The following is a 121,896-nucleotide window of genomic DNA, read 5'->3' as shown; positions in this document are numbered from 1 at the left end:
AGACTACAGATATCTCCAACAGTAATGTATTAAAGTGTGTATAAGGTAATGTATACAGGGAGTATTAAACTCCCTCACAGAACTGGGACTTGCAATTGCACAATTTGATCCTTCTCTCTGGTTTTATGCTGTGCTGGGGTTAACTGATCAGCTCAACATTGTTTATATAGGAGAGTCTTAATGTCAAAGGAAGCATTTTTTCAGCAAGATTCTCCTATTTTGGAAAGGACATTTTCAGTCACCAAAAATACAGTCCTTAGTAGCATTATATGACTTGTATTAGCTTTATTTTGAAGATAGTTTTATTACAACAGGCCAAAATAGAACAGTGTCTTATCTTCCAATGCATATAAGCCCTCTTCACTGTAGTGGTTTTCACTGTCTGAAACAAACTAGTATAAAAATCAAATTCCAGTAAGACCATCTATGCAGTAAGAACAAATCTGATTTCTTGTGTTGCAAAAAAACATACATTGACATCTAATGCTTCCAGTAGCTCCTGTCTTGATTCGCCTTTACAGAACTACATCATTAAAAATACAACTAAGCTTGTTAGGTGAAATCCGCTTTCTTGACTAAATCTATGTCATCTGCTGGACTCCTTAAAGCTCAGCAGAGGTCTGAAAGCCACACCATGCACTGATGCCTCTAGACCTAAGGGACTTCAGTTGAGTTTTGGGAGTCTCAGCTGACACCACCAATACTCAGCTGAACTTGTCAGACTTGTCTGTTTTAACCAGTGTATCTGAGCCTTTCCTTCTGCTTTCTTCCCCCCCCCCCCTTGCATATATCAGGTGCATAGTTTGCTTGGTAAAGCCAAAAGATGAACCACCTGTATGCACCTATTACTGAGTCCAGCCTGCTGGTTACCAAAAGAGAGAGCAAGAGCAGCTTTTTGGCATAAGGATGACATGGCATTTCAGATGACCACAATATTGGATCGAACAATCAAGGCAAGGGAATCCAAGTATAACACGAAAGTTCTAGGTGCATGTTGCTAACATCTCTCTATATACATCTGATAGCTAAGGTTAACTTCCTTGCATCTGTTCTCACAGGCTGGAAGGAGGCTAGATACAGAAGCACAAAGAAAATCTCATGGTTAAGAATGCAAATCCCCTAACCAACCTGGGAAACCCCAGTAGAGAACACCCTTTTGAGGTAGGGTAAAACTCTACTGTATGTACCTACGGTGGCAGCTGTTCTCTAGGAGCTCTATTATCTTCTGCATCGCACAAAATATAGAAAACAACAGCAGAAATTCTTGTCTGCCACAATCCTAGCTCTCAACAAAAGGCACCACAGGGAAGAGAATTTTTAATGAAGTTAATATACTGTGAACATGGCACAAGTGCCCAGAGTCCCCTTCAGAAGCATAAGAATGTTTGTTAGTAGTTTCTCTTACAGAAAAAGCTAAACAGGTCTCAGGTTTCACACTACCACGAAGAATTCAGAGCACACCTTCCTGCATGGAAGGGCATAGAACAGAAATTATTCTCCTGGGACGTGGATCTGCACTGAAGCTGTATTCTATTTTTGGAGCTCTACTGGAACATTTCCAAGACCACCATGACACAATTACTTCAATATGGGTGGTAAACGTCTCTACTGTTACTGCAAACTTTTCTGCACTGTTTGCTGTGCATTCTTTAACCTCTGTTTCTTTATTGGAAGGATTCTTGCCATGTTGTCACCTCATCTTTCGACCCCCTCTCTGAATATACACATGGAAATAACCAAACAAATCTTGTGCTTTGCTGAGCAGATACCATTTACTAGGTGGAGCCCACAGATAAGTCAAGGTAAGATATAACCTGATGAGCCAAGACTGCTAAACCACAACATAATGCCTTTCTAGTTTAAGCCTTATCACTTAATCAAGCTGCTTCCAATTACAAGGAAATAAATGCCTGTACCTGTTATAGGTAAGACAGAATCAGTAGTAGAAAGATAGGGGTCAAGGGTTGCATCCTTAGATAAAAGGAAGAACTGATTAACCATTTTAAAAAATTAACTGAGTAGTACTGCCTTCCTCTATGAAGACATGATCCAAGGCCACTTACAGTACTGCACATGAGAGGCTAGATTTGATCTGGCAGAACCAATACTGCAGTAGCTCTCTGCAGTATCTGCTTATCACAATGCGCAGAAAGCATACGGAGACATCAATCCCAAGATTCAGGTACTTTTGCTTAAGAAACACTTAGGACTCTGAAGAGAGGCTCTGTTTTTAACACTTAAAAAAATCTGGCTCTGATAATAATGTTGAGATGAATTCAGTCAGAGACTAAGAAATTAAAAGCTTCACCTACTTCTTGTTTTCTGAAGTACACTGTTAAAGAAACCCAGCAGAACTGCAAGCTACTATCAAGTGTTATAGTAACAGAAGGGCAGAAATAGGCACATCAAGCCCAAAACTTGCATATTACTCCAAACTTAACATAAAAGAGCTACTCATTTTCATCTAGGACCCAAGTTCTATTTACTTCTCTCACAACAGGCTTTACAAATGCATCAGGTACAATGGGAATATCACAGTTGTAGTGGCTAGCACACATTATTTACGTCTTTTATAAGCATACTCCTTATACTTACTTGTAGAATGTTAAGTATATTACAGCTTTTAAGGTATTTTGTACTGCTAAAATCAGATTTATTGGTATGTTTCTCTGCCTAAATCTTATCTGTTGATACCTTATCAGCTGCATTTATGCAAAAACCAAGGCACAGTTAAGACTAGTAGAGCCCACCTTCTTAAAGTCTAGATTTTTGTGAAGCAATTTAAACTTATGCTCAGAAACCAGCTCTATAGCAACCGGAGTTTGTGCACATTCATTAGCAATGGTATAAATAAGGATTCCCCTGCTCCCCCAGTGAAGTCTGGTACCAAAGCTCTTTAATAAAAGTCATAGTTAATGCTAGAATAATTTTTAGGTAACACTAGAATAATTGGTTAACACTAATTCTAGTTAACACTGTAATTTCTGTAACATAGTCTTGACTTTATTTCAATAATGTGGGTACTGTTTTTCTGTAAAATTAACTTCCTTATTTTTGAGAAAGTAAAGTCCATTCACTGTAAGAGTTGCACAAAATGCTGTATTTTATTAACTAAATCAAACATGTAAAATGAAATTCATACAGGATGTTCAATATAAGCATACTTAACACATTTAGGATTCTGTCTTACTGTCAAAAGTTTAAACAGTGGCTGGTGTAGGCGTAACATGTTAATGTTACAAGATGATCAGTTAAAATAGTCCCTGTATCCCATAGCATAGGCTGTCCAGCTGAAGCCCTACCAGAAGTATTGCTGTAGTGCAGTGTAATTACATAAAAAATTATGGACTACTTTTTAACATACAATTCCATGAGACAAACCATGCAATCATCCATTTTAACCAGCTGACAACTTCCCTCCTGCAAGACTGCAAATAATCCATGACTGAGAGCTTGTTTTATTAGGAGTGCCTATACCTCTTGAGAAACCACCAGCTTTCAGGTGAGTTGCAGGCGGATCCTTCTGGGGAAAAACAACTTTTAGTTTTTCCACTTGAAATGCACAAAGCCAAAGGAAGATGTATTCTAGCTACGTGTTTTAAGTACACAGTATTAGTACCTCAGCTGAACGTTAAGAAGTGCATACCACCTCCATCCTAATCGCAGGGAATTCAACCTTACTCTGGAGTTGCTTCCCAAACATAGCCTCTTACTTATCGCAACCTAATGTCACCAAAATGGCAAGTGCACCCTCAAATGCAGCATTTCACCATACTGAAATCCAGCTAGCAGTACTACGCCCAAGTCTGGTGCAGATACACTGGTTTCATTAAGCCTCAACACACTTAGAAATACCTTCTCATTTCTCTTCAAGTACCAAAGCTGCAGAGGTCAGGATGGAGCCAAAATGGTCCTGGTGTTATAATAAAGCCCTAAGAAAGGCAGCAGGTTGTATAGTTACCTTCTTGCGAGCAAAATCCCTGCCCTAAAACTATGCAACCTACTACCTCTTCCTAGGAGCCCAATGCTTCCTTTTTGCAGTTCTTCTTACTTAGCAGCTGCTCTGTGAAGTCAGTTTAGCTTACCAGCTGCTTTTGGTCTTCTGCCTTTTAAGCCTGGGCACATACTTCAAGTTTACACTGTTATCACTGCTTGGTAAGTGGTTAGCCGGTTTTAACGCTCCGGGCTTAAATATTCATGAATGGCTCCATTTTCACTCTGACCTACTATGCTAAACCTTCAGTCCCAAAAAGCATTTTCATGCTTTTCTTTGTTAGTACAGCAAGATGCTAGCTGGTCACCCTAGTGCAGAAGCAGTTAGACTGGGTACACCTAGGATGTCAGGAGGAAAAAGAATGCAGTAAGCTTAAAATGTCTTTTTATAAAATCAGTAACCACCTCAGAGAAAAATTACAGTTCTCGGTCTTAGATGCTCAAACTTCCTAACTTGGCACACACCAAAAAAGGTGAGGGCTCAATTTTGGCCATTCAACACTTTAATTTTATATTACATTGTTGAAGTCTCACATGCTAGAAGAGTTGGATAAAAATAAGCAGACTTATTAATAAAGTATAATTGTAAGTTTTCCTTCCAACTTTTACTAAGCAGTTGGAATCATGGGATTTTAATGTATTATAGAAATTAGGGTCTCGAAACTGTTGAAGTCACAATGTACAAGTTTGAGCTACCTGTAGTTTTACATTCAAAACCAAATTGTTTTAGAATAATTTCCACTCTATGGAGTATTCCACTCTATATCTAGGAACATACGCATTTTCAACATCCAGCCAGCACTGTGCCACTCACCTTGGAAGAAAAGTCATTTTAGTCAAATATATCATTTAGGGGTTGCACCATTCACACCGATTGTTAATCCTGCAAATTCTATCACTGAGAAATCTGATACTTTACAATCCTAAATTTATCTGACAGATCTATTTTTACTTAATGCGGACATGAATGACTGCAAAGGACCGCAGTTTGTTTTACTCCTCAGGGAAGGCAATAGATTGTATAGTTATCTCCTGAACAGGGTAAAATAACTACCCTACAACTATACAATCTACTACCTCACTCTGACAGAGAAGCATATACTTCAGCAAAGAACTTAAGCAGCTAACCATAGTTTCATTCTAAAGGATAATTGATATTTCAGTTAGCAATCCTAAACAACAAAACTGGAATATCAGTAATATGTATTTGATTACCCCACCATACACATATAGGAATCAATCTACTCTTAATTTTTTACTCCTTAGAGGAGAAAATTAATGTAGAATGATAACCTAGCTTTTCCAAGAATTAGAAAAATCTAAACATAATTACCCATAGGTGTTAAGAGAAATATTTTCTCCTATAATAAGCACTACAACTACAGAAGTTCAGTAGAATCTGACATTGAGATTAAAATTTACGTTTCCATTGTTGATATTCTGCTGCTTTAGGAAAGACAGTAGATTGTATAGTTATCTCCCAGTTGTGGGTATGACCCTAAAACTATACAACCTACTACCTCATCCCACAGCGCAGGCATCTTCAGAGTTGATGTAGAAAGAGTGTCGCTTTAGTAAAGACAAGTTAGGCTAGTTGCAGACAACATTTACAGTGTAAAATACTGATCACAGAAAAAGAATTACCCTTGCTCCCCCCTGTCATTCAATAAAGTTATTTTAAAGATAAGATTCCTTAATTTCAAAATTTTACCAATTGCTTGGGTCTTAATATATTTCATTGTTAGACAGTTAGCAAGTTGTAGAAGTCACAGCAACTACAGTCATTAAACTTCTGTTAAAGTACTATTCGTGTTCCACAGATGTAACCTCTCATCTGAAATTAGAAGAAAAGTCTGTCAGAAACATTGTATGCAGACATAAATTTCTTCCTCTTTAGAACTTAAAAATAAAAATCTAAGACCACAGCTATGCAGCCAACTTACATGGACCAGTTATGATTCCTGTATATTTATATACTTAAAATACTTATAATTCTGGAGAAATAAATAATATTACATATAGTGACCTTTTTCAGCTCTCCTAACAGTTAATATGTCAAAAGAAAATCACATACCGTCAAAAGTAGTATTTTGTGCTTCTTCTGTTAGTCTTAAAAAAGTCCTGCATGCAGGGATTCTTTTATAATAAACAAAACTCCTTAAGATTACGGCCTATACCCAGACATTTAATTGTTAGACTGCCTTACCAACAGGCCACTTAAAATATACATTGTTTTCAGATCAGAAACAAGTGGGTTTCTCTAACTGTTCCTGACATAACTCTAAATTCAATTACTACATTAACACAGCTCAACATGATCTTGAAGTCTTAGGATAGTGAAATCAAAATACTTGCCAGACAGATGTGTGACTTACAATCCCCTTCTTAGCAAGGACATCTTGAGAACAGAGCTGGAGAGGAAAACTGATTGCTTTGTGAATGTAATTTATAAGCCGATTTAAAATGTTTACAGAAATGCAGTTTTTAAAACATTAAATACGTGTTTTACTAGTACTTCATCCCAATTCTAAACTGAGGTTTTCAGACCACTCTTCAAACAAAGCCTTGATAGAACAAGAGCACCCTAATGCATGTTAATATCCTTGCCAAAAAACACAACGCGTGATCCAATGCATTAATATACAAAGGGATGACGTTATTCCTTGAACAGAGAAAAAAATAAAAGTACTTTCCAACCCCCTCAACACTTTATGCCAGAATCCTTTATACAAATATTGATGACAAATTTTGGTGAATCACGCTTAAAATCTTGCTTGTAATTGGTATAAATCTCATTATTTGCTTTTGCTAACTTAAACGCCTACCAGAACATATCCTTTAGCATGCACAGATGAACACAAGCAGTTGGTCCTAATGCCCAAAGCAGAAATAAATTAGAACAGTAGCACTGGGACAAAGTCAAACCATTATGAAGTACTGGCACACATTACATCCTTTTGAATTAGCTCAGGCAGAGGTCCTGCTCTCAGGCAGATACCCAGTAGGGAAGCTGACAGTCCTTTCAGTTCCCTGTTCCTGCATCCAAACCTTCAACAGCTGAGCAGAATTCCTGTAAAACCCCCATTTCTCCATGAGAGTCTAGCTGCAGAGAGAGCCAACTTGGTATCTTCAGTTTGTTACTTACTGATTGATTCCACGAAGTTAAGGAAGACCCAGATGTTCAGTTTCAGAAGGAACTTTTAAGATGAAGCTGAGGACTCTGTGATGTACTGAACATTTTTAAAGCCCTTTGAAAAACTGAATACCACACAATAACCTTATGTCAAAAATGTAAAATGTATAAAATAGGTAAAATAACACTTCTGCATTTCCTTTTTTAAAATTAAGCCTGAAGGACACAAGCATTGTAGTAAACCTAGAAAGCCATCTCTTGCATTTCACCACCTTTAAGCAAGTTAGTTATAAACATAAGCAACTTGAGATGTATCAAACAGCATTTAGTTTGATTTCCATTGTTTTAGGACTTCCCCATCAAGTTCTGTTCTTGAAAATTTTCTACATTAATTTTCTACTGCCACCACTGCATTTTCCTGTTCAGTCCTTGCAGCTCCTCAATCCATAAGAATCCCTCTCCTTTCACCTTCCTGAAACAAGAGCCTTCCATCTAATACACATCTGGATGGGCTGTTACTTAAGGTAAAAAATGTCCTTGGAAAAGTATTATTACTTACTTCCAGTTGTCATGCTGTGGTTATATACAGTAGTCTGGCTTGAGACCATAAAGTGCATACAGGACACTAGGAAAAAAACTCCTTCTGTAACAAATACACCTTACGAAAGATCATCAGGTACCTACCTTCTAACTATTGCAGAAAAAGCAAATTCATTGGTGTTATATCACTCAGGTATCATTTTTTATTCAGTTTAGAAGGGTATAGCATTAAAAGATTTAAAATTCTAGTCAATATCTTCTTTTGGAAGAAGTTTTTGAGGTTACCTTCTGCTCTTTTTGGTTCTACCATGTATTCATGTAAAGTCTAGCTAATTAGTATTGTCCTTTACAGTAATCCTGCAGCTTTGAGTGTTTCTAACTTGTGGGTTATTGCTAACACTTTTCAAAAACTCTATCGCCTAAGTTGCAACACCCTTTTATGGAATGAGAGCTGCCAGGTCTCCTGGGAGGCCTGCTGTATGCTGCTCGTCCGATACCATGCATTTAGGTTTTCTGGCACACACAGCAGCAGAAAAGCTTGATATACAGCATGCTTGACCAATTATGCTCCTGGTGCAGCTTCTACTGTTTTGGGATGTTCTCATCTTCAAGTGAATCCGCTGTTGCACACATCCCTACTACTGAAATCACCACGCTGATGGTATCATTCATGCACAAGAGTATCAGGGTTATCTACCTGCATATTCTCTCCTTCAGCAGTAAACACTTAAGACTACAATGAGACTTTAAGCTTTTAATAAATACATGGTTAAGTTGCTTTCCTTGTTAAAAGCTGCGTTCAAAGTGCTATTTTGCCAGTCACCATGTGTTTGTATTTCAAAACCCCCAAAGCAGTGAAAGAGAAGAAAATGACACCGTAATTGTGCAACTTTCACAAGGCACCAGCAAAGATGAACGCCTTCGCTCCCAAACACGACTCCGCTGAAGCTGCCTACCGCAGCCAAGGGCTGAGGCTCCAGCCTGCGCACAGCTTTCACCACACGATGGAGCGCCAGGGTTTACACCTCCAGCACTGACACCAACTCCTCAGTTTTAGCCCCCGTTTCAGCAGCAGCCCCCACATCGGAGCCACACTTCCCGACTCCCACGGACTCTTGTGGCGAGCAAATTCCTGCCACCTTCTCCAGCCATGCCTGCAGCACCTGCACATCCAGCATCCCAAACAACTACACGCAGACTCACAAGCTCCAGTTTGTTCGTTGCATGCGCTTCTTGTCTGACTGGTGGGGATTGCACGGGGCATAAAGGGAGCAGCGTGACTGATGCAAACTTAATTATCCTTCATGTTGCTTCCCCTCACTTCACTCGACTACCCCTGCACTGTCTGTCATCACGTGCTACGTGCATACTGCATCACCTCTTTCCAAAAGAGGCTCAGTAAAATTACACAGTTGCCGACACGGAAAATCTAGTACCAATTAGAATTTTTTCCTCTTCTATAGTCACAGGTTGGGATTGCACCTTCCTTTGTATTATTAAAAAGTGCTTATCCGGCTAGAGACTTGCTCCTCATTCAGGTCCAACAGAAGTGACAGTAGTAGACTCTGAATGGGCCCCAGCGCTCTGAAGTATGCTTTTCTTGAGCTACCTCTAAGTTTAAAACCTCCAAGATGATCCCAAACTGCACAGGGAAAAAAGTCTCAAGAATCTACATGTTCTGGGTTAGTAGCACATTAGTGGAACGCAAGTGCTCTCCTCCAACCTGCGAAGGAGGAAAAAATAACTCAAATGGTAGTTACAAGTTTTATCCATTACTCTGCTGAAGGAACAAAGCGTGTATTTGTGGAAATAACAAAAGTCCCGTTTCCCCTCAGCGCGATCCTTTACTCTCCGTGTGATCCTAAAAGACCAATGCTTCATTCTCCCAGTTATTTTGTCCTCTTTGCAGCACAGAAGAAACCACCTAAAGCTGACTGAGTTTGTAGAAGGAATAGTTCCTACACAAACTGTGCTTTACTGACACCTACTCTACGCAGCGTGGAGATACACAGATACCTTAACTTGAGGTACACGATGCTGTAGGTACATCCTTCTGTGACAAGACCATTTGGCAACTGTAAATTTGTAAGCAGCTTGTTATCTGAAAAGACTCTTTTACTCTAGTGCTCAAATTCAGCTTTAGAAATTCAGCAGAGAAAATTAGCCAGAACAGGAAAGTCAAAGCTGTAAATTAAAAACCTGTGTGAAGAGTAAGACTAAACAGATTAGAGGTTTCGTGGGTTGTTTTTTTTTTTACTTTGGCCAAGCAAATTCACCTGCATTGAAAAACAGGCACTGACCAAGAGAGCAAAAAATTCTTTCATTGGAATGTAACGCTTGCCAGCTGAAGTGCAGGCACCTTTTTAAGAGTCTCCCCTGCTCATGCCCAAAAACTTAAAGCTTCATACCTCTGTTTGGACATGCCGGTCCATTTAGCAGCAATACACTGGACTAAGCGTAAATCACACCAGAATACTTGTTTGATTTACAAAGAGGAGAAAAGGAGAACAAGCAGTTTCAGTGCACAACGCTGTACAAATTTAGAGATGTGCTTTAACTCTTAAGCACGAGCAGGACCAAAGTCCATGCACATAGTCAGGGATCTGTATCTGCTACGGTATTTCTTGGGATTTTTCACACAAAATTGTAAGATTAATACCACTGATTTTGACCAGTAACGTAGTCATCTAGCAGATCAATCAGAAATGCCAAATTTTTCTTACAAAATCTATATCCCATTTACATTTAATCGCTTTAACACAAAGCATTCTGGTTTTACGTAATTATAATATGAAGTATTACTGCTTTGCCACATTCTCAATTAGCCTGTTTGATAACCATGGAGTTACAGATGGAATATAAATATCCAGAAACCACGGTTTGAAAGAAATTAAAAGTCACTACGGCCCACTCATGCACTGAATGAAGCACAACTCTTCTGGAAAAGTACAAGTATGTGATCATAATGAATAATTTCTAATGTGAACAAAGAACCAAAGTAATACAAATCCTAGCACCTTTCTGTACACGTACTTGATTTTACAACATTAGTATTCACCATCTGCGTGTAAGTGGTGCATGTGTTACATTACTGTGTATACATTACTGTACAATGATGGCAAAAACCTCAGTGAAGTTAGAAAATACCTCGTAGTAAAGAAAACGACTACACTAAGGTGTTATCAGATTTTCACAAATCCTTTTTGAACACCCATCTATCAGTACACTGGCAGAAGAAATACATATATGAACACATTTCAGTTTAGCTACAGCTTCAAGCGCTACAAAGGCCTCAGCACACTTCTCAAAGGAAACCGTCTTTTTGGTGATCTGTTCCTGCTTCAAACACAAACGCATGCCTGCGTATAAATATACAAATGTATATATTTATTCACTTACTAGTAAGTGAGCTAACTTCCTATGCATGAAGTTTGTATGTTAATATGATAATTACACAAATTCAGCAAATAATGCAGTTACTGCATGAGAACATTTTCCAGAATGCCATGTGATGTTATTAATTGGCAACACAATTAAACATCTATTGCCCTTTATAAGTCCTGGGAGCTTTTTACCATTTTGCAAATGGACCGATGTTTTCCGCTGCTAACCACAGAGGAAAACACAGAAGGCATTTATCAAAAGGGAAGTGAAAGAAGGATACAGCTTGTTAGTAGTTGTAGAGAAACAAAGTGATTTGATGTTTTGCCTAAGCTTCCTTTTGCCAAGTCCCCAGTCACCTTATGCAAAATAACTACTTCCCAGCATGACCTACGTGAATTGAGGTTAAGCATTTGAGATATACAGAGTACACCTTGGTGAAAAGCTCAGTGACAAAAACCAGTCAGCACTTTTACATTAAAAATACCACAAGACAGCTATTTAGTAAGTCCCTCTTCACAAAGCTGGCTATTACAGGGACAAAAAACCCAACACACCCCTATTAAATCTGCCATCGCATGTTGACTACACTAGAAAGACTGCAGCAGGTTTCAACCACCACCATGAACAGCTTCTGGGGTAAGTTCAGGCCATTTGACACCTGACCATTGCTGTGAACAGAACGTGTCAAATTGGACAACAGGAGTCACACCAGTCAATAACTGTTTTAGTGAACCCCCCGACAGCTGGGGATGCTCACCTGCCTGAAGAATTAGGAAGAGGATACCCAGACCCTTAAACGCTGTTAGGTTAAGTTAGAGAGATGTTACTGCTTTGGAAGGCACAGATTCGTTTCCTCAAAAATTCTGTCACGGATTAAATCTGACCCGTTGTTATGCCTCAGCATCGTTCGGTATGGTTTCTATGTACGTGTTGAACGGAAGCAATTCTTCCATGCCCGTGAAGGCTTGCATTACAGTCAGAAAACTGCCTGTGCAAAGTAGCACCATTAAAGAGGAGCACAGGCAAAGTAGAAACGGCAAATCTATCAACGAGGATTATCATAACCTTGAACATCAGGTTGAGTTTCCACTCCTGCAAAAAATACATCATAAAACTAGGATGTGATAGAGTAACGTCCTTCTCCAAAACTGACTGTGCTGGGCCAGAAGACAGCCTCCATAAGCACGTTATCGCTTGTCAGGGATGGATTCCACACTCCGCTAACAACAATACTGAAACATAACCCAAGCATTTAGTTTCGATCAGTACTGCGTATACCAGCGAGTGCCTAAGTTCAGCTTCGTGCGATCCCACCCCTTACCCCCCAGCCTGCTGACAGCGTGCTTCCTTGCCAAAGCAGGTGCATTTCGCGAGGGATTTTCTTCAGCGTCCGCCTCCTCGGTTTTGAACTTCACTCTTCTTACGCCGTACCGCGTTCTGCCTGCCCATCCCGCCCCTAACGCCCTCCCCGCCTGCCCGCAGCTGCCTGCGGCCCTGCCCGCCGCCCCTACCTGCCTGCCCCGCCACAAGTTCCTCCGGCCACCGCTCCCCGCCGCAGGGCAGGGCCCGAGGCGCGGGCAGCCCCGGGGAAGGGCACGGCGGGCGACCCCCGGCCACGGCCCCCCCCCGGCTCCCCCCGCGGCCCCGCTACCGGGGGGGGACACACGGACGCGGCTCCCCCCGCGGCCAAGGTCTCCCCTGCCCACACACTTGATAGCGGAAGTGACGTACCCAGGCGCTGACGGAATCCGCAGCCTATCCCCGGCGGGCGGCGGGGCCAACCCACCACTCAGGAGCGCCCGGGGGCGGCACTTCCGGGCCTTCAAGTTAGTCTGGAGGAGAGAGGGGGGAGGACGGAGGGGGGAGGACGGGGGAGGGGGGAGGACGGAGGGGGGGGAAGAAGGCCTCAATGAGAAGAATAACGACAGTAAACGCAGACCCCGGTGGCGCCGGGGAGGCCCCGCCCGGCAGCCCCGGCCGCCCCCCGCCTCTCACCGGGGCCGAGCGGCCACAGCCACCGCCTCCGCCCGCGGCCCGGCCCGCTCCCCCCGCCGGGGACAGCCCCCACCCCGCGGGGCGGCGGCACCGAGCGGAGGGGCCGGGGCGAGGCCCCCGCGCTGGCCCGAGGGGAGGAGAAGACAGAAGAGAAGAAGAACGGAGAGGAGAGGAGAGGGCCCGTCCGCCCCACCCGCCGCGCCGCCCCGCTCCGGCCCCGACCCCTGCATCCTGCCCCGCCACCCGTTTCCCGCGGGCTACCCCGAGCTCGCCGCTCGCCCCGCGAGCTGTGGCTGCGCCCCGCGGGGACCGCGCCCGCCGCCGCCGCCCCGTTACCTGCCGCAGGGTGACCCGGAGCCGCGCCGGGACCCGGATGCAGTCGCCGCCGCTCCTGCCGCCGCTCGCCCCGCGGCACCACGGGACGGCGCGACGCGCCCGGCGCCACCCGCCTCATTGGCCCCCGGGCGGAGGGGGCCACCCGTCTGTCATCCACCGCCGCTCACGCCCATTGGGTTTGGGGCCGAGTGCACCGCCTGTACCTGGGGCTCTCTCTTCGGATTGGGTGATGGGACGAAGGTCTCCGCCCCCCTCCGCCATTTATTTCAGGCGTCGGGAGGGGGGGCGGCAGGCTTGAAATGGCGCCCCCGGCGGCAGCGCTGCAGTTGGTGGGGCTGAGCGAGGCGCAGCCTCTCCGCACCGGTTTAACAGGTGTCCAAAGGCCCGCAGCGTGGCCTCTCCTCCTCAGAAAGGCCCGGCCCGGCGCGGCCGGCCGTAACTTCCCAGGCCGGCCTGCGTGTCCTCCAGCCCGCGCTCGCTCGGGCGTCGGTTTGTAGTCTCGGGTCCAGCGGTGGCTCGGCTTTCCAGGACGGCCGCTAGCCCTGGTTCTCGTTAGCACCGTTACCTGCCTTAGCGGCTTTGGACCCCCTCTGGCCCGTGGCCGTTGCCCTCCTGGCCGCTGCCGTGTTGGTCTCACAAGTTGCTTAGACTGGAAGTCGGTCAGAAGATCTGAGACTAGGGATCACGCAGACTTCTTTCTGAACGGCAGCCCTCCAGACTGTCGTGTGGTGCCAGGTAGTAGGACACCGGGTGAGTCACAGATGCCAGCGGCAGCCAGAATAGGGTAATCGGCATGGTCAGTGGCACTGTCTTCAGCAAGCTCTCCTGAAGGGGGTAAGGAGTAACGGTTGCAGATCAGTAGGCTTTATGTACGTGCAGTTTCTCTCCAGAGCTCTTGTGAGCCTCTCAGCATTGCAGGAGTCTTTTTGTAGTTTCTTGAAGTAGAGGGTTGAATGAGCAACACAACTGGAGTTTTAATTGCTTTGCTGATGGCATTCTCTGGTAGATGAGAATCTGGTTTACTTGGGGAGCAACCACAGAAGCACTTTCTCTTCCTTCATCCTTCTCTGCAAGCCCAGTGAGCTCTTGAAGTAAGGAGTTTGTCCTGTTCCTTGCTGGGAAGAAGAAGAAGAGGAGTTGCTTTTCTACCAGCCGCCCCCCCCCTCCTCTGCCCCCAGCCCTGTAAATGATTCCTGTTTTCAGGTTGCTTTGCAGTTGGGTGAGATAAACCTCTAGCTCACTGTCAGTGCTCTATTGTGAGTTGTGTATTTTGGGCAAAGTTTGTCTGTACTTTTCTCCCTGCCTTTGGGTTTTATCCTGTTCTACTTCAGAAGCAATCTGACTTGGAAGTCTCATGTCAGTGTGTTGTTACCGAATCAGAATACCTTTTCTGGTTCTATTCCTGATTGTTTGGTGGTTTTTTTAATGTGTTGGCGGTGCATGGGGTCTCGAAGGCCTATCAAAGTCTTTCTGAGGAGTAGAGGTGGTCCTTCAGCTTGTCAGTGCGTCTGCAATATATATCTGAGTCATTGGGACTAATACAAGCTCAGGGAGGGAAATGCTGTGTTCAAAACCAAACTTCAAACACAGATCTGTTTTCTGTGTCTCTTAATTTTCACAAGATCATTGGGATAGAGATACCTTAAAAAAAATGTGGGAACGCACAGAGCATTCTTGTCAGTCTTTCTCTGTGAGTCAGCTTTTCTGTCGTCGTCTTTGGAGAAGTTTTAGAAATAATGGAAGTGTTGTGAGTTCTTAACAATTTCGTCAAAGTTTATGGAGTTTGATGAAGTTCTTCTGTGTATGGTGGTGTGTCTTACTTCACAAGCACCAATTTGTATCACAAATGCAAAAAGGGAACATGGAGCCTTGTTCTCGGTGATGAGAGCAACAAACAGATTAAACGGTGACCCGACACCTGTCTGGGTAAGGCAGACAAACTAAATCATGATGTCTCAACAGCTAAAAGGGGAACCCAAATGCAGTTTTCCTCCTTATGTAGGTAAAACTTTGTCAAATGCATTTGGCCAGCTGCTAACTTACTTTTTAATCTTTACTTTCAGGTGAAGTTTGACTCCTTTTGTGATGAATACAGAAGCTACAGCCTGCCTTAGGGTGAGAAACTGTTGTCAGGGGTCTGCCGGATAGAACCAAGAGAAGTGCTTTGGTAGCTCCTGCACTCCCGCTGTAGGTCACAAGATGGGGTACGACTACCCGGAAAGATGACTGTCCAAGTAACACATTCAGCAGTGAAATACCATCTTACCGTTGTATTTTACTTAGGCACTGTAATAATTCATGCTAGCACACAGACAGAATTTGCTAGAAGTAGTAGTTATTGAATGTTATTTTTCAGGATTCCCATTCAGAAAGGTTGTAGGAGGTCTATGGAAATTCAGGTACACATTTTTAGTAAGTTACAGGGTGTGCTGTCTATAGTGAGGACTGTTGGAGGGCTGGATTGGCTGGAGGAGTAGAATGCTGTAATCGGGAAGTCAATCCCAGCTATCCAATAAATGAGGAGGGATACAGAAGCTTTTTTCAAAATTGAAGCATACTATAGATGACACATTTCTTTTCAAAGCAGGAAATACTTACTGAGTGACCATGTTCTTTTGGGCCTGCGCTTTGCCAGATGCACGCTGATTCATTGGTGGCTATTGTTCATTATACCCATGATTGGGAAGTGACATTGGTTTTGGCTTAGAGAAGAGAACAATTCCATCTTATGTCCAATCAGGCACCAGACAGCTGTTGACGTGACAAATTTTTCTTTGGAAAGTGAATTGTTTTATCACTTTTTCCCTAACTTAAGTCTTGTATTTTAATGAGAAATAGCGGCCCATCTGTTTTACTGGAATGCACATAGCTGTAGATTAGCAGGCCATTTTCAATAGCACTAATTATTTTAAAAGCAGATCTAGGGACATTGAAACTGTGTCTTGAAATGTAATAACCTAGGAAGAGTCTTTGATCTTGCAAAACAGTGCAAATAGTTCTGCTCACCTTACTCTCTGTTTCTTTAGGACAGACAGGAATTGGAAAGTAAATACTTTTCCTCATCTAAGACTGGATCACAGCGTAGAAAACACTGAAAAACACTGTGGGCAAATGCACTTGGTATGAGTACAGAAGAATATAATTCAGATGTATGAACCACTTGTTATGATAAATCTGTCAAGTGAAGTTCTTTGAAAAAGTGGTGATGTAGAAAGCCTGAGTTCTGACCCAAATTGGTAGATGCAGTAAACAGGTGGTATGTTGCCACTGGCTGCTGCAGATTTCCTCGTACTGTACTTGAGCTTTGGTTGCACTGAGTGTAAAAGATCAGGAATGACAGTGAAGTTACTCTGAGCATTTGACTTGCTAACCATTGCTTGACTGCAGCAGCAAGTGATTACAAGCTGTAACCTTAGCCATGTGAAGCTCAGGTTACCTCCTGAACACATTTGTTACAATTAAACAGCACCTGAACAGCATCTTAGGGCAGCACCTTGGCAGGTTCTAAGTGAGAAGCAAGAGATAAGGGTGATAAAATTTGTGGTTGGTCGCGGTTCTGTTCTTTCTGTGTAACTGTGAAAATGTCAGTACATGTGCCCTTACAAATTATACAAAATCAGAAGATGGTCAAAATAGTAAAGATGAAAAAAGGATGAAAAGACCTGGCAACATTGGGACTGGAGGGAGTGTCTCAGCCTGGTGAATATGGAAGTGCATGGTCACATAGCACTGGAACTGCTGAAACCTAGATTCCTGTTTTCTGTTTGCTTCTGGATTTTCTGTTACCTAGTAATGTACAAGTGACAGCTGAAGCTTTTCTCACAATTAGGGCATTCATATTTCTCCACCATTCTCATGTGAATCCTGTAATGTCAAAAAAAAGAAGTTTGAACTGATATGGCACCCTCTTTTCACAATGATTGCTAACAAAACTGTCATGAAGCTTGTGGTAATTTACTCTCTTTGCACTTAAATTGGCTTGAAAGTGGTTGGTGGGTTCAAAAGGAATGAGGGGAAGAAGGATGGACACATACACATACCTTGGAAACCAGACTAAAAGCATCAAATGGAATATGGTATGAGGACTGTGTCTCCCACTTCTTGCGTTAAGCATGTGCAAAAAGACAGGCTGAGAACAGAGTTGCTGGTGCATGTTCTTTCAAAATCATCTTGAGAGTACTTAGGACAGCAGGTTTGGGGTCGGTTTTGTGCAAAACAAGTTGGGGGTGCAATATCTGCTCTTTTTAGAATTGATTTTTGCATCCCACCGGTATGCCTGTCATCCCACTTTCACATGGGGTACCAAGGAGCTATGGGGAAATAACAGCTTTTGGTCCCAATCTCATCTGTTACCATCATTAGCAATGTCTGTTTGCATGAGGAGGCTTGGAATTGAGTAGGGGGCATGCAGGGCTGATCCTGTAAGACTTCAGTGTCAGGGCTTTGACCACTGTTGCATTAAAGAGTAAAGAAGTTTGGCAGAAAATAAACCCTCTTGCGTTCCAGCTTATCCTCAGATGTCAGAGGGGCTGGGGGCAACTAGGTTTAATTTCTGAGTGATGTCTAATCCAATGCTATAAGTCTGGTTGCGTCCAATATGTTGAACTATTATGATGATGGATGCACTAATAGCATACTGTGCTCTTGGCTTAGCCATGTTCAATGCACTAGAATTACCAGAGTTAGGGAGCTTGGTTGTGTTAACGAACTATCACAACTAGATTAATGAGCAGCACAGTTTATTAAAGTGATAGTACAGGTTCTTTTGGATTGCCAGTGATAAATACACTGTCTGCAACGCACGTGCAAATAATAATACAGTCAACTACAAGCACGCTAAATTATGGGAAAAACTCTTACAGAGATTTCTAAGTTTCCCAGGGAAGCACTTGGTATGACTGAGGATTTGAATCTTACCCAATAGGTGTCCCTATGAGGGGGAAGAGCGGTTCAGCCTGATCCCAGAAGTCAGCGGTGTCCTCCCGACTTGTCTATGATGGTATCTTTCCTGACATTCTTCCTCTCTTAAGCCCTTTTATGTTTTCTTATTTTTTAGGTGGAGCTTGAGTGACTCTAGTCCTATATACCTTTACTTGGATTGGTATAAAGTTCTCTCACTTTGCTTTTAAAGCTACATACTAGAGAATATTGAGAGCACATGCTCAGTGAGGGGTGGTCCCACCTTGGAGGTGGGTAGCTTTTGGGATGGAGGTGTGTTTTGGTATTATAATCAGCAAAGTTCACCCAGAGAACATGATTTAGTGTGTCACTACTCCAGAACTGGGGACTTAAGATACACCTCAGAAGTAAGACAATAGCATTGACAGAACCCCCATTATTTCACCTCCTTGGTTCAGTGGATTCAATGCAGGGACCTTCCATTCTTGTTCCAGTAGTTCCAGTTGCCCATCCCTGCAGTGATATCACAGAGCCTGACTGCAGTGTCTCCACTCCACACTCTGTGTTGTTTCTCACAGTCCGCATACCAAGCTCCCCTGGTGTTGCTAACGTCTAAGGTTGCAGGTTATGTTGCTTACGGAATTATTATGGAACAGATTTTGTGTATATCCACTGTGTTCCACCCTGGAGGTCTACCTTCCCTTAAGAGGGGGACATATCAATAAGTCACATCTAGCAATCATTCCACAGAACACTACACCCCTAGGCCTGATCTGAAATGGTATTTTAAAAGGAAAGCCTTCTACACATGGAATGTAATAATCCCACAGAATCCTATGGATCTCTTCTCACGCAGTACCAGGTGTACTATTTGACATGTCCTGTGTTTGTTAGATTTCCAAAAAGGTAGTTGTGATACTAACAGGAGAACCAAAAGAAAACCAAGGTGATAGCTTTTTAAGTTTTCCAAAGTTAAAATGTGCAGAAATTGAGCAGACATTACCCTGAAAAGCAGAAATGCTTTTGTATGAATTAGCAAAGCTATGTAGAGAAATGATGTAAGGAAAAAAGTGGTAGGTAGGCTCTGTACCTGTCAAAAATTCAAAAGGTGCACTTGTGTGAATATGTTGTTGACTGTTCTGGAAAAATTACCAGGTAGATTACCAAATACATGAAGTATTGTAGCCTAGCATTTATTTTAAACTAAACCTAAATTATTTTGTAACTCCCTTAAATAAGTTATTAACCTCACCTTAGTACATAGGTTTATACAGAATTAAGTGTGTGTGGCCGAGGTTTAAGGCTCAAATTTAGTGCTTAGGATGTGAATTACATTTCTTATAGAGAATAAACTTGAAGCTATCAGGGTCATAGGAAGGATTCACAGCACACGCTGTACACAGGCTCCTTTTCCCCAACATCTCCAAATCCACCCTGGTTAGTCTGTGTTAGTCCGTCCTAGGCTACTCTTTTAGTGCCAGCTTCCCAACAGTTTCTAATTTGTGGTGGTACAATAAAGCACGTAACAGAACATATATACTAAATGCCTCTCATTCTGTTTACCTTTCAAAGTGACTTTCAGTTGTTTGATGGAATACATAGGCAGCATATATGACTGGGAAAGTAAGGCTAAATGTCAGGAGAGTGCTTTAGCTTTTACAGATTTGCTGACAGGATAAATCAAATTTTCACTAATGCTAGTGTTTGTGTTAGTGCTGCAGTGGGGGGAGGGCTGATTTTCACGATTATCTTGCTTGATGTCATTTGGCATCTCAAATTGTTGCAGTGCTTCTTTGCAGAAGTGGTGATCAGGACTCTCACTTGAAAAAACAAAGGCAAGACATTCTGATTGATGTGTCTCAGGTATGTCAGTGGTACTTGGAAGCGTCTCCTCTTAGGCAGTAGAGAGAAAATCCTTGAAATTAATTCGTCTGATGAGCTCTTCAAAATACTGTTGCATTGAAATTTTATGCTTCGGTGGATCCTGATATGAGGCTTTTACTTCCAACACTTTTTCTATCTTTTTCCTTGAATTTTTTTGTCCTCCTGCAGAAATTGTACAGAGTTTTCGTGCTGTTCCTGGAGGGATTCCATTTGCTGATAAATCTCTCCAGAAGCTTCGACCTCATTTGCGATTACCTGCAGTTTCTCCAGCTTTGTAGAATAGTCGTGGTGTAACTTGGATTGCAGTTCAGCCATTCGGTACCATATGGCCTTCAGCAAACCTATTCTAACTGTGTCAGTCATTACCTTGGTGTCTGTAGCACCAGCTGTTAGCGCTTTAATCAGCTTTTCAATTTCCTGTGTGAAATAAATTTATGAAAAGTTATGTATTGCATCATAAACTCCACAGGAAGAAGAAATGGAAAAGTAAAGGCTTCATCTTTGCTGTAAAATGGAAGTGACTCGTTAGCCCTAGGGTCCCCCAGGCACCAGATTGGGCTCCAGCCTGGAAGGTGCCCACAGGAGGGGATCTTGCACTTGCCTCGAGACTGAAATCACTCACTCTTTAGCCTCGTGGGCTGGGCAAGTGGCTCCTCTGACTAGCGCCGGGGGGTCTGGGGGAGCCCATGGCCGTGGCCAGCAACAGACAGCGACACCAGCCTCACCGACGCACGGTGCGGGAGGCAGTGCTGGGAGTCTGACCTGGCCGGTCGCACGCACTGGCGTGGGAGGCTCCATTGGGTGAGGGAACACTTACTGCAGCGGGATCATTTGGCTGTGGGCCTCCTCACATGGGATACCCAGGACAAGAGGGAAGCCATCAAGAACATCTCCAGGGACACAAGCCTGCCGAGCAAATGCACTGCAGGCACAACAAAGTTCCTTGCTAATTGGTGGGCCCGAACGGATGGGCCATCGCCAGTTGGGGGTGCTGCAAAGTATCTCCACATCTGGGTGCTGAGCCTCCTGTTAAGGCACTCCCTAAGGGAGGCTTTTACTGCCTTGGCAGTAACAAAGTGGTGACCACCCCGCGGCTTGGACAGCGTGTTGAAAGGCTGGCTGGAGCATTTGTAAGAGTTCACTGTGCTGCGAAGGCTGTGGCCACTCCTCGCAGGACACTGAAGCAGAACACCCATTTACAGCCCAGGCCGTTCACGAGTACAAAGAGGGCAGTTCTGGGGGGGTACAACAGTAAGCACGTGCCTTTTTCAACTAAAGGGTGGCTGGGCCTGTTGTCAGTTCTGAGGCCTTGGCTTAGATCACAGTTATTATTGCCAACAACATGTAAAAGTACTGAGGGGGAGGGGGTTTTGCCGCTTCTCCCTGAGAAGGGTGGATGATGTTTTTTTTCCCAGCACTGCTTGAGGAAGGGCTTCCTCTGCGTGCATGACAGCTCCCCGGTAAGAAGGGCCCGCAGGGCCATAAGTTGGTGCAGCCGCTCCTCGAGGGGCGTTGCACGTGGCCTGGAAGGAGTGTTTGGAGAGCTGCTGGGTGCCAGCCAAGAGGTCACCAGGCCCCTCTGCTGCTCACAAAATCAGTGCTGTAGATCGCAGGGGCGCAGGAGAGTACACGATCCCCTGCTTGCCTTGCTCTTACGTGCCATCCTGGGCTTCACACACAGGCACGGGACCTGAGGCTAGACCGACTTTTGGGCTGATGCAATCTTCCTGCTGGGAGAACAGCAGGACTGAAGTCTTTTCCCCCTCTCCCCCCTCATTTGTCACAGACTCACTGACAGCATGCAACTTGAGACACCTGAGCTACTGACACCTGCTCCAGCCCCCTCATCATCTTTGTGGCCCTGCTCTGGACCCCCTCAAGCAGGTCCATGTCTTTCTTATGCTCTTTACCACTGTACGCCCCAGGGGAGAACCTCAGCTAAAGTCAATCTGATAGAAAAGACCCAGACTGTCTCTGTGCAAAAGACCAAAACAGAGAGGGGAAACTGGGGAGCACTCTGTCACCGCTGAGCACAAGAGGCGATGGAAGATGTGGTTAGGCAAAGGGCTCTCTCCAAGTCCATTAAATGGGCTGCCAACTCCCGCTTTGCAGCAACTGGTCGGGTTTCCCTCATGATTCGCGATCGTTCTCTGGGGTCTGCATGAGGAGATGGAGGCCAGCGCATATCAGGGTTGTGAGCCCAGGGAGGTGCCCAAATCCATCAGGGCTGAACCTAGACTGCCAATCCGCAGGCAACCGGGGTCAGGGCTTGATCTTTGGGGCCGCTGCTCCCCACTGCTCACGCTCCCGGTCTGGCCCTGATGGCGGTAATTAGCGATTGCTACTTTGCAACGTTCCTCATTGATGCAGGAGCCCAACTATCAACAGTAGATAAGGACACTTAACAAAGGACAGCCTCCACTTAGCAAGCAAATAGATTCTCTTGTAGATGGCAATGGCAAATCGCTACCCACCCAGTGGTCAGGGCTAAATTCATTCTATCTACAGGGTGGACAGTCTGGCCTTACTTCTAGGTCCCCGTAATAGGTTAGGTGTGGGTGCAGGGAATGGGTCAGTCGAGGGGGGCCTCGTGGGGAAAGTGGGCAATAGGGGCACCACACGCTCTTCTCCTCAGTTTACCTCCCATCAGCGCATCCCTGACTGTGAACGTGTTGCAAACAGGTCATTAGCAGGAGGTCCAGGTCCTGCCCCTTTATCCTACAATACAAGTCACCTTCTGATGCCACCCAGGCTGTTCCTGAATTGATAAAAGAGCTGGAAGAACGGGAAAGCGTGGTCAAGGCTCCTTCCCACTACAGTTCTCCTGCATGGCTGGTAGAGAAACCTCAGGTTAAGCAGTGACTAGTGGTAGGTTACAGAACCCTGAACACCGCCACCAAACTGCTCACTCTGGCTGCTCCCACTCTGATCAATAGTCCATTGCCTCAACGAACAAGCCTTGCCATGAACGACAACAGTAGATGGGAAGGATATGTTTTTTAGGCTCTCCATGCCCTGGGACAGATAGGGAGAGAGTTGCTTTCACCTGACAGGGACTGCCATTTACACTGACTGGCTTCCCACAGGGTTTGAAACATGGTCCTCCCATTGCTCCTGCTCCATTGGCTACAGAGCTGCAAACATTAACATTACCGCAAGAGGTTACTGTCATGCAGTATGATGCACTGGCACACATTACATCCTTTTGAATTAGCTCAGGCAGAGGTCCTGCACTCAGGCAGATACCCAGTAGGGAAGCTGGCAGTCCTTTCAGTTCCCTGTTCCTGCATCCAAACCTTCAACAGCTGAGCAGAATTCCTGTAAAACCCCCATTTCTCCATGAGAGTCTAGCTGCAGAGAGAGCCAACTTGGTATCTTCAGTTTGTTACTTACTGATTGATTCCATGAAGTTAAGGAAGTCCCAGATGTTCAGTTTCAGAAGGAACTTTAAGATGAAGCTGAGGAATCTGTGATGTACTGAACATTTTTTAAGCCCTTTGAAAAACTGAATACCACACAATAACTTTATGTCAAAAATGAAAAATGTATAAAATAGGTAAAGCAACACTTCTACATTTCCTTTTTTAAAATTAAGCCTGAAGGACACAAGCATTGTAGTAAACCTAGAAAGCCATCTCTTGCATTTCACCACCTTTAAGCAAGTTAGTTATAAACATAACCAACTTGAGACGTATCAAACAGCATTTAGTTTGATTTCCATTGTCAGTAGGACTTCCCCATCAAGTTCTGTTCTTGGAAATTCTACATCATTTTCTACTGCCACCATGGAATTGTCCTGCTCAGTCCTTGCAGGTCCTCAATCCATAAGAATGCCTCTCCTTTCACCTTCAGGGTCATCTACCTGCATATTCTCTCCTTCAGCAGTAAACACTTAAGACTACAATGAGACTTTAAGCTTTTAATAAATACATGGTTAAGTTGCTTTCCTTGTTAAAAGCTGCGTTCAAAGTGCTATTTTGCCAGTCACCATGTGTTTGTATTTCAAAACCCCCAAAGCAGTGAAAGAGAAGAAAATGACACCGTAATTGTGCAACTTTCACAAGGCACCAGCAAAGATGAACGCCTTCGCTCCCAAACACGACTCCGCTGAAGCTGCCTACCGCAGCCAAGGGCTGAGGCTCCAGCCTGCGCACAGCTTTCACCACACGATGGAGCGCCAGGGTTTACACCTCCAGCACTGACACCAACTCCTCAGTTTTAGCCCCCGTTTCAGCAGCAGCCCCCACATCGGAGCCACACTTCCCGACTCCCACGGACTCTTGTGGCGAGCAAATTCCTGCCACCTTCTCCAGCCATGCCTGCAGCACCTGCACATCCAGCATCCCAAACGACTACACGCAGACTCACAAGCTCCAGTTTGTTCGTTGCATGCGCTTCTTGTCTGACTGGTGGGGATTGCACGGGGCATAAAGGGAGCAGCGTGACTGATGCAAACTTAATTATCCTTCATGTTGCTTCCCCTCACTTCACTCGACTACCCCTGCACTGTCTGTCATCACGTGCTACGTGCATACTGCATCACCTCTTTCCAAAAGAGGCTCAGTAAAATTACACAGTTACCGACACGGAAAATCTAGTACCAATTAGAATTTTTTCCTCTTCTATAGTCACAGGTTGGGATTGCACCTTCCTTTGTATTATTAAAAAGTGCTTATCCGGCTAGAGACTTGCTCCTCATTCAGGTCCAACAGAAGTGACAGTAGTAGACTCTGAATGGGCCCCAGCGCTCTGAAGTATGCTTTTCGTGGTTTTCTTGAGCTACCTCTAAGTTTAAAACCTCCAAGATGATCCCAAACTGCACAGGGAAAAAAGTCTCAAGAATCTACATGTTCTGGGTTAGTAGCACATTAGTGGAACGTAAGTGCTCTCCTTCAACCTGCGAAGGAGGAAAAAATAACTCAAATGGTAGTTACAAGTTTTATCCATTACTCTGCTGAAGGAACAAAGCGTGTATTTGTGGAAATAACAAAAGTCCCGTTTCCCCTCAGCGCGATCCTTTCCTCTCCGTGTGATCCTAAAAGACCAATGCTTCATTCTCCCAGTTATTTTGTCCTCTTTGCAGCACAGAAGAAACCACCTAAAGCTGACTGAGTTTGTAGAAGGAATAGTTCCTACACAAACTGTGCTTTACTGACACCTACTCTACGCAGCGTGGAGATACACAGATACCTTAACTTGAGGTACACGATGCTGTAGGTACATCCTTCTGTGACAAGACCATTTGGCAACTGTAAATTTGTAAGCAGCTTGTTATCTGAAAAGACTCTTTTACTCTAGTGCTCAAATTCAGCTTTAGAAATTCAGCAGAGAAAATTAGCCAGAACAGGAAAGTCAAAGCTGTAAATTAAAAACCTGTGTGAAGAGTAAGACTAAACAGATTAGAGGTTTCGTGGGTTGTTTTTTTTTACTTTGGCCAAGCAAATTCACCTGCATTGAAAAACAGGCACTGACCAAGAGAGCAAAAAATTCTTTCATTGGAATGTATCGCTTGCCAGCTGAAGTGCAGGCACCTTTTAAGAGTCTCCCCTGCTCATGCCCAAAAACTTAAAGCTTCATACCTCTGTTTGGACATGCCGGTCCATTTAGCAGCAATACACTGGACCAAGAATACTTGTTTGAACTGGCAAATTTTACAAAGAGGAGAAAAGGAGAACAAGCAGTTTCAGTGCACAACGCTGTACAAATTTAGAGATGTGCTTTAACTCTTAAGCACGAGCAGGACTAAAGTCCACACACCTAGACAGGTGTACCTGTCTGCTACAGCCTCTTATCATTTTGCAAATGGACCGATGTTTTCCGCTACTAACCACAGAAGAAAACACAGAAGACATTTACCAAAAGGGAAAGTGAAAGAAGGGTACAGCTTGTTAGTAGTTGTAAAGAAACAAAGCAAGTGATTTGATGTTTTGCCTAAGCTTCCTTTCTACGTGAATTGAGGTTAAGCATTTGAGATATACAGAGTACACCTTGGTGAAAAGCTCAGTGACAAAAACCAGTCAGCACTTTTACATTAAAAATACCACAAGACAGCTATTTAGTAAGTCCCTCTTCACAAAGCTGGCTATTACAGGGACAAAAAACCCAACACACCCCCATTAAATCTGCCATCGCATGTTGACTACACTAGAAAGACTGCAGCAGGTTTCAACCACCACCGTGAACAGCTTCTGGGGTAAGTTCAGGCCATTTGACACCTGACCATTGCTGTGAACAGAACGTGTCAAATTGGACAACAGGAGTCACACCAGTCAATAACTGTTTTAGTGAACCCCCCGACAGCTGGGGATGCTCACCTGCCTGAAGAATTAGGAAGAGGATACCCAGACCCTTAAACGCTGTTAGGTTAAGTTAGAGAGATGTTACTGCTTTGGAAGGCACAGATTCGTTTCCTCAAAAATTCTGTCACGGATTAAATCTGACCCGTTGTTATGCCTCAGCATCATTCGGTATGGTTTCTACGTACGTGCTGAACGGAAGCAATTCTTCCGTGCCCGTGAAGGCTTGCATTACAGTCAGAAAACTGCCTGTGCAAAGTAGCACCATTAAAGAGGAGCACAGGCAAAGCAGCAGCAGAAAATCTAGCAACGAGGATTACCACAGCGGGGCCATGGCGGCGCCCCGCTACCTGCCGCGGGACGACCCCCGGCCGCGCCACGACCCGGATGCCAACGCGGCCGCTCCTGCGGCCGCTCGCCCCGCGGCACCCGCCCCGTTGGCCCCCGGGCGGAGGGGGCCACCCGTCTGTCATCCACCGCCGCTCACGCCCATTGGGCTTGGGGCCGAGTGCACCGCCTGCACCTGGGGCTCTTTCTTCGGATTGGGTGATGGGACGAAGGTCTCCGCCCCCTCCGCCATTTACTTCAGGCGTCTGGGGGATGTGGAGGCTTGAAATGGCGCCCCCGGCGGCAGGGCTGCGGCCGCGGTCGGCGGGGCTGAGCGAGGCGCGGCGTCTTCCGCCTCGGGGCCGCCTCTTCGCTGCCGCCCAAAGGCCCGCGGCGTGGCCTCTCCTCCTCAGAAAGGCCCGGCCCGGTGCGGCTGGCTGTACCTTGCCAGGCCGGCCTGCGTGTCCTCCAGCCCGCGCTCGCTCGGGCGTCGGTTTGTAGTCTCGGGTCCAGCGGTGGCTCGGCTTTCCAGGACGGCCGCTAGCCCTGGTTCTCGTTAGCACCGTTACCTGCCTTAGCGGCTTTGGACCCCCTCTGGCCCGTGGCCGTTGCCCTCCTGGCCGCTGCCGTGTTGGTCTCACAAGTTGCTTAGACTGGAAGTCGGTCAGAAGATCTGAGACTAGGGATCACGCAGACTTCTTTCTGAACGGCAGCCCTCCAGACTGTCGTGTGGTGCCAGGTAGTAGGACACCGGGTGAGTCACAGATGCCAGCGGCAGCCAGAATAGGGTAATCGGCATGGTCAGTGGCACTGTCTTCAGCAAGCTCTCCTGAAGGGGGTAAGGAGTAACGGTTGCAGATCAGTAGGCTTTATGTACGTGCAGTTTCTCTCCAGAGCTCTTGTGAGCCTCTCAGCATTGCAGGAGTCTTTTTGTAGTTTCTTGAAGTAGAGGGTTGAATGAGCAACACAACTGGAGTTTTAATTGCTTTGCTGATGGCATTCTCTGGTAGATGAGAATCTGGTTTACTTGGGGAGCAACCACAGAAGCACTTTCTCTTCCTTCATCCTTCTCTGCAAGCCCAGTGAGCTCTTGAAGTAAGGAGTTTGTCCTGTTCCTTGCTGGGAAGAAGAAGAAGAGGAGTTGCTTTTCTACCAGCCGCCCCCCCGCTCTGCCCCCAGCCCTGTAAATGATTCCTGTTTTCAAGTTGCTTTGCAGTTGGGTGAGATAAACCTCTAGCTCACTGTCAGTGCTCTATTGTGAGTTGTGTATTTTGGGCAAAGTTTGTCTGTACTTTTCTCCCTGCCTTTGGGTTTTATCCTGTTCTACTTCAGAAGCAATCTGACTTGGAAGTCTCATGTCAGTGTGTTGTTACCGAATCAGAATACCTTTTCTGGTTCTATTCCTGATTGTTTGGTGGTTTTTTTAATGTGTTGGCGGTGCATGGGGTCTCGAAGGCCTATCAAAGTCTTTCTGAGGAGTAGAGGTGGTCCTTCAGCTTGTCAGTGCGTCTGCAATATATATCTGAGTCATTGGGACTAATACAAGCTCAGGGAGGGAAATGCTGTGTTCAAAACCAAACTTCAAACACAGATCTGTTTTCTGTGTCTCTTAATTTTCACAAGATCATTGGGATAGAGATACCTTAAAAAAAATGTGGGAACGCACAGAGCATTCTTGTCAGTCTTTCTCTGTGAGTCAGCTTTTCTGTCGTCGTCTTTGGAGAAGTTTTAGAAATAATGGAAGTGTTGTGAGTTCTTAACAATTTCGTCAAAGTTTATGGAGTTTGATGAAGTTCTTCTGTGTATGGTGGTGTGTCTTACTTCACAGGCACCAATTTGTATCACAAATGTGAAAAGGGAACATGGAGCTTTGTTCTCGGTGATGAGAGCAACAAACAGATTAAACGGTGACCCGACACCTGTCTGGGTAAGGCAGACAAACAAACTAAATCATGATGTCTCAACAGCTAAAAGGGGAACCCAAATGCAGTTTTCCTCCTTATGTAGGTAAAACTTTGTCAAATACCTTTGGCCAGCTGCTAACTTACTTTTTAATCTTTACTTTCAGGTGAAGTTTGACTCCTTTTGTGATGAATACAGAAGCTACAGCCTGCCTTAGGGTGAGAAACTGTTGTCAGGTGTCTGCTGGATACAACCAAGAGAAGTGCTCTGGTAGCTCCTGCACTCCCGCTGTAGGTCACAAGATGGGGTACGACTACCCGGAAAGATGACTGTCCAAGTAAGGGAATATTTTTTCTGTTTTATTGGTTGACTTTGCTCTTTGAGGACCCTGACAGAAAGCATTTCCTTAAACTCCACGGGAAGAAGAAATGGAAGAGTAAAGGCTTCATCTTTGCCGTAAAATGGAAGTGACTCGTTAGCCCTGGGGTCTCCCAGGTGCCTAACTGCGCTCCAGCCTGGAAGGTGCCCACAGGAGGGGATCTTGCACTTGCCTCAAGACAAATCACTCACTCTTTAGCCTCGTGAGCTGTTGGTAACAGCACTCGAGGAGGTCAGAAATCCCTCGGCTGTGGTTTTCTGCTGTTCTGTGGGATTATGAGCTCCCTGCTGCCCCTGTGACAGTGCCCAGAAAACAGGGCAGAGCTGCAGGCTCAGCCCTGGTGGGGACTGTGTGCCAGCCCTTGGACAGAGCTGCCCGATGCGAAGTGCTCCCCTCCCCGGGGGGGGGCAGGTCCCCTGGCTGTGCTCCAGCTGCTGTCTGCAAGCACCCTGAGAGCCATCCTTACGCATTCTCAGCCTGGCCGTGAGGCCACAGCGGGACCATGAGGTCAGAGCCCTGCGGTGACGCCCCAGACATAAGCACTAACTGCTCAGTCCCCGGCCCTCATTGCAGCACCATCAGCATGGTGTGAGTGCAGGGAGCCATGGCCCCTGCCTGCCACCTCTTCGTCCTCCTCTTCTCACCAGGCCCCTCTGCAGCTTTGGCAATCTCCACCTGTGTCAGGCTCCCACCCGTCCCCCTTCCAGGGCCTGCACTTCACTAAGGCACGAGTGGATCCCAGCATGCAATGGAAATGTTTTTCATTTGTGCTTGCTTCTAGCCGAGGATGGTGGCAATGGTTATCCAGCTTCTCAGCTGGATGTTGGTTTGGAGTCCTTGGGGCATCCTGCAGGTAAGTTCTCAATGTCCCTCTCCTTGAAGGAATAAACATTGACCATGTGGCAAGAGCTTATTCCTGTGCAATTTTCCTTAAGATCCTCTCAAGGTCAACGGCTTGCTGACTTCTTGGTCTGTTCCTGTCCTCAAGCCCGAGAGCAATCCCAGAGGTAAGTCAGTGGGAGGAAGGAGCATTTACCTTTCAGTCTTCTTTCTGTGTGAAATGCAAGTTGCTCCTTCTGTGGCCGATGCGCAGACATGGAGAAGAGAGGGAACGGGTCGGGCTTGGTGATGTGCCCTGAGGTGTTGTACCTTGCAAAGCTGTCTAGGCTGACCCCTCAGAGCCTGAGCTGCTCCCGGTGCTGGCTGCCAAGCCAGTGGGCTTGTTGGGGTTGAGTTTGGAGCTGGCGTGAGCTCCAGGGAGTCCTTTCTCCTGGCAGCTCCGCACATGGGTCATTCTTCCCCAGCATGGTGCCGCTGCAAGAGGTGTTAACTCTTTGCAGCACGCTCCTGAATGGAAGGGAGAGATGAGTGCCATGGAGTAATCCCATCTTTGAACTCGCCCGCTTTCGCCTGCTTCAGACAGCAGCTTAATGACATGTTGCAAGGTTCATAGTGATAAGTTCACGTGTATTTGGGCAAGGTTAGCTAGGTTGAATAAATGTTGATTGTTGTTTGAACTCCCTGGGTGTTGTTTTACCTTAATTCTGACAAAGGAAATCCACGAACCTGAGTCACTCCAACTTTGGGATGTGACATCTTAATTGGCGTCATGGACAGGTTTTCCCTTGTTGGAAGGGAGTTTCTAATGGAATACCAGACCTCCACTCGGAGAACGGGTAGGGAGGATCTGGGAAGGATCTCTCAGCAATAAGTCAGGAGGGATCTGACCAGTGGCAGGCATAGAGACCCGGGAAATATCTGTGTCTGACTGTTACCCTGTTTTAGAGAAGGTATTGCCTATAAAGCCCACCCTTCCCCACAAGGAGTACCCTGGGCATGAGACCACTGGCATGACCCAAAAGCCATTGTAGCAAGAATTGAGAAGCTAGCAAAAGAAACCAGGTTTTGCCTGGGAAAAGGGAAGGCTGTAGTGTGTGCATTTTCAGGGGCCGCACTCATAGCAGCCCAGGAAGACAGACAGGAAACAATGAGAGCTAAGCAGGCAGATAAGGAGAAGATTCAGTCCCTGTGGGATTTGGTTGAAGTCCTGCAAGAGTAGTTAATTCCTGAGCATAATACAACGCAGCGGCTTCATGCCGCCTTGTCTGATGCATTAGATTGGGAAAGAATTTTGTGAGCGGAGGCGGGCGAATGATCCGACCCAGACTTAGACCTGGAAGGTCTAGAGATAGTTCAGGTGAAACAGCAAAACTCTTTATACCTAAATCAAGAGTTAGAATGTACCAGAAAAGTTTTCTACCCTGAGGATGAAGGGATGGCAATGAGGCCATTAATTAAAACAGAAACCATAGACAATGGCCAAAATGGCGAAGCACCACATGTGACCATTAAGATGATACCATATTCCACTGCTGAATTATCTAAAACTGAGGAAAAGTATATCTGATTAGCAAAGGAGACAGAAGCAGAATATGTGTTGAGGGTGTCATTAACCAGTGGCAACTGGATTTTATTGTCGGAAGATGAAGCCCATGGATATTGGGGGCCTGGAGTGTTCCTGGCTATTGATTATCCTAGGGAACCGCGGTCTGTGACACAGCGGGCAGCTTACTGGGCAGGGGGAATAGACCAAATGGAACAAGGAGAACCAACATGGATAGACACCCCTTCTATAAATCAATTAACCGAGAGCTTACAGAAAACTGCTTGTCCTTAGTTAATGCATGATATGTGATTAGTGCCACAGTAGCCCTCTCTGATGTTGTTACATGCCAATCCTGATAGAATAACTCCTCTAATCTGAGGTTTACCAGATTTTTTGAAATTATATGCTGTCCAGCTGCAAAATAGATTATGTGATGTGATAGCACCTAGAGGAGGCAGGCAGAATGCAGGAGGGGCCCTGACCTGGGGAGAAGTGGCAAAGAAATTGGTTAACTATGGCCAGAGAATGGGTCTCACAATGGAAGAAAGCAGGGCTAAGCCTGTTATCTGCCACATAGAAGGACATGTCTGACCTCCCCCATCTAAGACTGTAAACACCAAAAAGCCATCTGGGGGTCAGTGGAACTTGTGGGCAGAAGGTTTAGAAAAGGGAATTCCCCGGAATGCGATGGACGGCATGCCCACCTCTGTCCTAGAAAGGTTGGTCCTTGGGTGGAAAGACAAGAACAAGGAGCCTCCCCCTACCGAGTTAAACATTCAAGGCTCTAAGGGGACGAATCCACAGTTGCTGGCAACTCCCACTCCCCAAACACCTACTGCCCCAGAGAAAGGTATGACTGTCTGCAGGATGGGAAACTAGACACGCTGTCCGCAGTAAGTGAGCGGGGGGATTGCCAGTGGGTTTATTTAAGGAGGCTCACTGAGAATAAAACAGGAGACCTGTTGATTACTTTTCCTCTTGGTCCCTTTAAGACCCCAGTAACTTTTTTAGTTGATATGGGTGCTCAGATGTCAGCACTTTGGGCAGATGTTGCTAACTGCAATGGAATAATTGCAGATAAGAAGCAGATATGGGTCACAGATGTTTTTGGAAGCTCCCAACCACAGCCGACAGCTAAAGTTAAATGCTGGGTGCCAGGGGATTCATCCCCTGTTGAGGTTACTATGATACTAGGTTCTCTACCCACCAATATTCTAGGACTTGACCTCTTAAAGGGCCGGTTGTGGGTAGACTCTAAGGGAAGAGAATGGAAATTTGGGTGTCCCACAATCTCTATGAGGCTTTTGCAGTCAGCACCAGCTCTCCCACCTTCAAAAACACTTAATGTCAAACCTTATGCTTTGCCTTTGGGAGCAAGGGAAGGGATCACTTCAGTGATAACTGAGTTACGGGAACAGGGGATAGTTACTCCTACGCACTCACCCTATAATTCCCCAGTATGGCAGGTCCACAAGGTAAATGGGAAGTGGCAGTTGACAATTGACTATTGACACTTGAATGCCACTATTGGCCCATTCACAGCTGCAGTCCCCAATATAGCAAAATTAATTGCAACCATACAAGAATAGAGTCACCAGATTTTAGCAACCATTGATGTGAAAGACATGTTCTTTATGGTTTCCTTGCAAGAAGCAGATAGGGACCGCTTTGCCTTTACCTGGGTAGGTGTAAAATATACATTTACATGACTTCCCCAGGCTATTGCCACTCACCAACCATTGTTCACTATGCATTGGCCCAGGAACTAAATCAGATCATTGCTGAAGATGGAGTAAGAGTATATCAATATATTGATGATGTGCTAATTGGAGGACCAGACACCACTGTGGTGGGGCAAATCCAGAGAGAAATCATTGGCCACTTAGAGAATTTAGGGCTCCAAATTCCTGCTGAAAAGGTGCAACTCCCATCACCTGAAGTAAAATTTTTAGGTATCTGGTGGAAAGGGGGGACTGTGTGTATACCTCCTGAAACCTTGCCCACCCTCAAACAAGTAAAAATGCCTGAAAAGAAGAAAGAATTGCAGCATGCCCTAGGCTTGCTAGTGTTTTGGAGAAAACAAATCCCCAACTTTTCTATCATAGCTCACCCTATATATGATTTAACCTGTAAAAGAACTGCTTGGGACGGGATACCTCTCCATGAAGAGGCTCTGAAATTATTAATTTTTGAAGCAGGGATTTACCAGGCCCTAGGGCCGATACATCCAACAGACCCACTCCACATAGAATGGGGTTTTGCAATTCATGGGTTATCTATACATATGTGGCAGTGTGGACCTGAAGGTCCTACTCGTCCTATCGGGTTTTTCTCGCGTATCTAAGGATGCTGAAAAATGGTATTCAGTTTGGGAGGAAGGACTCTTTATGGTTAACCTAGCCTTACAGGAAGCTGGGAGAATTATACGACAGCACCCCATCATCTTATGAGGGCCCTCTAAGATCCTGAAACCAATATTGGCTGGAACTCCTCCCCCTGCATGAGTAGCTCAAGGAGAAACAGTAAGGAAGTGGTATGCCCAGTTAGACCACTACTGTCACACTAGACAGGTAGAGGAGGGAACACCCAAAATGCTCCAAATACAGGATCCCCCTTCTGATCACCCAGATACAGAACACCCTTCATCCTAAGTCAAAGTGGCTTCTCATTTTAAGCCCCATTTAACAAATGTGTGGTTCACTGATGGTTCCACAAAAAGGGAAGGAAAGACATGGAAGTATCAAGCAGTAGCATTACATATTGATTCAGGGCAGCGTATGATAACTGAGGGAGAGGGTAGCACCCAAGTAGGGGAGTTAGTTGCTGTGTGGAGCGCAGTTGTTAAGGAAGCTGAGACAACAGAACCAGGATACATTTATACTGACTCCTGTGCAGTGTTTAAAGGATGCACTGAATGGTTACCATTTTGGGAACAAAACCAATGGAAGTAAACCAAGCGCCAGCGTGGCAGTGAGACAAATGGGAAGAAATACTGAGTGTTGCCAAGCAGAGATCTTTCTTGGTAGGCTGGGTTGCTGCATACCAGGCAGGAGATAGCCCGGCTCACCTCCTACATAACCAAGTAGATTCCTTAACACATCTAGCCAGTCTTGGCATTGATGGTGAAGCAGAGAAATGGGAACACTTTCTGGAGTGGCTGCATGTGAACCGTGGCCATTCAGGGAGTAAAGACATGTACAAAGAGGCTGTTAGTAGAGGATGGGCAGTTATACGAGAATTATGTAACACTGTTTTTTTCTGCATGTGGTCAATGTCGAGTTCCTTTGGAGAAATATAACCCTTTAAAGAAGCAACCACTACGTTTAAGGACAAACAAAGGTTTATGGCAAACGTGGTAATTTGACTATATTGGCCCCTTTTGGCTATCAGAGGGAAAACGATATGTGTTAGTAGGAGTTGAGGTAGTATCGGGACTAACACAAGCTGAAGCCGCATCCAGAGCAACAGGAGAAAATACAGTGAAAAGTCTTAAAAGGATGGTTTAGCTGCTTACCCAAGCCTCAGTCAATTCCATCTGATAGTGGGAGCCATTTCACTGCTGGAGTTGTGCAAGAATGGGCTAAGGGTGCGGAAATCCAGTGGGTTTTTCACACCCCTTACTACCCTCAAGCTAATGGTATGGTGGAGAGAACGAATGGACTTCTAAAACGAGCTCTGAGGCCCCATGACCCAGGGTGGGCCTCGCAAGTACCAAATCGATAGCGGTGGGGGGCAAATGGCTGCCCCTGACTCCTAGCGTTCTGTCCCACGCCTCCTTCTATCGTTCCAGGGACGAAAGGCGGCAAAGACCCTGTACACTTGCTCCACTATGCTGGGACAACCAGTATTAGTGGAACTGCCCACTGTGGGGCAAGTGCCCCTAACCCTAAAGATCTCCCTTAACCTTCATGCCTGGGTGGCCACAGGTGCCCATGGGAAGGAGCATCGTATCCATACCGGTGGATTTTCCCATCCTTCTAAGTGGGCCTTCATGTCCTGAATTAAAGTTGTTCCCATGTTCAGTGGCTGATAGGAATATTTTTTTTTTTCTGTATCCCACTAGCTGGATTCTAACAAGCATATCAGTTAAGATGCACAATATAAGCCCAACCCTCTGCTATAGTGCTAAGACTATAGCTGCTTGGTTGCTTGCTTCTGTCTTTGTTACTTTTGTATTTCTGACTAGTGATGCTGTGTTGACTTTTCAGGATTCCTGAGTTGGGGCGAGGACGCAGTTAGCTTGGCAGCAGACCATGTTGGAGTTCTTGCAGGGGCACCTACGCCGCGTAAGAGCAAGAGGTCGCTTTTTTACCTGGTTAGGATGTGGTTCCTTCACCACAAAGTTCAGGCAACGTTCCTTTGATACCACGCACGAGCAAGAGGTCGCTATAAACTTATTAGCCTTTTTACACACAATGAGCACATTCTGATCTATGGATGCTTTAATCAAAGCAATTCCAGTCAAGAAAGCTTGAAGTTTAAGGCCAGTTTGTATGCATCTATAATAAGTAACACATCCTGCACGTGGCCTGGATGAGGTCATTTTACCGAAGCTGCATGAGCGCCTTGGAGGGTCACCTCAGCCTCTCGGATGGATCCCAACCACTAGCAGCACTGCTTGACATCTCCTCCAATCCCATCTCTCTAATCATTGTTTGGTTTTGTATGTATTTTGCAGGTTATCGGAAGCCCACGGCAGGACTTATGTTTTCAGTTGATGAATGGGCCGTTATCTGGATTGTTTGTTTGAATTTGTTTGTGGTATTTTTATGGTACAGCAGGGAAAGATGGTTTGGAACTCCTCCCTCCTTGCCTTTCTTACCTTTGGTGCATCTGGACAAGGAGAAGGGACCTCCAATTTAGCTTGGGAAGTGATACAAGGATTCATACATGTCTGGAGTAGAACGGATCAAGGGATCTGTATTCAGATTCCTACATCTGCAGAGCAGGGGATTAGATTTGGTTTGATACCTATGAGGCTCAATATTGGAAAATATAATATAAGCAGTGGCATTATAGGGTTAGTAGATGCTCCATTTGAGTATCAATATTGAAGTGATTATACCTCTTCTGGCAGATGGTGGTGAGATGAAGCAGCCTTCTATGAGATCCCTTGGGACATGGGGTGGCCTAACTTAATAAACAGAACTTGTAAGCGATGGAAATTGGAGGTCAGTCACGAAATTGGTGTGAGTCGTAGCCCACCGTGTCCTCCAGGATTCAAGGAAGCCTATTCCAGACGATTCCCACCTTCTCCATACTGGTGGAGAATAACAGGCTGCCCTTCCTATCAATATATCTGGTAATCTAGTGCCTTTTTGGCCTGCTTCCCTGGAAATTATCCCTTTTGAATTACAATATAATGTAAAATGGGATTCAGCTTGGTGTGTTCACATACCTGACAGGAAGGGAAAGTAGCTTTTAATGAATAACGCCCACACTGCTTGGGGTCAGTGAAACGTTAAAAAAACCTCTTCACTTACTAAAGAAAGAATTTGTGGGCACGCCCAACCCCAATTATGCCCATTTGTTAAACTGTACCCACATTATAGATTGTACCACAGGTGCTGGCAGTCCCATTGAAACATGGATCAGTTTGGAAGTTAAAACCTTAATTGAGATGCATGCACCTGTTGGACATATCCTAATTTTGGATACCGAAACTGAGATAGCCAATGTAATCAGATCACCAGTAATGTTAATATCTGGCTAAAATGTGGAATTCCCATTAACCACTTGCCAAGACAGAAGGTGGGGGAGGATAATCAAATACCTTGGGGAGACACAGCTACTTGTCAAAAGGTTTTGTATGCCACCCCTGAGGGGACCATCTGGAGATGCTCAGATGGGAAAATGTACTCGCACTTGAATGTTACCAAACAGGCTGGATTGCGGTCTGGTTTGGGAACTGCTACTGTGTGTCCCAGGCAAATCTTTGAATATACCACACCACCTATTCACAGGAAAAAATGAGAACTTTATGACCCAAGTAGCACCCAGAAGTGGATTCAAAGCATTCTAAAACCCGATTATTATACCTGGGGACAGAAGGTATCATTAGAGCTAGAAGCATTCTTTGCATCATCTGGGTATATTGTTCGGCACCAGTGGGTGCTAGAAAACCTAACTTGGCAAGTATGTGTATTAAGTGATTGGACTCGATATGCCTTTGGGGAACTAAATCTGCGAGTGCAACAAGTATCAAAAATGGCATTACAGAATTGTTTAGCCTTAGATATGTTATTGTTAAAAGAACAAGGTGTGTGCGTGGTATGTTAAACTTGACTAAATCCAAATGCTGTATTTACCATTCATAATGCCACGACCTCAGTTGAAGAAGCCTGGGCAAAGATGAAGGAGATTGCCAACCAGACGGGAGAACTCTTCCACGCAATACAACCAGCTGTCTGGTTTGATGGCTGGAGTCTCAACTCATGGCTACATTCCATTTTGGGATCCTTGGGACTGACGGGATGGGGAAAATGGCTTGTAAATATTGGACTTATGATATTAATTGGATTTATACATTTAATAGCAAGCCTTGCCATAGTAAGATGTATGATTAGCCGCTTACTATTCTCAGCTGTCTCTCTCTCTTCTCCTACTGTCCGCTATACTAAAATCACCCCAAAGATGATATGAATGAGAATCAAAGTCCAGCGACTGTTTGAGCCACGGGGTGGTGTGATGGTCTGACAAATTACAGTCAATGTCTCAAACATTTGTTAAAGAACTTTGGTGAAGAAAACTGCCTCTGTAAAAATGCTGGAGTCCTGTGAACAGGACAATGGGGCCGGAGGAGAGGGCCGCACAGAGGGTGGGACTGCACTTCTCCAAAGCCACAATTCCTTATCTTAAGTGACCAGGAGAAGGAGCACAGCATATGTGCCTGGAGGAGGAGACGGAGGCCCCACAGGTGGGACTGTGCTTCTGTCTTCAGTGGTCATGCCAGCAGGAGAAGAGAGGCAATGAACCCCCCCAACCCCACCCCCTATGTAACGAGGTTACTGTCATGCAGCAGGCATGACAAAAGGTGTGAAACCCAGTGTCGCTGCAGTGAGGCTCTGATCGAGCCCTTCCTGCTGTGCAGTCTACAGCCTGTCCAGACACATCCAAAACCTCCGGTTACCAGGTCTCACAGCTAAGGCAGGGTGAAATATTGACTCATAGAATGGTTTGGGTTGAAAGGGACGTCTAAAGGCCATCTAGTCCAGCCCCCTTGTAATAAGCATGGACATCTTCAACTAGATCAGGTTGCCTGGAGCCCCATCCAACCTGACCTTGAATGTTTCCAGGGCTGGGGCATCTGCCACCTCTCCGGGCAACCTGTTCCAGTGTTTCACCACCCTCATTGTAAAAATGTCTTCCCTCCATCTAGCCTGAATCTACCCTCTTTCAGTCTAAAACCGTTACCTCTTGTCCTATCGCAACAGGCCCTACTAAAAACTCTGTCCCCATCTTTATTACAACTCCCTTCAAGTATTGAAAGGCCGCAGTCAGGTCTCCCTGGAGCCTTCTCTTCTCCAGGCTGAACAACCCCAACTGTCTCAGACTGTTCTGAGTTTTTCCATCCCTTGGATCCATTTTTGTGGCCCTCCTCTGGACCCGTTCCAACAGGTCCATTCAAGTCCCCTTTTGTGCACCACAATGCTTAGCATTATCTGCTCCAATTACGCGCTTTCCTTCTCCCTGTGTCCCTGTGCTTGGCAGGTCCATACACCAATTCAGTTGGCCTCCATGTATCAGCCGCTCACACCTTGTCATGATCACATGTTAAAAGGCAGCATTTTCAAGGCCATCCTCTTCATTTTGTCCATCAGTGTGGGGCGACAGCAGGGTGTGTTTGTACTCACAGTCACAGCACAGCCAGGATAGGTTGCTGTTATGGGAGCTTATCCAGGTTCTTTCAGTCTCCTCTTCCAGCCTTCAAATTCTTAAATCCCTTACCTCTCCTGCCTCAGTTCCAGACTACTGCAAGACTGCAATCTGTGCAGGATCTGTGCAGCATCACTTTTCAGCTGTGCCTCACAAGATATTCTTGGCGTTTGCAGAGCCAAAATCCTGGAGAGGGGTAAGAGGAGGTACCTGTTTCCTCGCAGAGAGTCCTGGGGTGAAAGCTAGAACAACAAAGGGCTCAGGGAACCCACATGAAGCTGCTTTTCCTTGGCCATGCTTCAGGAGACTCGTAGTCACTGACTGGAGCTAAAAAGCTCCTTCCCCCACCCCTGCTCACTTAATGAAAATTCTCAGCACCTTTAGATTATGTGGAAACCCACCTTAGAACTCATCTAGGCCTGGTTTGGAGGCAAAATCCAGCTTTTCTAACCCAAGTTGCTGAGGGTAAGTTTGCTCTTTGGGCAGATGCTGCAGGATATGAATCCCTTGTAGCATCAGTCAAATACCGCACACCAGATAAGGTGCCTAGCAGCCTCCCCCAGTGCACCGGTATATGCGGTGGCAGAGCACAAGAGCAGGCATTGCAGAAGGAGGCATTTGGCCACAAAGGGTGTAACTTGCATGTTTTTCTACTCGGATTCTTCTAGTGATATTTTGGTAGTTACCTCATCTTACTACAAGTTAGGAGTGAGCTGGCTGGTGGACATGAGGCAGGAGAGGACCAAGGAACAAGAGTCCTAATGTTAAAGGGAGAGACAGCACTGCAGCAGCAGAGAGGTTTCTCCTGTATGGCATGGTTGGGGGTTCGAGGATTCTGCGCTTCTGACATGACTTCGTGGTAAGGCTCAATAGTGATTACATGTTTTCTGTGGCTTACTGCAGTAGCCGTTGCAGGGGGGGGCTTCATAGCTGCTACTGATACTGAGGTGACCTCCTAATGGGAGAGGAATTTCCTGGAAGGACAGAGAAGGCAGTAGATGCTAGCGGGGGTCCTCCTGTCCCAACCTGCCACAAGCCCGTGGCTGTTTTGCTGCAGCAGGATTAGGTGATGAAGTGTCAGCACGACAAGGCAGCGCTCCTGATGAGCCTAAAAAGAAATCTGCCCACACATAACCCACAGCTGCAAGGCTGTCACACAAAGCTGTGAATCAGGTTTAGTGCTGAGGAAGTGATCAGGAAAAGGAGTATTTGCTATTTAAGCATTTACATCACCTTGGTCACAAATTAATCAACAGGCTGCTGCTAAAGTTTGTAAGTTTGATTATTCATTTTGATTATTCATTGTTTCGTTATTCATTTCCATATAATAGATGGGCTATTTTTGTTTGTTCCCATGATGGGTCCAATCAGATGTGGTGGCCAGTTTGGCCATAACTGCAACCACATTTGTCAGTGAACCAAAAATTTACTAAATAAAAAAGCACACAGTTCTACAATATCCATTTACATGGACAGTATGTAGGTAATTTTTTAAATGTCAACACCAGACATTAACTTCAGAAAGATTATTCTAGCTGGATCTAATGATATGTTAAAAAGTCCTTGTTAACTGTACCAATTTAAACAATACTGAGCTGGTTTCTACACCCCAAGTGTATAATACCAGGAACTGGTGCTAGCTGTTCGGAGCTGTTAACTGTAGTAAACTGAAATAATTTCATGGGAAACTAAGACATCTGCAAATGCATCTTAGTATTCCTAAGTCTGACTGCTAAGGTGTGCTGGCTAATGTTAAACTGCTTGCTATGTTGCCTTGCCTCTTTACAAAGCTGCTTTTGTGTATGTGATTCATATGCAATATTTTACTTTCAAGTGTGCTTACTTTAGGATGATTCTGCCAAAGTACTTGTCTGGATCTGAATTTTATATATAATCATCTAAGAGTTGAAGCAATATAATTTATATATATTTTAAACTGGTCTATTTTTAACTCTAAATACTAGTCACAGTACTGAATAAAAATATTTTGGAAAAGGGACAGATTCCTGTTGAACTACTTAAATATATCAAGCTGGATAAACTGTTAATCCTGCAAACTGGCATTCCAGTCCGAATCCTAAGGTTGTTATCAAAAACTGCAGTGATGATGATATCCCAGTTGTTTCTGTCTTAGTAGATAAAAATGCCTCTACAAAGTGTATTGCAGATGATAAGATTTTCATTGATTATTTTTTTTAAGTATTATTACGTTACACTTATTTATGCATGTTTTTGCTGAACGTAAGTACAGACAGAATGATAGCCTTATTAAGGTTTGATAATTGTTTTCTCACTTAAAATAAGATCTGTAAAAATTTAGCTAATAAAGTAAAATTTTACTCTTAATCAGAGTACTTAAAATGCCACAATCAATTTTCTATTAAAAACACTTTAAAGCTTTCTCAGCCAAAAATGTCTAAATTAAGGCCTTGATAACTTAATACTCAATACACTTAATGTATTTCTCTACTGCAACACCTTTTAGAAACACATTGGTGACAATTATTTAAAAGATTTAAAGAAAAAAATTTATCTGCTGTCAATAGCAGACCTCAAGATCTGTTCATTATTACTCTCAGTCTTATTTTAAAATTTCTAAAAGGCAAAGGAGTTTAATAAGTTCAGTCAATATTTATTTTCTGCAAAGTAAAATCAAATAACATCAATGTAAACATACGTAATACATAAATATTAATTCAGTCCATTAAACCTTTGTGTACCATGGCACTGAACTTATGGCAATTGTGTAACTTGAAAATAATGTTGCTTGCCAATGACAGAGGTTTCTAAATCAATAAATACATCTGAAAAGAAGAGAACAGTTCACAATATAAAAGCATAGTACCTGAAACCAAATGCTACAGTACGGTCACACAGGAGCTGTTCTTTAGAACTGTGTAGGTAGAACAATTGCCACTAAAACGCCCTCTAAAAAATAAAATGCTTTGTTAATAACTACTATTACCTAAAGTTAGGTAAATCATGCCAGATAGCAGAAAATACAGTAGCTGGAAAATGCAAAATAATTTGGTAGGCCCATCTAATTCTTCAGCATAGCTGTGCAGAAATCAAGAGGGATTCTCTGTTCCTTCCTTAAGATTTTTTCTTTTTTCTTCCAGTGTTTGTTTAAATACTTTTTTCAAGGTATTGTAAACATATGGTCCATTTTCAGAATCGAAGCTTGTCTAATAAAAGGGAGAAATTTAAGTTCAGTTGTTAAATGGATGTCATACAGCAAAATGCAGAGTAGATGACCAACATTTTTTTAAAAAAATAGTTTTAAGATTTACCAAAGAAAGTATGTGTTTCCTGATGGAGTACTTAACGCTAAGTATTTTCAGTTTTATGCTGACTAGACATTAAAACAAACTCATAGAAGGAGAAATGTCATGATTGTTTTAACAGGTGACATGTCTGTAGACTTACAAGAGATTAGGAAGCAGTGTGATGAATGTTCTGTTCAAATAATTTCACCTGCTGAATCTGAGAAGAAAGCAGCTCTGAGCTCAGCAACAGCAAGCTTTACCTGTCACTGATATTAAATGATTCCAAAAGCAGAAGTTAGTTACACACACCCTGTATTAAGGGCCCAAAACATAACTGAATTGCAATGTCATTTCAGAAAATTATTTAATCTGATGGAAAGACTCCAAGTAGTACAGAATCTACCAAAGCCTTTAGTAACCTACTCCCAGTGACTAATTATTCTCACCACTTAAAAATTATCCTTTCCCTAATTTGTAGAAGTCCATGAATTGGCAGTGATCCAGAAATAGAAAAATGAGACTAAAGGATTAAGGCTGTAGTGACAGAATTTAATTTTGTTAAGAATATTTCCTACGCTTTCTGTAGGCTGATTATTATAAAATGTAAACTCTGAAATAGATAAGCATGAGTACACTAAGTATGAATTGTGAATTATTGTAACTTTTCTCACAGAGGCCTGCTCTGTTGATTCATCCTTCATAATTTAAAATAAATAAATATGATGTCATGGACAAATGGTTACTTGCCTTAGTGAAAGCTTTAATAGCACGAGCAAGTAAGGCCTCCTCCACATCAGCTGGTAGCATTTGCAAGTTCACCACGCAGTGTAAAATACAAAGGATAGTCTGACACTGTTCCTGGTGGGTAAAAGGAACAGCAGCTCATTAGAAGAAATATTTTTATGAAAAACATTTAACTTTAAGTTTTCATTAATTGCTGTTTAAATATCAGAATGTGCCTTCCTGTATTGAAGCTTTCAGGTGTAGAACTTGGGGAGGGAATTTTCACAAGCGTAAAGAGTCTCTACATAATTACTTCAGTCATGATGGGAGAAACTCTTCTCTTGTAGTGTACCACAAACTGCTCTGGAAATTTCGAGGAGGTCAGGCAAGCATCTGGAGACTTATTTTTCAAGGTCCCCTACACGAACAGTAGCATTCATGTGAATTGGCATAGAAAAAGTGAGATTTGATCTTTTCAGCCTAAAATGCATGTTTAGGGCTCCTCCCCCAACTAACATAGGATGATCTGCATCTCTGTCCTACCAAGTCTCCTTCACCATTAAAGGAAGCTTGTAGAAAGACACGTGGGCAGTGCCAGCAAGAATGCATAAACTGAGCAACAGTATCTTTGTGACTGCTAGTTCCCATCCCTTTTCCAAGGTAGACTGATCTCTACACTGGCATGTCACTTAACAGTGAAAATTAAATTAAAACTTGAGGGATTTCTGGGAAGAGCAGCTAAATATGCACCCGTACATATAAGGGGCTGACTGGCTGGAGAGCAGATTGGCAGGAAAGAACCTGGGTGTCCCAGTGCACACAAAGTTGAACATGAGCCGGCAATAGCCCGTTGCAGTAAAGGCAGCTTAAGAGCATCCTGGGCTGCATTAGACAGTTGCCAGCCAGTCAATGGAGGTGACACATCTGGAGTGCTGGGTCCAGCTCTGGGGTCCTTGGTACAAGGACATCGACATACTAGAACAAGTCCAGCGAGGGGCCACAAAGATGATTAAGGGACTGGAGCATCTGTCATACAAGAAACCTGCTCTAGTTGATTCTGTTTTGAGCAGGGCATTTGGACTAGAAGATATCCAGAGGTCCCTGCCAACTATTCTGTGATTCTGAAATAATATAGGATAAAGTAAGGTTAAGATAGAATTAATATTTTTAAATTTAAAAAAAAACATAATTATTATTCCTTTTCCATTAATTTATAACAGGTCTCAAGCAGTTATTTTTTATTTAATACAAACAGAAAGTTAAAACTCTGATAGAGTGGAAGAATGCTTCAGGAAGAAACATGATGTTTTTAGATGAGCTCAGGAATTCCAAATGTCATGTCATGAAGATGGTGACTGCACATAAAGTTCTGACCACCTATTGATTAGAAGCTGTATTCTTGGATATCTAGAGGCTGTTAAAAGGGGCCCTATTTTCTTCATAAATACTTTGGAAACAAATAATTCCCAAAGAATTAGGAAAAGAATTTGTGTAATTAAGAGATCAAGAATAGAGAAATTTTTTATTTTTTTTTTAATTTACCTCACATCTAGCCCTTTGGGGAAAGCACAATTTAACAGTTTGGATCAGAAGTACCTGTTTTTCACAGGCATTTCAGAATACAGATGGCCACAGTTCTGATTTATGGAGAATAATTTGGCCTGGCTTCCGATTCCTTGAACTGGCAAATTCTTCCTATTCCTTACCCCAGCTCTTCCAAAGCTGATGGATTAAGATGTTTGCACAGCAAGTATGACAACCATTAAGCACAGCTGCCAGATGTGACATTAAGGAAAGCCATACATCGAGTCACAGAGAAAAGGTTCCTCATTTTTGCATCTGGGTCTCAAACTGCAGAATTTGCTGGGAAATATGCTGAAGTTGAGCTTCTACTGAATGGTGTTCAAAGATAGTATCTGGTATTTTCTTATAATACTCATCAGCATAGTATTGATTACCACTCATAGTATTCATTACCAAAATAATCCTCATTCTGATTTTTAGAGAGATTGAAGTTGCCTTTTTAAAAGTGCAATTCCCTTGCCTAAAAGGCCATAAATGAATAGTTTTAACACACATAACAAAACGTACTTGGCAGTTAAAGAATAAATTGACATATATAATATCTACCTTTCTCAGTAAGTAAAGTGCATCCTGTGATTCTGTGCAATTTTTTGCCAGCATGTCAATATCACCTTTGGATACAATAGGTTCTTTCAGCTGCTCTATCCAGGACCACATCAAGCTACAGAGGATAAAAGGATCTCTCTCGGTACAGATTTTATCCCAAGCTCCATCTCGAGAATTCAGTTCTTTCTTAAAACAAAACAAAACAAAACTGAAGATGCATCATCTATTTACTTTTGCCAACATTCTCTTTTGATTGTAGCAGTACATGTCTGCTTATGTTCCAACAAAAAAAGACTTAAGAGTTACAAAAAAAAAAAGCCTATTTTTTTCCAAAGCATCAACATTAATCAGCAGTAATACAATGATTCTTTAAAACAGAAGAATGACATAAATGGTGCTGCTCAGAACCTTCCAATTATCTACTAGAATACATAAAACAGCTTTGGACTCCAACTTCAAAGCAAATGTTGCTAGGAGGATTTGGGTTTGAGGATAAGCAGTTAAGTTTCAACTAAATTCTTCTACTTTTACACATAGAATCCTCTGTTTAGTTCTGAGAAAGCACTGATTAAAAACAACACAGCTCTACCTTAAAACCTGTAGTACCTTTATGGTACCAGAAGCCAAGTTACAACCACAGATAACTGCATTAATTTTCACTAGTTAGTAAAATGAATTAACACAACCAGAAACAATGTTATAACCTCCTGCTAGAGACCAAAATTTGTAGGTGCATTTTGCTTGCTTTTGAAAGAACTGGCCCATAACTGACAAATACAATCATTTACTGAACCACAGTATAAACTGGTGTCCCAATGTGCCATTTCAAAGCACATGGTGGCATTTTTGCCATTCTAGGAATTAACCTAGGTGAAATATGCAGAGCCCATAACATTGAATCAAGTTAAACATTACCTGCCACATTTCTACCTTCTGCTTCACTTCATCCTCTCCCAGAAATTCATTTATATCTGCAAGTGCTTTTGCTGCCAAAACTCTTCGGGCTTCCAAACTTAATTCTGACTGCAGAACAATGTGTGGAATTGTCTCTGACACATCTTTGCTACCTTGGCTTTCATATCCAATTGAAAAGTTCACTTTAGAAGAAGAAGAAGAATCAGAGTCCTCAGAGACATAGACTCTTCTGCTATACATATTAGTCTTGTGGTCTTTCCTATGACCAATCTCATTGGTAAAATTATGCCTTGGTGTTCCAGGTTCCCTGGTATTATGGATAGATGCTAGACCTGAAGAAAAGGTTCTGCTGCGTTGTACTTCTTTGGTAGAGATCCTTCTGTGATGAAGTGAGGATCCATCTTTTCGTCCATCCAAATTAAATTTACCTTGACTCCAGAACATGCATGTATTACGCACTAATGCTTCTTTGTTTAAATCCAACTGTGGTTTTTGTTCACCTGTGCCAGAACACTCCTCACCACTGTTCTGCTTAAGTTTGTTGCACAGTAATATCTGAGCAGGTACTGTCCACGCAGTTTCTCCTTGGTCTAAAAGAAACTCAGTTCTCCTTAAATCTGACTCACTATAGCTTAGACGCCTTCTCAGATGAGTAAGAGGCTGAAGGCATTCCACATTCCTTCTCTTCCAAAGAGGATCACAGTCATGTCCCAGGGAGAAAAGAGAATCCTGGGTCTCGAAAGTAGACGACTGGGTATGGGAGGAGTCTGAAGTATCACTGTCCTGCCTTGCGAGTTCTCTATCTAGCTGTGTGGACACCAACTGAGAAACAGTCTTTTCAATTTCAGCTGAGAGATCTGGTATATCTAACAATTCTGCCTCTATCACTTGTCTGTTTTCAGCCAAGTCTAGCAACAATTTACAAACTAGATGAATAAGTTTTGGCACGTGTTTGAGATGCCTACTCTCATAACCATGGAGCAGATGTCTCTGACGGGTCAGGTACTGGGACAATGTCACTGTGTGTGCCTTGGGCTCACAGCATGCAAATACATTTCTCAGAGGAACCAAAAACTGAGTGAATTCTCTGATGCATAACAACTGCCCTCTAGTCTGAATAGAATTAGGCCTTTTTGCTCTGACAAAAAGAATTGCTTGATCAGCACTCATTCTTGTTGCAAAAACTAAGTAGCAAGCTATTAGTACACCTGGAAAATATAAAGACAAGCATTAGTTGAAGAACTATCAGAATAAAACAAATACTTAGTGGAACTACAGGATAAAAATATAGGTAAATATACAGGCTTTATGCCCTCTATTATGTGATGCTGTTACCTAAGTATAGTTGCATTGGTTAGATCACAGGATAGTAAACCCGTTCTCACTACATGTTCAGTGAAAGCTAGTTTCTCACCACAGCATCTCTAGGAGTTCTATCATTTGTGAACACAGGAGCAATGGTGGCTTCTACAGGAAGGACATGGGCAAAAAGGTCTTGAAAGACGTAAATGAAATTTTAGCTGCTCCACCAAAACTACCTGATCTAACAATGAGTGGCAGGTTTGTAAACATGTAATAAATGCTGGACTGTGAAAGTGCACTATGTGAATTTTTCCCACCAAAAAGAAGCTGTCCCATTTGAATGTAACAGGGAATTATTATACAAATTCAAAAATTTTCTAAACTTACAGGCTTCTGTTTTTAATATACTAAAACTGATCTCCTCTAGCCATTCAGATAATTTTCACAAATTTGTTTAACAATTTTAACCATTTTATAGATGTACATTTTTCAATTATATAGAATCTAAACAAATTATTAATAATTTATAACCAGAGACTGTCTTGCATTTTTAGAGAAACGGTTCTGTTGATCTTAAGGTAGAGCACATACCTGTCCGACCAAGTCCTGCGTGACAGTGAACAGCTACCCTCCCTTCCTGCAAGGCGAAAGCCATGACTTTTACCATATCAAGTATAGTAGTGAGAGATGCCACTCCATAATCCTTCCATCCAAAATTATAAAAATAAACTAAAATAAAAAGAGAGTGAGTTATTTTCTGCCGTACCAAATATGAAATTTTCAGTACTATATGCAGAGGAGAGATGACTAATAAATGATAGTACTAAAATTGCATAATGGATCTTAGAATCTGACTACATATTGTTTGCAAGAAATTATTTTCCTCTTTCAGTGTACGCTTGCTATTGAAATTTGATAAATACATGAAGCTAGCAAAGATTTGTCAAACTGAAGTTCTGCTAGAATGTAAAAGGTGTAACAAAACTGAGTGATTCATACAAAAATTACTGAGCTATATATAGGTAGAGGGTATTTTTTTCCTTTTAGAAATAAAAGCAGTTCTTCAGTAAAAAGCTGTTACTTACAGAAGCACTTTTTCTTGTCTCACCATAATATGAAAACACAAAAATACCATCAATACAGATGTCCTCAAATGAAATAACCTTTGTCTAGATAGAAAACATGAATTTTACCAGAATTTGAAACACCATTAATGTATTATATAATTGTGAACTCAGAAGAAGAAGAAAACTTTAACTAGCTGTTGTCCTTTCTTTACTCTGAACACCTGAACATAAAATCTCCATCTCATTCTACATATATATGATCTTCAATAATGTGTTATTCTCTCTTGATTATATTTGGCAAGTTTCATGTTTACATCACATTTTGTGCAACACTTCTTACATAGCTGCTTTTAACACACAAGAATTCAAGTAAAAACATCTTTAAGTGCCAAAATCAATAATTAATGAGGAACAGCAGCAGGAGTGAACTTACTTCCAGCCTCCATAAAAGCTTCAGGAAGGTAGGTGAAGCCGCTTTCTTGTTCCAGTGGATTTCCACAGCTTGCATGCTCCCCAGGACGCTGAAGGTTAATTATGGTTTTTATGCCACATCTTAAGGAAGGAATGGATGAGTCAAAGTATTATATGCAGCCAAAATCTCATTATCCCTTATTTTCTGAAACACACATTTATTCTTAGCAGGCAATAAATCTTTACCTGTATATCATTAAAATGAAAGGATCTTTATCAACAATCCAAATCTATGTTGAAAGAGAAAATGTATCAGGAATTGCACTAGTAATACGTACAATAAATAATGACTAAATTTGTTACCTTTCAAACTGTTCAATAATGTTGTACTTTTCAATTAATTCTGTTGAGGGTCGAGCCATAGCCAGTATGTTATCTGTTATCCTGAGAAATTAGAAAAGTAGATAATAATATTGTTATTAATAATTTCCTGGGTATGAATCTACCAAAATAAGAATACTATGTTATATTCAAGAAAGACAGAAATACCTTGCTGATTAACTAGAAATTATTTCTCAAAAAATTCTACTATCATATCATGTTAGTGATAAATCTTGTTAAGCTGATACAGATATGACATACCAAAAGACCATTACTGAAAATGTTTAAATGTCAGGACAACGAACATACTAAAAATTTTTTTTTAATAGAAATCTGGACTCAGATCTCTGTTTGGCCCTTCAAGTTTTGTATGCTTCTGAATAGCATTTGCTGTTACAAAAAAATCAGTAAGAATGTAAAGATACATTTCATGTGACTATTACTGCATATGAATATGCTTTTGAACACATGCATTATTTCCTCTTCAGTAAATGTTTTTACTTTTAAATTCTATTATGAACACATTTTAATTAATTTGCATTTTAAACCTTAGCAAGAACTGTCTATAACCCAGAGTAGTTTTTTAATAATTCATGACAGATAGGTATTTATTCTTTTGGATCTGAACCAAAATTACTGTAAGTCAACAGAAATCTTTCATCTTTACTGGGCTATGTACAACAGCCATTATGGTTTACTGTTCAAGCTGTAATTCTGAATCAAGTTATCATTAAGTTTCATACTTAGCAGTAGCTGATCTAAAAAACCCTCATTATTTTCCTTTGAATTGTCTCTTTTAATAAATACAATCGATGCAGTTACATTTAGTGAGAGTAAATGCTGCTTATTACCAAGAAGAGTAGAGCCCTTTAATGGCTTGCTCCTGCTCACTCCATCGAGCCGGGTTTTCATACTTGCAAGCACGTCCACCACATGCCATTGAGCACTGCATGTGACCAGGAATGACATGGCGAAGGCGCTCCCCTACTTTAGTGTATTTTGCTGTCGGACGCCTTGAACTTCCTAGAACACAGGCAAAAACAGATTTAGTAAGGCAGCTTAGAAATTCGTCCACCTTAAAAGTATCAGTTCAACCTTAAATTGATGAAGTTACAAACAGCATAAATATATGAAACATATATTTAAGGCTCATTTTTCAACACAGACTTAAACTAAGAATTCTGAGGGGGAAAAATTGCTTGCATTACTGCAGAAGTTGTTTTTTCTCACAGTAACTGTTTTTTCTCATTAAGTTAGAGGTGTGTGATATCCTTTGCAACATTAAAAAATGTCACAGTCCTCTTCCACCTGAAATTGAAAATACTTAGCCGTATACTTGGTGTATGTGTGAATGTGTGCTTCTATTTTATCTATTCTTTTTAACCAAGCTATTAGAGTGAAAAGCATATATTAATCCTTGAATAAGGAACCAGTGAACAAAATATAAAATACAGGAAAAAAAATCTTAAACCCAGTATTTTATGCATATATATATATATATAAAAAACATATCTAACAGAGCAAAAGTATATTAATTTAATACTGAGAAAATACCCGGAACTGACAACAGTCTTAATGAAAAGTACTTTACTTTTTTTTTCAGGAAAAGTTGCATCCAGCTCCTCAGGGCTCAGAGACGATACCGCCACCATAACCCGGTGAGTCGATGATGAGAGTACCTCTACAACTGAGCTCCGGCGCCTCTGGATTATGCGAAGAAGGGGATCGGAGGAAGAATGCCTCCGACCCTGGAAAAAGTTGCTAAAAATACTCACTGCTGAACGCCTTCGGGGTGAACCCTGCATGACTGACCAGCCCCGGATACTGTCTAGGAAGGCTGCTGAGGACGCACTGATCAGAAATCCAAGTTGCTCAGCGCTCAAGTTGAGGAGAGCTGTGCATCCTTCTGCATGCTCCAGCAGCTAGTCTGCATGGGCTGAGCTGTCTCCATAGTAACTAACAATGAAGGCGCTGCTGCCAGTTATCCTTGGGCTGCTCCATTCTATAGGAATTGAGTCTGTTTGGGACAAACCGTTCTGCTGCTTGATGAAAATAGTTGCATTTCAAGCAGATAATTTTGAAAACGGACTGGGAACAACCAAAACATTTTCCATAAACAATGCAAGTATTTAGTTAGTTGTAAATAACATGCATTCAGAACTTGCTAAGACACAAAATACTAAATTCAAAAGAACAATCAAAATGTAGCTGGAGGCTCTGCTTCCTGAGAAATCTGTAAGTACATTATACTCCCCCACCTCTTGGTTTAACATTCCACAACCACCTCTCCTCCTCCACTTAGTTGCTCCAAAATGCATCATTAGCTCTGTAATGATTGGGATTAGTGTGTTCCTACTGAAATGGTTCAGTACATGATGAATTGTAGACTGTTCGCTCTGGACCATTCATATCTTCTAACAAAACACAATTCGTTATTCAAAACAAAAGGCTTATTTTTTTCAGGGCACAGCTTTTTTATTAAGCAAAGCTGTTAGCCCTACAGACTGAGATAAAGCAGATTATGGGGAGGAGGAGATGTATCAGTTGAGTGCTTTAGGCTTTTGAAGGTAGGTATTAGGTAGCAAATTGCCTCCCACTTTGCTTCCAGTGTGCCAAGAAGGAGAATGAGCTGGCCAGAAAGACTGCAACACTCAAAAGCACAAAATTCTCATGCAACCATGTGGAGGACAGACTATACCAATGGCAAAAAAAAACTTTGTGTCATCCCATTGTCTGTGCATTAGACTGCACGTTAACAAAAAAGACTGGAGAAATCAAGAAAACCCACCATAACTTTGTTCAATAAGCAAATTAATCCCATTGCATTTTCCTAAAGATAGTATATGTCTTTCAGTCTGTGTTTCTTTTTGTACTACAAAACAAGTAACTCTTACAGAGGAATCTGTCTAAGAGAAAGCTCTCTTCTGATAAAAATTCATCAGGCAAAAATCTACTGTTTCTTCTAGGTACTGAATAGGAATTAAGTGACTGAATTTTGAATACTGCACCCTGGCTCTTAAGGAGATGTGGTTAAGGTTAGCTGTAGATACCAGGCCTGAAACATCAGTAGTGATGTTGTATGAGAAAAGGAAAATGTTAAAGCTGACTCTGTTAGCTGTTGTCTCAAAACTCTTTACTATTCTAATTCAGCATTAAAGCTGGTATCAAAAGGTGAGGAAATATTTAAATATGCCTTTTGGAGGGGAGTGGAAGAAAAAGGAGATTGCTATTACAAGTGCTACCTATATCCAAGAAACATGAAAAATGTTTTCTAATTAATTATATTGCTTTCTTATATTTAATTCTTTTCCTCTTTCTCTTCCCGAAAACTTTTCTTCAGTGTATATCAAATGATAGTAGAGCCAGAAATGAGCAAAATAAAATGCTGCACATCATTATTTTCCTACTGAATCCAGCAGGATTTGCAAGTACTTACCCAAAATAGTAAGAAAGAATTACATCCTATAAGAGTTTAAATACTTTATTAGAAAGGGGAGTTTTGCTGAAGGTGTGTTTGTATTTTCAAAGAGCTAGGCAGTTTCTGAACACAAAAATCACATTTCTTCAATTAAGAGATCTGACAATATGACAGAAAAAAGCTCAACATATTAACACGTTGTGGTGATGATAAAATAATGCAGTTTGCTTTTGTTAGAGACATTTTATGTTTATTATTGGGGATAATATTTCTGAGTTTTTTAATTTTCTATGGAAAATATTTTTTTTCAGAATTTCTCTAAGCATTTTTTATGAATGGCGTATCAGAGAAAAATTGTTACCTGAACTCATATTTGCAAGATATAGACTGCTCTCTAGCAACGAAGAATACGGTAGTTCATTTTGCAGCAAAACTCCTGCAGCCATTGCAGTACCTGTTAAAAAAATTAGTATGTTCACTGAAAATCTACAACAGAAGCTCAAAAATGCTGAGTACCTGGCAGCTGGGTATAGAGTTGTCCAAGGCTTAAGATTTGGGCAGTCAGACATGGACTGTACTTTCTTTTTGGTGTGCAGTCATCTCAAAATTCAAGAGCTTTGCTGTCTGTCCTAGCAATCCAAAGTTTAGTCGATTGTGCATTTCAAGCTCCAGAGTTTGGCTGATTATGTACTTTATAACTGTGTGTTTTATATGGACAGGAATCACTCAACTGAAAGCATTTAATGTAATGCCATCTTGATTTTCTCGAATTCTTAAAAGTAAGTTTCAGCAAAGCTAATAATATTATAATGGCAGCATGATTTCTAGATCACACCATTTAGATTTTAGTTGATACTTGCCAAACAGACTGTCCACAAATTATACGCCTTCTCTTCCCTCTGCTCCCTGTTTATGGTCTGTTGGCCAAGTCTGAAGTCACATATATGACAATTCTCTAACAAGAAAACTGAACGCAAGAATCTGTCTAAGCAGAAAACAGTTTTTTCTCATGCTTTAATATAACTTCTAATACAAGGTAAGTCCTGCTCTGAAGACCTTCTATCCGACAAAAAGAAAGCTAAAGAAAAGCTGTAAATGTGAATATATTAATCAGTCACTGTGATGTTTAAATAAACCATTTACATGGATCTTGAGTGGAAATTCTTACCCAGTATAAGATTACCATTCTGTTTCTCTTATGTCTGTAGGAAAATAGTTGCAAGTATAAGAAAGAAGCATTCTTTTAATACCAAACTAAGTACGTCTCTGCTGTATGTATAACTATAGAAACTTTACTAAATAGATAAACCTTAGGTCCTAAATTCTGCAAAACCAGTATTAGGATTCAGCAGCATAAATAGTGTTTTAAAAGACAGATTTGCTAAAATAAACCAAAACCAAAACCAGAAAACATTGTGGGGATTAGGTGGTATAACAGTCCTGTGCTGTGTTGAAGTGTGACCTGCTTGCTGTTCATTGTCCACCTTTTATCTATAATTCTATATATTTGTTTTTTAAAGTAAATATTTAAAAAGATTCAAATAGAATTTCATTCATTCGGATATTACACTATCTACCACATACTTGAATAAATTATTCTTCCAACAATGCTAGTGGACATTATTCCACAGAGCCACCTGGTGCAGCTCTGTCCTTTTCAAGATGCTTAAAGGAGGGAACAGAATACTCGTACACATTAATAACCCTTTAATACTGCTGTATCAGTCACCTCAAAAAGATGAGAATTACATTTGTCTGTGAAAGCCAAAAGGCCTTCTGAAACTTCAGTGATGCTCAAAAATGCATTTCTAATGTAAATATATTAATAAGAATATGAATTAAGATGATTCTTAATGAAGATTAAAAAGTATCTGGAGCATTTTCTACTCAGCTACTTGACCATCTGACTCTGCACTTTTAAAAGTCAATCCTTTAACAGGCAGGAATACTTGCATATAATTGCATTCTATTTGGAGCGGCTCCAAAAGCTCTATTTTTTTTTTCAGTGTACTTTGAAATCAGTAAGGGATGGCTTTCATGATCAGAGGAAACTCTGTAGCTAAAGAAATAACTTTATTTTATCCCCAGAAATTCTTTTTAGCATTAATAGAGTTGAATTAACAAAAAACTGTTGGTTTCTATTTCTCAGCTTGTCCAGACAATACACAAGCATTTGAAAAAGACATGTCTCATATGGGCAGCAGAACCACCACCAGTATGACTATTTAGTTTTCCTATTTCCTTGTACTCAAGTGTTAGAAGAAATGAGATTAAATATCAGAGATACTTCTATCATCTAAAACTATTTTCCTTTTTTTTAAACCAGAATTCAGGGTGACAAGGACTCTTAACTGAAAAGGGAAGAGATGAAGATTAATGCAGAAGATATATACCTACAGTATTACAAAATACTAGCAAGGTTGTTCTAAATGGCAGAGGTAAGCAATGTGTTTATTTGCTGTAACAAATTAGACCTCCCTCAATTTTATTTCAGAAGATATACCAAATCCATATTTTCTGTTCTGTATAACCAGGCAGCTCCAACTGACTTAAATATGTTGTCTGTGTGTCTTTCAGTTTGTTAAATTTACTTCCTAACAGGTATTTTAAATTGCACAGCGTGATCAATGTGAGCAATTCCCATATGCTTATTTCCGAAAAAAAAGTTAAGTAAGATTGTGACAAATCACTTCACAGAGTGAAGCGTTTACTCCCTTGAACAGATATAAAATGTTGTAAATTAGGACAGGAAGTACTATTTCAGTGTTGATGTTACTGGAGAGGGGTATTGTATTCCTGCACAGATAAAGAGAGTGCTAAACATAAAAATGGCGCTTGGGTAAAATAAACAACTCTCTCCTGATTCTTCTATGTACCAGATATTCTTAGTTTTTAAAAGGTCCTCTTCAGCATTTTGTTCCTTACGTGAACGCTTGATAGATGCTGGAGAAAAAAACAAGCCTGGAGCATTATTCCAGGTCATGGTCCTCATCAGCTATCTGAGGGAACGGAGTCACATGACAATCACGATACCACCTTAATCAGATCTGCTCCATTATCTCTGACATGCATTTCTATTGCCATGACAGCAAAGCAGCTGGTCTTTTAATCCCTGTTTCCCAGTTTAAGAAATGGAATGGTGTTTCAGGTGATGTTCCATCTCTTTATGTTTTATCATAGGAAGCAATGTCATTAAGCGTGCATAAACAACACAGCTAATGAAACCAAAACATAGTAAAAATAATGTCTCTGTTGTTGGCTGACTGAAGTAAATAGCGGTACCACATCGCCCAAGGAAACAAGGGCCTCTTGAAATCATGATACACCATCAGATGTCAAGCACTAAGGGAGATATTTCAAGAGGTCCCCTCCAGGTGTGGATTTTATACTTGTTTTGATGTCTGTACGTATTTCTGAGGTGGGAGGGGTTTTTTGACTTTTGAGCAGACCAATTCCTAACAGAAAGGATAGAACATTTCTTGTTTCCTGTCGGTTGCACCGTTGATTCACTTGTTGCATTTGGTAGCACGACAGCTGTCAAGTCCTACTCGCTGCTTCATACATGCAGAGAGGTGACTTTCTTGCAGAGGAAATAGTGCAAGCATGCTGCGCTGTCATAGGTGAGATCACTCTGTTTCCACTTTCAAGGAGTGAAGCAGCCTCTTGTCCACATCCATTTCCTCTGGAATAAAAGCACTGCTCTTTGAAAAGTTACAGGTTGAGTAAAGTGCCATGCAGCAAGTAGGACAACTGGGAGATCAGGGATCCACAACAAAGCAGGTTCTGCAACTAAATGATGGGCAGATTTACAAAGGAAGAGTGTAAAGGAGGCATACCTTACTGGTTGACACGAGCAGGCTGCAGGATGGCAGCAATGGGGTTAGCAAATTAGCAACTGGCTTAGGTGTCACTGCCTGGTAACAAGGAAGATTCCTTTTTAGTATTTCAGGATTTGGAAAGCAGTGGCTTCCAGTCAGTAAGCTGAATTTTTGCTCCAGAATGAAATGAGAGAAAGGAGCAATGTCTAATGTTTTAGCAGCCAGAAAACGATTATATAGCCAAAAAGAGATTAGGCAAGAAGATGCTGGTCTCACTCTAACTTAGCAATTAAGATGGTTATTTAATAGATGCAATTACTATCTTTTACTTCAGAACACGTTTTCAAAACAGAGAGAAGAGCTTGCGTTCCAGACTGGAACGATTCCAGTTGGAGCAGTTCAGCTGCCAGCAGGAACAGTAATCCCATTGTAAAGCTCCCCACTGCATTTCTGTGGAATGATCTACTAATAGTGAGGTCCCATCTCTCCAGATTTGTGTGGATTTGGTAAACAAGAATACAACAGCAGACCACACATTTTAAAAGATTAATTTTATGTATTAACGTGAAAAAATCTTGGATAAGTTTTCAATTTTAAAATATCAGTGTATGAGAAAAGTTATTTTAAACCTCAAATATATTCATACAATATAGGCAAATGCTGATGCTTATGCCTGTCACATAAAATTTTGAGGTTATTTTTACTATTTTCTTTCTTCTAAAGTGAATTTGTTTTCTCCCTGTTGCAGTCACATGTAAGTAACTACCCACTACCCAAATTTTTAAAGGAACATAGTTGACTACAGACTACAGGTAGGGGCCATGTTAGCTTAGTACCTAAGCACTCAGGTAACAGCTCTAAAATTTACTCCGTGGCCTTATTCTACAGGTACTCGTCTTCCTATGAAGCTTTGCTTTTGTGAGCAGTACCACAGAAATCAACAGGGTATTTGTGTAAATGTAATATCATATGGGATAAAGTTTCATTGCCAAAATGCAAAGTTCTGTAAACTGCACTAATTAAGATGTTTTAGATAGATAACTAAAGCTAACTTAGATAACTAGGACTAAGCAAAAATATAATAGCGTAAGGACGACTTTATATTTAATGACATGGTTAAGACCTGCTAAATTATAACTTGGTCTCTAGGCTTTAAATTTGATGTTTTAAGATTGACAGATCATGAGAGTTTTTAACAGAAAAATCTTCTAAATTTGCTGAGACATAGTTAGTCACTTCTACAGGAAGCATTGGTAAATGAAATCTTGTTTTGAATTACAACAGACTATCTAATTTTAACATTGCCAGGAATAACAAAGCATTTATTTCTAAAGTTTTGTAAAAATTGTAGATAACTGGGTTTTGTTAAACTTGATTATTATGAATACTGAAACAAAATGCAAAGGCTGTTGTTCTAATGTATATAGCAGTAAAAAAGCTCGCTGACAGATATTTCAGAAATACTTAAGCTACAATTAACAGAAGTCTTGAAGGCAGTTTAGCACTGAGCACACATATTTCAGTAGGCACACACCTCAATTCTGCAGGCTTATTTGAAATGTTTCCTACCTATAAGCAAACATGGAAAAATTGGGAAAAAAAAAACCACAGAGATATAGGACAGAGAAAAGACAAGGTAATAATTAAAACAAGTTTTTGTATAGTTTAGTTGTATGTAATTTACACAGCAGAACAATACTACAGCTGTTTTAAAACTCCAGTGATTTCACTGGGACCACAACCAGACCTGATTTGTTATTTCTATATGTGTTTCTCGCCCTCCGGGAAAAAAAAATTCCCCATCTGTTTTAGTAAAAGGTGAATGTCATTTAATCATTAAGTTTGATATTTACAAATGACTGTAACTGCTTTCACGTACAAAAGAGATGAAAGAATGTAATTCATTAGAAGATTATGTAGGTGTTGGTCTGGTGATTCAGTATTTGCTATTCATAGCTTTTTTGACATAAATAGGAAGAAGCTGCAAGCTAAACTGATGGACAGGTCTACCAATTGACTTGATTCATATTATTTAATTTAAGTCAGCTTTCTGTGGTAGTGTTATGTCAATGGTTAACAGAAGTTATTTTAAACTACCTTGAACAGTCTGACAGCCAGTAATTACTATTGAGAATTATAAAGGAGATGGTATAAAATGAATATATTAACTGTTCTCCAAACAAAACTGGTGACTCAGATATTCTTGATCATGAATATCATGTTTACTCTGAGGCTATCAGACTTGTAAGACTGACTACATACAGAAGAATGAAATATTGTCAGTAATGCATTTTAACAGCATTCAGAAGTAGAAAAGTTTAAAAATGAACTCTGCAAGTTAGAGGAATTATTTTTAAGTCTCATAGTCAAAAATTTACATGAGTTTTAACAGTTTCAATAATTTCAATTTAATACCTTACCTGTTACCCTGCAAAAAGAACGAGTGATTGTTGACCCCTTCATTGCTGCAGTATCAACTACAAGAAATACGTCGCAGGGAATTCACATTATACAGAAGAGAAGCTGAATAATGTTGCCACGGTATTTCCTGTAGTTAATTGGATTCGTGATGGTAATCTGGGAAGAGCCAGTAACTATCTTTTCTTAATTTAAGACTGTATGGGGAGTGCCTTACAGACTATGCAGATAATCATCCCATAAACTGCTTTCTGTGTCTGCCTAGATTTTAAAGGGATTGAGGCAAACAGGCCACACCAACCTGATGTTTTAATAACTGAGTCTTCCATTCCTTTTTTTCTGTTCACCTCATTTTCCTATTACCAGCCTCAAGCAAATATATGTATGTGTGTGTGTCTACATGCATCAAACTACACACATCTCTGTAAGACAACTTTGTGAAGTTACGTTAATCACAGTTAAACTGATACATTAATTTTGAGATGCCATGAAAAGAAAATCTGAGATAAATGTTTCATTGCTATCTGTGGCTACAACCAGAACAAAACATTTTTTTCTAGCCCAATAAAGCATAGAATGTCATTGAAGTATTTACACTGAGTATAAATTAACTGCATTAAATGTAGTATCTCAAAACCATAACAAAAACAAATTCATCTGAATGTAAAGGATGTAATCTACTAAAAACCAAAGCAAAGATTTTGTTGATTTGACTAAATACTAGATAAATAAAGTAACAAAACAAGCTACATAAAATAGGATACAATATCTTATTCTATCTTACTAAATCAATTTCAATCACTAAATATTAGCTGACAAAAAAAAAGGTTTTCTTCTATTTCCAATACTTCCCTGCATGTCTTATTAAAAAATCCCTAGCATTAATTAAGTGCTACTCACTGCTAATCATTAAAAATGCCTCCCAGTTATTTAGAAACAAAATATTTGTGCCAGCTTCTGTGGCTAGGATATGTGTATTATTTAAACAAGGAAGGAGGGCAAGCTACAGGAGACTACTCAAGTCTGATGCCAACAACCTTACCAATTCCAAAAACATCATCTCAGCTGAAGACCTGCCTTAATTTTGGCCAATACACAGATGGAGCATATAATAGGACTAAATTGTTTTGTTAATTTTCAGAAATAATTTTGTAGTCAGGTTTTTGCTGTATACTGCTAATAAAAATCAGAAGGAAGAAAAATCCAACTACTTTTCTATAAAATAATGAATTTACTGAGAACAGAGACAAATTAACAAAGTAGTCCTTAAAATTACACATCTAGTTTCTTACTGATCTTGCAGGGACAAAAAAAAATCACACGCATAAACTAAACTGCATCCAGTCATTTTAGTAAACAGCAAACATCATTTTTATATACATGTATGTACATGTATATATGTACAAAAAAACCCTTAAATACAAATAGGGCTTCAAAGATTTGCACACAATTTTGGAAAACACACTAAGGTACTTAAAAACCTGAACAGATAGTGGAGCCTAAAATCCTACGTTGCACATCTTTCTTTAGTATGTTGGTAGCAGTTTCAGTTCCAAAGGTGCCAAGCGCACACAGCTTCCCCAGCCTACGGGTGGAACTGGAGGGCTCAAAACCTCCAAAACACTGATCCTTGCGGGTCCCTGTGTGACAAGAACTGGTGAACAGCCCCCACTGCCTCCAGCAGCCCTGTTCAATGCCAGGCTGTAAGCACACAGAATTATGCCTTCCTTCACTTAGGTGTTTGTGAGGGTGGACCCCAAGCAGTAACCAAAGCACGTCACTGCTTTAGAGACCCTGCAGAATGCAGCGTTGACTTCCTGGGAATTAAAGACCTTCAGCAGGAACCCATATTAGCATCATGGAAAATGCAGGGCAGAAAGAATTGGAGGTCAGCTAGTCCAACATCCTGCTCAAGGCAGGGCTAGTCGACTCCCAAGTCAGATCAAGCACTGACAGACTCCCTCTCTGAAGATCCCTGCACAAGTAACACGGCCCCATAGCAGCATCGCTTCTTGGTTTCGTCACGCATTGTTCGTAGTCATTACAGAAGTGGCTCTAGAAATCAAAATCTAAGAATTATGAGTAAAGGGACACATTTTTCAAGCATCAGCACACAAAAAATGTGTTAAACAAATGGAGCATCTGGTAAAACGTTTTGTAGGAGGAAATGGAGGAAGTTAGTATTTTTCTTTTAGTTGACTAAAGAACAAAGAGCAGCTTTGGATAATTAAGAAATATTAATTAAATTAAATTCTTAATATAAGCATAGTCTTTTGGGGAAAGTTCTAAATGCTCACATTTGAGAAGCTGTCACTGACAAACTTAGTGTTTATTTTCATATCAATAATATAACAACACTATTTACCTATTTGATTCCAGAGGGGGCTTAATTCTTGGATGGCCTCGATTCTCGGTGCAACAGCCCACTACTCTGCTGTATCAATCTGTAGGTGTCAGAGGTTTGCTGAGTTGTCCCTTAAATCTCTTCCTACATTCGTACTCTTTGGTATTAATGGCAGTTTATTCAGCTGAAGAACTGATTTTTTTCTAGTGATTTGCAAAGTTTAGCTAGTTCCAGGAATTGGTGCCAACATGTTTGTTCAAACAGGCTATGTCATCATATTTTTGTCAAGACAAGGCTTTGTGCTGAGGATGACTTTTTGGGGGAGTTAACCATTAGGCTGAAATAATTTGCCATTTCCAAGGAAAAAACACACAGAGTAGGTGGGATGCTAGTGACTAAACTAATAATTTTTATCTCTCTAGGCTTGGCATTTTCCTATTTAAACAAAATGGAGAAAATTCTATTGAACTATGACTGCCATTTAAAGATACTAAAAAGCTTTTTAGGTAAGTATAACAGGATCACTAGGCTTCTGGCAGCTTATTTCTCTTGCACTGCATGGGCTGCCTCATGGCTACTTTACAGTGGACTTAGCAAATCCACCTGTCCCATGACCTTAGGTACTAATTTATCAGATTATGCACGTAGAAAACTGTCCAAATTGTCTCATAAGGAGCTGGATGCAACTAAAATGTTTGACATTGCTTAGACTGCACTGTTTTCATTGGTATATAGACAGAATCAAAACATCAAATTATCCCAAAACTTACAAGTTTACTAAACCTAATTTACTTTAAGGTTAATTTTATTTTAGTACAAACTATGTATTTAGATTCCTAGCTGGCTTTGGACATTTCCAGCTTCACCTTTTGCTTTTTGCTCTTCTCATAGTTTGGATAATGAAAGTCAATTAATGTTGCTTTATTTTCAGCTTGTATTGAAACATTGCAGGGAATGCTTTAGTTTTATGTAACTTTAGAACTGTATGAATGTTATTAAAGACTTTTTGTAAGTTTTTGCCTTTAGGTTTTTTTTAATATATATTTCTGCCCCTTAAGCATAATGCAGCACCACTGCAAATCAATCACAAAAGCACGGTCAAAGCCTATATTTGGTAGACCTCAACTGCACCAGCAGTGTCACTGTTGAGATAAATACATGTTTAGCTGCTTAATGAGATCCCAGAGCAGCAGCCCACCTGTGATCCCTGTCCTCTTTCATCATCTGTACTTCCAACAGTCTCTTTTTTCCTGTTTCTTCCACTGTTAGCTAAAAATGCCAATAAATTATAAAATGGAAATGTAGTGAAATGCTAGGTAAAGGCAGCATAGTAATATGAAGATTTCAATTCAAAAGACAGTTCTAAAACTGAAGAATTGTGTCAAGTATTATTTACAGGTCATTCAACGGACTTGCAATGCAAAAGGTGACTACAAGCCTAGGAAAATAGTCTAGAACCTCTTTTTAGCCACCGGCTTTAAAATGAAAGAAAAATCACAACTTAACTAGATATAGATATAAAAAAGGAAAGGAGAGCTATAGCAACACCGTCTAGCTCTGCTTTGTGAGATAGCTCATTTTCTGCATCCATGACACAGCGGTATCCATATAGCTGCAAAACCCTCATCCAGTAACGGTCTACTATTGGTTGGTAGCTCTGTCTTTGAAATAGCTGGCAAATGTCAAGTTGTTGGAAAACAGAAATTAGGAAGAAATCCTTCTTTCATAAATTTCAGAACTTCTGAAGAGCTACCATATATTAAGCCAATTTGGGATGACCTTTGCAAAAGCACTGTTTAATGTACACATAATTTCTAAGAAACATTAGACCTGCTGTGGGTATGCAGAACAGTTGTCAAGTTTTTGCACAATAAAACTTAACTGTTCAAAAATGGCAGACTAGGTAAAGGAAAGGAGGAAATTTTAAGAAAATGAAGTAGCTCTAAGGTAGCCAATCCTTTTATGCATTTTATCATGTGCTTTTTGCTAAGGAACAAAATGGTCAAGCTCTGTAACACAGGGAACTGTTTGAGTGAAGAACCAAAGAGGTCAAAGGAATTTAATGCAAGTGGCCAGAGATCAAGAGTTGCAGGTGGGTGTATCTCCCTCATGTTCCTGTGATAGGATTAAATCCAGGAAAAACTCCAGAGTAGAGAGAAAATTGAGGAAATAGGTATGTTTTTATGTGTTTTTCTTATTTTCAACAACATCCAAGATCAGGAGTAAAAATATTTACAGATTTCTGTGTTTTCTTGAAAAAAAAAACCCACAGAATACAAGCTTAGAAGTAATTTGGGTTTTGTTGTATATTTGCTTAAGCAATTCCAGAGTCTGAACCTTGTTTCACAAAGAGATGGAAAATCTACGCCTAGGAAATGTGTCTGAGAACGGAGTAGGGAGTCACTGTGTCACTGCAGATGGCGGAGGATCATGAGCCCACAGGCATGGTGCCTCACGTGGGCAGCTGCAGCTCGGAGGCGCTCGGAATTCCCGCAGAGCTTTGTTGTGAGCAGCACCCTTCCTCAGATGGAGGGAAAGGACCTTCAATGAACTGCTTCAAACGAGGCAGGTGGTCTTTAACTGTACGTGCTGGTAACAGGAAAGAACCGAGTTCATTTTTAAATGTACTTGTTTTAAGGAGTTACAGGTATTAATTACCCTGTACAGGTGAACTGGCTGAGCACTTTGAGGCCAGCAGTCAGCAACAGCCATCCAGTTCTGGGTAGCCATTAGCTGAGCAGCCTCTGCAGCATGGCAGAAAAATACCCAACCAGGGACCCTTCCGAGTCACCTGGTGAAGTAAATGAGAAACTCGCCTTGCCTAGTTGAACTAAGCCTCTTTAAACATGTATGTCTTGAATTCTGAATTATATACTATCCGGAAGAAAAATCTAAGTAAACCAGCAAACTATACTCGCCATTGAGAAAAGTGGGAATATATTGCCAGAAACTGGGAATATATTTGCTAGCTAGTACTAAAAGACACAAGCAATCTTGCACCTTATCTGAGCACTTGCAATCCTCTTTATGTTATCTGTAGCATATTCCTTCCCAGCAACTAGCTTCATCCATGTCAGATTTCACAATTTCTACTCATTACTCCTCTCATTTGTAATTTTACTACTGTTATAAAAAAATACTCATAATGGTATCATTGGCTTTATGAAGAAGTAAAATATTTACTCAAACATGTAGAAGAAACACTATTCAGATCGGTTTATGCTGCCACCCAAGCAATCACAAGAGGATTACACTGCTAATTATATCTCTGAGGTGGTATTTTTGCAGCATCTGGCCCTGAAGACTGTCTCCCTAACCTACTTAGTCTTTCTTGTCTTACACATGTGGGTCCATGTATGTTTCACACAAACTACTGATGAAAATAAGAGTTGGAAAAATGCTTTCAAGCAACACATAATTGCAAATATTTAAATTTATTTTGTACATATTCTTTTGGGCTTAATTACTCCACAGATGGGCTCAGTTTTACTAATTAAGGTGCAGGCCTCCTGAAAACATGGCTCTTTCTACCAACAGAAAAGCAAGTGAGCTGTGTAAAGAGAAAACACGGAAGTCTAGATTACTAACATACCAGGTAATCTTTCCTCAGTTTGTTTATCTACTGAAGAGTATAGTTAGTCTGTTGGCAAAAGCAGTAATAGCTACATCTAAAAATTACTATCCTGTGTTTGGACTGAAGAATATGCCATAGGCATGTCTGCCTTTTCAACTCCAAAGGGGACTGACTGAGCTGCGTTTTTTGAAGGTGACTGAGTAAGTGATGATTAGAGGTAGGGTACTGCTACGAAACATGAAAATACTCCTGCAAAGCGGGAAGCCGCTTTGCATCGCCACCATCACTTACAGAAGCCGCGCTCCCCTGCGTTTACAGTTCTCTCATTCCCTGACTGACGTTCGTCTTGGCGAAGGTTAAATCCCGCAGTATTATTTAGCAAATGCTGTCAGGAAGGGCTGAATTATCTTAACGGTCCTACCTCCAGCAGTTACAGGTCGTTCCTCTGAAAACTGTTAGTGCCGGGCAAGTCACCCCGGAGGGAGCAGGGCAGCTCCCACCCCTCGGAAGGCCGGGAAGTTGGGGGGCAGAGAGAGGGTGTCTGTGGGTGTTAATTTCTTAATGGAGGGCCTCTACTCTGGATGTCACCGAGGCACCGAACGTGGAACTGCCGGAGAACCTAAACTCCCTCGCTAAGGAAGCGTGGTTTAAGCCTTTTTTGTCCGTGCTGAGCACACTGTTCTCGCTTACCTCAGCCGGGGGGGCGGCCAGGGCGGGATGAGGCAGCCCCCCGCGGCCAGGGCCGCCGCTCTCCCCCACCCCGGCGGGCGAGGCCTTGTAGCCGAGGGAACGCCCGAGCAGCCGCGTCTCCCCGGGGCAGGAGCCCTCGGGGCGCCGGGGACGTGAAATGGCCGCTGCCCCGCGGAGCGGCCGCGCGGCCCCAGGCCGCCGCCGGGCGTGCCGCACTGCCATGGCGACGGGGGCGGGCCCCGGGGGAACGGCGGGAGCGGGACGACCCTGACGGGCCGGAGGAGAAGGGGGCGAGCGGGGCGGCGGTCGCCGCTGCGAGCAGGGGCGCGGAGACGGCGCCGGACCCACCTTGGCTCCCGCCGCGTCAGGCCGCCGCTCCGCCGCCCGGCGTGGGGAAAGGCGGTGCTGGCGGCGGGCGCATGCGCCGCTGTGAGGGAGCGGGCTGAGGGGAGGGCGGCGGCTCGGCCGGGGCTTCCCCAGCTGGCCCGGTTCCCGCCGGCCCGGCTCGTCTTGCGCTTCCCCGGGCTGCCGCGCCGTGGGGACAGGCGGCGTGGTGTGGGGACCGGCGGCGTGGCACGGAGGCGGGCGGGGCGAGCGCACGCCTTCTCTCGCTGAGGAGAGATGCCTGAGGGAGAACTTGGCTGCCTCCTGAAAGCTGCGGCGGGACGCCCGCGTTATCAAAGATCGCTCGTTTTCTTCCGAATCGGAGATGCGTAAGGGATCGGCGTCCCCCTCAGCCGCCCCCGCCCGGCCCGGGCTAGGCGGGAGCCAGGCCTTGGGTCTCTTGTAGCTGCCGCACACCGAGAACTACACAAAACAATAGCGAATAAATTTACTGACACGGTTTAATGTTTTTAGCGTCGTCGTGAGCCGTTGATCCTCTCGAGTGGTTAAAGTTTGGAGACTTAATTGAAAATTTTCAAAAGACAGTTTCTTCCCTTTCAGGTAAATTGTGCCCTGCAGCTGATGGGCAGATTAACATTTACACCCTGAAAGGCCTCTGCTCCAGCTAACTACCGTGTGTGTCGTGTTGTATCTTACTCATTAAGGGATCTAGTGTCAGCGGTGAAGAGATGCAATACAGACATGGGTTAGGGTTGTGAGAGGCTTACTTAAAAGCTTTTTTAAGCATTTTTAACAGGCATAAAAGGTACTTGCGTCTTGGACCCTGAGCAGAATAGGTTTGTAATGGTTTATTTTAATACTGGAGTTGAATACACAGTTGAATACGCAGGAGTAAGAAGAGCTGTAAACCTGTGTGGTGCATTAGTGTGCTAGGCTGAAACATATGTCTGCTGGGTAATAAGGATGGTTTTGGAGCAAGTGTCCTTGTAACACACTTGTGAAGTTAAGTTGTGGTTCTCAAGATACTTGCAGATTTTTGTCAGTATTATGTGTCTGTCCCATTAGCCACATTAGTACGTTAGCTTGCAGAATTAGTGCCTCTCGTATATAAATTACATAAACCCTAGCAGTGCTTACTTATGTAAGTGTTAACTTATATTTTTTAAAGATAAAAACAGATTTAGGAACTCAGTGGAAATGCTGAAGAGATCCCTGTCGCTCCTTTCTACTAAGCTAAAGGAGCTGCCAGCGTAGGAGACACAGAGCTTGCTTCTGAAAATGTGTCAGTCCTATTAGTACTGAAGTGTCTTAAACATGTCTCGTTTTTTGACAGCAATAGCATACTGCATTTCCTATAGTAACTGATTTCTAAACAAGCAAAAAAATGGCTGTGTGACTCTTACCTCTGTCTCGCTTTAAAAGACTCCAATGTGGTTTCCCTTCCCATATCTATCTGTCAGAAACTGTTGCTGAAGTTTACAAGTTCCATTTTTTAAATTAACTACAGGACACACATTTAGTGTTCAATCCTGCTGAGTGTGATTTGTGCCTTTGCCATCAATTATAATTCTCATGTGTTTAGGGTTTTACTGGCCCAGAGCTGGAATGCTGAGCACGGCTGTGAACACGCCATGTGATATCTGTTCCCAAATTTTGTCATTATATAATTACATGAATAAACAAACTTCCTGCGTGCTTCAGAAAGAATTTACAAAGTTCATAAAATTCATAGAAGAAAGCATAAAGTTTTCTTTGTCTTGTTGTAAAGATACAACCACAGAGGAATACCGCACTTTTTGAAATAAACGCTGGCTTTGTTCCTTTCTGTCTGAAATAAGGAAAAAGATTAGGTTTTCACCACACCATGTCCTTGGTCAGGCTCGTGGTGCAGCTGCACAAACACTTGTTCCAGTACAGTGGTGTGGAGGGGGCAAGCCTCCCTCTATCACCACTCGTTTTGGCAGGCTGAACCCTGAAGGGCCCCTCAGGACAGTGGTGCAGAGAAATCTATGTTGCAGAGATGCTCAGAAATGTCATATTTTGAAAGATACATTTTTTCGTTCAGAGAATGAACCAAAACCAGGAGAAAACTCAGCGAGAGTGAGCATGAGGCCCCCAGATGCAGCCAGGAGAAGGTTATTTATGCTTAGTCAGAGCAATTGTATAGAATACAAGGAGTGAAACGGGGAAAAGGAAGCTTTTTCTCTTCCAGGAAGAAGTGTGAATTCATGTTTGGTGATAATCCTAGGAACACAACGAGATTCTCTAATAGTGTAGGGCCGAGTGTGAACCTGATGCAAATGGAGTAACTCCAGTGAGGCTGAACCTGCCTACCACAGATCTGAGTTTTGCTGTTTAGATCTTACAAATCTTACCTGACTGGAACTTATTCTAGATCAGCACATGCCACCTTGTGGCAAATTAACATGATACATCTGTTCTTTTTCCAACTCAGCTAACACTTTTTTCTTTATTAAGGTTCTGCCCCTTTTTTATATTCCTTGGGTTGCTGTGGGGGCAAGATGGGTTTTATCTCCAAAGTTCCTGCGCTTCATTTCGGTAGTTGCTGCGTAGCGTGGAAATTGCACTTCTTCAATGTGGTGGTATTTTGCCACGTGATGTTAGGCCGACTTAAAGTGTGCTTTTCAGCAAGGTGTTCTGAGCACTTTCCAATTCAAATTTAGCAGCTTGCTGAAGAATAACTGTATGGGGATAATCTGTAAAGTAAGGTATTGTAAAGAATATGGAATGTTTACCTTTAACCTTTCACCTTCATTTCTGCATCCAAATTGTTCATGGTCCTTATCTCTCTTGCACAAGCACTGGATTTAAATGCTTTATTTCTCTTTTTGTTTTCTGACATCCCACTTGCTCACTGGGAATAGCAGTGTTCTTTTCCAGTCTAAACACAGTCTTTACAAAGATGATTTTGGTTTTCACTACAAGCCTTTCATTTGCACTGTTTATGCAGGCACATCACGCATTGTACAATATCTGTCTTGTCTGCAGTGAACATCAGTGCAATGGGAAGGGAACAAAAGGCTATGAAGGATTATCAGCAGATGTAACAAAACAATGCCAATAGCAAGAGAAAATAGCTGGAGAGGCTGCTTCTGGGGTTAGAAAAGTCCTCAGTGGAATGTGGTAATGCCATTGTTGTGAGTTCGGAGAGCGGATCCCAAGTACAAGCAAGATTGTATGCAGATTCACTAGAGCTGGTGGATCTTCTAGATACTGAGTGTTTTGTTGGAAATCATTCACCTTTTTAACTTTCCACCTTTTCTTGGAAAAGACGAGTGATGCCTACTGCCACAGGTTTTCCAAGACGTTTTTCCTGAGCACTGTGTTGGTGACACCGCCTCCCACTCAACCCTCCTGTCCTCTGGCACACAACAGCATGAGGATGGAAACTCCTTAATGCGAACTGGGTTTCGTTTCAGAGCAGGACAAGTGCAGCAGATATAATTCTGCTTCCTGTCATGCCCATTTCATGTCCTTTAATTTGGTTTCAGGTTAATTTGATTTCTTCTAAAAAGATGCAAGTGTTTCTCTGCCATGTTACCAGCCTTCTCCCTATTCTGTAGAGGTTTCTTATTCTCACTGCTTTTTTTTTTAAATTGTCTTTTTTTCTGGGATTTTGAATTGAATTTCCTTCTACTCATCTTTTGGGGTTTTATGTGCTTTACATTTGTTAGCTTCAAGACCTTAAAACCGTGTTTTGGCCTTTCTAGTTGTGGTAGCGTGGTAAGTCAAGTGTGAAATTGTTCAAAGTAAGTTTGTTGTCACAAAAGGGTAGATATTTCTGTAGTTTACCTTACCCACACTTTTCATTAAAGGATTTTTTTTAATAATAACTGTATCTCAGCAGAGAGCTGATAATCACTCCCTATTTTACAACAGCACAGGTAGGTGAATGGAGAAAGGTCTGAGTGTCTCAGGCTTTCAGTGGTTATACCTGAAAATAATGATTAAGAAATTTGATAGCCAAAGTCTACAGCTTTGACGATGATGAATTCTTTCCCAGATCAGGGTAGGGAATACAGGGACTTCGAGACCCTCTTTTCCCCTCTCGTGTGGTTTGTGTTCTCCTTCCAGAAAGATGTTAAAGAAATAACTTCGCAGCAGGTGAAGGTGTAACCTGCTGCATTTATTTCAGTAATCTGCTTTCATCATTCATCTGTGTGTACCATTTTACTTTCTAAAACAAATGCTTACATATTTTTCATTTTATGAAGCCTGTAATGGTTGAAGTTACATGCAGTTCTATAGCTGAAAATTAATATGAGCCACAATGGAGAAAAATAAATTTTAATAGGATAACATAGCAGCTGTAAGTTTGCACAGAGCTAATTTAAACCATACACCCTTACCAGTCTGCCTTGAGCATTAGTAAGAAATATCTCAAGTGAAATATAGTTCATTGATCATAATTCTGGTGGTAATTTTTTTGATGGTTAAAGCTTATCGGTCTACAGCTTTTTTTTTTTTTTTAACCCCACATCATAAGTTGTCAGTTGAAGGGGATTTTCAGTGACTTCTACATTAGGTTGGGTTTGTTTTTCTGACCTAGAGGTGATAAGTGCCAGATCCTCTGTGATGCCCAGTGAAAATTCGTAATCATATCTGTACAAAATTTGATCTGTTTCTTAAAATCAACAGCTGCTAAGACCCACTGTGTGCATTAAAGGAGCTAATTTGCTGCCAGAATGGGTGTTACCTATATCTCAGATTAGAAACAATTATTAACTAAGTAATAGTTCTGTTTCTATCAAATGAGAACATGTTGGCACAATGGAATGACTGCTTCCTGAGGGAGAAGCTGAAAGAGGAAGGATTGAAGCAGTTCATTTGGGTTTGGGAGGTTTGGGAGTTTGGTTGGGAAAGAAAGAACAAGGACAAAGAGGTATGAATGACTTTTTAACAAAACATCTGGAATGACCAAGGAGCACAGTCAGGCAGTGAGCGAGTGTGAATCTTTTGGCTGCCAAAACAGAACAACCTGCCACAAGACTGCTGTAGGAAGAAGGCAAAAAATGTGGGTCAGGAAGACTGAGCTGCAGAAATGAAGTCTTATGGTTTCTGATGGCTAAGTCACCGAACAAAACCCAAAGAGACCTCAGGATGAGTTAGACTTTGTCAAAGAGAGTTGCAGGTATTCATAGGAATTTATTGGTATGCCAGCAGCTGGGTGTCCAGAGGGAAGGGGGCAGCTCTCAGTAGGTATGGAAATACTGCTAAAGCACTGTATCGCAAATTGTCTAAGAAGCAGGGCCATTACAGCTACAGCTGCCTGGTAATTTGCATGATATGTTTAGTCAGGATTTTCATTAAGCCCCGTCCAAGTCCCTGAATAAACCCATCCCTAGAAAAGGAAATTGAATGTTCGTGGAGGGGGGAGTGAGCCAGAGTCTTCATCCCTCTTACATTGTTCACTGTACAGGAACAGGAGTAAAACATGACATGGTCTAGCTCAGTGCCATCAGTACTGTCATCGTATCTTACAGCTTGTCTTGTGTTCCAGAAGGCTGTTCTACAAATAACAGTCAAATGTACCTACTGTAATTCTGCCTTTCTTGACATAATAGTGGGGCAACACGGAGGGATTTTATGAGCTCTGTGCCACTCAAAAAAAACATCGAAAACCTTTAGGTAAGGGGTCAGTTTGCATCAAACTCACAGCATCTGCAGGGTGCTGCAAGAGTTTTTATGGACTGTCAGAGAACAAAGACTTGGAGCATAAGTTGTATGATAACCTCATTAACAGAGCATTAGGTCATGCATGAATGCAGGATGTTCAGAAAGGTGTATTTAAAATACACCTTCACCATTTGAAGGGAAGATAAGTTAATTCAGTGCATTTATCAGAAATCAGTATACATTGCAAAAGTGGGCTATTCAGATTTTAAAACAAATTTGTTTTGTCTGTGGTCTTGACTACCATCCATGAACATCTGTGCCAGTAAAAACAGGTTTGGAAGCTGCCTGTCCAGAGTAAACTGACAAGCATATGCCTTCCTGCTGGAACGGCGTGGACACTTGGTTCTTCAGAGATGCAGGCAACACAATGTGATGGGCCTGCTTTGTCACAATTAATTGTTTTGCAAGTGGCTTTCCTGATTCCACAGAGTTGAGTTATTTTGGTTTTAATAAAAAAAAGAGTTCTTTAAAATTGTAATTGAACTCAAGGAAACTGCATTTGATTCAGGGATATTATGGAAACAATAAAAAGAGGTTTAAAAAAATCAGCAGTTTTCTGGAGATTATTTGCTCAGCTCTACTATTAATATTGTTTTGTTTGCCAGACTATGATCAAAAACATTTGGCAGGCAAGACGTGGTCAGGAAAGTGAGCCAGTAAAGTTGAGCTGTCATCTAAGTACGTACAGAAAAACTGTTCTCTTGGCATGAGAAACAGACTGTTTACAGAAATAATAAACATGCCCTCTAAAATTATGTTCCTTCTCTCTAAAATCATGGAAGGTCACAAGACTTTGACCCTACAGAAGGAGCATAACACTTTATGAGACTTCTGTCAAAGCACATGATAAAAAATAAATACACCGTAATAAAGAAGTGTCAGTCTGATGGCTCAAATGTGCCTTCCTAACGTATCCTGTCTCCTTTCTTTAAGATGTGGTATGCATGCTGCCACGCAAAGGAAGCCCGTCTGGAGGGGATATCAAATCAATCCATTTTCTTGACGTATCGGTTGATGTAATTAACTTGTGTTTCATCTCCCAAGTAAACCTTGTAAACAATAAAACGTGTCAAAGTAAAATAGAATTTATTGAAAAGTGTAATTTGCAAAAGTCCTTATGGTGATTCAGCTGCTGGATAGAGCCCCAGATGCTAAGTACCTATGAGGAATAAGGGACTGATCTGGCCAAGACGTGGGTTTTTTCTGAGCCCTGACGACATGACAGAACTGTAAGCAAGGGAGAAGGTAGTGGCTGGCTACCTCAGCAGCTGCCTACAGCTGGAGGAGGAGTCTGTTCACCACCATTGCCAATGTACCCGAAGGGCGGTAGTCTCACCTTCTGTTAGGTCTTCAGGATTTCCAGGTTTACTCTTTATTTGGGTTCCTCCTTCCTTCCCTGTAAAGCTGTTTGTTTAAATGCTGCTGTGTAAACTCCAGGTATGGGAGTGCAAAACATCACTTGTTCTTGAGAGCCTAAGTAAAACAATGCAGCTTTCCAGTATCATTTGAACGTCTCCACTGGGGACCCTCAGCCCGCTGTTCCTGGCGCTTTTTGTTGCAAAGCGGTGACCAACAGCAAGGTTCTGGTTATACTGGCCATAAACTAATACAGTTGCAGGTGTTTCCCTGCAAAACTTGGTCTGGGGCAGTCTAGCATCAGGTAGTATTTACATATGAGAACTGAGATGAGGGAATCACAAGACCTTTTCTCTTGATAAATACAACTCTTCAGCTGCCTTTGAGTAAAAGTCTGTTTCTAAACCTAACTACCGTAGCATCTCTGACTAGGACCTGCTTATCACAAAAGGCTGTTGCCACTAAGGGAGAGAGACAGCCCAGTATTCGCAAAAGACAATATTTGAGTAACAGGTATTTGAATTACGGGTTGCACATGAGCATCTCCATTGACTACATAGAGAATCAAGGAAAGCGAGCGTTAGTAGGTTAATCTTTGTTAATAGTTAATAAATCCCTTCTTCCCTCCCCTAATTACTTGCACAGCTATTTACTTATATTCTTCCCATCTGCCACTGCTAGTGTTCACTCACACACTGCCCACTACTTACACAGACCCGGCAAAGGAGCTTTGAACTCGCAGCGCAGGTACAGTTGCCGTCGCTGTATTTACCTGCAACAGCATGGAGTTCAGCGCGGACTGTAAATCTGGGAGAGGAGCAGGATAAGCATTAAGCATAGGCCTGCCCTGAGCTCTGTGCTGTCACAAGTATATTGGTGTCTAACTGAGCTAGGTAATAAAACAGTCAAGAAGCTGCAACTCCATTTTGGAGGTCAGTGCAGACTTGCAGTCAACACTGCTGGGCTACCTGTGGATTTTATGGACTGACATTACTCAGTGTCGTAGAACCATTAGCCCTTCCTCTGGAATCCCTGTAGTTTAGAGGAAGCCAAGGTGTTTCCCCACTGCCTTCATCAGTTGCTGAGGTCTTCCTCTCCCATACAGCACAAAACCAGCCAGATGATCCCTGTTTTGGAACTCCACCAGTATAGTTTATACAGGTGCAGAACACGAAAGGTATTTAAATTTATAATGCTTGAGCTCTCAGCTTGCTGAGGGAGAGTGTGCAAGTATTTGGCTTTGGGTCCATCTCCCCCCTGCCCCACAAAACAGTTTAATCCAGAAAAAAAAAAAAAAAAGAAGAAGAAAAAAATCTTCATTTGCTGGTGGTTTTGATTCTGTTTAGTTATAACTCACAACCCCAGAACATAAGAATCAAGTTTAATAGTTCATAAATTATACAACACACAGCACATACTGTTGTAATCTGTACTGCACATAATCTATATGAAGTATTAACACAAATGTCTAAACAAAATACAAAGTCACTATAGGCAATCTTAAACCTCAGCTGTACAGTTTTTCTGAACTATTTTAGCTATAACATGATTTTTCACCTGTCAACCCTCATATGGTATTAATTCAATTGTTTTATATGTTGTACATGCGTAAGAACTAGAAGGGATTTCCTTAAACAACAAACATCAAGGATAAAAAGGTTGGTGTTTATAAAAATGTCAAACTCAAAGGCTCTTCCATAACGTGTTAGAGGATTGCTATCATTTAAGACTCAAAAGCCAGTCATTCAAGAAGTCCTCCAGAGAGAAAAGGTAATCCTGAGTTTCCACTTGTGAGTTACTAGCCTGATCTCTCAGCAGAGCATCAGCAGCAAGCATGCTGAAAGAAGACCAGAGAAATTTGGACATAGCTTAAAAGATCTGAAAAGGGCTGTAGGATAATTCAGTTCTACAGGAGGTAGCTCTTGATCTCTCTTGGGTTTGGTTTGTGCCTAGAAGCTCAGTGTGAAGCAGCTCCAAGTGCAGTGCAGTTGACATTTGTGCGGTGGTCTATTGCTGCAAGGTGTTGAAAAGTGAACTTCTCTTTTGCAGCTGAGCTGTTGCTCTTCCATAGGCAGGGTGGCAAATAGAAATCATTAAAAGACATAAGGTTGTCCGTCTTTGCCATTTATCTGCAGCTCTATGTCTGTGCTGGAAGGCAGTGCTCAGTCACAGGGTGAGGTGGGAGAGCTTTCAAAGTCATTGGGCGCAATCCCAGTGGTGACTGACCAGCTTCCTCTCTTGTAATCAAATAGAATGTCAGCAATATATAAATATATATTTAGAAGAAAGGAGGTTCATGTAGGAGCTTCGAAATAACAAAAGACTTTGAAAACTGCTATCTCAGTTAAAAAAAATGTGATCTCCCTTGGAATGGCTGTTATACAGAGGTCTCAGAGCCTTCTGAGGCAGAAGATTTTAGGAAGAGTTAGGAGGACCAAAATCACTTGTCACGGTTGATGGGGGGAGCGGAATTGAAAAGGAGTGCGGTGGTAATGTAATCTGGAGCTTCACAGAGGTGAGGTGATGTGTGGTTCTCATGTAAGAAAGAGAGAGCAGAAGCAGGGTCTGGTGTGGGTTTGAGGAGTTGCTCCCACGTACTCCTCTGCCTCCTGTTTTCTGCACGGCTGCAACATCAGCTCTCAGCCCCAGAGTACGCCGAGGTCTGTGGAGCCAAGCAGGAGGTTCGTTGCTGAGCAGGGCTGCACGGGGACTCAAATGCTGTTTTGCAAAGGCTGTTGATGATCTGCAAGAGCCAATGTCTGAACTGTTGGATGTGCAGATGGATTGGTATTGCCAGTTATATACAGAAACTTCTCGGAAACAACTATTCTTATTGTTTACTGTCATTGCTAAAATCGCAGCTTTTGTGTCCTCATGTTGCCATTCATTGAAATATGTTAAGTAGAGCTTTCCCTTTTTGAACCAAAATCTTGTGATACTAACAATTTAAAAAAAAAAAAGAAAGGTCTTTTGCTGGAACTTTATTTGGGACGTGAAGGGAATAAACATGATCTGCAGCTGATTTCCCTGAGTAAGCCAAGGGCCTAGTTCTCTTATTAAAACTACTGAAAAGATTTGCATTAATAGTGTTGTACTGCTGAAGCTGTCTTTAATATACAAGTGTTTGCACTGTTTTGCTGTTGACTTTGGTGTTCAGCACTATTGTGTAAGTACAAGCGCCAGGATGTTGGGAGGCTTTAGGCCGATCTGGCTCTCGGTGAGAAGTGTACCACATCTGTAAGAACAGCTGTAGAAAGGGAGACAAAAGGGTCAGTTCTCACTTACCACTGCCCTGCTATGTGGCTTCAGGGCCTGACCATCGCCCGCTGGCATTTCTGTGGTTGCCTTACTGGCAACATGGTGTTGCTTTAAGTTTACTCTTCCGTGAATCCCCCCCCGCCCCGTTACGCAGGCTAATATTTAGTAATTAAAGGCTAAGCTATTCCCCCTTTCTCTTTTCCTCTGTACTGATAGTCCTTCTATTCTACACTTTCCTTTTTCGGATGTTTTAATTGCCAGCTGAGAATTGTTCCTACCTTATATTCAACATGAAAAAAACCCCAAACCGGTGCCCAAACATCTCCCCAGCTGCCCCTTTCCGTGTCTGCTGGGGCGGCGGGAGCAGGGACTAGCCTAGCCTCGCCGGACAAACCTCTAGCCCAAGGCCCTCGAAGCCTCCGGCGAGCGGCGGCATCGGCCCGCAGCGGGAGCGAGACGGGGAGCCGCCGGTCCCCGGTGCCGGCAGAGGGCACCCGCGGCCCGGGCTGCCGCGGAGGCTTCTCCCGCCGCGGCAGCCGCCCGGCCTTTCCCCGCCACTGCGGCGGGACCCGCCGGCCGGCCGGCTTGCGGTTCGCCCCGAGCAGGTTTCCGCGGAGGCTCGGCTGTGCCGAGGAGTGCGTGTGGCGCTGGGTCTAAGGCGGGGGAGAGCCTGAAGAGAATCCGTGGGGAAGAGCTACCGGGGAAGGCAAGAAGGGCGCCGAGCTGCGTGAAGTCGATCTGTCTGTGGTTCCGACAGATAACTGTCAGTGGGTTCTTGGAATTCCGCCTTAGAGTCCAAAAACGTGCGAGTGCCATAACGTGCGTGTGGGAAGCAAAAGCGTTTAAGCTTCTTAAGCAGTCGTGGCCACATACGGGTTTGAAATTTAGTTCTGGACACAGTAAATAGAAATTTGCTCTATCAGATGTAAGAATTGCAGTGTAGGGAACGTAAAAATCGGTTCTCGTTTCACCTGAAGTGGATAGCAAATCTCCTTCCTGTGACTTTGGTGCAAGCAAGATTTTCCCACATAGAATTCAAAATACCCGCTGCAGCATCAGGGGCCTTAACTCCTTCTGAGAATGCCGGTCCACTAGTGCGAGGAGAATAAAAGACCTAAAGCACAGTCCAAATTTTGCCTGAGAAAGGCCTGTAGGGTCAGACTGGAAATCAGAAACCATTGCGCTTTCTTTAGCGTTATAAGAGCATTGGTCTTTCTCAAGGCTAATTTTAGAAAGCCCTATAACTCTCATTAATCATCTCTTAGAAAGGAGAGGAAATCTGTTACTGCAGTGTTCTATGTTCGTTATAACTTTCAGGGTGCTAGTATATGGGCCCAGGGTGTACCCTGAGAGTAATTAAGCTAGTACGGCGAGTTCCCTTTGTATGAATGACGAAGGATTTAATTTCTCAAAATCTCACACCTTCGAGGGGAATTTTCTGTGTCCAGATTGACCTCTATTAACATTGTTTCTTGTAAAGTATTTCATTGAAACATGACCTTCCTAATTCCCTATTTCATTCTAAATTAGACTGGCCCCGTGAACAGTAGTAAGAAAGACCCACTATCCCCAACTGAAGTGGGATACAGGAGGAGGAAGTTGACAGGTGTAGAAAAATTTAGCCTTTCCCTCTTCCATCCCAACCTAAGTGAATCTACGGGATGGATTTTCCACAGGTGTAAGCATTGCAATGTAGTGAGTTTGTTAGTGTCCACAGACAGCCGGCAATGTGAGCCGGGGAGGGTCGCTGCAGGGTGCAGGATTTAAGCTGGAGTGGGCAGAGCTGGGGGGACAAGCACTGAAGTTAACAGTGAGAAAATTAGTCTTGATTTCACTTGCAGTCCTCTGTGACCTGGGTTGGTTTTGAAGTAGGATACACTAAGCAAAGCCCTGCCCTGAGGAGTTATACAGAGGATGCACAGAATCTTCACACGGGTTGGCTTACAGCATCGGGGGGGGGGGGAGTTTGGCTGGGACACTTGTCCTTCTGGAAGTTAAGGATCTCCTGGCAGTAGGAAATGGCATGAAAACCACGCCATGAGCCCACGTGCATACACCTGCAAACCAGTGCCGCTGGCCTCCTGACACCTCTCATGAAAATCAAGTTCCCTTAAACCCAGATCCTGCTCCCATTGAACTGGGGACACAACTGCCACCAACGTCAGCTGGTTCAGGACCAAACCTTGTTCTCAGTTGGGTTAAATCTAGCACGCCAGCACAGGGCACCCAGGTTTTGTCATGGGCCAGGGCTCCCCATGCAGATGCAGGTGAGGAGAGCCAGCCCCTGCCTGGCTGCCTGCGTCCCTCACACTGAGCACAAGCACCTCTGTTAAATATTTTAACCTCATCTACTGATTTATGACCAAGACTCTTCCAACAGGTTTTTAAGAATCCGTTGAATCTCAGCCAAGATTAGAACAGATAAAGACTTAGGAACGTCAACAGCATACAGAAATCCTAATCCACATGGCACAATTTTATTAAAAAAAAAATAAAATTCTAGCCTGCGGTGGTAAATCATACTCAGTTTCTGAGTGTCTGATGTCTGGGAACCCATGTATCTTTAATTGCTTTCTGTTATTAATGCTCCTCACAGCAGGTAACGCTTGCCTGATTTGCCTCAGTCCATAGGAGTTGATGTTTCCATGATGGCAAGTTTCAGCCGCACCAGATCAGTTGGCCTGTCAGGTGGAATATCTGCAGCAGTCTGCATTGCAAAGGGAAACTTCTAAAGATAGAAGCCATTTAGGAGATTTCAGACACCTGGTTGTTCATTTTTAGAACATTTTTCTTAAGCATTTTTTATTGGTGTGATTTTCTTTTTGGTGAGCTTAGGCTGCAGACCCTTCTCCTGTGCCAGGGCCATTAATTTCTATAGGAATGAGCAGAGATTCTGTTCCTAATCGCTGTTGTAGGGGCACTTTAATGTTTTTTGTACCTGTATTTTAAAACAAGATAACATACAAATCAAAAGCATATTTAAGAAACAGAAACTAACTGAAAGGAACCCTTAATCACTTAATTGTTTTATACTGTTTGGCATTTAACGAAAGCTATTTTATGTAATGGGCTCTCTAACTTAGGGGGTTTTGACTGGCTGTAGCGGTGCTTGTGAGAGACTGGGAAGTCAGCTTTAATATGATTTTAATATGTATAAAACATCTTGTTATTTTTTAAATAAAATGTTTCAATTAGCCATTATTGTGTTAAATGACTTAAACATCTCCCTGCTGATCTATAAACCCAGACCATCCAGATCTGACGTAGTACTCAAGAACTAGGAACCAAAACTGACTGGAGGCTAACCGTAAAACCGAAGAATGTAGGGATTTTATTCTGTTTCTTCACTTCACTTTTAAAAACCGAAGTCTCCAGCTCTGCACAGATGTAGTCATTAACTTAATTTTATGAACTATAAACAGTCCTATTCCAGTCAGTCGACGGCGCACACGGTGAATAACCTCAGCACACACACTGAAGTGTTTACAGCACAGGGGCTAATGTGATATCATTAAGGGCATCCTTAATTTTGCAGCAGATGCAGGGGTTTCTTGAATTTCAACTAATACAAGAGCGATAAGGACAATTTGTTGTTTTCTGTCTGAAACTCGTTTATCATCTAGAAATGGGTAGTGCAGCCATAGGTGCTGTTTCAGGTGGAGTGTAATCATTTTATGAACTAATGTACCTATGGTTAACTTACCCTTTCAGATATTTTCTAACTGTCGTTTGCAAAACACATGTGTTACCTGCAGTTTTTCACACGCGCAGCTCTGCATCCGTAACCCCGGTTGTAGCCGTGCTGTGTGAGGTCAGTTTTGATGTGAAATCCTGGGCTGGGGGATTTATGCTGACCGCTGACTGGAGTCCAAGGCCTGTGTACACCCTCGCACTGCTTTTTGATAGCAGCTCTGGATGGAGAAAGATGGTTATATATGCTGTCAACAAGGGAAAGAACAATTGCACTTACCTGTTAGCTGACACACTGGTTTTAGGGGCTGCAGCCACCGTGCTTTTGGCAGTGCTGGTGAAGGAGCCTCTGAACGTACAGATCTCTTCATAATTAGAAATCAATTCACAGAGGAGAGGCTGTCACGAGAAATACTGTCCAGCCTGAAATCTAATCATGTTTGTGGCTAGCTACTGGCTTGTATTTCCAAGCATTGCATCCCTTGTCTGTGAACTAGGGAAAAATTGAAACTAATAAATAAATAAATAAAGTTTTAAAATCCTATATGTGAAAATAAAAAGAGAAAGGGATAGAGAGAGGCTTTCACGGTCTGTGTCTCACTGTTTGTGCTCTTTTGGTGTTCTGCAAAATAAAAGGGTGCTAGGCAAAAGGTGTTAGAGTGGAAGGGATGGGTACGCGGTTGCACACGACAGAGGAGGAGTGTAACCCTCGGGTGTGTGTTGTCCCCTGTGCTGGTGGTGGGGAGGGTAGATTGGACGTATGGGGAGCTTCTGATTTTGCAGGCTATCCTATTGGGTATAAATTAAATGTATTCAGGCAAGAGCAGGTTTAGGTGTAGTTTCCTTGTAAAGCTCTGGAAGAAATGGGGGACACCTAGTTGGTGAGAGCCGTGCGTGGCGGGGAGGACGGGTGATGTACCTCCTATGGCAGGGAAATAAAGGGGCTGGGGCGCAGGTCCCCGCAGCCCTCACGCAAACCTAACTGCATCCTCTAGACGTGACTCTGGGAGATAACTAAACAGTGGAACTGTCTGATGAGGCCAGGTGTTTGCAGAAAATCATTTTTAGAGGGATACGCGTCTAAACGCTGATGAAGCTTTACTCAGCCATTAAACATAACGTATTACTCAGGACTGAGCTATTCCCTCAGCCCTAATGCTCCTTCCCAATTAGCCCGTGATGTCACGTTTTCCACTCTCTTCGTACCACTTTGTGGATTTCCTGAATATTAAGTGCCACGAGAAGTGAGCGAGTGGGAGATTGCGGTGACTTAATTCCCCTCCTCGGACACCCCGCAGCCGTGGGAAGGGCAGGGGCCGCGGGGGTGATGTTCCCGCAATGGCATGAGGGTCCCCCTCGCTTGCCTGCCCCTGGGGACGGGCAGGCGGGCGGCGGGCAGAGCCCCGCACGGCCCGGGGACCCCCTGGCCGGGGCGGGCTCCGGGAGCCGGGTCCCCCCGCTTGCCGCTTCGCCTCGGCGGTAGGCACGGGGCGGGGGGGGGGGGGGGGGTGCTGGTTTGTTTTGTTTGGTTTTTTTTAAAGGGCATGTTGGAAAAACAGAGAAGTGTTTGGGGTTAGAATGCATCGAGAGCTTGGCTGCAAAAGCACTTCTTCATTAACCCGGCTCAACACCACTGCGGGGTTGGGGGGTGCGCGGTTTGTGGGACCAGCGCTGCCGGGGGGGTGGGGGGGAGCACCGCCGGCCTCCCCCCGGCCCGGCCTGGCAGAGCGGGCACCGGGGACCCTCCCGCTCCTGGGAACGGGGAGATTCCGATGGGAGAGCTCGGAGCCCTTGCGAGGACCCGGGCGGCGGTTCGGGGAGGAGAGCGGGGGGTGGGCGCCGCTCCCCGGCCGCAGCCCTCCGCCCCGGGGGCTGGGATCGCCCCGGCGAGGCTCGCAGGCGATCGTCTGCTGCCTTTTTCGTGTAAAGAATGTTTTCCCCGTCGGGATGTTTCCTGAGGGATGCAGGAGGCAAAGGGTTTGGGTTATTTGTCGCGTTGCGGTCGTTCGAGGGAGGAGAAGGTTGTGAGGACTTACCGGAGGGGCCGGTTATGTGCAAAATTCAGCGAAACTTTTCTTCCCGACAAAACGGTGATTAATCAGCGAAGCAAAAGTACTCCTACCCGCCGTGAAGAATTTTAAGCCGCTGGGTGAACTTGTTTCCTTCCTCACAGCAAAATGTTCACTAGTTGAACTGTCATCCTTTTCTGAGTCGCCCAGCCAAAATAGTAATCTATCGAGATATCTGAAGTGTAAGAGTCAGCAAAGGCAGCCTTTAAAAATGCGTTCCACTTTTATATAAAGTGAAGATTAGAAGAGCCTCTGAATGGCATAGATGTATTGATAGTTTCTGAAACTAGTTACGTACATTTGTATTAATTTGTTGTAAAATAAGTAACGCTACAAACAGTCTATGTTTCCACCAGTCACATAAAGTCTGTCCCTGGTGCAAGCAAAAAAAAAAAAACAAAACCAAAAAACAACAAACAAACCCACTCAGTAATGAGGAGCATTTTTGCAGAGAAAGATTATTCCCTTCTAGTAGCTGGGACAAAAAGTCTGTAAAATTTGGGGCCTGCAGCTTGTTCACCCAGTTCCTCCCTAAAGTCCCACGTATTTTGCAGAACTTCCACTCTGAAATGATGCTGTTTATAAAAAAGCGGTCGTGCGAATCGCTCAGGATTGTATCTACCGGACAGAGTGATGCAAAATAAGAGTGCAGGTTTAGGTGCTCTGTAAGAGCACGGGAAATTAGACAATTTCAGGCACTGTAAGAGTCACAATTTAAACAAACAACAAAAAAAATTGACCGATGTACTTTTGGCTATAGGATTTCCTTTGCAACGATTTTAAATTATTGACTCGGGCTGCAGCTGGCTGGTGAAGTTCGTCCTTCCTCTCTTACAGTGCAGCATCAAAATCATACAATAGGAGCATTTTCCATAAACGTTAATTTTATTTTTTTTAATGAACTTCGGGGCTGTAGGCCTGCTCCCAGGATGGGTTTCTGTTGCGTGATCCTCAGGCCGGCTGTGCCTGCCTGGCTGCGGCTGCTCACATAAGCAGCCTCGGGGCAGATATTTCACAAGGTACATAAAACCTTAAATTATCAAAGGTAATTCCGTATGCTGGGAAATGATACCAGGTCCGCGCTGCACTGAGCCTAACCTGCTCAGAGATGGGGATGTGTGTGTGTGTGTAAATATTTACAGTTATTCATGAGGTTTGTTTTATTTTAAAGAAGAAAAAATAATCAAGGTGTGTGTGTGTGGGGGTGGTGGTAATTTATGTTATGCGCGCTATTTGTTTATGAGTGTGCAAATCTCAGAGGTGAGGCTGTTTAAACAATCCGATGTGGATTTGTCTGCTCTCTTGAATGTGGCCCAAATTTTTCTCACTTTACTCATAATTATTGTCCTTGTTATTTATTACAATAGCTCCAAAGGCCTCTTTTGCCTCGGCCGCTAGAAATCGGTACCTTGGCATGAAAATACCTTGTGATCTAAATAGAGAAGATGGACAAAAGATGGGCGGACAAAAAGGCGTGTCAGGAACCTGGGAGGGGGTTTGTTCTGATTTTTGGGGCCCGGTTAACCGAGCGCTGGGCAGGTGTGCATGAGGGACGCTGCTGCCCAAGAGATTTCCAGGAGGGGACGGGAGGTGCGGGGCAGGGACGGGGCGGCGGGGCCGGCCCCGGGGCCGCGCAGCATCTCGGTGGGCTCGGCGGTGCCGGTCCCTGCCGCTGCCCCCCGCCCGTGTCCGCAGAGACCGGGCAGGGGGGGACACACCGCTGGCACCCCAGGATGACCGCTACGTCGGCGTGTTTCACGAACTCGTTGGTGGTCCAGACACTAAGGGTGATACCTGAAGAAATGACAGCTCTCTAAAAGCCGTCGGGGCAGCGGGAGGGCCGGAGATGGCTAATAAGTTTGTTTGCAGCTCGTCAGTGTTTCACAGAGCAAGGGGCGTAATTTTAAAGTGAAGAAACGTGGAGAAAACAGGAAAATCCGCGCGGAACTGCTCCGTACAAGTGGCGGTGAACATATGGAACAGGTTATCTGGGAAGGCAGGGGCAGTACGGAGCATAAATTAATTCAAGAAACACCTCGTTTGCGTCGAATGCAATGGCTGAGTTGTACGATGAAACGACAGGAGAGTGGGATTTAAATAACGCCAACAAGAGCTCGGCCTCGAGTTCTCCGTAGGTCCTTAAATGCGTCCACGCGTCCCTTCCTTCACGATTGCATTAAAAAGACAGGCCCGGGTGTCCCGATTCCCCGAGGGTGCCCGCAGCCGGCACCTCTGCAGCTCCCGCCGGCTGCGAAGGCCACCCGCGAGGTTGCTGGCTGGCTTTGCGAGCAGCGCCGGCTGCGGGGCTCCCCACGCGTGTTGCGGGGCGGGGACCGCGGCGCGAAGCCCGGCGAGAAGCGCTGGAGCCGGGACAGCGCGGGGGAGCCCCGGGGAGAGCTGGCCGGACTCCCGGTGTCCGACGGCGGCGGAGTGCTGCTTAAGCCGCGGCTGGGACACGTCCCCCCGTGGGCTGCGCTCACGGAAGGCATCCGCGGGTGACCCCCGTGGCGGTCCCGTCCCGGCGGCTCCGCACGCCCCCGCGCATCCCCCGCAGACCCCCTCGCCAGCCCCGCGGCAGCCGGCAGCGGCCGAAAAAACATGCCGAAATCCCTTTTTTTTTTTTTTTTTTTTTTTTTTTTTTGTGGGGGGGGGACAGTCGAAAACTATAAAGACGGCGGCTGAGCTGCCCTTGCCCCGGGGATGAGCCCGACGCCCGTCCCTCTGCGTGGGCCAGCTCCGGCGCAGAGGCAGCCGCTGGGCTGAGCCCGTGGGATGGATAGATACCTGCCGTGGGATGGATACCTGCCGTGGAAATGACCAACGCGCGGTCCCGCGTGGCCAGTGCCGCTCCCGCCCTGGGGAGGGGGCCGAGCCCAGCCAAAAACCCTCCCCCGGCCGTTGTCAGCTCTCCCCGCCGCGGGCACCCCGCCGGCCGGGCTGCCGGGGCTTCGCCAAAATTCTCCCCCCTCGAATCCGTTGGTGCCGACATTTTCCGCCGGGGATTACGGGCGCTGGGAGTCTCGCACGTAAACCTTGCACGAAGTACGCCAGTAACGAGAAGGGCTCGCTCATTAATTAATTATCTGCTGCCTTGCCTGACACGGGCTAAAGGGGAATGAAACGAATCCCGTCGCGCCGAGAGAAATGTTCGCGAAAAGGCTGTAAAAGTCAAGGAAAACAGTCCGCTTCGCGCCGCGTTCTGCTTCCTTCCCCGACCAGCTCCTTTCAGTCGGTTGCAGCGATGTGGCCCAGGCCCGGAGGGAGCCCGGAGCCGAGGCCGTCGGGCCGGGCCCCCTGGACGGGCAGCCCCGAGCCCAGCCCGGCAGCGCGGCCCCCGCCTCCCCTCGGGCTGCGCCGGCCTCTCCGGGCCCCGGCCGCCCGGGGCTGCCCCGAGGGCTGCGGCCGTCGGCGGTGCCGCGGGGCGGCGGCCCTTCCCCGCCGCGGGGTGGGGGACACACACACACACGGCCGTGGGGGTCCAGAGCCGGGGCCGCGGGGCTGGTCCCCCCGAGGGGAGCCGGCCCTTGGGGGCGGGAGGCCCGGGCAGGTGGCGGGGCGGTCCCCGGGGCTGCCGCCGCGTGTCCGTCCGCGTGTGTGTCCCCCCCACCGCCACCACCACCTCCGGCCGGGGCCGCGCCCCCGCAGCCGCCGCTCCCCCGCCAGCCCCGGGGATGGGGCCGGGGCCTGGGGCCGGGGCCGCCCCCCGAAGGGGGCCAGCCCTTGTTTGGGTGTCTGCTGTCCCGCGGCGGGCAGAAAGGCTAATTTGCTTTATATGGCAGGGGATCAAATGCTCTGCTGTAACCTCTCGCTTCCAGGTACTCGCCCGCCCCGGCCCCTTCCTTCCTCCGCAGCCCCTCCCGCGCCCTCCCCCGCAGCTCTGACAGCCCCGCCGGGGCCGGCGGTATAATAGGCCGCTGCCCGCCGTCCCGGGGCGGAGTAGACGTTCCCCGGTGCCGCGCCCCGTGTGTGCATGCGGCGGTAACGGCTCCGGCCCGCCGCGCTGCTCGGGGCGCTCCCGGGCCACTCGCGCTGGGGGGGGGACGGGACGACCGCGCCGGGCCCGGCCCGTCGGGGCAGGGACGGGGGTAGGGGCAGGGTAGGGGGCGGCGGGGCGATGGGCAGAGCCCCCGCGGGGCTCCCCGCTGCCCGGCTGCCAGCAGCGACGGCCGGGGGGCTGCGCTAGGGCGGCCCGGCGGGCCCCGGCGGCCGGGGCTTCCTCCCCCGCCGCCTCCTCCTCCTCCTCCTCCTCCTCCTCCTCCTCCTCCTCCTCCTCCTCCTCCCCTCGCCGCCCCGGGCGGCGGTGAGGATGCAGCACCCGCTGGAGCTGGGGGCCGCGCACTACTTCCCGGCCGAAGCCTTCCCCGACCACCGCTCGCACCGCTACCGCAGCTTCATGATCGAGGAGATCCTCACCGACCCCCCGGACGCCAAAGGGGCCGCGCCGGCCGGGGAGCTGCTCAAATTCGGGGTGCAGGCGCTGCTCTCCGCCCGGCCCTACCACAACCACCTCGGTACGTCCCCGGGGCGGGGGGGGGGGGGGGACGGGACACAGGACACACAGCGGCCGCCCCGAGGGCTCCCGCGGCTTGGGGCGGGGGGTGGTGGTGGTGTGTGTGTGTGGAGGCGTTTGCCGTTTTAGAGCCGGTCCCCTTGAAGAAAACCTCGTGAATTTTGGCTAAAAAAAAAAAAAAGAATCGCTGCCGGGCTTTGCCGGCCCTGCGCATCCCCGCCGGCTCCTCGCTGTGCCGGGGGAGGCTGCCAGCCTGGAGCCTGGCGAATATTTGGGGCCTATAAAGGAAGAAAGCGGCTTTACGGCTCGGACGCCGCTTGCACAAAAGGGCCGTTGAATTTTTTTCCGGGGAGCCCCTTGTTGTTGATCGGGTTTTTTTCGTGGTTTTGGAGGAGGTGTGAATGGCTGGAGCCCAGCGGTGGGGTATGTGTCTGTATGGCTGCAAGAGGCGGCACGGTGCTCTACGGACACGGATGTAGCTGGAAACCCGATATATATATTGTACATGTTGGTTTATATATATTATATTTATATATGTATTTATTTAAAGCGGGAGCCAGCGTGCTTTACCCAGTCTGACAGAGTATCTAGGACAAAAGCAGTGTATTAACGACATAGTTTGGGGTTTGTTTTTTTTAAACGCCAGTATTTAATCTATTTTAAACGCCAGTATTTAATGTGGGATGGCGAAAGCTTTCATTTCCCAAGCCGTCTTCATCTGCGGAGACGTCGCTTTTTGTCCGTAGAAACGAATGGAATAGGGGGATCCCGATTTTTTGTTTTCCTTTTCGAAGAGGAAACCCTCAAACTCCATAGCAAGGGAGCAACATATGTCAGAATATCTGGAAATTAGTATTATTTTCAAGGTGGGCAGAACTATTTGAAATAGTGAACCAGATAAAAGGCTCTTTATAGCTCTCACGGCACAGGATCAGGCCCTGTAAGGCGTCTATTTGCTTCAACAACGCAATTTCTGCTTAGGCCGAGGCGTGGGAGCCCGCAGAAACTCCTCCAAAAGTCCTTTTCACGCCACCGGCCTTGCTCCCGTGGGTGCCGGTGGGTCGGGCAGGGCGGTCGGGACCGGGGCCCCTCTCGACCCCCACGGCAGGAGCAGAGCACCGGCCGCCCCGAATTTTACGCGGGTTTGGGGCCAGCGCCGGCTTCGCGGTCTCAGGCCTGGGCGGCGGCGGGGCCGGGCCAGGCCGGGCCGAGCCGAGCCGGGGAGAACCGAACCGGGCCGGGCCGGGGAGAACCGAATGGGGCCGGGCCGGGTAGCGGCCCCAGCCCGCCGGGCAGCGCGGTGGCTGCGCGGCCGCGGCTTGGGCCGAGAGCGTGTCCCCAGCAGCATCTTCGGGGATGGGCTCGCTCCCTTTGGAAACTCTCCCTGTCCTCTGCCCGGGCGCGTCTTCATAGGAAAATCGTGGGGCTGCGGTTCACGGAGAGGGATATAAATTGTTCCCCGGTCGGAAAAAAAAATCCTGAAAACCGCTCGGGAGGGAAAGCCGGGACGGTGCCCGGACCTCCGCCGCCCGCCGGGGCTGAGCCGGCTGCAGCGGGCCCGGCGGCTGTTGGGTGGCACTGAAGGGGAGCGCTTTTCGGCTGACTTAAGCCGTTTCCAGTCGTAACACCCCCCTCCCCAAGTCATGCCGTAATTAGCAACTGCCGCTTGAAGGGTAAAACCTGACCCTGTACCCCGGAGGCGGGGGGACCCGACCCCCGCCCCGAGGGTCCCCGCACCCCGCGGGGCTCCGCGCCGCCTCGCCTCGCCGTTGCCGAGAAAGGAGGAGATGAGCCCGGGGTTCCTTGCAGGGTCGGATCCCCGGGGAAACCGAGGCACCCTGCAGCCCCGGGGGTCCCCGGGGGCCGGGCGGGGGGCTGCCCGGCTGAGACGGCCCCTCTCTCCCGCAGCGGTGCTGAAGGCGGAGCCGGCCGCCGTGTTCAAGTTCCCGCTGGCTCCCTTGGGCTGCTCGGGGCTGGGCTCGGCGCTGCTGGCCGCCGGCTCGGGGCTGCAGGGCGGCTCCGCCTCGCCCCATCTCCCGCTGGAGCTGCACCTCCGCGGCAAGCTGGAGCCGGGCCCCCCGGAGCCGGGCAGCAAGGCCAAGAAGGGGCGCCGGAGCCGCACCGTCTTCACCGAGCTGCAGCTCATGGGGCTGGAGAAGCGCTTCGAGAAGCAGAAATACCTCTCCACGCCCGACAGGTAGGTGATGCCGGACCCTCCGGACCGGGGCCGGGCCGGGCCGGGGGCTCATTTTTCCTGCGAAAGGAGGAAAGCTGCCAGCCGAGACGAAAGCTGCCGGGGCTCACCGCCTCCCTCTCTCTCTCCCTCGCCCGCAGAATAGACCTGGCCGAATCGCTGGGGCTCAGCCAGCTCCAGGTGAAAACCTGGTACCAGAACAGGCGCATGAAATGGAAGAAAATAGTAAGTGCCCGAGTCCGATGCTTGTGCGCGCCGGGTCCGCGCCCCGCCGGGGTACCGAGCGCTGCCCCGCCGGCCCGTTCTTCTGCATGCCGGCCTGGCCAAGAAATAACAGCAGTAACAGTAATACTAAATATACATGTGGCCCCGGTGTTCAAGGCCAGCGTCGCCTGGGCCCCCGGCCCAGTCCGAGCCCGCCCGGCTTTGCAGCTCGGCCCCGCGGGTGCGGGGGGCGATCGGCGCGGGTCGGTGCTTTGCTCGGGGGGACGGGGGAGAGGCAGGTTCCTCCCGGCCCGGGCTGACGGCAGCACGGTTTTACCGGGGTGTCCCCCTCCTCTGCCCTCCCTCCCCGCCTCGCAGGTGTTGCAGGGGGGCGGCCTGGAGTCCCCCACCAAGCCCAAGGGCCGCCCCAAGAAGAACTCCATCCCCAGCAGCGAGCAGCTCTCGGAGCAGGAGCGAGCCCGGGACGCCGAGAAGCCGCCCGAGAGCCTGGGCTCGCCGGCCGAGGTCAGCCAGGAGGAGTGAGGGTCCCCGCCCGGCCCCACCGTCGCCGGCCCCGGCCGCCCCCGGTCCCGGCCGCCCCCGCCGGGCGCTGCCCGCCGAGCCCGCCGCCGGCTCCGCGCCTCTCCGGCCGGCCGCGGCGGCCCGGGGGCGAGAGGACGGAGGACAGCACGGTTAGTGGGGACGGTCGCCTTCGGTCTCCGGTGAAGCGGGCGGTTTGGTCGGGCGCGCCCCCGTCTTTCCCCCCAGCCCCCCGCCGCTCCCCTCCGCGCCCGCGGAGCGCTGCGCCACGGCCGCCTGTGCTGTGCGACGGCCCGGAGGGGCCAGGAGGACACTGGATCCCGTCTGTCACATCTACCCGCTGTCTAAAACCCTGTGGTGCCCCTAGTTATCCGAAAACTGCATTTTATGATCAGTTTTATTAATGCGAAGATATTTACTTTATTTCAATAAAGTATTTTATGAACTACTGCTCTGAGTAGTGTAATGCTTGTGAATTAATTTTTTTTTTTTAATTTTTTTTTTTTCCCCCGCGGTGGCAGGTTAGAGATTCAAACCCAAGTTGTGCAGAGACAGAACGAGGCGCGGGGCTGTCCCAGCCGGTCCCGGGGCAGATTCTCCCGTGGGTTTCCCTCAGGGCTCGGCCTGCCCGTGGCTGGGAGAGGCGAGACCCGCAGTCTTTGCTCGGGGAAATTCGGATGCTTTCGCGTTTTAAAGATACGTTAATGGCTGCCACATAGTTAATTGGTTTCCGCACGGCGCATCCTAAATGATGCTTTTTTTCTTTTTGAAAGGCGGTTGGGGCAGAGCGTAGCAGGCTGACAGCACACGGCGGCGAGCGGCCCGAGCGCTCTCCGGGAGCTGCTGCGACGTAGCACGAAATCGTGGCGCTTTGCTTTTTTCCTTACGTTTTGGGTTTGTTTTTGGTTTTGTTTTTTTTTTTTTTGTTTTATTTGTTTTTTTTGTTTGTTTGGTTTTGGGTTTTTTTTTCCCTTGTTTTCCCCGTGTCCCTGCTGTATTTTTGCTTTTTTCCATCGAGATATCAAATTATAGAGCATCTACCGAGACGTGCAATTACCGCCGTCCTGCTAAAAACCAGAAGCACCGCGGGAAAAGGCGAGAGGCAGCGAGCGAGGGGAGGGGAGGGGAGCGGGGCCGGGGCTGCCGGGGCTGCGGGGGCTGCGCGGGCGCGGGGGCTGCGCGGCTGGGAGGGGCGCGGCGCGGCGGGGCAGGGCAGGGCCGGGGGCGCTAATTAGGCGGGCTTCCCAATTAAAGGTGGTAAATAGCAGCCGCGGGCGTGGGGGATGTCGGTGCTTTCCGCCCCGCCGCGATCGCTCCCTGGGGGTGCCGGTCCCTCTCCAACGCGGCGCAGCCCCGCACCGGAGCCGGTTTTCGGTAACGCTTCCACCCCTCGCCGGGGGCACGGAGGCAGCGGGCAGGGAGCCGGGCTGGCTGCTGTGTTTACGGGCTTTAATTGAAAATAGTCCCGAGCCTGCCGCCGAGGTGAACCCGCACTGAAGTCAGCCCGTTCCTGGCACGGAGGTTCCCGGTTTTGCTCGTTTGCCCGGCTTCGTCCCGTTCCAGGGGGTCCGGGCTGGCTGCGGAGAGGCGCCGGGGTGAGGAGGTGAGCGGAGGGCCGGCGGGTACCCCCCGGCCCCGGCCCGGCTCGCGGGCTGCCTGGGGGCGGCTTTCCCTCTCCCAGGTGAAATAAACCCCCGGGATGAGCGATGGAGCGTTTGGAAGCGCAGGATGCGGCCGTTGCTGAGTAAACGGGAAGCAAGCTCGTGTTCTTACCCTACATTGAGTTAGATATTTAAACAGGCGGTTCGTTTGAAATGTTTTATTTAATCTGGGGGTAGGGATTAGCGTTGGGAAGGGGGAAGGCGGCGGCGGGGCCGGGCGGGCTGCGGGCCCCTCCGGCGCGGGCAGGGCACGGCGGGCGTCTGACTTTGTCACTTCGTTTCATCTCCTGGCTGCTGTTGGTGGTGAGGTTCCGGCTAACGGCTTCAGCGCACGTGAAAACAGCGGCCGGTTTTAATGAAAAGGTAGATTCACCGGCGCATTAACCTGAATTAACAGAATGATAAGCTGCGGCCGTCAGCCGTCTCAAACAGAGATTTGGGAATAGCTAGGCTTCGCTTATTACTGTCGCGCTTACGATATGATGTTAATATTTTCTTTTCACATTTGAGTAAGTGGCGGCCAAGTGATTATTTTTCGCAGACCATAAAGTGACTCTTTTTCGCAGACCGTAAGGGCATTAAATAAGGAAAGCTATGTTACTGTATTATGGGGGCTTTTTTCTGCTAGGCAGCGAGCGGGAAAAGCAGGAGGGGTTGGGGGTGGGTGGTGGGTTTGGGGGAGCACGTTTTCTGCTAAGCCGGGGCCGAGCAGCGAGCACCGGCCTGGTCCCGGTCCCGCCGGGGGGGTAAAGGCTGGTCCCGGTCCCGCCGGGGGGGCAAGGGCTGGTCCCGGTCCCGCCGGGCCGAAGGCAAGGGCTGGTCCCGGTCCCGCCGGGCCGAAGGCGGAGCGCAGCGCCGGGCCGCCTCGCCCCGGTTCCCGGGAGCGCCCCGGGCAGCGCAGGCTGCGCACCCGCGTCTCTGCGGGCGTTGTGCGGCGGCCGCTTCCAGCTTCCCAGCGGGATCCCGAGGAAACTTCTTTTCTTTTCCGCGGCAGGAAAAGCTCCGACGGGAGCTCGGGGGAGCCTTCCCTCGCTCGGCAGCGGCGGCCCGGGAGCCACCACCACCGCCTGACCGCGGGCATCTCAGCCGCCGGAGCCTCCCCTGGGCTCTCCAGCCCTCCTCCTGCCACCCAGCCTCGCCCCCCGGCAGAACCGAAGCGGCCGGGAGACCACCGACCACCTCCGGGCCCCGGAGCACCGCGCTCCCGCCGTCCGCAAGCAAACGGCGAGGAGTCTATTTGGAGGTGCAAACCACGCTCTGAAGGAAAACGCTGTACCTCCGGCAGCCTACCGTGACCTCTAGATTAATGGGCTCCACGTTGGGAGCCGCTTGCCCGGAGACGTTTGGTGGTAGGATCGGCTTTAGTGGCAAACCTGGGCTGCGGACGGAGCCGTTCCCGGCACGGAGCGCACGGGGGCTGAGCTGGGGACCCCTCCCCGCTCTGCCACCAGTGCGAGTAAAACCCAAAGTCCTCGCAGTCGGATGAGAGATCCGTTAGAAGTCATTGACAATAATACCTGACAAGCGTTTTGGTTTGGCTGTATCTTCTTGTAAAATAACTTTTCTAAAAATCTAAGTAATTTTCTCTTTTAATGAGCTTCTCTAAGATTTTCTGTTAAATGTAATTTCCCCGTGTCCGGGCTGCCTGGCGTGGTGTTGCACCTCTGTGAGGGCAGCTCAGAGCCAGGAGCAGAGGGGTCCTGGCGAGGTGTCGCCTTCTCTTTGAAAAGCGAAGGCAAGTGCCACCAGCTGTTCGTGAGAGCCCTTCCAAGCACATGTTGATGCTCTCCGGGTGCATTTACAAAGAGGCCTTTGGGTTCACCTCAACTGGCACTGGTCGCCTTCGCTGGCCGGTGAGCCACCGCGAGGAAATTACAACAGGCCTCACCAGCGCACAGGTTTGGAGCGGCTGGATAATTTTTGTTAGTGCGGCATAATGTTTCACTTTCTAATTACCTTTTACAGCTGTAATGAGCCAGTATGGATGCTGTTAGGCTGCGGCGGGTGACGCCCATGTTCACAACGCTTCAGCAGTAGAGCTGTGTCAGCCCAGACTCTCGGAGATGTCTGGCAGGAGCCCTGGGGAAGATTTGGATGACTTTGTTCAGTGTTGTGATTTCTCCTCAGACCCCTGTTCTGCCTGCGGGAATGATCTCTCTCTGCAGGCATCCCAAAGCACAGCTGCCAGAGAAGCTGCCCCCCACCCTGGGGGTTGTTTGCCAGTCCTGTATAATTCTGGGGCCTGTATACATGTAGCTAATATACCTGATGTTTATTCTCTTTTCTGTATATAAATAAGCTGTATTGGTTCTGTCACATTTATTCTGGCAAAAAATGCATCCATGCTAGGGAACTCTACCATTTTAATTGTACCGGTATAGGTAAAACAGCGTATGTTTTCTCTGTAAACAGAGTAGAAGGGTGTAGATTGAAGGCTGGAAAAGCAGCACCGAAAGTGAGTTCTTCCCGTGTTTGAATGCTAATCGGGTCACAGTTAATCGGTAAATGTTATGATGGTTTTCTTAACAAAAATCCATTTAGGTGAGTTTCCAATTCAAACATCCGGAATTCCCTTTTTATGAAGCATCTCGGGGAAACCTGAGAAAGGTTCTGCTTTTTCATCGATGTCAATTTAAATATAGCTCCATGGAGCCAGAGGCTTTTAAGATTAACGACATGAGGCTTATACCAAGGTAAAAGCGTGGGAGTGCTCGCTCCAGCGGGATCGGAGCGGACCTTGTGCCGGTGTGGTGAGGGGCTGCCCTGCTGCCGGTGGGCAGCGGCCTTGCCCCGATTCTCCCCTCCCTATCTGCGAGGCAAGTGGAGATCCACTGTGCCCTTCTGAAACAAAAATGGGTCCTAAAGCAATGCCTCGTGGGCACTGCCCATCAAGAAACCCTCAAAGCAGGGTCTGGCTGCTGCCCCTTCCCCTCTGGAGGTTTCGGAGGGGGAGCGGTAGAGAGGATGGATGGAGACGGGGGGGTGGATGGGGGAGTATGGAGGGAGGCAGAGGGTTGTGATGGGAGGATGGAGGAGTGGGGGTGCAGGGAGGATGTGTGTGGGGTGTGTGAGGATGGGGGGATGATGGGTGGAGAGGGTGGTGGAGAGGGGGGTGGGATGCAGGGAGTTGTGAGGGGATGGAAGGGGATGCCACAGGTGGCTGCAGCCCTTGGGTACTGATAAAATAAACCACCTAGCACTGTGTGTGTGTGCTGAGCTGAAGCTGGGGTGGGTTCTTGGACTTGGGGAGAAAAAAGTTTACGTCTGTCTGGGACTTTTTATCACTATTTTGCATAAAAATATAACAAAGGGATCAATATGACCTATTGAGTTCAGTCGAAGTCTCTAAAAATCATTAACTAGTATGCGAAGCACTGTTATTAGATGTTTCTCTTAACCCAGAATGTTGGATTGAGGTTATTACACATTTGGTTGTTTCAGCTGACTTGTAGGGTAGATAAAATCTAAACGCCAAGTGCCTTATGCCATGAAATTTGGCTGAGTAATACGTAAATGAAGTTCAGGGCAAGTTCACATTAAACACGCTAGCACGGCTCTTGATGTTATCATCTCTGCTTGGCTAAACTTTTCCATGAAATCTATAGGAAATTTGCCAGAATCAAGGCTCTGGGATATGGATGGAGTCTAATGAAATTGGTAATGACTGTTGTGTCATTAGGCAGTGGTTTTAGTTGCATACTTGAAAAATACGCGCTCTTATCCATGCAGCTCTGTGTTGATGGAAAAAGTCGCAGTCACAGTCTTGTATGGGTTCGTCAGTTTACAAACCGAATCCATTAAAACATGATTATGTATAAAATGGGTTCTTCCCCTGCAAGATCCTCAAATCCATTGTTTATATTGCACCTATATTAACAAACCGCAAAATAAGCTCGTAGAGTTTCTAAAATGTATTTTTTTAGGATGGGAATGTGGAAACTTTCTGAAATCGAGATGGCATATAAGGCAAATGAATGAAAGAAGATTGATTTGTGTCTAGAGTTTGAGTATTAGCTGGAATGAGAAGATTTCATTTTTTTTCAACACAAATTTTTCCCCCAGATAGTTAATTTAAAGAGTGTTAGGCAGTGTACATTCACTCTCTGAATAGCTATTGAAGTTAGTGGATTATATTTAAATGGAGGGTACCATTCAAGGAGGAAACCCTTGAGTTAAAGAGGTTGCCTGCTGAGTTCAAGCACAGATATGCCTAAAGTGTGATGTCCTTTTCATTCATACTCAAAAGTTACTCAGGCATGACTTCCAGTGAAAAATTATGCAAAACCCATTTATTTTTGACAACTGTTTCCAGCCTGATATTTTGTAACTGCTAGCCTGAAAACTTGCTCATGCAGGATCCCTAGACCTCAGCGACATTCCATGAGGATGAAGAAAATAAAGGGTAAACAGAGCCTGGAAGAGAACATGCAGATGTGCAGTAGTTATTCGCACACTGAAAACTGCATGTCCTAAGAACTCTGATGTTTTTCTGAAGTCTCAGTATTACGATAAGAAGGAGAGGAGACCCCCAAATGCTACGCTGGGCCATCTTATGTGGATTACAGCACAACACTTTTCCAGCTCCCAAACTTGCAGTTTGTGTAGTATGAATATTGTGTCAGGGAAGTGTTCTGGGTGAAAATCTACATATAGCAGTAGATCTCAGCAAAATGCAAGCCTGACTGTGGCTGGCAAGGAAGGTAGTTCCAAAATACAATTTTTATTTTTTTTTTTTGCCATGGAAAGGTCTGTGAGGGAGAAGCTGACTGTTCAGTTTGAGCCAATAGGCTTTTTCCTTCTCTGCTGCTTGACTGAGTATAAGGTCTTAGAGGGATTCCACCTGATTAATGCTGCTAGACAGACTTTCTGAGGTATTTACTGAAGAGTAAACACAAGTATTTAAGAATTTAACATAAACCCCAAATAATTTCAAATTATGTTCTCTCTTAATTATGTCATTTGTTGAAATATGGAAGTTAATAACATCTCGTCTAAATTAAAATAGCTTTTAGTAAATGTTTAAAAGCATGAATTATTTGCATATCTTGTCCTCTTCTCCTCTCTGTAAAAGTGAGAGTTAGGTTGCTGAATACTCCCGTTTCTTAAACAGAAATTCTCACAGGGCCTGTTCAGTCAATGCAAAATGCTGGATTTTTGTGCCAGTCCTGGCAGATGTTCAGGGCCTCCTCTCGTTCTAGCTCTTGAGGCTTATTACTGCCATAGGTAAGGTTTAAAGGGCACTGTAAGGTTTTTTGAATTCTGTGGTGTGCCATGAAATTTCCACGTTAATGAGTGTGGAAATGTTTCATATTCAGATTTTGTACTGTTAATTGTAGAAGTCACAGAGTACTGCTTGTTTCCTGGTCGGATGGCGTTTCTCACTGGGTAAGTGTTAGTGTACGGACCGTGCATGTAATAACCGAACATACCACGTTAAGCTCAGTGGTTATTTGAAATTAAAATTCATTATTCACTAGTATTTGTACTAGTAAAGTACAAGTGCTCAAATATTTGCAGAAAGCAAATGTGAAGCAGCTGTAAATATGGCTGAATTTGCTTCTGAATTTTAATGAATATTTAGAGGTTTTTGGCTAAGCTGTAATGTGTGTGTGCATGGGACAGAAGGCTTGTAAATGCCAGTGCTTTACACTTACCAGTGTGTAAATTGCAGCTAAGCCCACTGGATTTAACTTTTATATCCTTAGTTTAAAGGGAAAAATATAGCCTAGTTTGAAAAAAAAAAAAAAAAAAAAAAAAAAAGAAAACAAAACCCTCCTAAAAAATACATAGAACATCAGAAGCTTTAGATAAACACATGAATTAGTGGTCTGTAGCCTTCACTGGCTTGTGGGTGAAAAGTAGGTAGTGTGTAGTTTAACTCTTTCATTTCCAGCAAGCTCAAGCAGTACCTAAAGGTTGAAGGAGAAGCGTGCTGACCAGGATCCATCGCTCGGGGATGAGTTCTGCAAGTCAAGATCTTTCCCTGCGGTTCCAAAGAACTCATTCTCTGGGTGGAAGCTAAGGAATTTGTAACGCTTTTCACAAAATGTAATTTTAGCCAAATTTGGTATTTTCAGTGTGAAAACAGGCTCAGTGTGAGCAGGACTCAGGAAGGAGTATTGGGTTTCAAAGGGATGTAGTTTTGTTAAGATTTGGAAAGCTCGGTAAGGCAAGCGCTGTTGGGCGATGTGCTCCAGAAGCAGTGCGTGGCATCTGTCAGCCATCTTTCAGCTGCCTTGATCCAGATAATTTCCAGTTAGTTTTGCTGCTCTCTTACCTCTATTGGAACAGGAAATATCTGGATGGCAAGACCTTCGTAGGTTTCTATGAGGATCTCGCGCCTGTAGTCCTAATGCTTAAAATTCAAGAAAAGAGTTGCTGCTGTAATTCCTGCTCTGCATTTCCAGAATTGCTTTGTGCTTTCACCACGTCTGCCGTGCAAACGCAGCTCAGGGGATCGAGGAGGTAACAGACCACTGAGTGTGCATTGTTCAAGTAGTCTTGCGTGCTTCCACTGAGCTTTTGGGTGTCCAGAAATGCTGGAAGTATGGCCAGAGCAGCTGTAGATGAAGTGTAAGAGTGATAGTCTGTCACCAAAAGCTGTCGTATTGGCAAGTGTGTTTGTGGTATTCATGCGGTCAGAAACTCATACCTACTGTCTCCTCTACAGACTTGCAAACTTCTCTTCTCAAAAAGGGTGATGTTTTCTGTTTTCCAGGCCTCTAAACACATGAAAGGCATTTGCTTGTTTCCTCACTTTGCACCATTATGCAAGCAGAGTTTTATATATACCTAGTTTTGAAATTACTGTGCTTTCCTTCTACCCATTGATCTTTATTCTCCCAGCAGAGCCCTTTTTACTATGTTGTAGGATATATTTTTTTAGGTTTTGAAACGACGTTTAATTATTTCTTCAGAAGAGGATGCTTTTCAGAATGAAAAGCAGATTGTCATGAAGGTAAGGAAGAGATCTTTGTTGTTTGCTGTGAGCTTCTTGTAGCCTCCAGTCTATAAAACCATGTAACCTATTGGGTCGTGCTTGGCAGGGATGCACATGGAAATGCTGCTCAGAAACATCTACAGGGGGACAAAAAAAAGCCTCTATATTGTCTTGAAATCTTGTTACTAAAGCAGTCCTAGTGTGTTTTTTAGGGTATATTTGTACTATGTTAGTACTTAGGAGTTCCAGTCATAGATCGGAATCCATGTTTCTGGGTGTTGCAATGTAAGATGGGTACAGTCATCCTGTTGTGTTCTCTTTCTTGTGTTGGAATCCTTATTTTTTTATGAAGGGATTTATAAAAGCAACTGACATCCTGTCAGAACTTCTTGTAATCATGTTGTGATGTGATCTGTTGGTTGGATATGGAAAAAAGTAGTTAGGAAGAAAAGATATTTCTTTGTAACTAAAGTTTTTGATTCTGTAGGTACGGTCCCTCACAGTGTCTTCTCTTAGATGAGACAAACTCCAGAGGAGATATTATCCCTATATGAATTTAGAATAGTTATGTTTGGGTTGGATAAGAAAATACTACTTTTATAACCAGAGAGCCCATAATTGGCAGTACCCAAAACTGGGTCAAAGACTGTGGCACATATTTGTGTTTTCTGCCCTATTAAAATGAAAAACCCCACTGTGTTTTCTTAGGCTTGGATATATGCACTCTACAAGAATTCTCTTCTTTGACCTTACGTTTACATATCTCACATTTTCTAGGTGTTTTTATTAGTGTATTCGTGGTAAACGTGTCCTTGAGTGTTCACAAATTCTGTCCAATATATGTTCTGTTACTGCATTCAATGCAGATGAAAGCTTCAAGGCAAAGCATAATTTCCAGGGTAGAAGATTTTATAAATAGAGCTGCTGTACCTAGGAGATGCAACTTCCCTTCCCAGGAAAGAACTGTAGGTTTCATCCTGGATGCTTATATGCAGTGATTTTATAAAGAAAAAAGAGGGTTGGAAATAATGATTGGTCTAAGAGTGTCATGAATACAGGTTTCATTCTGTTCATTTCTAATCAGAAATATTTTTGTCTATACTGCCCAAGTTCTTGATCTGGGTCTGGCACAATCTTATTTGTTATATTCAGGTCCCTCTAGTTTCTGTTGCGCAGCAACCCTTAAGAGTTCACATGTGATGAAGAACCACTTTAACGATTAAAAGATGAATAAGGAGGTAGCTCCAGGGAATTTACACTCCAGGTTACACCCTTCCTCCATCACTTCAATCCTTAATGATGTCAGTGTGTGCTGAAGCAACCAAGTTTTGGTGCCCCCACCCTCACCACATCTCCCTCACAAACAGTATTTACTTACAGACAAGGGTGACGGTCAGAAAGCTGATTTTCCTAAGACCATGAGGACTGCAGTACTGGTTGAGCTTTAACCATGCCCTGCATTTGATAGCGGTCGGCAGTATGCCTAGAAAAAGGTATAAAAAGAGGTAAGCAAATAGTGATGCTCCTCTCTCTTGCAGTTGCGCTTTACAGCCATTCGTTGCTCAAGGATTTCCTGGGCACAAGTGGATATGTATAGTAGCCTCTAGTAGGCATTTCTTACACGTATCTGTCATTTTCGGCCAAGTTTTCCTTGGTATATGCCAGATTGTCTGGCAACAAGTTCTGTTATCTGTGCAATACCTGAAGAACTACTTCCATTGGTTGCTTTTTTAACTTGCCACTCGACAATTTAATTTGATATACTTAGGTGGTATGTTTTCACAAAGGTAATGGCCTTTTTCCTTTTTCCCCATGCAAATCTTTGTTTTATGGAGCTCTGTCATCATTTCCCTCAGCCTTTTTCTGCCTTCCCTGCACCTCAGCCGTACCTGTTGGGCTGTACTGAGGTTCGTCACACTCTCTGGTCTAAGATGTGGTGGGTTTAATTTCTAAGTGAAGAACGCGTACAGTGCTTCTAAAAGGAAGAACCGCTAGCATGGACTGTTCTGGCTTGTGTTCCTCCATATATTTTATCAAGAGCTTTTTCAGAGTTCTGTCTGTAAATCCAAGTCCATCCATGGTGGTTTAAATCCCCTGTATCAGTGTTTTTGGAGTGAAACCCAGTCCTTGTGCTAGAATAATCCCTGCTCGTGTAATCAGGTTGCCCTCTAATGGTTAGCTTTGATTCAGAGCGCTCTCAGGCTTGCTGATGACCGGAGGAATTTTTATGTTGATTACTGTGGAAGAGGCCGAAATGTTTTACTCTGCAAGGCTATGGTTCATGTGCTGGCTGGGCAATGGAGCTGTGCTTTACAGAGGAAAAGGTGGAAGCCTCCTCAGAGGTTGTGGTTGCAACCCTGTTCGTTTATAAAGCTGGTTTTGATTTCTTTTAATTAACTGTACATTTTAAGAGCTGGAATTCATTGATGCCAGGGTTCGTTATTGAAAAGTTTGTGCAGACTATTTAAAAACTTGGACTGAAACCAGCTAGAATGGGAACTTTTTCCAATGTGTCTAATGTTTCGTCCTGTCCCTGTAGATTCCTGATGAACTCAGTGCTGTTCTCTGAAGCCATTTGGCACCTCCGCCCCCCCCCCCCCCCCCCCCCAAACCAACCAAAAGGGAGAAAAGAGGAAAAAAACCCCACCAAACTTCTTGCATAGGCAAATATGAAAAACTTTCCCGCCAAATGCTGGAAAAATGTTTTTATTTTAAACCTAGGTAATATGATGCATTGAAAGACTGGTGAGGATGATGGGAAATTTTAGCAAAGTAGAATACTTTTTGTGTTGACTGCTTAGTCCGGTGCTGTTTAGAGTGGAAATAGACTTCTGGGATCTGGCAGTATCCTGTGCTCTCCACAAATATATTCTGACTGCATTCAGGTAATATGTTCAGGTTGATTTTTCTCAGAAGATGTGACTGAGGATCAGACTTTAAGGAAGAAGACTGTGGTAGAGTCGAAGGTAGATTTCTCCCGTTGAGGGATATACTGCAGGTAATACAGCCAAATGTTTGAAAATAACAACAAAAAAATTTATCCACCTACGTAAAAGAAAATAAAGAAGAAAATAATGAAATAATAGTAGCAAAACCTTAATCAAATTTTTGAGCTTAAAAAATGGAGAGGATGTCACATGTGTTTATGAAACCCAAGTACTTTTCTGTAATAAAAACAACCGTTGAAAACCTATGACATTGAATTTTTTATCAGGTAGTATCCTATCATCCTTGAAGTTAATTTCAGTTTTGTCATGGGATTTAATGAGGCTCAGATTTTACCTACCAGATCTTAACACAAAAATCTTAGCCCTTATCCAAAATAAATTCAGTTTCTTTTCAAAGTATGAAGACAAACAAAATTCTTTGGGACAAGAAGTGAAGAAATAATACATAAGGTATATAATATAAAAGTATATATAAAAGTATATAATATATACTTTTTTAAAGAGTATTTATTAGACGTTAAAAGCAAGCTAGAAACAGTGGAATTGCCTCAGGAATCTGAGAGGCAAACTGAAGATGTTTTATTTAGCAATATGTGGATATTTATTTGCACTTGATGGGAATGTGTTTCTGCCTGTTTGTGTGATCTGAGACTCCTTCAGAATTACATCTACGGATCTCTGCATATTTATACATTACCTGAGACATCTTATTCTGATGGAAGAACTTCACTTGCCAGGTATGAAGCTGCTTGGAGACTATTTCTGTAGCAGATGAGGCGTCGAGCCTGTTCAAACAAGCATACCTCCCGTCCTTGGTAAGCCACACTACCTCAGCAGATACTTGGAAGTGCCAAAGCTACCTTCCTTCATATTAGAATGAGGAAAGACATTTGGTTTCCTATTACTCTTTGCCAGTCTCATTTTATTAATGCTTAATACAGGAGTGGCTGAAAATCAAAGTTTACTTGATTAACGCAGATGCTAAACCCAGAATAGTTCCAGCGTCGCACCTGAAGATTTCAATCTGGGGTCGCCTCTGGGTGGAAGTGCAGCCACTTTTTAACCACGTGCAATAGAATTACACGGCAGCTCACGGCATAGGCCGAAGTGGACACCACATACGCTGTACCTGCAGGGAGAAATTTTGATAGTACAAACCGACTTGGAGGCTGAAATGTATGACAGGGCCAAGTAATGCCACCATAGAAGGTGGCAGAAGCTTGGGCTTGTTCTGCAGTCCGTTTGCAATCTATAGATGGGGCCCTTACCTGCAGGGGGTTTGCACCCGTGTGTCTCAGAGCCCAGACTGGCGTCGAACCTTGCAGGGGTTTTGCATGGGGTGGGCTGGGCTTGGGACCTTGGCCAACAAAGGCTGAGGCTGCTAAACAGCGAAGTGATGGCAGAAGCTGTATTTAGGAGCCATGCTGTTGCACTGAGATTGTGTTTGTGTCCCGTAGTGAAATTTTCCACAGCAATACAGCATACTTCGGATGCCCCGTGTGCCTGGGAGCAGGCACAAGGACACAGTGTTTAATGGAAATTTTGATGATCTGGAGCACCGACAGCCTTCACTCGTTTGCAAGTGTCTGGCCTTGTCTAGAGAAATGATACTGCTGCCTTTAAGCCTGTAAGCTCAACCAAAACCATGGATGTGAACGTTGTTTGGAGGTTAAAGGAAGCAGAAGGAAGGAGTGGAGATGGCAGTGTGTGCCTGTTTTTATTTAATGGCCTGCATAAATCTCTAATCTGCTGTAATCCTCACATTCAGATTGAAATTTTGCAGTGCAGGGACACCCCAAAGTGGTGCTGGGTATTAGCGAATTAGAAAAGAAGGAAAGCGAGGAGAAAAAAAAAAAAAAGGCAGAATAAGAGAAGAAAATGGCTCCACAAGAGTTTCAAGTGGGATTCCGATTTGTGTTGGATCCTTGTCCTGTAAGCTTACAGCACTCCGGTCCACCTGAGGGATCAAAAGTGTCCTCAGGCCCTTAAATAGATGACTCGGAAATACTTGAAATGTGTTTCATTTTATGGTAAGTTTAATGTTTCTAACCTCGGTGCAATTTACAATTACAATAAATATCACAAAAAATTAATGTGGCCACTTCAAATACAAAGGAATGACAAAGTGTAATCTGAGCAAATTTTATCAACATGCAATTTCCTTAACAAAAACATCAATGTATCATTTCAGCATGCTGAGAAATATTTATCTTTTGAGACAGCAAAATCATTTGCAGAACGTTTTAACTGCTAAATAAATATTTTACTGGCAACTTCTGAGGCATCATAAATGCAGTCAATATAAACAAAGCAATGTGGAAACCAGCTCCAGCCTCAGTTCAAATGACGGTTGGCTAGTTCATAGCAACACAGGACTCTGGGATGCATTTGGCTGAGTCTCAGCGTTTGGAAGGATCTGATTTCTTCCTGCTATTATAAGCAAGTTTGCTGAGTTTATTTGGAAATTCTGGCAGTGGAAGCCACGGCGAGCTTTTCGTACTAGTGATGCAACTAGTTAGCATTTAACTGAAACCTGTCTTTTAATAGTTAAATTTTATTTAATTGAATCCAGCGCTTACGAAAAACGTGGGATTTGCAGCCTTGGAGGCAGAAGTTTTCTGTTTGGCTACAGAACAAGAACACCAAGGCCATGGTGGCTTGAACTTCCTCGTGGGCCCTGGCCAACACGCTTCACCTCTGACCATGTCATTCCAATGTCCGTGTTACCCATGCTCTCTTCTTCGACTGCCCAACTGAAAGAGCACTTTTAAGGGTGCTTTCAGAAAGTTGCATCTGTCCTCTGGAAATGGAGCAGTGACTTGTCCACAGTCCAAGTGCACAGTTGAAGAATTAGTTATTCCTTACCAGGATTGTCACTGCTGTCCTCATTCCCAATGATAATGTCAAATATGAGACTTTCTTTTTCATGTTGTTATTACTTAGCACTTGCCAGCTTTAAGTTTTTTTTTTTACCTAAACTGGATGCTAATTGTCTGTTTTCCAGTACAGCTGCTCATGTTGATTTGTGTGCTATTTGTGTCTAATATGGAATAGTATCATACTTTATTGAATATTTATTGAAAAGTGTTTCAAATATTTCAAGGGCTATAAACATGTAAATGTTTATATATATATTACATATAAATGTAATTTCTTAAGGGATTTCTGTTGACAGCTACTAGCTTCAGTGCTTTATTGGTTTCTTGTCTCTTTTGATGGAGTTTTCCACCTGCTCATTCAAATGTCTCTGTTAAGCAAGTAAATTTTCAGGTGGTAATAATTGGATGTCCTTCTTCTGAGCTTAGGAAGAAGTTACTTGTTAAGACTGTTGTCTTTATTGATTTAGCTTCTCAGATTTGTTTTATCTGTTTGCAAAAGGTTAGCGGCTCCCAGAGGTTAATTTAAAAATGGTTTCATTTTAAAATAACTTAATAGGGTGTTTTAGAAAATGTGAATAAATAAAAATTAGGTAGTTTGATGTATCCTCAACCCATCTAGACACAAGAAATTTATTACTGTGATTTGTCTTCTGACAATACTTCAAGAGTATTCAAGAGCTCTTAAGGATTCTTAGCCCATTCACCCCCTATTTCTGGGACCATATTTTAGTATATGAAGCAGGAATAGTAGCTGTGAGAGACTGAAAGAGTTAATTTCTCAAACGCTGTGGTGGGGCAAGTTCTGCTTAAGGAGTAACACTGCATAACAAGGACCTCTGCCTAGCAAGGAACCCCAGGTGAGAAGCAGCCCACCAGCACCGGGAGGGAGAGGACCTGCCGGAGGGTGCGCAGCTCCCTGTGCTGATGTGCTGAGCAGGACAGCTCACCCCGCAGGGAAGGGGAAGTTTCTCCCCAAACGACCCCCAGGGCCAAAGGCTCACACATCGCTCATGACACCTAATTAGCCTAATGCCCACCCGAAGGAGGGGCAGGGATGATAAAAGGACACAAACTGAAGCCCCAGGTGCGCAAGCCCACCGGGACCGGACCCCTCGGCTGACTGAACCAACACTGGACCCAGGACCAGTGAAATCTCTCTCTTCTCCCTCTTTCCTTTTTCCATAATCCCTACACCTTATCCCTTTAGTCATGAACCATTGACCAAATCTGGGACTAAGAGAGGATCCAGGTGCCCCTGGGCTCCTCTCTGAGGAGGAGTCTGGAAAGCAAGGGGTCTGCTCTGAGCCCCGTGACCCAACGGGAGGGATCTCCTTACTGTCTTCCCTGAACTGATCCCCAGATAAGCAAGGCCTGTAGTATATGTTTGGTGGTGTATGGTTAGCACGTTACACAGTTTACTGACATAGTTTCATGCCAATTCTTGTTGTGAGCATACCAGTTTTGGTGGTGAGTGAATAAAAGTTGAGTTTTGTGAGTTAAAGGATCCCTGGTGTCATTTTGCCTTAATCCTGACCTGGGAATCAGCAAACCTGAGTCATTGTCCTGAGAAATTGAGGTGTGACAGTAGCAAAAAGAAGAGGATTTTCAAGGACGAGGTACTGTTTCACAGTGAAGTTTGGCCCTTGTCGCATGTCAACAACAAGGTTCTTTAAAATTTAAAATGTATCCTTAGAAAATCAAAGAGGAGATGGTGTAAGAATTTGGTAAAGAGGTGCTTCCAGACCACTAGTGTTCTTGCATGGATTATGAGTGACTGGTTGAAAATTGTTGCAAAATGAGCGTTCTCTGCATAAGTGTCCTAATTCACACATCTAATCAATGTCCATGTGGGTCTAGCTGGAAACGTGTTAGCATCTCTCTCGGAAAGGGTGAGGGTGGAAGCTGCTCTGTCAGCTGCAGCTGGGAATCGAAGATTTAGCTCAGGCACATTGGCTGAGGGGTGTCAAGAAAGTTGTAGTGCTGCTGCCTGTATTTCATCAGTAAGTACAGGACTTCAATCTCTTCTACACCTTCGCCTCTTCTACAGTCTGGTGTGGCATTTGGTACATGGTTTACTCTTCCAGCCAAGGACATGGAACTTCCCTAGATTATCCATCTGTCTGCTCTGTATTACGTTTCAGAGTTCACTGTTTAATCTTGCTTTTTCAATTAAGCTGTAGGCTTTCCTACTAAGGAGAGAGAAATGAAGAGGACTAATAAATTCCTCTTGCCCTTCAAGAATGAGTGCAGACCTCAGCTCCCAGAAGATGAGGACTTTGTGCTGGCTAGCTGACAAATGGAAAATGAAACACCTGTGTGGGAGAGGTGTGCGGCTAGCAATCTGTGTGCCACTGCTGTGCCATCTGCATCCCACCTGTTAATTGCTTTATTTGGGATGATTCTGGGAATACAACATCTTAGAGTGAGCTAATAGCCATCAGGTAGGAGCTGAAGACCAAGATACAGATTGTAATTAAACCAAATTGTAATTATCCAAAAAGAAGTCATTGGCTTCTCTGTCAATAGAGAAGCTTCCTCTTTCCCATTCTCGTTGACTGGAATATCTCAGAGTCAGAGGGAACTGGCTGGTGGTATCTAGGAGCAGCGTGCTAGCGGCTGTGGTGAGGACCGTCCCGTTGAACGCCAGGATGTGGAAATCAGCTGGATGGCATCTCAAGTGTTTGGCAGGCTAGGCACCGGCTCTCTGACTCCATTTTATGCCTGTGTATGCATACATGTATATTGTAATAATGGATAACACATTTGTCTGCCATCTGAGCAAATACTTAGAGTTTTGAGAGCTATGAGTGAGTTGGGGTAACTTTACCTCGTGTATGGGACATAACTCAGTCTAATTCATGAGGCGTTAAATGTCTACCACAGGTTCTTGTGATTTAGATTTTTTTTTTTTTAGTAGTATATTTAAAGGATAAAAAGCTCCTTCTTTTTTAGCAGCATACTTACTTTATGGAGTGAGCAGTTTCCCCCAGCGTTTGAAGCGTGATTAAAAACATCAGAAGAATGCTGTATCATACAGGGAAAGATGAACATACATTTATTTCACTTACAACGCATCTTTCAGATGTGACTGGGAAATATATTCTTGTGTTCATAACTGGGTATAAAAAACAGAGGCAAGAGTTTATTCAGTCCAAAAATCCATTTAAATAGTGTATGTTGCTATGGTTTCTTAGTAGTAACTGCAATTTAATCCTTGCTTAAAAGGGTTTTTTTTGATTAATTGAACACACAGGAAGAAGTTGACAATACTGTTCCTCACAAAAGAAACAGCTATTTTTAGGCATTTGCTTAAATTTTAGGTTGCTTTGTTCCTGTTAAATCTCAGTCTTTACTTTGGCAAAAATCCCATTTTAAAAGCACACTCCAAAGTTCTGGGACTTCAACAGGGCTAAGGATTTTGCACATGCTTAAGGGTTTGGCTGAATAAATTTTAAGAACAGTTTTTATGGAATTGGGGCCATCAGTGGCTGGTAGAAGATGATTGAACTTTTTGCCTTTACAGGATTTAGGATGACATTTAGAGCTAGCTCTGCTTTATTAAAGAAAAGTTGGGTAATATGGGTGATTTAGGCTTACCAAAAACTACCATATAGGAGACTCTGATAATTGTACCTAACTGAATGCTCTTCTTATTGTTTCAGATAATTTGAGTTCATTGTAACTACTGGGAAAGATACGTTTATTTTCTTTGAGAAATGGTATTTGCGTGTCTTAACAGCTTGAGTTTCAGTTATTTTTTTCATTTCATACTATCTTTATTCAATAGGACTACAAAATAGGTACAGAAAATGAGATCTACATGTGCGCACAGGTTAGCCAATGTATTATTATTACCACCTAGATATCTGACTGCAGCTTCTGGGAATTAGACTGACAGAACTCCACATATTTTTCCCTTGAAACAACTATTTGTAGAGTTGGAGAGAATAGTGAATATTTTGCATAATTTAAAAACGATGAGTCTGCCTGCTACCTGAATCTGGGGAACAGGATTTTGGGGGCATAAATACGCTGATCTTCTGATACTGCTAGGTAATATTTTTTTTGCCTTTGTCCTTCAAGTCTTCTATAATGGATAGGTTGATACCTGTAGACTGCAGCTCTCTGCAAATAAAGTGATGTTTGTATTGTTTTTTGCTGAGCAGGATCCTTTGTTTTTATGTAGCAGGAAAAGAGCAGTGTCGGCATCAGTTAGGGAAGCGTGTTTACATCTAAACAAAACTTAGCTGAGTTTCAGCTAGGTTTAAGGTTAATTGGTAGACTGAAGTGTAATATGGAGTTGTGGGAGGTAGTTTTAAACAAGGTCTTGTCTAGCTACTGGAGTGGACTGATTTAAGAAGTAAAGGAGCAAATACTAAATGGTGCAGAACTCTGCTTCTGTGGATAGGTTGCCTCTAGTAGTCAAGGAGCCTTGCTGTCTTCCTTGTAGATGGGTTAGTAAGCTTGTTGGAGATGATTGTGTAAATGGCGCTTCTGGGTGTTTTAGAGACTTACTGAAATGTTGGCCCAACTCTGAACTGTTTTCATTATCAAGATCAAATTTTCTGAAATGAACCAGGGGAATAGTGGAGCTGAAGATAAAAGTCACGAAGCTGCACAAGGTGAGCGTAGCATATATAGCTACGACAAGGACCTGGGTGTAGCAAGTTCTTTATTGTTTGCTAACTGGAACAAAAAGGATGTAGAATTTGGATGCATCCTTTCTTTCAAGCTCCTTGTTTATGCAGAAGAAATGGGCCTTTACCTTCTTAATAAAGTTTTACATTGCTGTTAATATTTTAAGGGCAACCACTCAGAAAATGAAGAATTAAGGAAGTGAAAGCATGGGGCACTTGTCTTTGAGGTTGTTGTTTAGTCTGCAGGCAGGACTGGTTTTGAGACGTGGCAACAAGCAGTTCGACAAAAGTTTGAGCTTATTCCAAAATCCCCGTTTGCTGCAATAAAAATTGCTGATTTCTGATTTTTCAGCCTGTTTTCTGAGGAAACAAGAGCTACAGAAAACCAGACTTCATTAGGTTGTTGACCAGCTTGAGGATTTTTTAGTGTGTGTATGGTAGAATTAGGAAGGAAGAGAATTTGTTTTCCCTCCTGTTTCCTCAAACTCCAAATATATCTCCTCATTTCTAGTCGAATCATGTTCAGGAAAACATCTTTATGTGTTGGGGATTGAACTTCTGAATGCATGACTTGGTATAGGGTACCCGACTGCAATTTCACATTGGTTGTAAAACTGGCAATCCCAGCTCAAAATCAGGAGTCAAGCCCCCAGGAATCGTAAAACTGGCTTGGAAAGAATCACCGATGATGTTAGTCTTTAGCAGCATGATACAGGTGCAGGTACTAAAGAGTAGGAGGAAATCAGCTTATGGGTCAGTTTGTGCAGGTATTAATTTAAAGCGTCTTCACTGTCTTGACAGGTTGGTTAACGCATAGTGTTTTCTGGCTGATATATTCCAACCCTTACACTTTAAACGTTGTATTTATCAGCCCTTTATTAAATATACAAAACAAGACCGCACTCGCCAAAGTCTGTCACAGCCCATTTTGTTGTCACAGTGCATTTTGCTATATGCTGAGGAATGAGAGTCCAAGCCGCAAAGTCGGCTCATTTTAGCCTCAATGCTTTTTTAAAAAGCTTGCAGCTTAAAATAATACATTATTAAGGTATTCAGACCTGTCAAAATTAATAATTAATATCACATTTATGCTCCCCACACATACACAGAGTCTTTCATTCACTTCAGTTGTTTGTATTCCAGCCAAGTGGCTGTGAGTTGTAACCTGCTCCCGTGGCAGAAGTGTGCCCGGGCGGCTGCTGCGGCTGGCTCCCTAGTGTGCACGTGTTATCTAACGTTAGTCTTCGGCTGTGACTCTGTAAGTTATCCGACTTCGTATGTGATCTGGTGGTCTACTAATAATAACATTAAGAATGCAGATTTTAAGAGGGAGGGGAAAAAAATATCTCTATATAAGATCCTGGAGGAACTTGCTTCTTGGGAAAAGGGAGTAACTTCTTAACAGGTGATTATGAATGTTATTCAGGCTTGCTTTAAGAATAAATAGGGCTAATCTAATCAAATATCAGGTGAGGTATGAAAATTTGTCATCTCTTGAAAGCAGAGATTACAGAGAACAGATCCTGCTTACAGAACAGCTGAATTTCTACAACAAGTGCTCAGAGACGGCAGAGCACGAAATGTACAGTTCATGCAGTAAAATGTACAGTTCATGCAGTAAAATGTTGGGTTTTTTTTTCTTCACAGTGTAGGGATGACAGAATCCTCAGCAGGAATAAATATAAAAATTTTAGTGAAATTTGCCAAAGAGAGCAGAAGAATTGCTCTAGATTACACACACGCACCCCCAAACCAAAGCAAAAAAACCCCAACAAAAATCAAGGGGAGTTAAGTTTTTGTATTAGTATGGTATTTAACACCAAACTGGTAGGATTAGCAGTTGATGAAATGTTCACAATGGTTTTTGTGTAACATTATTTAGTGTGCAGGAGTACTCTCTGCTCACTTCTCATGTTCAGGAGGAGGTATAGTTTTGCTGTGGGACATGGCTTGCTTGAAATTTGGAAAGCATCTAAAATAGAAATATTTTTGCTCAAAGGAGCCTGTGTTACTTTAGAATTTAATTTGGTTAATGGGTATGTCAGAGTGTCCCATTGCAGGAAAAGCAGTGTACCAGCAAAACTGTGCAACTCTGAATTTAGCTAAATTGAGCTAAGCAGAGAGAAACCTGGGTGCCTCAAAATTATTTCCATGAAAGGCCAGTAACATTTCTGTGAAAGGCCAGAACTACTTAGTGGAGCTCTTGAATGCTTTGGCAGTCAGTCAGGAGCTGATTGTTTCCAACATTTACAAAATACAGATTTATTCTAGGCCCATCTCTACTTCAGCTTGGTGTGTGGACTTACCTGAGGTGTTACGCACAGGAAGAGTGAACAAACGTAGAAAAAAGATCTGTTTGCGGGATTTTCTGGTGTGTTTGCAGGACCATCTGCTGAACTATTCAGGCAAAATGTTTGTTCGCCTTTTGGATGTGAGCTTCGCTGCAGCAGTATATATTGTGGTGTTCTTACCTTTTAATCGTGTGCTATAATCCCCCTTGGGATGTACTGTGGTGTTTAACTTCTGACTTCTGCCATGCAGTGTTTTAATGGGTGATCAGCTGCTCCGTTTCTTCTGCGCTCCCAGATGTGGGGTGGGGAGGAGTTCAGCAGGACCGCTGCTATGCGGGGGTGTCCTGGTTTCGCCTGGGGTAGAGTGCATTTTCTTTCTAGTAGCTGCCATGGTGCTGTGTTTTGGGTTCAGTATGAGGAGAATGCTGATAACACGCTCATGTTTTCAGTTGTTGCTAAGTAGTGTTTATATCAAGTCAAGGATTTTTCAGCTTCTCACTTCCAGCCAGCAAGAAGGCTGGAGGGACACAAGAAGTTGGGAGGGGACACAGCCAGGGCAGCTGACCCAAACTGGCCGAAGGGCTATTCCAGACCGTGTGACGTCATGCCTAGTACATAAACTGGGGGGAGTTGGCTGGGGGGGATCGCTGCTCGGGAACTAACTGGGCATTAGTTGGTGAGTGGTGAGCAATTGCATTGTGCATCACTTGTTTTGTATATTCCAATACCTTTATTATTATTGTTGTCATTCTATTATATTTATTATTATCATTATTAGTTTCTTCCTTTCTGTTCTGTTAAACTGTTCTTATCTCAGCCCACTAGTTTCACCTTTTTCCTTCCGATTCTCTCCCCCATCCCGCTGGGTGTGGGGGGGGGAGTGAGTGAGCGGCTGTGTGGTGCTCAGTTGCTGGCCGGGGTTAAACCACGACAGGGGGTATTGTGCACCCAGGAAGAAATGGAGAGGCAGAGATGTGAAACCAAACCGCCTGAAATCTCTTACAGAAGTTCTTGCTCTCAGTTGGCATTTGTGTTTGCCCTTAGAGCGGTCAGTGTTGATGTATAATTTACGTAAGTATTGTATTTCTGTCACTGGATAGAATAACGCTGTCACCTGAACAAGGAAACACCTCTGAATCCTAGAAGCGTCCACTAGATTAAGTCACTCTAGTGTGAGCTCCCCATCCTTCTTCCGCTGCAATACACCGGGGGCTAGCACGATGTGCACCAACCAGCCTCGGGCAAAAGACTTTGCAGAGCGGGTAACTCGCAGAGGCTGTCTGGTTTGTGGTGAGCTGCCTTGTGCTGACATTGCTGTGGAGCTGCACCCCAGAAGAGGACACTTCTGGCTCGGTCATACAGTGACCCGGAGGAGTTTCGGATCAGCTTCTGATTTTTGGAAGTATTTCCCAACCAAGCCAATACTCCAAAGCCTTGGAAATCTGCCCAGGTCTGTTAAGGTTGTACTGCTGTGAGAAGATCTTGTTTCACCACGGTAACGTTTCTGACGGTCCTTCTTGGTATAACTATGTGCAAAAAACTGATGTGAAGATGCACCTGATGCTGAACGGGAGTCCAGTGAAGCGTTCGAACTTTTTGTCAATTGAGGCCCCAGGTTTAGGAGAATATTACTTAGTTTTTGGATTTCACATTGAGGAGGGAAAAAGATCTGACAGTTCCTGGTTCATCATCTATTTTGTCCCCAGATTAGACAAAGATTGGCAAGTCTGACTACAATTCACTGTTTTGAGTTTCCTCAAAGGCAGAACTCTATGGGTGCTGACCTGAGGGATGCACTCTGAAACATTTCTATATGCTTCTGCATGGGTCACTGGCTGGGCTACGGAAAAGCGAGTCACCAGGATGCATATAAAATAAGTAGATAAGAAAGCAAGTAGATCCAGCAATAGGTTCTCATCCAGCACCCTGCTTTCATATGTAAGTAGTCTTTGTTGGGCATTTTACCAGCTGTTGCCATCTTTATTGCTAATTACGCATTACTCATCCTCATGCCTGATGTTTCTTCCAATTTGTATCTTTAAACATGCTTCAGATAAAAAATGCAGCTTGTCACAGAAGTCCATGGGTAATTTTACTATAGAATTACTATATATAGTATATATTTTATATATATATACACACACGCACTATATTTTCTATATATCTACATTATACATTATGTTTTTTATTATAATCATGTCAGTATCAGAAAAACAAACTGATAAATTTGACATTAAAAATATGCAATATCTGGAAGAAAAAAATGGAATGTGAATGGCATTTCCTAATTTACAGTATATTCTGGTTTTTTTATTGCTCTAGAGCCTGCAAGATCAGTGTTGGATGTCAAAATGGCTGTATGTGTTCCAGGTGAACTCTTGTTTAGCTGATGATAAAATAGAAACCCGGAAGACTGTGTTTTTAAATATATGTTCATTCCCCAAATTAATCTGTCCTGCATTTACCACTTAAAAGAAGTGTTTAAGAAAATATGTATAATTTCTGTTGGTTTTGCAAATTTATTTAAATCAAATGTTTTTAGAAGCTTTTTTTTTTTTTTTTACATGAAAGCTACAGCTGGTTAGAAGCAAATACACTGCATTAGTCAGGATATCTCTGCTGCTTGATAACATGCCAGAGAGCCGCAATGATGAGATAAATTAAAAAATAAGGATTAATTTTTTTTTTTTTTTTTAGATGCTAGAATACAGTGCAGCTGTGGTTATTTAATATAGTGGGAAATGAGAATAGTAGGAGGCTATTTCTGAAAATGAGCACTCATTCTACAGAGGTGTTAATAGTTGTATTTAAATTACACCACATGCTCTGAACCTTGATCTCTATGGAGTAGTTCCTTCATTTGTTTCAAATGCATAAACTGAAATAAGGCAGTGCTAATGTGCCGTTCCTATCATCTGTTTTGACCATTAAGGTGATTTGGAAGAGGCTCTTAGGTCAGTTGGGGTTTGACAGTTTTGGTAGTCCCTCAAAATAGTAATGGTGGTGTGGTTAAGTGCACGTGTGTCCATTTGCAGAATCGTAACAGCAAGCGATGCTTTATATTGGGTAAAACTTTTAGGTGCTGCTCATATTTTGTTCCTCCTTGGAACTTGGAAACAGATGATATATACATATATATCCATTTTAAGGTCAAATGTACTTTCCTAACTCTGCAGTTCTCTTGCAAAAAGGCCTGTTTGATATCTTATAGGTATACATGCACTGGTTTTAGGAGGGAGTTAATAAAGGTGGAGCTGGAAAAATCCTAAAGGAAGATCAAATTTAAATGTAAACATCTTTGCTGCTTTTTTAAAGAGAATTGAGGGAAAAGGGATATAGAAAATTACAGGCTTTGGTAAAATTAGTGTCTCGGAGCAATGTTTTCTTTCCAAAGCCTTGCATAATGTGCTGGTATATTTTAAAAAGATATATCCCAAAACACTAGAAAATAATCAAGTCTTTATTAAACAAAAAGTTACTTCTTTATCAAATAATGGAAGTGTGGTAGGAAAATAAATTGGCCTTAACTGCATTGCTTCACTGCACTTTAGTAGAAATGATAAATAGTACTAAGGAGGATGTGATTTCTGATGCTCTATCAAAACATGTTCCCAAACATTGAGCCATAGCATAAAAAGGAGAAAATCTGAAATGCAACTAACCCTGACATGCTATGAAGTGATGCAGCACAATTCTTTGCTAATTTAATTCCTAATCCTCACCTTTTGACAGTATTGAAAACGCAATACATTGGAATGAAAATTAGAGCTCTCCATGAAAAAATCAGTGAAGTAGGTCTGCGTATGAAGTAACAACTTTATTTCCATGTGTAACTCAAAAGGTGAGCTGGATTTTAAATGTAACAAAATATACCTCTACCTTCCATAAGCTTAGTTTTGAGCTGAAAACTTTCAGCACTCTTCCAAAAACAGATGTACTGATAAAAGCGTGCTTTAATTCAAGAAGCTGGCACTTGGACGAGCGTTTTGCAGCTACTGTGCTGACCGTTTTGGTGATAATCGTCGGGAACCCAGGGAGGTCTGTTGCCTCTTGGGGCTGCTTTAACCCAGGGTCTTTCAGGCAGTCGAGACTGCAAAGCATCACTGCCATTAAACGCAAAAATGGTTCCTATAGTAGGGGTTGGGAACCACGCGGGCTGCTTGGGGGTACGGGCAAACAAGGTCCCGTGTGAATGAGATACGGAGAGAAGAGCAAATAGAGAGCAGGACTCAAAGGACACGTGGGCTTTCTCCCACCCAAAGCTTGCATGGAGCTTCTGTCATTATGCGCTGCCAGGAGCTGGAGCGGGGATTTGTGCCATAAAAATCTAGCCTGTAGCTGTGATTTGAGCTGGATTTGCTATCCTAGCTGGTAACTGTAGTTGGCTCCTACTGTTTGTGGCAGAGTTATGATGCAAGTTATCGCGCAAGAGTTGTAATGCATTAACTGGTAGATTGTGCGTTTCAGCTGATCAGCAAATTTGCTCTGATTTTGGATCTGACACTTAAGAAGATCTGTTATGCCCTTCAGCAGACTGGGAGAGAAGACTGGAAGTATCAGAGACTGGCCTCAAAATGTGAGGCCAATTTAGTGCATTCATCATTGCTGTTTCTGATGGATTTTATAGCTCAGAGAAAAGGTGATGTACTTTGCTGTTAACACTCTGGTTTACATCTAGTCAGCAACACAAATGCACCAAAATTTCTGACAAGGGTATTGAGTAGTAGAAGGCGTGAGGAAATTGGGTATAAAATCGTTATTTTGTACCACCCAGAACAATGGAGCTCAAATGTTGAATCCAGTGAAAGAGCCAATGGCCCAACTTTAGTGGGGGTGGATTTTCATTATTTAGGCATGTATTGATTTAGGCTTTGAGTGTTACTTACTGGGAAAAAAATTAAATCCACGATCTGTATGTGTAAGGAGGAGCTCTCTGAAGTTGTTGTTCAATTTCATAATAGATCTGGCTTTCTGTTTCCATGTACGTGACACACAGCATTGATTCAGCATAAACTTTCTTTGGTTCAAGTTAATATAATTTTTTTCTTTTTTTTTGATGGGTTGACTTCATATCAGCAGTGTTTACGCTAGATGAGGTATCATCTGCCCATGGAGCTTTAAGTTTTAGTGGGATCACATGTCATCTGCCGTCCCAGGACTTGCTCAAAACTAGAGTTGGAATAAATCTCTTGTACCCCAACAAATTCAGCAGAAATGTGATAATGCCTTTGTGGAGGCTGATTACCACATGTGTGATTAATATTGTTTAAAGATGTTGTGTGCTTCTAGGAGTTAGGACTGGCCCATCAGTTGTTTCTAAAACAAGGTGGTACCAAGTCATTGCTTTAGAATTTGGAGGTTGGAGTCTGGCCAGCAAGGGACAAGCAAAACCATTACTCTGGCACCTCTGTTGGCTCTTATACAAATAAGAACTTATTGGTAGTAGCTGAGCCCAGACTTTGTTTTCATATTGTGTTTAATCAATTCAAATTAATTAAACTACAGTTTTTAAAAATGAGTGGTAATTCTCTTTTACTTGCTCTGGCATTTATTTATATTTTCCTGTTAAGAAACAAGTTTCTAATGAAATATGATACAAGTATAAAGCATTAACTTGGTGTCTCAACAGAGAGAAATGTTTTCCTAATAGAATTAGAAAGTTAACTTTAGGAAGCTAATCTGGATCATGAATGTGTCAGTGGCCGCAAAGATCATATAAACTGAGACACGAGAAGCTTTATAGTAAGTATATTGTTAACCACTCAACAAAAAGGATTGTTAAATAGGGAACAGTGTTTTAAAATAGGGAAAAATGGGGGACTAAAGAACAGTTTTCCCCTAAATAATTGTGTTGGCAAATTAGTATTCTTCCCAAGTCATATAGATTTGAGATATAACACCTATTTCAGGTTTTCTCAACGTCAACTGAAAGGCATAATGGATATTTGATGAGATAACTGACAGGATGACTCAGATTCTATTTAATGTCAGTACCAATGGGAAGCTGTTTGGCAAGCTAGATTTACATGTGAATGGCATATTGTTTCTTCTGTATTTGAAAGTCTTGTATGAAGAAGGTTAGCGGGCTTTAATTTTTGTCTAGGGAGTTTTTAGAAAGTAGTGTATACATATGAATATCAATGTGAGTGACTTTGGTATGGCGCTACTATTAAGTTTTTATAAAAACAACTGCACTTCTATTCAGCATATTCTGTTAAACTTAAAATAACTACTGGAAGTATTTACTGTAGCTTAATACAATCTTACATATGATATGTTTTTATAAGCAACTGAATTATACTCGGATGAGATTCTTAGGAATCCAGGATGCTCTGAACAGGTGTCTCAATGTTTGTGTGTTTTTTTGTTTGTTTGTTTTTTTTTTTTTTTCTTTCTTTCTTTTCTTTTACTGTATGCAAATCCTCATTGTTAGTTTACCTGAGGATTAAGGGATTTACATTATGGGTACACTTAAACTTTCCCATGTCTAACTTGTGATGAGAATTCTGCATTCAACTACAGCTCCTGGAAACTTCCTGCAAGTCTGCCTCTGTAGGACTACAGCAAGTGTGGCCTCTTTACTGCCACCTCCCTTTAGATAACCTGTTAAATATAATATAATAATAAATTACTTATTTTGAAGACAATTACTAGTCAGAATTTAAGGAGAAAAAGGGAAAACTTGTGCTTTTAAATCATTAGAAGTCTCAATTTCTCTGTGCTACCTCTGTGAATAATCATATGCTTGGTTGGTATACCTGAATCAGAATTGATAATTTAGGATATAGTCGTCGTCCCCTAATTGGGAATCAAATTACTAATGAATCCGTACTTTACTAAAAGTTGCTAAAGTATCAGTGTTTCCCATTCCATTGACTGCAGCGGTGTCGAGCTCAGGTGCAGAAAGTCCAGAGAGATAGCTGCTCCTCGCTTTCTTTGCAGTTACATCAGACTGGGAGACTGTAAAGGTTTGCGTGTAGCTCGTCTTTGCCCTGTGTACCCACACCCCTGCGTAAAATGTGTGTGTTTTGCAGGACCTACAAAAATCCCTATACACGGGAGTGGAAAAAGTTAACTGTGGCCTAAGGAAGGTTGGATGGAGGAAGCCAAGAAAACCATTCCCAGTCCAAAAAACTGTCCAGTAGTTTGTGCTACAGAAACACATTTGCTTTTTATCTCAAATTACAGTGGATGCTAGTATTAAGGTGACTGCATTGTAAATTCTCTCCAGGCAATTCGGTCAAGGATCATGCTAACTCTAGTGAACACTTGTTTGGGGCCAGAGTGATGCAAAACATTTATAAAGAGATTTCTGGCTAAGTTCCTCCAATTTGGAGACTATAGAACACAAGCATTTGGGGAGCAATCTAAGAAGCCTGCCTTTTAAATATAGATTGTATTTCCTAAATGTTGGAATACTCTTATTGGAAAATGCAGCTTTAATTTGGCCTGCCTCGGGATTTTAAGTTTAGACAGTATGAGCTTTGAAAATCTGTAGATGTGTGTCAGAAAATACAAAAATTGTGGTCATGGCTGAGCATAAACCGGAATGATAGGCACTTTAGCTGGTGTAAATTTTCGGCTGGAACAATTTACGCTGAGAATAAACAGTTTAATGGATAGCTGGAAGGATTAAAGGATGCTCGATCCATCAGATTAAACATGTCATTCTTGCTGGTGAATGGTGCCATTATCTGACTTGGAAGCTAACATTCTTTCAGAGGAGACATTTTTACTAGTTTACATGTATTGACAAAGGCTTCCCTAATTCCGTCAGTGATAACTTGGCCCTGCTGAAATCAGGGGCAAAACTTCCATTTGCTTCAATGAGTCAGAGATTTCACCCTTTATCTTTCTGGTGTATTAAATGTTGAGAAATCCCTAATGAGCGCAGCTGTCTGCAGCTAGTTTCCCTTTGAATCTGAGTGATGAGCTTTGAAACACCACTCTGAAGTTTGATGGCCAATGGTTAGTGTGCTGTTCTGCTTTGGAGGTTTACATTATCATTTTTGCTAAGTGTTACTAAAGGAAATAGTAAGATAACTAGTGCTGACACGCAGTCAATTTTACTATAAATCACTGATGTTCTACTAATGTTTCCTATTAGACTTAGATACACAGATAAGGAAAAGAAATGCTAGTTTGGAAGGAGGACACGAAGAGCAGATTTTCCATGGATTGTATCTGGTGAGGTGGCCCTTAGTTTCCTTCTCTGTGGTTCCCATTTCCCCACTTCAAAATGAAAAAGGCAGTTTATTTTACCCATGCAAGAAGACCTTTTTTTTTTTTTTTTCCCTTAGATAAGAAATAGTTTATGGACTGAATTTTGCTGTTGTTTACACAGTGAATCTCTTAAAGTTTGGAAAAAATATGATGTTTACACTAGATTTTAATAAGGGACAATGTCATGCTTGTAAGTGAAGAAAAAATACAGAAGCTTGGAGTTTGTAAATATGCAAAGTAGATGTCAACAATCATAATGTCAGCTTGTACTGTAAAGCAGTGCTGAACAGTTAGAAGAGTTATCTGTTCATAACCAGATATCTCCTCAACCCCTTCCCAACAATTTTGATGAAGCCTGAACTTCATTAAAGCATTAAGTTGGACTAAGCTTTGGGGGCTAGAGGCTATTTTATTAATGGTACTGGTTAAAGCCTTACCTGCTCCATAGCCTGACTTAAAAATTGAATTTAGCATCCGTCAAATGTGAGGAGGATCTCTTTTCCTGGCTCTAGGAAAAAAGTAAAATACAATTATTTTATTTTTATTAATATTCATTAATTTTCTCAACCATCAGTCTGCATATGCTTGGTCCATAGCAAAATACGATGCAATTCGGATAAAACTCTTTAATTCAGATTTTGCATTTAGCTGCATTACCTTACCTTTTCTGCAAGCCAAGAGATTATGTATAGGCAGACACCATGACTTGGCTGACAAGCCATAACTTACCAAGCTGAGGTAATTTGTTTTTGATTTTGAGTTCTGACTTAGCTTCTAAGAGTAACTGAATATAGATGTCAATCGATCACCTTTGCTCTGTATGCCATGGTACTACCAGGCAGCAGTTGCCCACGGGACATGTCTTTGCTGCTGGCAGGTAGAAGAGGGTCTGAGGTACGCAGGAGGTGAAGGCACTCTTTCCAAATCGCCTGGGTGAGCAGCATCTGCTGTGGTTCTCTGCTGTATTTAGGGGGCTTTTTCTCTCATTCCTTTCGCATTTCCTTGTGGAAACATTTGAACTGACTGGAACAGCAGACTTGCTTGTTATTTCCAGTTGGAGGCTCCTGCCATCAAGAAAAGCATTAGGGGAGCATGAAAATCGGCACCCTCTCCTCAGAATTTCTTGCATTCCAAGCAAGGACCACAAAAGCCTTTGGTAGCTGCTTCCCAGCCTGCCTTCCACTGAAAGACAGCGATACTTCCAGATGTTTAAGAGATTTTTTTTTTATTTTTTTTTTTTTTTATGATAGCCTCATTAATATGTAGGGTTTCTTCTAATTCTCCTTGTATCTCATGGTGCTCATGAGGGTTTAATTTTGCTGCATTTCTTTTAAACCAATGCAATATAAATTATGAGAAGAGAGATGTGATCAGTGGAAACCCCTACAAGATAAAATACATTCTATTTGGAGTTTTCATAAGTCATCGCACCAAAAGTTTGACTGTTTGCTCTGAAGAGTATATTTTTTATAAACACATACCATTGGTCTCTGTCTCCTATAGAAATGCATGGTAAACCTGGCAAGGAGCAGCATTATGCCTGTGCTAAATGCTTGGGCAAGTCGCCTGAAAATTATTTTATTATTGAAATAAAACAACCAGAAGAGTCAGACAGAGAATCATCCTTCTCCTGAAAAGCATCCAAAACATCCAAACAGACTTCATGGAAGCTAAAGCTCTCGGTTTTCTCAGTTCTTCTGCCCTAGTGTGAGCAGCTTGCAGCTCCTGATTTTTCAACTGAGAACATGCAGAACTTCAGTTCCTGCTTTAGAAGCAGAACCCAGCTGTAATAAACCCAGTTTGAAAGGGGAAAGGAGGTAAATTACAATTTCTATGGACAAAGGAGGAAAGTATAAACTTTGGCAGATTAGCAGAATTCCTCAACTAGGTGAACAGATAATATTTAGAACAGCCTTCTCACATGAAATGCAGAGAGCAAAATGGATAACAATGTGTAAAGAGAGAAAGAGGAGGCAAAATTTTGCTTTTGAGACGTGGAGGAGTGGAGCGGCAGAAGGTGTGTTAAGCAGGCTGGAGCTAGTTAATACGAAGTTGTAGAAAAGAGGAGGGGTTTCTGAAGCTGGAAATTTTATAATGGAAAGTCTAGCAGTCACCACTAAAATAAATTATGGACATGAGTGCAGTGTGTGTGATGTTTCATGGAGGTGGTATGCTTGAGTCAAGAGGGTTCCCTTCTTCATTTTTTTTCTTTTCTTTTCTTTTTTTATAAAGGTTTATATATTATGCTGCAGTTGGTTTAGCTTTATTACTTTAAAATTCATACAAGGGTAATGCTGTAGTAGTAATTTTATCTTTCATGGGTGTCATACTGTTGAATAGCTTAAATATCAAATGGAACACTGGGGACAAAAGCTCATTTTGAACCTACAGGTGCAGAAACTTATAGAAAGATCCATTTGTTATAAAAGGCTGCTTGTGCATTATAACAAATCTAAGCTAGGTTTTTTGAATCTATGTACGTGCTATGGTTATTAAAGTTTTAAGTATATGAACAACCTAGTAAAAGGTGTGAGTGATAATATTTTTCGGTAGGAGGAGTGCAGTTAATTTTGATCTCCTGCAAACATAGCCCAACTTTTGGAATGATGTTGCAGACTCCATTGAAGTCATAGTGGCTCCAAAATTCATACTCTCGTTTGGCAGGAAC

The 121,896-nt window shown here is 43.8% G+C and overlaps 2 protein-coding genes and 2 long non-coding RNA genes across 8 annotated transcripts; 2 read left to right on the top strand and 2 right to left on the bottom strand.

Annotated features, from left to right (window-relative positions):
• Positions 1-3,085: 3,085 nt before the first annotated feature.
• On the bottom strand, positions 3,086-25,673 carry LOC126049537 (uncharacterized). The gene is made up of 2 exons (XR_007509236.1): positions 24,057-25,673; positions 3,086-8,392 (listed from the first exon to the last, which is right to left on the bottom strand). It is a non-coding gene; the product is annotated as an uncharacterized LOC126049537 (long non-coding RNA).
• Positions 13,675-35,848, top strand: LOC126049538 (uncharacterized). 2 transcript variants are annotated; one of them, XR_007509238.1, is made up of 3 exons: positions 13,675-14,215; positions 28,856-30,075; positions 35,663-35,848. It is a non-coding gene; the product is annotated as an uncharacterized LOC126049538 (long non-coding RNA). The 2 variants fall into 2 exon arrangements; XR_007509237.1 differs by lacking the exon at positions 13,675-14,215 and adding an exon at positions 27,117-27,625.
• Positions 35,849-41,060: 5,212 nt separating this feature from the next.
• On the bottom strand, positions 41,061-66,173 carry PTPDC1 (protein tyrosine phosphatase domain containing 1). Of its 4 annotated transcripts, none has more exons than XM_049826682.1 (10): positions 66,135-66,173; positions 53,304-53,396; positions 50,376-50,547; positions 49,507-49,587; positions 49,166-49,284; positions 48,257-48,394; positions 46,364-47,571; positions 45,449-45,634; positions 43,343-43,453; positions 41,062-42,514 (listed from the first exon to the last, which is right to left on the bottom strand). In XM_049826682.1, exons 2-10 carry the CDS (start codon positions 53,386-53,388, stop codon positions 42,398-42,400), a joined length of 2,217 nt encoding a protein of 738 aa, XP_049682639.1. In that variant the 5' UTR covers positions 53,389-53,396; positions 66,135-66,173; the 3' UTR covers positions 41,062-42,397. The 4 variants fall into 4 exon arrangements, with proteins under 4 accessions (XP_049682637.1, XP_049682639.1, XP_049682638.1 ...); XM_049826681.1 differs by lacking the exon at positions 66,135-66,173 and adding an exon at positions 59,181-59,360; XM_049826680.1 differs by lacking the exons at positions 53,304-53,396; positions 66,135-66,173 and adding an exon at positions 51,116-52,293 and having other exon boundaries at positions 41,061-42,514.
• A 20,334-nt stretch (positions 66,174-86,507) lies between these two features.
• BARX1 (BARX homeobox 1) lies at positions 86,508-89,660 on the top strand. Its single transcript, XM_049826739.1, has 4 exons — positions 86,508-86,712; positions 88,620-88,908; positions 89,046-89,130; positions 89,488-89,660. The coding sequence occupies exons 1-4, from the start codon at positions 86,508-86,510 to the stop codon at positions 89,650-89,652; spliced, it is 744 nt and encodes a 247-aa protein (XP_049682696.1). The 3' UTR covers positions 89,653-89,660.
• Positions 89,661-121,896: the final 32,236 nt, after the last annotated feature.

Source organism: Accipiter gentilis, chromosome 23 (genome assembly GCF_929443795.1).
Source record: "Accipiter gentilis chromosome 23, bAccGen1.1, whole genome shotgun sequence".
Taxonomy (NCBI): Eukaryota; Metazoa; Chordata; class Aves; order Accipitriformes; family Accipitridae; genus Astur; species Astur gentilis.
The sequence above is the reverse complement of the archived record's forward strand: the minus strand, read 5'-3'. Positions and strand labels throughout refer to the sequence as shown.

Coding starts and splice junctions, on each gene's coding strand:
- PTPDC1 (XM_049826680.1), bottom strand. CDS start 51,329: ATGCAGGGTTCACCCCGAAGGCGTTCAGCAGTGAGTATTTTTAGCAAC. Junction 48,395..49,165: donor AGCTTTTATGGAGGCTGGAA/GTAAGTTCACTC, acceptor TTTTTATTTTAG/TTTATTTTTATAATTTTGGA. Junction 42,515..43,342: donor CTATTAAAGCTTTCACTAAG/GCAAGTAACCAT, acceptor CCCTTTTATTAG/ACAAGCTTCGATTCTGAAAA.
- BARX1 (XM_049826739.1), top strand. CDS start 86,508: ATGCAGCACCCGCTGGAGCTGGGGGCCGCGCACTACTTCCCGGCCGAA. Junction 88,909..89,045: donor TACCTCTCCACGCCCGACAG/GTAGGTGATGCC, acceptor CCTCGCCCGCAG/AATAGACCTGGCCGAATCGC. Junction 89,131..89,487: donor GCATGAAATGGAAGAAAATA/GTAAGTGCCCGA, acceptor CCCGCCTCGCAG/GTGTTGCAGGGGGGCGGCCT.